Consider the following 109,217-nt stretch of genomic DNA (forward strand, 5'->3'; position numbering starts at 1 on the left):
GGGACAAAAAATCTGAACATGCACACACTTTTTATACTTTTTAGTGCTTTGCAGTGGAGTCAAAAGTACACACATTTGTTACTTAAGTAGAAGTATAGATATTGCAGTTTAAAAACAATCTGGTAGAAGTTGAAGTATCAACTTGACCTCTTTCCTCAAGTTAAAGTTGAAAAGTATGTACTTCACAAACTACTTAAAGTATAAAAGTATAAACTAACCTTTAAAAAAAAAAAAAAACAGCCAGATGAAACTATATGAATTGAAAGCTCAAATTTTGACCATTTTGAAAAATTCTTTAAGATAGGGCCAAGAATGAGGGAGGTCTTCGTCTTCATCTCCCAATACGCTCTCGCCTGTGTCCGACCTTTCAGACATTTCAACATCTTTTTCTGAATCCCACATTGTAGCATGGCATAGTAAATTCACATTTGCAGTTTGAAGAACACCTGCTTGCTTCTGATGATTTTCTTTAGCTAACCAATGAGTGTTTGCCCTATATGACTCATCCAATCACAGTGGTTTTCACTAGATGTGGATGGCGCCAATGATCTGCATAGGATGGCACACATGATGTGAAAGAAATATTTAGAAACATTAAACCGAATTCAAGATTTGTTTATGTAAGGAATAGAAAGTACAGATATTAATGTGAAAATGTAATGAGTAGAAGTCAGAAGTAGGAAGAAAAACAAGTAATGGAGTAAAGTATAGATACCTAAATGAAGTATTTGTACTTCGTTACTTGACACCTCTGGTGCTTTGCAAGAACTCTGCATTTTTTTCTATCTGATCTAAACTGTATCTGACTTTTGTGATTTTACCTTTCGATCATTCCAATTGTTGTTTTCTGCATATAGAGTACCTATTACTGAAGTGGAAAACAAACATTTTCTTGCAAACTTAAAAAGAAATTTTTTGTGGTACAATTTAAAGAAAATACTGAATGTTAATTTGCAAATAGTTGAATTATCATCTGCATAGAAAATAAAAAAAAAAAGGCATTAATAATACTCCTTCAGCCTGCATCCAGTTCAAAAATATAGCATCAGAAATAACCCAGTTTTTATGTAAAATTTTAGAAAAAAAAAAACAAGAAAGAATCATAATTATGAAGTCATTTTTGTAGCATAGCTCATTTTATTGTTTAAACAGTTTTGCATAGGAAATATATCCACTTCCAGTAATTGACTGCAGTAAAAACAGCTGCTAGCAGTATAGGCTGGATATAACAGTAACAATCACAAAAAGTTGAGCCTTTATTTACACTGATTTTAATCTTGTGGCAATTTCAGCCCCTGCATCAAATGTAACCAGCTTGAAGGCATTGCCTAAATGCTTCGCATTACTAAAAATCAATAAAAAGAAGGGATATCAAGGCCTTCGCTATACAGTTCACAATGGACACCTGTGGCTCCTAAACTGTAAATTAAAAAGATCAAATAAAAAAAAAAAAAATACAGGTTTCCAAAAAATCCTCTAAAACATACATTCAGATACATACATAGACCTTGAACACACTTGCAGTGTAACTACGATCACTACTGGAGACTGCTTACATACTGTTTTGTTGGTGGTGTTGTTGTTGTTCATTACGTACAAATCCAACATAGTTCCTCAGAGTGAAATGTGTGCAGAGTGAAGAGAAAGTGCCACAAGACCCCAGTTACCCACCTTCCATAAAAAAAACAAAAAAACAAAAGAGCTCTGCAGAGGAAAGAAAATATATTACTTCATCCTTTCACTGCACATTATGAAGCACTGACTCTCTTTGCTCCGATTCTCAGAAAAGAACAATCATTTTAAAAATTCCAAACAAGTTTGAAGTGGACATGTGTGCTGGCATAATTCAAATATGTATACATCACGAAGCAAAAACAAAATCCATAAGGGTATGTAAGGAGAAGCACATTTCCAGATGCGTTAGCGCCACGTTATCCTCTGGGTGACGCAAAGTAAGTCTATCACATTCTACCATTATGTACAACGGACACAGCTCCAAACAGGCAATGCATCACTATCTTCTCGTCTGTTTGGTGAGAGTTGCATCATGTACAAATGCTGGTTTTCCTGTTTGCTTTATAACCTGACGTTGATTGACTAGCAGCTAGCCAAAGAATATGGAAGATGTGTATTGCTTGAGTGGGATGAAAGTGAAGTTTACCTTATGCCTGCACGCCTCCCAGTCCCTTCAGAACTCACGATATAAAACAAAATAAAACCACAGATATTGCATGAGTGCCACAGGTCCTCCTTGCATATGGTTGCCCTGTTCCTCTATTATGAGTAGAAATACTTTGAAAAAAAAAAAAAATCAAAAATAACAATAGAGACATGATGCTGCAGATAGATTGAACACTGTTTACAAATTTATAAAGTTTCAATACATTTTTGACATTTAACCTAAAAAAAAAAAAGATGTCAGCTGGAAAAGAAAAGTACCCTCAAAGTGAAGCACCTTTAATCTGAATAAAGTTTGTAGCATAAAAGGAGAGTTTCACTATACTACATCAAGCATCTGAAAAGTGCAACATGTAAGCTGTGGAAATGGCGATCTTTTAGAAGTTTCTCATAAGGAAGATCTATTTCATTCAACAACAAATTGGCCAATTAGATTAAATTAGAGCACTGGCATTTTAACTCCTACTTTTGCAGTTTTGGTCCTTTTGTAGCCAACTACAACTGGATGTTCTGGTTTTTTTATTTTCAACAATGAATCTCCGAAAAATAAAAAAATGTATGTCAGTTTCACACTTTATACCCTTATTTTTTCACATACATCACAATTGTGTTCCTTCTTGCCACCATTTAATACCTGTAAACTAAACATTTTAAACACAGAGGAATAGTCTTGAAAATGGGGGGGAATAACTGCTAAATTCGCAATAATATTTTTGCACTTACTCTGACTGAGAGCTGCTTATCAATACATAAATTAAAATAACGCCATATTTTTCACTTTGAAGTCATGTGGTTTAAACTGCCAAGGGTTAGATTACTAATCCCTGAGAGTTTACCGTGTGTGTCTCTGCTTTTAACTTTAACTAGTTTGCTATATCACTGGCTCAGGCTTTTGATTAACTTTATATGGGTATAAAACTAAAAAGGTGTTAGGTGAAAAGAAACTGACACTTTATGTTCTTGAGATTTTTCCCCATTAAACTAAGGTTCAAAACAACCAAAATGGCAAAAGGGATGAAATGACCAGCTGCTAGCATTTTCTTCTTTTTTTTTTTTGGTTCGCTTTTTACTGGTTTCTGTGGCATCACCTTCCAGCTGCTACAATGAATATTCACACCACTAGCTTGTTGGACAAGAATTTACATTAATATTGAGAAGAAAAAAAACAAAGTTAACTAAACTGAGAAATAAAAAGACAGGATGGAGGAAAGAAACAAATGACTATTTCTGAGAAACATCACATCACACTTACTATGGCCACGCTAATGAACTTACAATTCAAATATTCAAGGAGTTTTTTCCCGCAAAAAATCGTAATATCTAAGCACTAGGAATAATGAGAAATAATAACATTAATAACGGCAATAATAATAATAAAAAAAAACCTTCATTGTTGTTCTTTATTCTTTCGGATCTCCCACCTCTCCAAACCCACCACATTTATTCTTTTTTTTGTTTTTTTGTTTTTTTTTTTTTACATACAGGAATTCAAACATGATGAAAACACTTTTAGAGTTTGCTATTTGGGGTAATCTGGAGAGTTCTAACTCAAATCCAGCATCTAAAATAAAATAAAAAAAACTAAAATACTAATTATTTATTTTCCTAAAATGGAATTGACTTGTTTTTTCCCCCCAGAAATGAAGATTTACAAACAAGACCTTCAGAGAAGATCTCCCCACAAAGTTTACAGTGTACAAACACCTGTCCAATGGCAGGATCTTTAAAGAATTTTTTTTGTTGTTTTTTTTACCAAAAACACCCTCATCTTCTCTTGTTCTGTAATGTCAGAAGCAGTCAATCGCACAACGTCCAATTGCATGCACACTTCAGCTGCAAAAGCAGAGTTTAACCCCACTGGACTACAGCTTGCAACATGATCAGGATATTTCCCTTTATGTACAGTCTCCCATTTTTACTGAACACTGACAGGTTTCCCGGCTCACACACACACAGCACACAAACAATCACACTTGGGGACAATGCACTTCAGTGGGTCACTGATGGCTGAAGGCTGCAAAGCACTTTTTTTTTTTTTGTAAATAAAAACAAACAAGACAGAACAGCGTACACGGAGACTTTGTAAAAAATAAAATAATTTTTTCGCCTATGCAACAAATCGGGGTGAAGACGAAGAGCTTGAGCTTGACTTGAGGATCATTTTGCAACTGCTGACACTGGAGGGAGCTTGGGGAAACCCACCCCCCCTCCGAAAAAGGGAATATTTCTTTCACGATTGTAGGGAAAGAGTGCAAAAGAGGTGCTGTTTCTCTAAGAGAAAAACTCTAATTTCTACATTAACGATGGTATGATTGATATATATATAATGCCCTGTAATATGCCTGAGAATTAGATTGAGACTTCTGAACACTGCACTGGGGAGAAGATGATTGCCTATGTGCTATATTTAAGTGCTATAAATATTTTCTTATCTAATGGATTTTACTAAGTCGGCAATTATAACAACATTCTTTTCTAATCCGATAATTGTATTAACACACTTTTACTGGTTCTGCAAGGGGAGTATGTGTGCACATCATTTATATACATTTATACAAATCTACTAGGTATAAAATACTCTCTAAAGGCTTGCCTGAGCCTGTCTGGAACTGATTTGGACAGGTCTCACTAGCATTAGTCGGTGTGTGATTGTTGCGCAGGTCACAGGCCACTTTACTGATGTGTTCGTTAAGGCATCTTTCCGGAAATTGCGTGCGGCTGGCGTCTCCCAAAATAAGAAAAAAAACACAGAGGGCGTGGGGCCGAAGCCCTCTGGGATCTAAGTCTGCCCGGTTATCTACAGGAATAAAAATGGTCTCCTTAAATGATTGTCGCGCTCAAGTCAAGCCGTCTCTCCTGTGAAATATAATGAGCTCCTTTTCATAGGTAACATGCTAACACCCCAGGTGTATACTTGAGAGAGAGAGTCATGATTAGGTTTGGGCTGGCAATGAGTTTAGTAAAAAAAAAAAAAATTTAAATTTGAGGAAAATTTAGAAATACTGATAAAAATGTAGTTCACAAGTAAATAACTGTAATAGAGAACATTTTATAATGTCTTTCTGTATAAAAATGATGAGTGACTGCTATTAGCTTTCCAATTATAGTGTAAAAAAGAAAAAAAAAGACTAGAATTATAAGATAAATTTGCACGCTAAATGTTCTTTTAAATGACTGTCCAAATATTTTTATATTTAAAAGCTGACTTTCTCCTCCTCATATACAATAGAAAAAGTTGCAGCCTTTATCTAACTGGCTACAAATCTATTTTGCATTATTTTTCTACATAATAAACTGAAGTAATAATTCAGAGAAAGTACCTTCTAATTTTAGTGGTAGTTATATCCATTGTTAAGTGTTTAACGGACAGAATATTACTGATAATTCTTTTTTTTTTTCAGTTTGTTCTTCTTAAAACCAAACTTGAAGTATTAAAAGCTAATATTAGCTGGTTAATCACTCGTTATTTCTTGCTTCAAGGTTTAAATTTAATAAAAGTCACAAGGTTCGACATCAGTTACCATTTTGTGACTATGTTATTCATATTTAGCTAGTAGTGCCGTGCCTTTCTTCACTTCTTACACCAGGAGATAAACTGCTGACTTCTATGTTTATTGTTAAAAAAAAAAAAAAACTTAAACCTTTAAAACAATTTTACTGATTTTGTTTTTTTTTTTTTAAAGATAACTTAAAAACCTTGATTAGGGTAACGGAGTCATGCTTGCTCACAGTAGACTAAATAGTGACTTTGCAGCCGTAATAAGACCTAAATGATGCATTTAAATTTTGTTATACATCTAGAAAATCTTCACCCTTTTCCAAAAAAGAAAAATATATCACACAGAAAATGTCTCACTGTCATTCGGTAAATGCTGGAAGAAAAGAAAAAAAATCTGACCTTGCCTTACACTGCATAGAAAGCAGTCCCCACTTTGGTCAATTAAAAAAGAAAGAAAAAAAAAGAAAGGGAAATCACCCACAACAACAACAACATCATCAACAGCAACAGCGACGGACAATATCAACAAAATAAATGCATTACCATATTTTCTATCTCCAAACTAGCCTCTAATAATTGACACATCTATAAGCACTACCTACATAGGCAAAACTTGGTATTGCATAATTTTCATATTTCTGAATTCCACCCTCCACAATAGTAACGAGAAGATGAATGAAATGAGCATTGAAAATGGAAGAAAACAAAGGATGAAAGGTTATTCGGAAAAAAACCACAAAAATACTGCAAAAAAATGCTGGTAGATTACAAACTGAAAAACGGCAACTATACACAGCCTTGATATGCAATGTAACTGTGAGATAGAGTAGTACATGAAGTTAAAAATCAACAGTTTCATTCAAAGTACAAAACAATTCTTATCATAAAAATTTTAATTTTCTTTTTCTCTCTCTATAATGATAAATGCAGCAAAAACAACTGTAGTGATGTCTCTATATTCAAAGGCAAGGCACGTAATGTGGACTATAGGTCTTCGTGCAAAATTAGGAGTATTGGAGAGATTTTTCTTTTCTCGTGTGTGTGTGTGTGTGTGTGTGCATGTGTATGGGGGTTTCATGTGTCTGGACTGGAGGGGACACAGCTGTGGGATTGCCATGCAGAGATCTTGATTTCGGGGATATGCCACCTGGATTCATAATTTCAGTTTTTAGCCTCTTTCACTTTAGAGTATACCTTGCACAAGCTGTAGCTTTATCCATGAAGATTACAGTACATTTGCATGGATAATAACTGTACACATAAGCTTTATAAGCTGATGGCCAAATGCTTTTTAATTGAAACTAAATGCCTCTTTTCCGCACACTCTGTGCGTGTTCTTTTTTTGACTTGTTTTAGATTGATTAAGAAAAAATAAATGCCCATCAAGATGGGAAGTGCTCAGATCAGATTAAGTGCTGTTTTTTTTTTTTTTTTTCTGCTGCTCAGGTAGCTTTACGCTTGCCTTCAAACTGCCTTTCACGCTTTTTACTCATGCGAAGAGATGGATATGTGACTGAAATCAAATTGTTAAACATTTAATAACTATCCCCCTTCCTTTAGAGTCTTAGGGCAGTCAGACTGATAGCTTCCCTTCAAAAAAACAATTCAATTGCACTTGCCTCTGTCGCAAATTTTCTTCTTTTTTTTCCTCATCCTCTTATTATTACATTCCTTTTGAAACTGACTTGCTAGTCATCTTTTTTTTCACAAGGAGGGGTCAAATCTCAAACTGTAAGCATTTAGTGTTTTGTTTTTTTCAAAAACTGCATTGAGAGTTTTTAACTCTCTCCATAGTGTTTACATTAGTTCTTGAAATAAGTAGCAGAAAAGAGAAAGTCAACACATTTTTTTTCCTTAAAAACAAAGTCATATCACAGTAAACTGAAATCAAACGGAAGAAGAAAAAAAAACACTCTGAATTCACAATTTTTTTTCATGTTTTTGTTCCTACGGTGTACACAGTGAATCGTTCATCCGTTCAGTCTCTGAGCCATCCACCAGGCAGGTATTTGTCTGCAGAACCCCTTCGACTGAGCGTGCATGCGGCGTGGGCCGTTCAAAATGGTTTTCACCTTCCTCTGACGTAGAACAATAAGTAGGAATTACGGCTAAAGAGTCTAGAGTGTCATGCAATTAAACATTAAGGCATCTATACATCACAGTATTCAGATGGATTGAACAAAGTCCTGCAAACGCAACAACTGATTGGTGGGTGGGTTGGTGGATGTGTGCGAGAAGACATCAGACCTGAAGCTTTTCTTCCTTCCTCTGAGCCGTCCCACTCATCATCTTCACTTCAGGGCCATTGTCCATCATCATCAGGAGGATGAGGAGTGGGAGCGAGAAGATGGAGGAGGCGAGACTGGGAGTAGGAGGCTGAAGAAAAGGAGATGGGATGAGGAGGAGGGGTTTATGCAGCGCCTGCTGCTTTGCTGGTTTCATCCATGGCTGCAGACACCTGTAGTGCTAGCTCTCCACCACTCTTCCACCCTGGGTAAGGGAGGAGGTGGGTCCAGCGCTCTGCCTGCTCAGTTCCCGCTCTCAGCAGGGACCAGCGGTTCACCAATGATGTTTATGCTGTAGTTCTGGTGGACATTTGTTGGCAGAATCGGAGTCCCGTTCGACACTTGGAATGGAACTAAGCTCGCCCAGGTACCAGGACTGAAAACACAAAAAAAACATATGGGCAGAAATGTTAAGGAGCTTATTATTACAGATCTATCTAATTATTGTTAATAGCAGAAATCAAGATTTGTTAAAAAAAAAAAGACAAAGATGAGAACAAATGGGCCAGAAACAGGGTTTCAAGTAGCATTGGTTAATCATCCACCTCCTTCAAGTCTTTTTAATAATTTCCACTGAAAACCTTGGAGTAATTGAAATAAAGTAGAGCTGCACCTATCCTCACCTTTCTGTGTACACTGCCAGTCAGCCGAACGACATTTCCAAAATAATTCAATTTCAATTCAATTCAGTTTATTTCTATAGCGCCAATTCACAACACATGATGTCTCAAGGCACTTTACAATTCAACCAGATCATACAGTCAAATTGATTCAATGTTTTCTATCTAAGGAAAACCAGTTGATTACATCGACTCATTGACTCAAATCCGATCGCTCACACTAAGCATGCTTGTAGCGACAGTGGAGAGGAAAAACTCCTTTTAACAGGAAGAAACCTCCAGCAGAACCAGGCTCAGTGTGAGCGGCCATCTGCCGCTACATACATACATCTTTTATGTTGTGCATAAAAAAAGCGCATTTCATAAGCCAAGCAGAAAAAACATGGAAGAAATTGCTGCTATGCTTGAACATTATTAGAACATCTTGCGATGGCAATATTATTAATAAAATGAATAATTAATTAACACACCATCTATGCTTCATGTTGCATTTCCATAAAAAATGCGAACCCATTATAATTTAAATATAGTAGCCAACAGTTATTGTATGAAAGAAAATCCTTTATGGTAATAATGTGACAAAGACCGGTGTTATGTTGTCAATATAGCCACAATTATTTGTGGCAATCAATTTGGTAGGAATGGCAGTTACTTCAAAGTTAGCACGATGACGGCAAGTAAAATTACTAAATTTGCCTAAATCTTTTCACATATTTCTTAATTTATGGATCAGAGGCTGGGAATGTATTTGCTCAGAAAGCAACATTAGCTATTATGATTGATCTGGACCAAAAAACTGATCTGTTAAAGGAAGTTATTCTAAACTCTTAACAAACGGCAGGCTTTAGCCTAACCGTTGGCTGGCTTGCATCAGCTAGTTAGTATATTTGTTTTCCATATTACATCCATTCACCTTCAACTAGCTTCCCCTTTCCTGAAGAAGAAAATCAATCCCCACAGGATGACGCTGCAACCACCATGTTTAACAGTGATGATTGTTTATGGTGTTTATTTTAAGGCACAGATGGTTGCGTTTGGTTCTGACCTTGCTTTTTTAGGCTACAAAATGGTTTCAATTTTATTTATCAGACTAAAAATAAAGAATGCATTCACCAATCTCGTTAGATTGTTCAACCAAATGTTAAAACATAAAAAAAGAGAAAATTTTAGACTTGTCAGCACTACAACCACCTTAATTTAGCCAAAATTTTTTGAGTTTTGATCAAATGGTTCTTGAAATCTCTTCACTTCTTATTCACAGAAACCAAACGTAGTAATGTATCCCTTGTCTATAGGTCTACTTAGACCAATACTGTGAGAATCATATACCAGCACATGCCTAGAGATGACACAACTGGTGTCTGCTGGGTTGATTGGAGATCATGTGAGAGGGCCGTGATGCAGGGCCCACGTCACTGCATAGAAGAGGAGGGGGTAAGAAAAAAAAGAGTGGGGGTCCTCACACAAAGCTGTCCCATCCCTATTCATCTCACGCTAATGGCAAAACAACACGGTGATTGTTCCGGCGGAGCAACGGTGCTAACTGAAAACGCAAACGGGAACAAGCAGCATGTTGTTCCTGAGGGGTGCAGCGCTGCGTAGATGTCAGATAATTAGCCTCCCCCCCTTCTCCTCCTCATCCCCTTCACTATCCTTTTCTTCCTCACAGACCTCGGTGTATAACAACGCAACACCCTTGCTTATGTGCTTATACCTGCGATGCAGATTCTGAGTTTCAAGAATAAAACATTTAAGGATGGAGGACGGAGACTCCCATGAACGCGACTCTTCAGCCAGTCTGAGTTTTACATAAATCACTAGTCACAGTTCTTATGGATAAAACAAAGAGAGTGCAAATTTAATTCACCCCAAGGCGTGAAAACACCAGCTGCCTGAACGAGCAATGAAAAGCTGGAAAGACGAAAGCAGGAGTTGTGTCCAAAACAAAAAAATAAAATAAATTCACAGGAGTTCTGTTACATTCCAGCTTGCAAAGAGTTAAATAAAAAGACTTGAAGGCTAATCCTCAAACAGTTTTTTTTTTCCTCCTCTCTGACCAACCTTTCTACTCCTGCTTTCTTCCCTCCCTCCTTCCCGCTCTCCTCCAGCCCTGCCAAAAATCATCGGACAGGAAACCAGGGATTATATTTTTCCTACCTTGCCAAACAAAGAGCGCACTGAGCGAGCCAGAGGGCTGCAGCTCTCTTTCTCTCTTCCTGCTCTTTCTGCTTCTCTTTCCTTATGAAACTCCTTTAATGTAATGGCTTACATTAAAAGGGGGTGGGGGAGACCACACAGCTACAAAAGGGCACTTGTGGGTCTTTGTGTGCAAATCGTTTTTAATCTCATTAAAATCGACGGCTGTCAGGGTGTATCTGCATCCTGTAGACTAAAGCTGAACCACTTGTACAGCGCTTTAGAAAAGTTATTATTAAACTTGTTCAGACTGTCAGGTTGCATCTCTGGGGTCCTCCTGCTGGAAGGGGAACCTCTGCCCCAATCTTTGTGGCTTCTTACAGATGTTCTTCCACCACTAAATCCCTGTCATGCTGTCCCAGCTGAAGAAAACCCTACTTATAGCTTTGTGTAGGGACCCCCGGGGTGTGTTTTAGTGTGTTTGTTTTTTTTACTCCATTTGTAGCATGTTGCACGTTAGAAAGTTAACATATAGTCTTGTTCGACCAGAGAACCCTCCTCTACATATTGCTGTCCCTGACATGGTGTCAGGCAACTTTTGATACGTTGTTTTGTTTTTTTCTGTCCAATAAAAGCTTTTTTCTTGCCAGTTTTAACAACTGTTCTCTAAAAAACACCTTAAAAAAACAGCTAGATTTAAAATAACAACACAAAAACGCATTATTTACCAACTAAATTTCCAAAGCCAACTGCTACACGATGCAGTTAGGGCTCATTTCAAAATGTACACCGCACTTTTCAGGTTTTTTTATTTCAATTTCCATCAGTTATGCACTTTGTCTCATTGGTGTGTGTCGCAAAAAGTCCAAAATAAATGCTGTGTAGCAATAGAATAAAAGGACATTGAGAAAATGATTGAATGGGTTTGCTTTAGTTTCATTTACTTTTATTGCAATTCCTCCCCCTCATACTGTATTATCAAAGTGCACTAACACAGCTCTAATTCTTAATAATTATCCTCTATGCATGATCTCCCTGCACTAAAGTAACCTGACCCCCCATGTTTGCATTTACTCAGGTAACCTTTAAGGAGGCCTTACTACCTCTACGAACCTTTCCCCGAATCTGCTTCCTGCAAAGCACAGCCTGGCCGTACAGCGAGCTTCGTTTAAGGATTAGCTCAGTAAATTAGATTATCTAATGGCATCTTAATGGATTGCTGACCCATTTCCTGCACAATGGCAACATGCAAGTCTGCCGGCTTTTTTTAATTTGGACGCTACGGTGCTGAGGAGACGCGCTCAGTTTAAAGGGCAAGGCAGATAAAAGGGAAATCCAATGGATTCCAGCTATATGGGTTGAACAGCCCGGCGTACATAATCCACCAACAGAGGGAGGAATATAATAGAATTATCATTTAGTCCCTGTAATAAAATAAGCTAAATCCAGTTGCTTTATTTGTGCTCATTACTGTACTGTACAGTCACATGGAGGGAGAGTGGAAAAAAAGGAGAGGAGGCATTTCACTATGTTACCTCTACCCAGCTATTAAGAGGCCTTTTGAGGGGGTCTGTGCAGTGCATTTGTGTTTATAACTTCACCAACTGCAAACTGACCTGTACACACACTCCCCGACACAGCATCCCCAATACACACACAAACAGACAGGTATGCATATCCAGGGGGGAAAAGAGGTAGAAGGAATAAGGAAAAAGCTGAGCTCAGCTCGCCTGCTCTCCCATGCTGAAAACGTTTCAGGATTTCTTTACCCCCTCAAGAGACGAGAAAGAGAAACAGAGTGGAAACAAGATGGAGGAGACGATCCGTACCTTTAAGTTAAACATAAAAAAGCATGAGTGAAGTTTAAGCAAAGACTAGATGGTTCCCACGGGGCTACAATCATGACCTAATACTATTTTAAGGGAGGAATCTTTAGGAAAACCTAAAAAATGTACAATGAATTTAAATTATCGTGCAATATATACATCAAAACATATTTTTTTAAAGCAGTATATTTGCATTTTGCTGGGTAAACACATCAACATGTTCTTCATTGAATCATTATGTTCATTAAAAGTTCTAATAAAGGTTAGGGTAATTCAATACCAGCTGCATTTAATGTGCTCCCCATTATAAATGAGTGAAAAGCTTTCAAAAATAAATTAAAGTGCAGCTACTCATGAGGTAAAAATATCCAAAGACATAAGAAATAATGACTTTTCCCCAAATCAACAGTGGCAGAATTATTGGCACCCCTGCTGTTAATACTATCTACAGCCCACATGTGCCAATAGGTCAGCACTTAATCTTCTCCTGTTACATCTCACACAGTCAGAGCATCTATGGAGAGGGACCTTTGATCCTGCCTCCAGAGCCTCCAGAGTCCTGGATTCTCTCAGGTTCTCTTCTCCTTAGTTCACTGAACACTTTTTCTACAGCATTAGGATCTGTGGACTGAGGCGCCATGAAAAAATTTTGTCTTTTTTGTGTTTGCTGAACCATTTTATTGATGATTTGGCCATAAGATCTGGATTGTTACATTTTTACTTCACTGCAAGATACCATCATGGTGGGCACTCTAACAAGATTCACATGGCTTTAGATGTTTTTTTTTAAGTTTAGAGAAAGTTGGAGAAACTTTAAAAAAGGTAAATAAGGATTTCAAAAAGCTTGAGTTGTGTTTATTTAATGCAGGCATGCCCATGGTCGGTACTCGAGGGCCGCTGTCCAGCAGGTTTTAAAGGTTTTTTTTTGGCTGATCACAGCTGATTCTGATTGCAGTTCAACAAAAGCCTGTTAATCAGCCATCAATGAAACTCAGCTGTGCTGGAGCAGGGAAGCCTCTAAAACCTGCAGGACAGCGGCCCTCCAGGACCGACTTTGGGGATGCCTGATTTAAAAGGCATTATTGGGAATGCAGATGAATGGCGTGCAAGTTTGTTAAAAACACAATTCTTGACATTATACCTGCAAAATAAATGCATGCAAATTAAAGGTTGAAGAGATAATACTACTGCAGAGACTCATTTCAAGGCTTTTTACCTCTTTTTTTTTAACCAGAAGTCTTAATAACAGGTAGACCCACACATCAGTCAGACGTTATTAGCATCTTTTTTTTTTTTTTTTTGTATTGGTATCTGCCACTGCATGAAGTTATCTTTATTTTTATTATTCATTTATCATCTTTATCATGTAAAATGAGGAAGAACAAACTGCTTTTATTGCACAATAAAGCAAAACATATTAGGAATTGTTTAGACTGATGTCAATATAATCTGTATCAGTCCACCTACAGTAAGTGTATGCTTTGATGCATCAATAGGAATGATCTTCCAGCGCCTTCATATCCAGTTGAACTCAAACCTGAAGCACTGCATGTTCTATGATTAAGTAGTTTCCAAAAAGGAACACGCTGTACTTTCTATCTTTTATGTTTAATGATTGCATTCACTCACTAGAGCAAAGTTTATACAGGTGAGTTTCCAATGTGCTATGGTTGAAATGGTCATCTAAAAAAAAAAAAAAAAAACTAAAATACTTTATCACCAATAAAAGCCTGAGTAATGCATTACTAAACATGACTCAACAGGGAGCAGGTATTTAATAATCGCAGGGAAGACTTTGAACAACAAAAAAGGGAGAAAGGAGGAAATAAAAGACATTATAAAGGTGATAACTATTTTTTAGTCGAAGAAATGAATGCAGTAATTGCAGCATTAATAGAAGCTACAACTCCTGACCAGAATGACCACTTTTGTTTCTACGTTATTTTATATGTGAATGTCAGAAAATAAAGAGCACACATTAAATCCAAAGGGTAAAAGTGTAAATACATGTGATATGTGAGATATAAGAGAGATGGCAGATGAAAAGAACGAAAAGGTTACCTTTGCCAAGTAATCCCCAAAGTGTCGTCAGTGGCACTGGGGCCATAATGCCTGCCGTTTTGAGTCACGCTCCAGTCACACTTCCTCAGCTGTCAATTGAAACCTAGCGGTCAGATCACGAGGCCAAGACAACTTCCACTTCAGATTACACTACAACTCAACACTGTATACACAAAAAGCATGCAGGATCATCTACGGCAGGACTTAAGAATAGAATGTTTTTTTTATATAACTAAGTGATTTAGGGACTAGAGTCAATTAAGAGCAGACATGAAGAAAGTAAAGCATGCATTTAAGAGTTAGTGGCAGCAGCTAACCTGGAAGTTAAGCAAAAGTTGATTAAAATAATGAAATTAGTTGGTTAAAGGATGTGAGTGGCATCTTTAAACAGCTCCCTATGAAAGTATTCAAATCCATTTGAACCGTTCCACATTTTGAGGTTGGTGTTTTTAATATGAATGCCCAACACAAAGTAGTGCACAATTGTGAATTGAAAGGTAACTATGCTGGGATTTCAACTTTTTTCTAAAGAGTGAGTTTTTATTTAGCAGCTCCATACTTTTCAGAGGGACCTTTTCTCACTTTTCAACCAACTTCTGTCTCTTGTGTCACTTTGCAAACTTTTTCAAGCTCGGCCAGTTTTAATAGGGAGAAACGGTTCTGAAGAGCTATTATAGGTTTGAATTGGATTTCACTCTGGACTCTAAACTGGGCTCTCCTTATAACTCCTCAAATGCATTTTGTTCCAGGACCGTCCTGCTTTTTGCTCCATCTTTCTTATTCCCTGTCTTCTACAGTAGATCACTATTTCTATATCTGGCAATGTGCTCCACAGCAGGTATGTTGCGTTCAGGTGTAATATTTCCACTACATCTACCCATTTATTTCTGTTTAAGTCCAAAATGATCAGGAACAATAACTTTAGCCAAGTCCAAAACACAACTTTTAACAGGATTTCTTATGACATTCCTTCACAAATGGCTCTTATTCTTGCCACTCTAGTGAGAATTGTAGAGTAGATCAATAACTGTCGCCGGGTGGCTGTTTTTTCTTTGATTAATGCTCTCCATGCCTAGCCTGTGATTTAAGTGTTCTGGTTTGAAATGGTTTGAAATGAAGCCATACTCCTTCCATCTTTATATGAGGGATTAAACAGTGCTCCGTAAGATTTACAAACCTTGGGATCTTGTTTTATACATGAGCTTTAAACTTCTCCACATCTTTGTCCTCTTGGGATCATCGCAATGCTGTTTTGTTTTCTCTTACTAATTTTCTCTGTCCTGAGGCCTTTGCAATACAGCCGGATTTATACTAAGAGAAAGATGTGTTTAGTAACTAGATCACTCCTGAGATTAATTGCTTGCATTTGATTTTGTGTAATGATATCAGAGTGAAAAAGTCCAAACGTAAATCCATCCCACGTTTTTTTCTTTTTATTGCCTTTGGAAACCATTTTGAAAGCTGTAAAGGAATTGCTTTCCTTTTCACAATTTTACACAGTTTTGTGTTGGTTTACCAAATAGATAAGATAAAGCAAAGCTTGTGGCTGTAATGTGACAAAAAGTGGAGAAGTGTACGGTTTGATTCGCAAGGCACTGTGTTTCATCGGTGAGCAGTTGCTGTATTTTCCACCTGCTGAAGCCGTGTAACACGTTCAATGCATGCATCCTGCGGTCCATAACTACAGTGAAGTACTCTCTTCAATTCAGGAAGGAGTGCGCATGCCCTCCAGCATGCAGACTTTATTTTTTCATTAGCTAACTGTTTTTATTGATTTAGGGTCACAGTGCAATGAAGTTAAACCACACACACACTCAGACTCACACTAACCCCCCCTTCCCACTCTTTCTTCATCCTGCATTTCAAAACACACCAACCTTACATACAGATTACAAATTACTGCAACATAAAAGCCACACGCACGGCCCTCGTCGTCTCCTCCGCATGCATTATGCGGCCGCACGTGTCTGCAATCCAGCTGAGAGCTATCCCTGCCAAACACCAACCTAACCTTGCCCTGTGGTCAACACATTCATTTAGTAATGCATCGGGATAAAAAGTGCACCGTTAGCACTCTGTGTGCAGCGGCAGACGTTCCGCAGAGGCACTTAAGAGAGATTTAATCAGAAAGACGCTGAATATTCAGAGCCATTTGCAGCGGTCAAGAAATGTGCTCTTATTTTTTTCTCTCCTTCTACTTGCACCTGGATAGTTTATTTATTTTATTCAGGGAGAATTTTCTCCACATCTTCAGACTTTTATAGAGCTAAATGCTAAAAAAAACAAACAAAAAAAAAAACCGTAGCAGTGTGCCTTTAAATGTGTCCCTTTAATCAACAGCTGCTGGGGAAAACCAATCAGAAAACAATGAAAACTTGCTCCATTAAGGGTGTTTTTTGTTTTTGGGAGGTTGGGAACGTGAACCCCCCCCGTTCTCGCACTCGGCAGCCTTGACAAAAGCTTGGGGAGGACATGCAGGCAGAGCCAGATGCTCCGTGCCCACTGCTCCTCGAGGGGCTCGCCATCTGTCCGCTGGCACCAACACATCAGAGCGGCGGTGCAGGGCAGCAGGGGAGAAGAAGAAGAAGAAAAAAGGGGGGACGGAGCAGGGGAACGTTAGCAAACAGATGCGGGCAGATTGTGGATTAGGATCCTTCCTTAGATAATACCAAATGACATCTGATCACAGATCTCTCCCTGTGGAATGCTCCATGGTGGCATTCCCTTGAGGGGTTAACCAAGGCGGGAGATGAATGGAGGGGTTTTCACACGCTCCTTGCCTGGGACTCATGGAGCAGGTGTGGGAGCGTGTGTTGTTGTTTTGTTTTTGTTGTTTTTTTGTGGGGTTAGTTAATATGCTTATAAATTCTAACACGAGGTTAAGAGTTTAGACAACCACAAACATAATTATGAATCAGAAAATGTATAATAAACCATGAATTTCAACAAAATCAAATCAAAATCTGCTAATTTTCTATTGTACCTTCTGTTTTTTTTAATTGTTTTAGTACCGCAGAATAAAATTCAAAACGAACAGCTTTGTTCTAATGAGTAAACATGGCCCGCCTCTGTATAATCTGACCGCAGTATAAATCGAGCTCCTCTATGAAGGCCTCAGAGGTTTAAAAACGCACAGTAGTATCATGCAGAATGAAGAACACCCTGGATATCTCGGGGACAGACGAGGAGAAGTTGAAATAGCGGTAAGGTGATAAAATAACACCCCAATTTCTGAACATTTCATGGAGCTATGTTCAGCACAGGAACCTAATACCTACAAAACAGAAAGGGGAAAATGGAGGGAGCGTCATGCCGTCCTGATGCCTTTATTCACATGCATGGGGCCAAAATTCAATTGTAAGTCACACTTTTAAGATTCTTCGCAGAAAATATTAAAATAAAATAAAAATATTTTTTTCCCTCCACTTCCACTATGCTGGACTTTATCTTAATTATTTATGTAAAATGGAAAAGATACTTTTTAAAATTTTAAAGTCTGAGGGGTATGAATGTCTTCGCCGGGTGCTAATAATAATATTATTTTATTTTATTACATTAAGTTTATTTTATTTCCAAATCTAAAGGATATCTAATGTCTGTGCAAATCTTTTACTACAAAGAGCAGACGAGGCCCAGTGCTACCAACAAATGCTCACAATTTATCACCTCAAAGTGCAAAAACCTCCTGGACTCAACACAATAAACAAACCCTTGCCAGATGAGGACAATGACGGAGTATTTTGAGAAACTGTTTAGTCTTGAGAGACTTGGCTCTGATTGAGTCTCCTTTTTTTTTTTTTTCTTGTCTCTAGGAGGCCAAAGTCCAGGCCTTTAAATTAGACCAAAACAGAGACAAAGATGAGTCACTGGGAAAAACCTCAAGAAACGTTGTCTAATAATCTTCAGCAGAGTTGTAATCATTACATTTTTGAGTAAAAGCCATTATTTCCCAAACTGCCTTTAAGGATATGACCGTTTCTGTTGGGCCTTGAATAACTACTGCCGTATTTCATTGGAGGAGATATTTATATACCTTGGCTTATCCACGCTTTTAAAAATATGGGCTTTTATCAAGTCTGAGAGCAAGTCTTTGGACTAAATTCAGCAGCTGCACTCAGATCACGGCTGTGTTCGGAGCTCGCTTCATGGCCCACAAAAAACACGGCTACCAGAAAATGTGGAAGACAAACTGTACGTTATCTGCCAAGTGATTCCTCCCTTTCCTCCTCCCCCCTCTGCTCCCAAGTGAAATAAAAGCTTCCAGAACCAGACAAAACTAACAACTCCCCTTATCTTTTCCGATCTTAAATAAATACAGATATTTTTCAAAATCATGAGAGATAAAGGAAGATGGAAAGAGACAGACAGTGAGAAAACAAGAGGCCAGTTTTTGTGATATTTTTACCAAAGATACGAGCTGCAGAGAAACCCAGCAATCATTATGTAGCTGCGTGCAGATGCATTCAATTAGTTGTGGTTGGAAAAGCCTTGGCCTCGGACCAGCTCTTTCAATAAGACGCGTTGGAGGGGAGCAGTCTCTCTTTCCCGTCGCGAAAAAAAAGAGCCCCCCACAAAACTGCAACGCTTCTAACACAAACACACACAAAGGGATACCACTTCTGTCCGAGGACATCCTACAGTAACACGACGCCACCTTTCTGTAAAGAGCTTGTAAATAAAGGAGTGTGTTGTCTAAAGAAATGTCTAAACTAATGTGTGAAGGAAACAGAATGAAGAAAAATGACAGTGACCCTCCACCTTTGTGTGTATTTCAGTGAAAGGAGTAAAAATAGGATTTTTTCTTTTCCTCCCATTCGCTATTAAATCTGAGCCACACTATTTCATGAGTCAATGTTTTTTTAAGTATAAATCTTTACAGTATCAAAAGGGAAAATGGTTTGACAGGAGATGAGCTGGTTTGTTTTGTTTCTTTTAGCCTCGTTACGTATCAACTCTTGGATTTGCTCTGCCAGTTTGTTCAGATCTGCTCATTTTTATATTTCAGCAGTGGGAGGTAGAAAAAGTGAAAAATAATAAGGAGAAGAAGAAATATTTATTTAAATAATGTAGCAGAGAAAATGACCTCACCTGTTGCTGGTGGAGAAAGGCTGGATCTCTAGGGCTCAGGCCTACAAAACGATTGGATGTCGGGGTGCCAGGGGTTGAGTAGCCTGTATAATAGGTCATTACAACAAAAAAATAAGTAAAATATATTGTATCACGCCACTTAACTATAAAAGCAATAACAAAGAAAGTAAATGGACAAAATTTGAAATCTGCCACGATAAACAGGAAGTATTACATGTAAAATTAAAAAAAAAGCTTGAGGAGTCCCACAGGGCTCACATTCCGAACCACTTTAGTTGATGTAACGAAGTAGGAAGATTTTTACAAAATTATATATATATGTTTTTCTGCTAATGTCAGTGAAATGTTTTCCCTAAGAACTTTAACCAATGCAAACAGTTGAGACTTACATGTACTTAGAACTGTGTTTGACAATAAGTTTTTTTTCCCTCCCTTTCAGTCTCCATTGCCTACAGTTTTATTCCCTAAATCATTTTCAATACTGTATCAAGTATCAAAGATAACCTTATGGCATCAATTATATTGGTCTTCTTGTAAAAGCAAATCTGTTCGGCTAATATCAAACTCTGGGATATCGATTCCGAGAGCTAAAATGGCAAAACAGGACACAAAACCTCCCCACAGATATCACTAAAAAGTTTTTGTTTTTTATACGGATTCATAGAGTTTTCTTTGTCTCCAATATAGAAAGTCTTCTTACCATCTTTTAACATATTGATCTGATTATCTGGGAGAGGCAAAAAATATTGAACAATATTGTTTACGTAAGTTCAAAAATCCCTTGTGTTGGACAATGAGACTGGCGTCACTCTGGGAGAATTGGGTAAAGCCGGGCATATGCTGTATGTTTTTTTTCCCTTATCGGGCTGATTCTCCGGTTGTATAAGAATTTTTCGATTGGGCCTACTTTCCACCTCCCGATCAGGAATGGTAAGGTCAGGGGAAAATCAAACATGTTTGAAATCCAGTCGGCCGTCGTAAGGTTGCTTCAGAGCGTCGGGCCGCACAGTGTGAGAACATGCAGCCGTTAATTTTTAAACCTTGCGGTTTCGTTGTACAGTTGGAGCAGTAGCTGCGTGCAATGATTGAAAATATCGCACAGCGTATGCCCGGTTTTACAAAGAAAGCTGGTCAGATCATTGCCTTAGATCAGAGGCACCTTTTGTTTTCATGGTTTAGTTTGATTCCCTCTGGCCAAGGTTTTAGAGTTATCATTTGCCTACATTTACAACTACTTCTTACTCATAATCTTTCATCCTTCTGCAAATAGAAAACATAATTTAAGTGAGTTATTTCCGTTGCCGTTGATTTGTTTGATCTTTCTTTATCAGTCCAGGCTGTTTCTGTGTATAATACATCTGTAAACTGGTACAGCTCATACTTGTCTCTTTGTTTTCTCTGTGTGTTTGGTCGGGTTGTTGCTGCAATGAATTGCCCTTTATGGGACTAATAAAGTTTTCTGATTCCTGTCTACACATGTAATGTTTTCCCTTAATAATGAATGAAGGCTTTAGGTTTGAAATTCACTAGAAATATTGTTTCTGGAACCATACGGAAAATAGTGGCATTTAATCTAATGGCATCAAATAAAAAATAGACAAAAACAGACAAAAATGCATTGACGGTTAATTTGTCCTTTTTAGACATATATGTTTATAGTCTTTAGGTTTTTTTGCGCATCATTAATCTCATGTTGGGATCCCTTTGACCCCCTATACTTACACAAGTTTATCAATCACACCCAGGGCAATACGTTTGAGCAGTACACAAGACAAACAAACAAAAAAATAGGAATAAATAATAATAATAATAAAAACATGAACATGTAATATCATAAAAATAAGATATTGTGTAACCAATGACTAGTATTTCTATTTTACAAAACAAGAACATTAATCAGAAAATTGAATAGAAAAATAAAGGTGTCAGGTCAAAGGTGATTGGTGTGATTGGTGTGCGCTTACCCTCTGAAGATGTGGTGATGGGCTTAGTGTCAGGCATTGTGAGCGTAACTGGTCGCACTGGGCCGTGGTGCGGGGATGGAGCCAGAACTGGGGTAAAATGGCCCGGAACCTTTCCAACCCCCTGACCACTGCTGTTAGGCTGCATGTTAGATAGAGACCAACAGACAACACAGCTATGAGTCAGTGATAATAAACAGAACCCTACTTTAATATTTGCCCTCTAACCCTAGCTCTGTCATAACCACCAGTGTCATATTTCCCACAGATCTCACTCATCTTGTTGGCCCCTGAGATTTTTGAGAAAAATATTCTTCCTAGTTACGAGGCAAAAGTGGAACTGTTTTTGGAAAATAAGCAGCTTGTTATATCTGGATGAAAAAATTATCTGGATGCTTTCATGTTACTGATGGAACCATGAATTCTGGTCTTCAGGAAAACAAAATCTGATTAAGATGCTGGAACCTTGAAAAGGTTATTAATGATGAAAAACCCTCAAAAACGGCTGAATTAAAACAGCTCTGGAGAAAAAAAAAATACTTTCTTGATCTCACAATGGAGAAATTCACTTTTTTAACTTAACCCATCCCATTGTGGAGCAGTGGGCTGTCCCTGTGCAGCACCCAGGGAGCAGTCTGGGGGTTGAGGGTCTTGCTCAGGGACCCATATTGGCAGTTTGTGGGAGTTGAACTCAGAACCTCCAGGATCCAGATGCAATGCTCAAGAAATAACTGCACTTTCTATTTATCTCAGCTCATACAGTTCATATTCAAGGTTTGTTTGGTGATTAAAACATTCAAGTAGGACATTTTTGTAGAACTTTTACTGGTTTTGACTTCATTTAGCTAATGATGGAAGGTGGAGTGTGCTAACCATTAAAACTAAAAAGCTGGATCAGGACCATAAACCTATCCTGTCTGCTAACACAACCAATAACATCACAAGGAGACATCCTGTGCGAGATGACTGACAGTTACAAGCTCAGGCTCTGCTTGTAAAACTGCAGCTGATTCAGATCTGAATTTGCCAAGACAAGCATGCCAGTAAACTTCAACAAAACAGTTTGCTCTGATTATACTTTTAAGTAACCCAACAGAATGACATTACTAACTACAGGCAGCTAAAACACTCACTCTAAAAGATTTTATCCCTTTTATCCTCGCCTTGTCACAGTTATTACTAATACCCAGAGGTGGGTGGGTGTCTGGGGGGGTTTGGAAGTGACAATGGATTTCCTACACGATTCCTCACAATGATTTTAATGGTGCTCATAAATGTAATTTAGGAGGACGAGGGGCGTGAAAAGCCAGCGAGGACTGCGGAGTGACCCGCTACAATGGAGTGAATGCTGGGCTATAGAGGGACTATATATAAGGGGGGGACCACTGAATAAAGGAAGCAACTGGGAGCTGGTCTTTGAGACGGCTGGAGACTGTCTGGGCCGTTCACTTCAGGGCCGCCCCGAGTTCAAAACTCAAACAGGCATTTTTGGAGAAGAATCGAGTCGGCAGGGTTCCCTTCACTCTGAATAGAATGTTTAATTAGAGTGTAATATAATCTGCGTTAAAGCAAGCATAAAACATTCTGGCACTCGTCCATGGGATTATAAGCGCTGTGTTATTTGCAGACTCAACCACACACACCCCCCCCTCACCCAGCGCTTCTATCCTCTGTTCTCCCCTGGCTGGTCTTCCAGACTCTCCGTTTTCACCCCATCTCTTCTCCGCTGCTTTCTCCGGAACCCCAGCAGAGGGCCAGTTAATTCTGCACAAGAGCAGGGCCCCGGCAACGGCAAATATTTACAACCTTTATCGTTCCCCGTGGTTTTTCTCCAGAGTAACACCCCCCCAACACCACCACCACCACACCACCACCACCAACCCAGAGCCTTCTGGAGACGGAGCCGTCTACGAGGCTTTTGTTTACAGTGAGAACGGCTGGGAAATAAAACTCACATAAATATCACACGGCTTTCTGATCTATAGAGACGCCAAGCTCGGTCTCTGTGCACACTGGCCTGCACTATGCTTGGTGAAAAAAAAACAAAAACGCAGAGAACGGTTTGATTTATAGTCCAGTCCTGATAGGGATTTGCATGTCATACATGTGACTGGAGTCGCAAGAGCTGTGTTTATTTTTTTCTATGGAGTCATGCGGTTGTTGTTTCCCCTTTATATTAACTGCAAACATAAGGCTCTAAGTGTATTATAACCTTTTGCCCAGAGCATTATGTCATGCTGAAAATATACGGATAGAAAAGTCAAACATCTGAAGGTCTATAATCGCCTTATTATCATAACACGTGGAAATTGTGGCAGATTAACAGCCTTTGCAATGTGGATTTAAGGGTTTGTCCTTAAGTAATTATACTGACAGGACGTTGCGATATTATTTACTACACATTACTCCCTTTTATACGTATTTTCTGTGTCACAGAGCAACAGAAAAAAAATAATGGTGAAGTGGAAGAAAAATGACACAGACTTCAATAGATCTATTTGTTTCTAAAATGTACAGCTGAAGTTTTATGTGGGGTGGCTGGCTCTAGGCTTCAGCCTTGATATAAACATAGTTAAAAATAGGTAACATATCAACAAAGATATATATGTACTTTTTGTATTTTCTTAACAAATAAGCAGCAAAAAGAAAGAAAAATATTCCATGAATAGCCAACTGGATTGGATCCCTGGTATTCGATATGAAATCCTGATATCTAATCCAAGTATCAGATCGGTGCATTTCTACTGCTGTCCTGCAGGTTTTCAATGCTTCTCGTCTTTAGTACAACTAATGGTGATGATGGGAGTCAGCAAATGCCATTTAACAAGCTATCAAAGGTAATAAGTTGTGCTGAAACACAGAAATCTCTTACACCTGTAGGATGGCCGCCGTCAAGGGATGACTTTGGACATACCTGGTCTAGAAGCTTTGTGCATCTAAATAATTTTGCCCATTCTTCTTTGCAAGGTAAGACAAACTTAACTTCAGTCAGACTGGATGGAGAGTCCTTAAACATCATTTGGGCCTCAGATTTTTTATTGGCAAAGGGACTTTTATTGGTCTGTCTTAGAAAATGAATGTGCTTTTATCTAAACAGTTTAACCTAAGGTTTAAAGTTATTGTCCTGCTGGAAGGTGAACTTTCTTCTATCTTTAGATGCAACTATCTTCCAATCATCATGAACTAAAATCCCCTTCCATCCTTAAGAAAATGTACCTCAGTAAGATTCTCATCTACCCAGAAAAACTTGAGTAGCTGATTCTACCACCTGAGCTGTGAATCTCTTGCTGTTTCTCCAGTTACCAGTGGCTTCTTAGCTGCTCCTTTAAATCCCAACATCAGAGTAAAGGGAGTGAAATGTTTATACCTTTTTTCAGATCTTTATGTGCCAATGCATAATTTTTCCTTCCCCTTGAAATATATTATCCACTTAAGCCATATTAAACTAAAAAGTGTGAATATTTTTGAAAAAAACAACTGGAAATATTTTAATGTAGGAAATTTAAGCAAAACCACAACATATTCTTAACTACCAAGTGCACCTTGAAGGCATTAGTGAAACACAGGGTGCTGTAATTTATCTTATCTACGATCTCTAGAGGTCAGAGCCAAACAAGATAAAGAACAAAGACTACAGGCTCTGTAAATAAGCGCACTCTAATACCTTAAACCCTCAGACACACAGAAAGAGACCGACCTGGCTGCTCTGCGGGCTGGACGGGTCGTACGATGGCACGTAGCTCTTGAGGGGATCTGCGGGGTTGAGGTGAGGTGGATACCGTATGGTGGGGTGCGAGAAGTAGGGCGACGGTGCCGGGGGCAGGATGGCCGAGGCTGAGAACTGCAGGGGCGAGTGTGAAGGGGGGCTCCTGGATGATATAACTGTGAAGACAAAAAAACAAAAAAAAAACAATCAGAGACTGTAATGGAGATTATTTAGATTACAGATCCTTCTTAAAAACAAAGGCCACTCTCCTTTAGTCTAGTATTTACTTCTTGGTTCAGTTACTTGTAGATCTACATTTATAACTTCTCTAGAACAATAATTCTCAATCCTAGTCCTCAAGCACAACTTCCTTTATAATTCCGATGTCTCTGTTGCAGCACACCATATTCAAATGATTGCATGGTTTTCAAAGTTGCCATCAAGTACCACAGAAACCTGTTAATATTTCATGGATATGTCAGATAAGTAACAGCAAGGAAAGACTTAAACAAGCACTAAAGTTTCATTTGATGACCAGGATTTAGAACCATTGCTCTCTTTGAAATCTTTCTGAGAAGCTTCTATCCATTGGGTCTAATTTCAATCGGTAAAGTAAAATAATTTGAGCTGTTTGCACAATCAAAGCTTTGGTTGAACTCAGAAGAAGACCTATCCAGAGGAAAGTGATGGCTGTCCTCTTTGTCATCTTTTCCTTTCCGGTGATGGACTGTAACATTTTTGCAAACGGCCCTTCGCTGATAGATGGGCTGCAGCTGTTGGGTCTCTGAAGTAATTGCATTTTTTTCCCCTCCTTAGCATTGGGTGAACACAAACCTTTCTGCTATGGATTCCTACTTTCATAGAGGAGGTGAACGTAGCATTAGATCAATAATCTAGTGCTTTGTATAGCAACACCCAAACGCTAACAGATGCAGTGAGGATGGACCTATTCTCTGATACACTACTATGAATTATGTAAAAAAAAACAAAAAGAAAAAACGGATTCAGATTCCAGGTTTTGAAAGAACTGTCCTTTTAACTCACCACTGTGTCCCACGCCTGATAGGCCTGGGTGATGAGGCTGAGAGAAAGTGCTGAGTCGCGGCGAGGAGTCCTGTGGGGAAGTGGGGCTGAACAGCGGCTTTTCCGGCTTCTTCATTGTGGGAGAGGACATCTCTGTCGACAAGAAAAGCAAACCAGAACCATACATGTAACATAAAAACAATATTTCCATATTTCTTTAAAGTATTTTGATGGGTCCCAGTTGTTTATTAGCAGGTCAAACGCAGACAAATCGTTTTTTTTCCCCCCTTTGTTCATTTGATGTAACTTACTTTCTAACAGACTGGGAGGCATCTTTATCTTTATTACTCTTATAGGCTCTAGTCAGAGCAAAAAGAATCAGTAAAGGTCAAAACTAGAATCAGCTAGTCTCAGCTTTTTTAAAAGCTGCAATAGAATACTATTTGAAAATTTAGGCCTCAAAAAAACCCAATGATTAGAATCTTCCAGCAAAACCCTGAACCCTGAAAATCAAGTTTGATCGTTTTTCTTTTGGACGCATATGGAAAAAGACAAAGAGATTTGATAACCATGAAATGACGCAACAGAGTTCAGATTATTGCCGAAAAATTAATCAAATAATTCTTGAGAGGCTTTTCCAAATGCCTCAAATTAATCATGAATTAGATGTTTAAAATGGGCCAAAATTTGATCCTGTGGGTTTCATGCAATAAAAAGGAAATAAAGAACACAATGAAAAATGCATCTGGAAAATAATCTCTTCCCTGAGGGGAAAGTCCCATACAATTTAAGGAATCATAATAAATCACCGGAACTCCTCCATAACTTAAAAAACAAGTCTTTTATCATACGAGACCAGACGATTAAAGTGACCCAAATAGGATTTAAAACTTTTAAGACCTACACGTAATCTTAAACAGAAAGCAACACTGCTTCACAAACCGTCTGCGACAAGCTGCTGTAATTCTCCAGCAATAATCCTGAAAGCTCTGCAGAAGAACTGAAAATTATTTAGGAAGTTTGCTCAGTGCGTGTGCACAAACTGAACCGAAAACAGCCAGCTGCTCATTATTGCGGCTCTACGATTTTTTATTTTATTCTTCTTTTTTTTTTTTTCTACGAGCGACGCTCTGCTGTCACGGCTGCGCGGTTTTCAATTTTCCATGCTGAGACATGGAGTCTGAAGGGAACGTGATAACACAAAGATCCGAGAGGCAGTGGCCTATGTCTTTTTTTGTGCCTCAACCATGATGAAGTGCTTCTCTTGCCTGTCGCACTGTTTGGGTGTATAACTTTCACATCATACGCCTCTTTTCTCTCAGAAACAGATGTTTTACAAACACTGAATTTCGTTATTCGCTATATTAATCTGTTTAACCTCCATCCCTAAAGTGACAAGAGGTGGGGAGGGATCCAAACGAGTAACAGGAAAACTTTATCTCAAAGATGGAAAGGCGTTGGGAGTTTAGGGGGTTTTCCTATCCTGAGTTTGGAGATGGGATCCACTCCCAGCAGCGTTTCATGATCATGTAAAAAAGAGAAATACCTTAAAGAGCTTCAAGGCTGAGATAAACTATTACGATCGATTATAGCAATAAATTTATACTAACAAAAGATTTTATTTAGACTTAATTAGTCAGGTTTAACATAATTTGCCCTCGTTTGTAGCAAACTTCCACATTTCAGTGCTTTCCCAGACAAGAACACTAGCAGAGCCTGAACATCAACCACGTGAAAGAAATGAAATCCTTGGCACTTCACAGGACTCATATGGGTTTAATATCGGCCCACTTCTCATTTATTCTCTCTTGACAGAGTAATGGCTGTCTTTGGAGAGTTTCCTACCCACTTCATTCCCTTCCTCCTCACCCCAAGTGTCTAAGTTTACGCAGTGTAATGCTCTCGGGCCTTGCGCAGAGGGACACGCTAGAATTTCATGTTCCCACATTGCGGCTGCGGCTGAATCCCACCACTGCTGCGTCTCCTGTGTGTCATCTGGTGTTTTCCTCTTGCAGCCTCCCCACTGATTATATCAAATTAGAAAAAGGAGGTGGTCTGGGTTCAAACTGGAGCTAAAAACCACTGTGTGTCTTGCAGGGAGGGAAAAAAAAAAAGATGGTTTCCAGTGGTTTTATGCATGTCCCTATTAAAGCAAATGTTTCTTACCTGCTCCTGTGGGTTAAATAGACTCAAAGGGGTTAACAGGAGTGGTCAAAGTTGGAGAGTTTACTTAATTTGTTTTGGTTTACCAATGAGAAGCTTTTTTTTTTTTTTTCTCAGCAGCGGAGCCAAACTGGCAGTATTTTTCTGATCCCATAAGCCGTCACTTTAAAGAAATAATAAAGGACTGCAATCCACTCAACGTCCACTTAAATTAGCAAGGCCTGTTCAGCTGATTGTTAATACCAATCTCAAATCAGCCAATCAAAAGGCAGCATCTCAGTGCTTTTAGGAATCTAGACATTTTGAAGAGGACTTCCTGAAGTCTGACCTTGGTATTTTATAAACTGCCGGGGTTTCTAAACACAATAAACAATCAGACTCAAACATAAGTCAAACAGAAGAGGAAATATTCTTCTGCAGGAAGTTGTTTGAGATGATAAAAATGAAATAGGGGGTCATAAGTATGCATGTTAACCATTAAAGCAACAGAACATCTCACTGAATAAAGTAAGGACGGAAAACTGGGGTCACAATTAACACAAGTTCATCCAAAATGAATGAAAACAGATGAGAAAAACATTTCCTGGTCTCTGTTGTTTAGCTGCAATTTATCCATTAAACTTTTTCTATTAGATTAACCGAAGTAAAAGAAATTGTGAAAAATACCTCCATCTCTGTCGTGCCAGTTTGCCCGGCTGGCTGGTGAGTTGGGTGACGAGTAGAAATCGGGTCCAGTGGGGCTGGTGTCCATGTTTTCCTCCATGTTGGTTTTGGGCCTTTTGCTGCGCATAGGTTTTAAGTTTAAGCCTTGATGTCATCATTAATTTTTTGAAACACAAATTGCATAATTTATGGAAGATAATAACAGATGTTTTCTAAATGTATAAAATCTACAACTGCATCAATTTACTTATGTACCAACATGTTGGACCAGAATGCTGTGTAATAAAATAAAAAATCTTACCATAAAAAATAAATGACAAAAATGTAGACCATTCAACCCAATGGGTTGATGTATTGTGTACTGACAAGTATTTCTACCAATTATTTATATTTCTACTACTGATATCTGGTTGAAAAAGATTGGATTTTATTCAAATTGGATAAAAATGGCTCTAAAATTTGTACATTCTAATATATTTCTCATAAAATCAGGTAGTTTATCAATATCATACTGTACTGCATAACTAAACTGGGAGAATAACATGATGAGATGTGCAAAAAATATATTTCCTATGACAGTGAGTATCTGGTGGTAGACAGGATAAGCCAGAATAATTTGAAAAGCTTGAAAGTTTATCAACAATGACATAGTGACAAAGTTGGCTCTGTGTTAAAACATAAAGGCAGCAATTTGGTGAACATGAAGGCAGGTGTTCAACCAAGGCAGGGTCTGAATGATTCCTGCTATAACGCAATAATGGAGACTGGGAGCTGCATCTGGACAGTTGGACCCAGTCCTTCATGTAGCCACCCTGTCACTACAATGCCTATAGCGCTCTTTACCCTGATATTTCCACTGACAGCCCATGCACACATAGCAGGGTTTTAAAAAAAGATCTCCCCTGGTTTATGGTAAACACTGGAGGTTTTTTTTAAAAAGGTTTTCGTCCACGCCAACCCGCAGAAATACGCAACTCAGCATTGAGCAAGTATAAAAACCATAGTTGCACATGTGTGACACAGGGCAGCAATAGCTGTCACAGACAATGATGTGGTGGACATTAATTTTTTTTTTTTCATTTATACTTTGCTTCTAAACCTTTGTGTTTGTACAATCTTCACTTAGGCCATTTTTAGGATAATATGTTTTAAGGGACGTTTAACTCTGTTTTTCTGTGGCTGGAAGGCAAAACGGTTTTAAAAAGTTTAGTTTTTTCCAGATATCCTGCTATGTTTGGACAGCCTCTGAGTCATGTGTGGTTAGGGGCAGCTCATGCAGGTAAAGACAAGATGACTATGTCAAAACTTTATTTAACCCAATACAGAGTCTGTGTCTCCAGCCACAAACTAGGCTACGTTCACCTTGCAGCCTGAAGTGACTCAAATCCAATTTTCTTGCCCACATGCAACCTGGATCTTTATATGAACCTTTTCAAGGCAGTCTGAACAACACAGATCCAATTTTTTCCAATGCAACCCAGGCCACATGGCTATGTGGTCCTGAATCCGATACGAATCTTATCTTTTCAAATGAGACCGGTATCTGAACAGCTAGGTCGCATTCATATATAATAAAATAGACTAATATAAACTAAAACAGATAAACGTAAACTAACATAGGCTAAGTGAAGCTAACAACAGATAACTAAATATGACAAAGGAAAACTTATGTTAAATTAGCATGTTTTAATTAAAAATAAGTACAATCATAAGACAGTATAATTATTCCCAGCTACCTAAAAGAATAAAGTAAGAAAGACTAAGTTAAATGTAGAAAAATCTACTGAACCAAGAAAAAATTTGCGAACATAAACGATGCTAAAATAACCTAAAATTAAATCAGAAAATAAAAGTAATACTAAAGTTAGCCAATTTACAACAAATTGAGATTGTAAAGACTGAGCTAAGATAATATATAAAAAACCTGAAAGATAATATCAAAACGAACCTGATTCAAATAAACAAGACTAAAGAAATAGCTTTAACAGAGATGCATTCTTAAAACACATTTTCCAAAAGTACTTTTATGCCACAAATATCCTCATAAGAGCGGATGTTCTAATTTATTGAATATGACTGAGGTTGGTTAAGCTTAGTTTAGCATATTGTCTTTCAATGTTTTTATAAGCTTTACACGCAAATCATCATACTTAGTTTGGATAACCAGCAAAATGTGTTTCGCTTTAAACTGAGTCCCAGAAATAAATGAGTTATTTAAAAATAACTTAAAGATGAGAAAAACTAGGCCAGTATATATAAAAAATATCTAAGCTATATTGACCTGAGCAAATAAGGAAACATATAAGTTAAACTTCCCAACATAGAAAATAAGCGTTTTATGTTTCTTTTGAGAATGGAAATTGTTATCAATTTCTAAGCATATAGCAAACAAAGTAATTATAAACAAGAGATTTCTTTAATAAAAAATTCCTTAAGCATATTGATAAATGTGTTTTGTTTTAATAACTCACACCAACCTGCCGGGCGGAGAGGACAGGGAGCGCTGCAGTGCCACGCTGGGGTTCAGGTCATGATAGTAGGGTTGGCTGGGCATGTCAGCCATGGAGAAGGGTACCGCTGCACCGTGGGTGATCGGCACTAAAGATGACACACACAAAAAAGCTCAAGGTCACTGTGCTGCATTAAAAACTATAACTTTACCCTTGTATCCAGAAGGACGAGAATTATTACACAAACCAGCGAATTTTACCACCAAAAATTAGCTTCTTAGGTATTTAAGGTGAGTGAATGATGCGCTTAAGTGTGATACATCTTTAAGGCCTTTTCTTCTAGGCTTGCTTTTCTTCCTATATATTGTATATTATATATTCCTATATAATGTACTTTAACAATATGGTGTCATACACAGGCACCGGATCTGGTCCAAGAATTTGTGAAAAAGAAGCAAAAGACCAAAACAGAACTATACATTACAAATTCTTTTATGTTTTTTTTTTAAATTAGTAGCATTTAAAAACGTTACCTTGTAAAACCATCAATCCTGTGCAGAGAGGGAGAACCAGCATTGAAACGCTGCAATGTTTCCTCACACAATAATTTACGATTAAGAAAAGGTGTAATTTTCCGCGTGCCGTTTTTAGGTGCAGGGATATTGTTTCAAGGAAGGCCATGCGTGTGTTTACAGAACAAAAGGGGTTCGCCGCCCATTCTCTCCCCTGTCTCATGCTTTTCCTCGCATCACTGTGTGGCCCGCGAAGCCGCCTGCAGCTCGAGTGCTCGGTCGGTTTGGAGTGGATGAGAAGATCAAGTGTGTGGCGCCGTCTGTTGTGGTTTGAGGTTCACCACTGGCACGATCCGATTCGCCAGCCTCCGCCCTGGCAACCCACTGAAGCTTTGGCAAAGGCCCCTACCCGCTGCTACCCATACTGAGCTGTCTGTGCAGGAATGCATCCGGCCGGAGGAAACTTATATATAAGATCATTGTTGTAGTTATTTTGTTCTGTATTCATTGGTATGCAAAGCCAGCCTTCCAGCCTGGCTTTTATTCTGAAAATAAAAATACAATTATTTACCATTTAGTGCAGCATTCCATATCAGCCACCCTTTGCTTGGGTTTTGTTTTGGAAGAAAAAAGAAATGTTGTACTTGAACTTGATGCTTGTGTTGCATTAATGAGTCGAAACGTTGGGCCACAATTCGGCCTTGAACTCCTTAGCCCCCTTTGATGGACTTCAAAGAATGTCTCGACAGCTCAGAGAGTCGGGAGAGGAGCGTGATGACGGACGAGCGGCTGCTCAGATATCTTCCCAGGGAGCGAACTGACTGAGTGAGTGACAATTCCTGTGTGTCCGGCGACCTTTTTAAAATTCCAGCCCGGCTTTGCTGGAGCCGGCCTGTGTCACATGAGAGCAAATGTGGCAGCTCAGAGGCCATCTGGTCAGAGGGCAAATTAAACACTACACAAAAACACGGCCTTCCAAGGGATATTCTGTGTCTGAGCAATGAAACGAGTAGTTAGTGCCTTTCGGAGCACAAAGCGACACAATGTGGCTCATGCTCTTGCTTCAGAAGTATTTACTGTGGATACATAAAAAGGTCAGCATTAACGGCTTTCAAAAGTTTGCTGCTCCATTATGGTGATATTTTAACTTTTCTGTAATATAAATATTACGTACATTACATTTAAAGTTGTTCTTTGCTATTTCTAGTTTCAATAAAGTCTATTATGACTCTCTTCTAAGAAATGATTACTTTTTGACTCATTTGTACCTCTTCGCTGACCTTATAACCTGATTTTTGAGCTTCACTGTATCATTTGATACAATGAAGCTCAAAAATATCCATACCCCTGGGAGATTAAGGTTGAACATGTTTGTTCTTATTACTAAAATGTATCCAAAAGTCAGGGGGGGAACTCGCCAAAGTCCTGATTTAAAGCTTATTAATACTCCATCAGGGCAGCTAAAAGTTAGGGTGACAACCAGCCAAAAAGATTTGAAGCTAAATTGTTTCCATCAGTATTAAAATACCGGTAAAAAGAAATGATAAAACATTTCCACCACTTTTATGTTTTCTTTTTAACAGTTTCACTTCAAATCATTGGCAAACGTTTGGGTTAATTTGAATGCAAATTTGCTAGGGGGTATGAATGGTTTTAGACATAACTGTATAGGCTTACCTCAAGTTAGCAACAGCTTTTTGTCTGTGGCTGAGTTTCCGAGTGAGCAAAACTATGATGGTATTATGCCAAATTTGAAAAAGCAAGGTTTTGCAATTTTTGTATTTTCATTAAATAAAAGATACAATTAAAGTTGCACAAAAATACATGGTAAATAAAATAAAATAAAAAAAAAAATTAAAAAAAATAAATAAATAAAATCCCTTTATTGCCCCAGAGTGGGGAAATTCACTCTCTGTATTTCACCCGTCCCCTTGTGGAGCAGTGGGCTGCCATTGTGTGGCGCCCGGGGAGCAGTGTGGGGTTAAGGGTTTTGCTCAGGAACCCAGATTGCATACTGTGGGGATTAAAACGGGTACTTGCAGCTTTCTCAGAACTCAAGAGCACTGCTCTAATCCACTAGGCAAAAACTCTTCATATGAATATGTTTGTTCATGCAATAACTAAAAAAAACACATGAGATATATCATAGTTCAGCCCCGCCATTATCCTTCAACTCTTTCCAGTGTTCATCTAAGAACTGCAGATTATGTAACGTTTGTGATGAGAAAAAAAAAGGTTTTCATAGCAGTTTTTCATAATATAAGACTTTTAACATGACAAAAAAAAATCACCTGATTGAATTTTTTATTGAAGAGTGTTTTCTTTATTATTGGTTATCTTTTTTGCAGTTTTTCCATAATTAAAATTTGGATAGTTTGATGGTTAATGGAATAGCACCTTTTATAGGTATGGAAAACTTAAATGTATCTATTTAGAATATGTTTAGGATGTTAAACAATAAAATCTTATGCTGGCGTAAACTTGAAGGCCATATTGTCCTGTTTCGGACACCACTGTGGAAAAATGGTTATAGTTAATGAAAAGAATTTGTTACATCTCTAGGTAGAAATCTAATGTACATCAATGGAAAGTTCTCTTCCTTGAGCAATGGCAAGGATGAATGAGCCTGTGAACAAATCAGGTTTTATAAAGAAAAAGTTCAACACTCTGAAACCTTAAAACTGCATCAGGGAGATTCATTTCGCTAAACTGAAAAGCAATGGGGACAGAACGCTATTTACTTTGAGGTCTTCTCAAGAATGCCTTCATACTGAAAGAGATTTCTTAAGCTAGTCATATAATCTGAGCCTGACTGCAGACTCCGATTGTCCTGAAAGAGCACTGACATTCCTGACTATAGAGCAGGAATGAACCGCTGGAAGTGGCTGCTGCATGCTGCAACACACAAGCCACACAGCATCGGCATGTTTCCTTTAAATATAGGAGGAGGAGCAGGAGGAGGAGGAGGAGGAGGAGGGGGTGACTGGAGTCTTTGAGCTCCGCAGGCATGTTTGCTACAGTTGCTGCCTCAGCTCAGAGTCTGCACAGGTAAACGGTACCTTGACGTGCCCCCGGCTGTCAGAGGAATCTTTGGAGAACAACCGTCAACAGCTCTGTCTGTGTGTGGGTGTATGTGTGTGTGTGTGTTGAGGCCCTGAAGACAGCTGCACACTCAAGAGTTATCCTAAAGCAAAGGAGACTGGCTAAACTGGATTCGCCGCAGCACAGCTGTGCGCTGTGATTTCAGTTGGTACCCAGATTACAAAGAAAAGCTGTTTCCTTTCTTTTCTTTTTTTTTGTAAGGCAAGGGCTTTTCTGCGTCAACTCTTACAGTTTATATGGAAAAACATAAACCCACAGCTTTCTGCACAAACGCTCAGTTGCATTTTTAACCTGATCACACTCAGTTAACTGCTATGTTAGTCGATGCAATTTGACTCTGACATCAGCTCTGATGCACCTGTTACACTTTCTACACGCAAACTCTAAGACTGTCCAACTACGTCAGACAAGCTCAACAAAGAATAAATTGCTGCAGGTATGCAAAGAGGAAAAACATGGAAGCATGTACTCACTTCTGGAGACTCGCACCAGCTCTGCAACACTGAAAACTCCTGATTTGATGAAGCTGTCCTCCAAATACACTGCAGAAACAGAGGAGATAAATGGACATCATTACAGCTGAGAATATGAGTTCAGCCTTTTGAGAAATTTTACAAGATAACTAAAGAGGAACCAAAAGGAACCATATACATGTGGATTTGATGAAAGTAAAATATAGACTTGTAATTTCAAAATATTTACTAAACTTTAAAATTTACATGCATCTAAGTTAAGATATTTTCCCCCAGATAGCTATAAATACAAAAGCCTTTAGTAGTCGCCCAATCAGTAAACAGAAACACCTGTGTGTAATTTAATTTCAGGGGACCGAGCAAAACGGGACAAACTCCAAACATCGAGGATCACCCTGGACTAAAATTACATCCAGATTATAAAAACTTGGATAAAGGCAGAATCCTGGATGCCTTTCATTAGCAGGGAAAAAGAAGAGGGTGAAATAATGAAATATATCCAATTGAAATATATTTGTGTGTAGAATAGCCAGGTCATAACAGACCTTAGCATGATTGACCATTTGTGGACAAGCTTCAAAAATAACAATTGCAATGCTCTCTAACAAAAATTATAGTCTCTAGACCAGGGGTCACCCACATGGGGAGACCTCTGCGTCTTCTGTAAACAGCGCAACTAACCAGTGGCCTAAGTTTGAAAATGTATTTTATTCTATTGCTCATCTTATGTCCAAGCAGGATCTAGAAAAAACTAATTCATGCATTTAGCTTTAGTAGAATTCATCACTGCAACAGTATTTTCATAGGTTTGTCTAAAAAGTCCATCAGACAGCTGCAGATCCCAAACGCTGCTGCCAGTGTTCTCACTAGAATGAAGAAAGTAGAGCACATCAGCCCGGTTCTGAAGTCCTTCCTCTGGCTCCCTGTAGTTCAGTGAATAGACTTTAAAATCCCGCTGTTAGTCTATAAGTCACTGGATCAGCTCCTCAATACATAAAATATCTGTTTTCAGTGTATCAACCTCCCAGACGCTCAGGTCTTCAAGTTCCAGCCCACTCTGTACACCCAGAACTAGAACCAAACATGGAGAAGCAGCATTTAGTTCCTATGCTCCACTTATCTGGACCAAACTCCCAGAAGACTGTAAAAGTGCTGAAAGCCTGAGTTCTTTTAAGTCAAAGTTAAAATCCCATCAGTTCAGAGCTGCCTTTGACAGTTTGGAAATCTTCCACTTAACAATAATTTTCCTACCATGATTTGGTTTACGTAACGTAAAAAAAACTACTTTGAAGCTGGTGGTTTAAAACGTGAAAAAAAGAAAACTTAATAGGCTATGGCTAAGTTTACAAGAAACCATATATATATATATCCTGATTAAAAAAACACATTTGAACAAAGTTAGTGCTATTTTAATCTTATTTCTAATCACGACAATGCACAAAGTGATTTATTTTTTGTTCACCTTAAATCCTAAATCCTGTTTAGAATATTTACCAAAAAAAAAAATCAGATTTATTTATGAAAAAGAAAAACTCCTCTAGTTCTTGTGGATTTGATGGTTCAACGTTTCTCTTCGTCAGTTGAATTAATGTCAGCCCTTACATGTATACAGGTGCTGGTCATAAAATTAGAATATCATGAAAAAGTAGATTGATTTCAGTAATTCCATTTAAAAAGTGAAACTTGTATATTATATTCATACATTACATACAAACTCATATATTTCAGATGTTTATTTTGTTTAATTTTGATGATTACAAATGACAACAAATGAAAATCTCAAATTCATCATATCAGAAAATTAGAATATTACTGAAGACCAATAAAAACAAAGGATTTATAGAAATGTTGGCCAACTGAAAAGTATGAACATGAAAAGTATGAGCATGTACAGCACTCAGTATTTAGTTGGGCCTCCTTTGGCCTGTATTACTGCAGCAATGCGGCGTGGCATGGAGTCGATCAGTCTGTGGCACTGCTCAGGTGTTATGATAGCCCAGGTTGCTCTAATAGTGGCTTTTAGCTCTTCTGAATTGTTGGGTCTGGTGTATTGCATCGTCTTCTTCACAATACCCCATAGATTTTCTATGGGGTTAAGGTCAGGAGAGTTTGCTGGCCAATTAAGAACAGGGATACCATGGTCCTTCAACCAGGTACTGGTAGCTTTGGCACTGTGTGCAGGTGCCAAGTCCTGTTGGAAAATGAAATCTGCATCTCCAAAAAGTTGGTCAGCTGCAGGAAGCATGAAGTGCTCTAAAACTTCCTGGTATGTGGCTGCGTTGACCCTGGACCTCAGAAAACACAATGGACCAACACCAGCAGATGACATGGCACCCCAAACCATCACTGACTGTGGAAACTTTACACTGGACTTCAAGCAACGTGGATGAAGTGCCTCTCTTCTTTTCCTCCAGACTCTGGGACCTTGATTTCCAAAGGAAATGCAAAATTTACTTTCATCAGAGAACATGACTTTGGACCACTCACCAGCAGTCCAGTCCTGTTTCTCTTTAGACGCTTCTGACGCTGTCTGTGGTTCAAGAGTGGCTTGACACAAGGAATGCGACAGCAGAAACCCATGTCTTTCATACGTCTGTGTGTGGTGGTTCTTGAAGCACTCACTCCAGCTGCAGTCCACTCTTTGTGAATCTCCCCCACATTTTTGAAGGGGTTTTGTTTCACAATCCTCTCCAGGGTGCGGTTATCTCTCTTGCTTGTACACTTTTTTCGACCACATCTTTTCCTTCCCTTCGCCTCTCTATTAATGTGCTTGGACACTGAGCTCTGTGAACAGCCAGCCTCTTTAGCGATGACCTTTTGTGTCTTGCCCTCCTTGTGCAAGGTGTCGATGGTCGTCTTTTGGACAACTGTCAAGTCAGCAGTCTTCCCCATGATTGTGTAGCCTATAGAACTAGACTGAAAGACCATTTAAAGGCTTTTGCAGGTGGTTTGAGTTAATTAGCTGATTAGAGTGTGGCACCAGGGGCCATCAATTTTGAACCTTTTCACAATATTCTAATTTTCTGATATGATGAATTTGAGATTTTCATTTGTTGTCATTTGTAATCATCAAAATTAAACAAAATAAACATCTGAAATATATGAGTTTGTATGTAATGTATGAATATAATATACAAGTTTCACTTTTTAAATGGAATTACTGAAATCAATCTACTTTTTCATGATATTCTAATTTTATGACCAGCACCTGTATAATAACCATATCTGCAGCTCTGGTGCACTCACTGACACCTGTTTGACCCAGAGGGAATTAGCAGCAGCAATGAGAGTTTGTCGGCCAAGCAAAGCAGCCAAACAGGTCTCTAATAACCAATGCGGTCTTTGCTATGATTAACGGGCCGAGGTCAATCAGAACCTGCCAGAAAGACCTAGGAATATCTTCACTGGCACCTACGAAGCACAACGCCGCTCGTAAGCCAACATTTTCTGCAAGGAACCGTGCCACCCGCTGAGGGCCTCCAAAGCCTGAGTCACTGGCTCGCCTTGCATGTTTTCTTTGGCACCAGCGTCGGCAGAACCTGCTCTTGAAGTACAAAACTAATTATACTTCAGAAACTATTTGCATTCCAACATTGTGACGACACGGCACAGGTCAGACCGGGGGAAAATACGTAGACTATACCCCGTCTTTTGTAACATTTAAAATAGAACTGTCCCCGTGTGACGCTTTCAGTTCGATCATAACAGGCGAATTCGATTTTGAAATAGGAATTGTCATCATTTAGATTTAATGCGTTGATTTCATAAGCGCGACAATGAGCGTGTTGACACAAAAACCTCCGCCACACATGATGTGTTTTTTTTGCAGAATTGACAGCAGCTCATGCCTCTGCACGTAGGCCTGCAGCCCTAAGAGGCACGCCGCTGTTCCCGCCTGCCAGTCACGGCGTTCCCAAGCAGGATTTAGAGGAGGTTTGGTGTACATAAAGCTTCTGCGTCCCGGAGAGGAACAATGAAAAGATGACAGGAGGGTGGGAGGACGAGCGGCGCTCCACATACCTGGAAGAGGGGTTTTGCCTGGCTCATTGTTGCTGGGACTTCCTGACTGCTGCGAGTCTGCAGACACAGAAAGAAAAGGGTGGAGGGTTAGTATAGGAAAACACTTAATTAATCTGGACATTTGGAGCCTTTTGGCTCTGAGGTTTTCATAGTATTGCATTTATTTTGAAGCTTAAAGAAAAAACATGTGAAAAAAGTACTTTAAACATAAAATAAGACAGGAAGGGTTCCTCTTATCTACTGTACCAGTGAAAAATGTTTTTGTACAGCATCATAATTAATAGGAAGGAGCTCAGAGTCTGATGAAGAAGAACCTTAAAGTTTTCTCGACTTCATTATTTTTTTTGAGGGGTTTCAGGGGAGCAGGGGATTCAGAATGCATTCGGCCCTGCTGTGCAAGGTACAAGCACAGAACATTAGTGGGGAGGGGAAAAAAAGGGGAAGAGAGGACAGGGAGGGGTGGAGAAACATGAGTTGAATTCTTTCCACCAGCTACAGTGCGCAGGATTTGGTATGACTGTCGTCTTTTACCTCAGGAGCCTCAGCAGGAAGCAGGGAAACAGAGAAAGGGGGCGGGAAATACAGTATATCACTCCTCTCTAGTTCAAGGTCAGTCTCTGACAAGTGCTAGGATCTTTATTCTTCTTCAAAAGTTGTAAAACATAAAAAAAAGACGTGACATAAATCGCTCTCAGATTTCCACCTACAGGAACAGTGACTCGGGGGTTTTAAATCGGACCGAGTCATTCCAAGGGGTTAATGGTAGCGTCCTGAGAGGGAGAAGGACTCCCCCCCCCCCTCACCGGCCTAAGCCCACACATGGCCCCGAAACAGAATGAGAACCAGAAGGGAGATTATCATCTACACCTTCAACATGTGACGGCTTTAACATGAGAGGCGAGGAGGCTGCAGCGAGAGACGGTGAACTCAGATACCCTCGCCTTGCAAAAACACCCGCTTTCCCGTCGCAGCTCCTATGAGCTGTGTAATAGGGAGAAAAAAAAATGGTTGGTGCAGGGGAAGGGAGATGGAGATGGGGAGGCGGGGGGGGTCCAAAGAGATTTATTCCTTTCTATTTCCATCTCCGTGTCGCTCTCCCGCTCCGTCTTGTTCCCCTGCTCCTAAATTTGACTATTAAACAGCGCTGCAAAAACAGAATGTTCTTGGCTGGAGCTCAACGATGACAAAGTGGGGAGGGGGAAAAGAACCATACATTAAGCAGAAAATATCATCTATTTTCAGCATACTTAGACCTACAAAACAAATGAGTAATGAACAAGTTAGAGACTTAAAACCTACCACCAAAACAGGTAAAGGAATGAGCCTAAGGTGATCATTTCCATTGGAAGAGATCTGAGGGGCATCACATACATGTTCTGCTTTTATTCAGCCCTGGGAATAGACTGGAATTTCATATTTTTAGCTTAGATTTGCCTTATTTGTTCAACCTGACTAACTTTTTTCAACCACAGACACAATTTTGCATATCTATATCCGAGGGAAATGTAAGTTCACTTTATTTATGTTGCACCAAATCACAACACCTGTCATCCCAAGACAGTTTACAGAGTCAATTCAATCGCATCAAACTGGAAAATGCTCAAACATTTAATTTCTATGACTTATTTGGGTTTGCACTAAATATCATTTTATGTAAATGAATTGTTTTTCAATGGGCCATTTAATCTGCACTGAATAAATGTTTTTAAATAAGCTGGATTTTTCTAAATATATATTTTTTTCAGTGTTAAATTATACTCCTGCAATAAACGTTTTAACATAACATTTATTTTAAGGATTTTTCGAGCAATAGAATAGGAAATTACTATTTTGTTTTCAGAATATGCATAGAAGCTGCATCAAAAAAGTATTGGAAAGGTTAAGATCTAAGAAAATCCAGTTTACCTAAAGATAAGGCCTCTTTAACGCAGTATTGGAGGTTCTACATGTCAAGTCCAAGCAGTTCCTTTGTTTCGCATCAGTAAAATCATTTCTACATGCAAACACACTGTTTAAATGAGCTTTTGTTGGTAAGTAAAGGTTTACGTAGACTTACTGTAGCATATAAAGTGATTGCAGGGAACTTGGCATACGCCCCCACCCCTTTCGCCCCCTCTTTATTCCACTTTCAGAGTCATCCATCAGTCTACTTATACGACTGCCAACTCCTGCTCCCCGGGAAGTGCTGAGAGGGAGCGACACAGGCGGGCGGAGAGAAAAAGAGCAGCGGCGAGGTAAAGAGAGGTGGAGCAGAAGGTGGGAGACGGGGACGTTTCGGCACAGTTAGATCAGATCAGAGTTTTTTTTTTGCATTTTGTTTGTTTTTTTCATCTTCCCCTACTTCTCTGTGAGCCGAACAGGCAAGCATGACAAAAAGAGCAGATGGCCTCGGCAATTAGAGATCGCAGGCAGCATCTTCCAGCATGAGGCCCCGCTGTAGCACCAGGAGAGACCACCTGGATGACTCAAGGTGGGATGCAAGCATATGGCACATCTGCCAGGCCTGCACCAGAGCCGGGAACACCTCCCCTACTGCATTACATTTTACCTTTGACACAAGAAGGGCAGCATTACGCTCTCTTCTTTCCTCCCCACCTGGGATCGTAATACATTTATAATATAATATAATATAAAAAAAAAAAAAAGAATCAACTGTTTCTCATCTGGTATGAAGTTCTTTAGATCAAAGTGCCTTTTTTATAGTTGTTTTAAAGCCATCATTAGAAAACTGGTTTGTTGCATGTCGGGTTATTTTTATATCTAATATTTTTTGAAGATTAGAGACAAAAAATACATGAACTAAAAAAAAAAATTGAATGGACAAATACTTATAAGTCAGGTCACAGTTTTGTTTATTGAATCCTGAGGTAGATTCACTTTTTCTTTTATTTAGATGCAGGAAAACTCTGGGTTCATTTTTCTTCTTACGTTTGCTCAGATACAGTACAGTGGAGACCTGATTTATTAGGAGCCTGGGGCCCTGCTATCTCCATCTAAAAGGTGTCTTATGCAGAAGTCCGGCCAATCTGATAGTCTTCAAATAAACAGTAGTGTAACCTGTAAATAAACAGTTGCGGTCGAGAAGTCCCAGCTTTGCCCTGAGAGCTTGGCAGGGCCACATACCACACACACACACACACACACAGAGACTCACAAACAGATAAACACACGTTTGCTCTTTTCCAAAAACAACATTTCTTGGCACCCTCCATCCCCCGCCACTTGTTTAAATAAACAGACCGGTTCATGAAGGAAGGGGAAAAACAGCAACGCGTTTGAATCAGATTATCTGCTGTTACTCAGCAATAAGGAAAAGAAAAAAAAGGAAGGGGGGGGCTTGGAAGGGAGCAGCAGAAGAGGCTTGTGGGTATTTTTGGATGTGTCCACGAGTTCTTACACCTTCTTGTCCGGTGGGATACTTATCATACCACTGTAACGATTAGGGCAATTAGTGGTAATGGCAACAGAAATCTGGCTCGGCAAGAAAGTTTCTGAGTGCTTATGAGGTTTTCTCCACACCCAAGTGTGTTACTCGCCTGGATTTTATAATCACTGAAACACTCGCACACTCTGGCTCCAACCCACCCTCCTCCTCGATTTTTTTGGCTCTGAACCCATTCCGTTCCCACCGAGTTGTGGAGCACATACGCACACAAACATATGAAGAGAGTGTGGGTTAAATTAGCCACATAGTTTGGGAAACTTTCTCTCCTTCTTCTTGTTATTTTTTTTCTCTTCTCCTTCCCTAATAGGAACGGCGCAAGTTTTTCTAGCCCGCAAACACTTGCAGACACGTTCAGAAACAGCAAAGCACGCACGCGCTCGGCTCGGTCCCACGCACGCCCTGCAGATGCATACCGCTGTCGACATTTCAGGAGGAGAAAGCCTGTCTGGCAGCCATTTTATATGCCGAGCAGGGTTCTGTGCACATGTATAGCGCTCTGGCTGCCAGAGGCGCGGGTCCCGAGCCAAGATGCATTTCAGCAGCCCCGGGGAGGCGAAAGGGGGTGGGGGGGGGGGTGGGGGTGGACTCCCGGCGAGGCAGGGAGAAAAATATCCACCTAATTATGGAGCAGCTCTGATGCGTAATGTTTCGACAATACATCTGCCCCTGAGTAAATATTTGAGGCGACCAAACAGACTTTCTCCTCTTCCGGAAAGTTTGTCCTTCCTTGGAAACCTGCAGGCGTAAGTGCATGTGCAGGAGGGCCACGCCGCTCTCTGACTGTACATGTGCTGGTATGTAAAGTGTGTATGTGTGTGTGTGTACTTTGCCTCATGTCCTCTTGTGCTCCTGGTTTCTATCATTCACAGCTTCGATGATGACCTCACACTGCTTGGGCTGGATTCCAAACAGCCAGCAGAACCTGCTCCCTTCTCCCAGATCCTTCTTTCTTCTCCTCGCTATCTGCCTATCGCTGTCCCTGTGCCTGCAACTGTATCCCTTTTCCATTGTATCTTTTTCACGTGTGTACATCTACTATTCAGTGTATCTTATCCGCCGAAAAGCTCATGCTACATCTTTTTTTTCTCCTGAATTTTCTTCCCCTATCTGTCTTCTATTTTCCTTTAAGGTTTCCATCTGTTTTGGTGCCCCCCCTTTCCTCGTTTCCCTTCTTTATTAAACAACCCCCCGTCCCTCTCTCATTCTATCTCTTTGTCTCTCTATCTTCGTCTTTTTTCCCTCCCTTGCGCTTTGTTGTCTAAACAAAGTGGCCTTTATCAGGATGAGCTGCAACCCAAACAACCCAAACAAAAGATATGGGCGAGAAAATCTGCCCGCAGAAGAGGGAGGATCTTATCTTGCCAGCCTTTGTGTGCCAGCCTGCCAACTGCCGATGCCCCCCGACCGCCGCCAACCCCTCCCTGATCTCATAAACACAAACACCCACACATTAATATGCCAAAATCTGGCATCGCTGCAACGAGCTGGCACCTGACCTGGCCGAAAGGAAAGCGGGGGGTGACAGGAAGACGGACCGCTCAATGGAGGGTGCGCCATCTTTGAGATGGTGTTCTCAGACAAGCTATAAATCAGGAGCTGAGGTGCATTCTGCGCTTCAGATATGCTTTATCCTTCAGCTTTATCCAAACACTTTACGAATGCGATTTACCACTCAGGATTCTACTGGCTCTGATACTGAACCCTGAAGAGGGAAGGAAGCCATCTTTTCTCATCAGGCTGCAAGACATGCAGCTAAACATATTATTACAGGTCAAATAAACAGTAAATAAGCTGAGCTGAAACCTTATAAGACAAAACAAGACTGGTTTCTTGACAGAGAAAGTCATCTTAAATTCCATCAATAAGATAAGTCTCCATTTTCATATCGTTGTTTTGTGAGGATCTGTTGCCAAGTCAGTGATTCAGCTATAAGGCTTTGCTTCGTCTTTGCCATCTGCCACCTTTTCTGACCATCTTGCCTGCATTGACTGTTGTTTTGCTATTAGGATCAATAAACCTGCAGTGTGATTGTGTGAATGGAACATACCCAGATGAATTTGAATTTATCTGAATTTGGTCAAATTTATTGTAATAATTTGTTTTAATTTGTTGTTGTTAAGCTTCAGTATAAGCCTACACAGTGCTGCATTCAGAGTAGCATCTGTTCTTAAACTGAGCTTAAAAAGCTTTGTTTCTGAACACTGTCTCTTCAATCAACATCCCCAAAAGAGGTTTATAATTACTGATTGAAACATAATGCTAATTATTCAATTAAAATTTGAACAATGCCTTAGATCTGTAAGATTATAACTCCTGTTTCAAAGGAGCGTTATTGTGGTGTCAGTAAAGAGCATTCATGAACACTGTTGTTTAAAAATAACATCTATAACCACCCTGATGATAAGAAATATCTGAAGATCATTGTCTTATCTTCCGTTTGATTATCACGGTTGTGTCAGAAAATGTAGGTCAATGCACCACATAGAGCAGCAGGTGTGCAGAAAACCTTATTTAAACAGTGTTAATAAGTCCTGTTTCCAGTACTCTGCAGAAATGTGGACCAACAAACATTCAGTGTTGTTTTAAACAGAGCTTATAAACCCTACCGATGATATCGTGACAAATAGCAGAGTTTGAAGCATTATTAGTAGATCGCTGTGCTGCTGACCTTTTGCAGAAGTTTAGAAGACAACAGAGGGAGGGTTAAACATTTACCGGAGAAGACGGTTAAAGCTTGGGGTTGTGACAGAAGCTGTGGACAAACTGGTTCTAAGCTTTCCTTTCGATTGCATTGTCAGGGATTTGTTTGTGCAAATAACAGAAACTGTTCAAGCTTATTCTGAGCTTAATATAAGATACTCTGCACAGGCTTAAATAAATAACAATGGGTCTCTAAGTAATTTCTGAGTATGTCGCTCCTGCAGCAGCTTTACGTTCTGTGACACCGTAATCATTATCCAATAAATGGAACAAGGGAGGTATTTCTTGTTGGCCTTAAAGAAGCACCTGGAAGCCTCCCTATCAAATGACGTCTGATGAGAGGGGGAATTCAGGTAGAGAAAACCACCACGACACTCAGGAACACACACAAAGATGAGCGTGAGGGGAAAAAAAGAGGGAAAGTGAGAGGGGCAAAGTTGAAACGTCTGCGCAAACAATGAAATGCTACCGTCTTCTCTTTAAAACAGACACCATAGACTTGTTCAGTGAAGCGGGAGGGACACACACACACACACACACATTCAGTGGGTTTGACAGAGTTTGAAGAAGTATGGAATCAAGTGGGATCCTAGCCCCGACAGGGACAATGGGACCCGAGCGCAGTGTATGTATGAGCAGGGTTGATTGTGCGTGACCCAGCTCACTTTGTATCTTTCTGCATCCATGTTTGTTCCCCCCCGACAAGAGCAAGCTCAGGCCTTCTGCTGTCACAATGTGTCTGTGTGTGTGTTTGTTTCTAATCGCTGCATGGTAATGTGGGCGAAGAGCGGGCCCTCTTTCTTCTTTCCCCCGCCGAGTTTCCGTGCCTTCTCCTCTATAAACTCTCACGGCAGTGAAAAGAGGAGAGCGTTTTAACTGAGCCAGGAGGACAACAGGCTCCTCATTGAGGTCACCAAACAGCGTGGATGGGGAGGGAGCTCATTCTGCAGCGAGTGGGGCCCGAACAACGAGCTGAATGGCCCGGCGGATCATTAGCCTCACCGGCCAGGGATGAGGACTGGAGGAAAACCTGACGAGCACAAAGCCAGGAAACTAAGGATGCAGATGAGGGTTAATCCATCCAAATTCAACTTCGCCACCTTTTTAATTTGTGATGTAAAGTTTACCCACATCTGAGCAGATGTATGCATCGTATGTGTTGGCGGCCTACAACGGCGCTAAAAAGCAGCTTCCATTCATGTAAGTCGTGCTACATTTTAAATGTACACGCAGTGACATACAGAACACGTGTGCACAAACACAGAGGCACGCACCCAGCATCCCGCAGAGAGCTACTGCGCGCCGCGAGGTGCAGTCAGCGAGCTGGCTGCAGACAAACTACAACACAACGCGACACAGTGGCTCATCTGTCCGATGAAAAATGAGCAGGCTGGTCTCCAGTCAGCACACTGTGCCCCCGCTTAATGCTTCCACCTCCTCCTGCTCCTGCTATGTTTGCCCTTTTCTCACGATGTGGTCTTTCCTTTCGCTTATTTATTACACTCCTTTCTTTTTATCCCTTTCTGTTCCTGTCACTTTGCTCTCAGCTTGTTGCCCTAACGGGGCTCTCTTTCACAAGAACCTGATGACCGTATTAAGAGGGTTTTTTTTTTTATATTACTATCCCTACAATTCCAAAGGTTTAATGTTCAAGCTTCTTAAAAGTTATGGCTTTTTTTCCTGTGCTTGAATACCAGCAGCTTATTGTTCTAATAGGATCTTTAAATTTAACAAAAAATATCATAATGTAATAATATTCAACAGGAATATTTCACCCTCAAAGTATGGTTATACACACATATAAAAGCTTATTCTTTAAAAATATACATTCTTTTTAATTTGCTTGTTCAACTTTTCAGACATTGTCTGTTTGGAAAAGCAAATGTTTAATGACAGTATCTGAGGAAAAACTGGTTAAAAAGAAATTAAAAGATGACATATTTTATGCCCAAAGGACATCTAAATTGCAAGTGCAAGGTGAAAAGCCGTAATTTTCTAATCGTTGAAAAGATGATAAAAAGTTTTATTGGACTAAAGTGGGACAAAATTAGACCGACCAAAAGCCCAATTGTCAACAACTATGTCTGGACTAAATCAAGACTATGAAAGACTATGATGTTTGGTGTTTTGAGGGGAGAGTTCTCTGGAAGGTCTTTAATAATCAAAGCAGAGGAACAGTTGTCCTAAGATTGACCATGACGGTATGCTTAATTTGCCATTATTGGCATGGTAATGTAGGCTACGTTTGGTATTAATCTTGTCTGATTGTAAAACACACTTTTTTGGCGCAATTCAAAGGAAAAACATCCAATTTAAAGTTCTGTTAGGCTGTTTGTTGGTTTTAATTTTTCAAGTATAAAACAGAGAAATGAGCTTGCAAAATACTTTAGGACGGCATAATAATTTTCATTAAAATTATTTTATAGCTAAAGAAACAATGCATAACTTTGTCCCAAGTATTAGCTTAATTTAAAATACATTTAGTGAATATTCAGCTCAATGTATAGCATTTAGCATGTGTAAAACATCTGTGTGAGGCTGACAGTGCAGGAATATGGTAGTAAAACAAAGTTAAGCATTTCTTATTTTCAACATCGTCATATGACATTGTTTCGCCATTGTTAGAATCATCACCTTAACGCTACTAATCTTTCACAAAGCACTGGAAACAAATGTAGTTCAGCCCAACAGCAGGTGACCAGGATTTTACCATGATTTGGTCTTTACCAAACTGGTCCTCGTGGGAAATGCTGTCTTCCTTCACAAACAAAAAAATACAGCTTTTTTCTACTGGGTTGAGCCAAAATCAACCATACTGAAAGTTCTTTAGTTCTACTTTAAGTGTAGTCTCTTCTTTCATGTCAAATAAACTTTCTCTGTATATTTATACTGCCACATAATTGACTTTACGAACAATTACCTAGTTTGGATCCAAATAGTTGCACAAGGAGTAAAAAGAATCTACCTTTGCAAATATTATTTGACAGACTTTACTGGCAGAAGTTTATTAAATGAAAGTTATGAAGGTCATTTAAAGTTTGACACTTTAAGATTGAGGTTGAAATGTAACAACACAATAATATTCATCAAAAACACTTATTTCTACAGACAAGTAGAGATCTTTGGCACAAGATTGTCCACATCCTTAACTTAAATAGCTGTTCTCTCTTAAAATATGGAGTTAACATATGTATAACTTTTGTTAAATTTTGCATTTTAATTAAATCATAGAGTCAACAAAAGGTCTGTGGTTTTGAAAGTAATAATTGCATGTGAGACTTTATCAATTTGCATGTTGTCCTAGGGTAAGCGAATAAAGTGTGGTCTCATCATTCACACGTCTCGTCTGACCCGTGAGAAAGAAAAGGAACCTTGCATCTGTGTTGAAACAAAAGCCCCATCAACAGCCAGACTTGCATCTTTCTTTTCTTTTTTTTCGGTATGCACCAAACAAACAATTAGCTTTGTTGCAGTGTAATTGACTGGCAGGACCGGCTGGCATTTACATTCGCCCGCTGTTGCCACCCTGCCATTCGGCGGTCCCGGATGAAAGGGAATAGGGTCCATTCGAGGGTGCGAGGTTGGCCACGTCTCTCTTACTTCCAAGCTCTTTTTTTTTTCTACCCTGGTGGCAAACTTCCAAGCAGGAGCATTTCTTTTTTTAAGGAAGGAGAGAAGGGCGGGTGGAGTGAGGACGAGATTATGGATTTAATTATGCATGCGTGTTTTCCCATTCATTGTAGCGGTGGGAAGGAGAGACGCAAGGGGTGTAACGTGGGGTGGTTGAAGGGGTGCGGAGGGGGCCAGACCAATGACATTCCGTCGTTGTAGTCCTCCTCCTACACACAAACACACACATACAGGGAGCAGTCTGGGAGCGAGCCGCTATAGGCTAATGAGGTGACACTCACCGTCTGGAGACCAGCCAAAACAGTCCATTAACTCCTAGCCAGTAGTTAAGAGGAGAAGAAGGAGAAAGGTGGAGGAGGGGAGGGGGACAAGAGGAGGCAGATAGGAGAGTGGGTAAATGGGTGAGGTAGGTGGCTAGATGAGGGTGGGAGGAGTTTATGGGGAGGTGGCTCTGAAATCTCAGGATGTGAGAGTGGGGGGTATCCCTGCAGTTTTGTAGTTGTGAATGAATCAGTGGGGCGGCTGAAAGAGGGAAGGGGGCTGTGCACGAGCGTTCACTGCTGCCGATTATTCTCTGAGGAGAAGTGTGTGTGTGAGTGCGTGATATCCAAAAGTTGGTGGGTAGCAACAAACGAGAGAGGCCAACGAAGACAGAGCCAAACCCACCCCCCTTGTCCTGTTCCCCCCCCAGTCAGCTAGACAGACCTTTGACAGAGGAGCTCTGTGATTCGCCTCTTTCATCTTCAGAAAACCCCCCTGTCCAGTCGGATAATTATGAGACAAATGCACCGGACCCCTGCTGCTTGAGTGGCAATGGGCATTGGAGGCCAGAAACAGAGTGAGAGGGTTCAAACCTGTACGTCTCGACTAGCCCAGAGGGAGGAGGGACAGAAGGAATGAGGGATGGGATGGCGGTGCGGTAGGGTGGGTATTAGGGGGTCTGGGAATTTCCTCGCTCTCACAAGAGAGACAAGTTGGTTCATAGATCATAGATCACAGACAGACCGATGGTGCTAACGAGGCTTAACAAGACCTTCTCTGCATACTTTCTTCCAATCTCTTTTCACAAACATAACTTTAAATAAATACAGATTAAAATACTGTACACAGTTCCACGCAAAAGTAGCAAAACATCTTTGTTTTCTTGTTTTTGTTTCTTTTTTTTTTAACAGATTTGGTTTTATATTGGTCTCATTCTATGGTAGAGCAGTCTTTTTCAAGGTCTCAATCTTTTTCAAGGTCAGGCTTTAGAAAAGTTATCTACAGCAGATGAAGAGTATATGAAAGGTGACAGAAAATATCTAAAACTGGGTCGGTATGCAGTTCTCTAACAGTCTTTTAGGAATTACCTTTTGTGGCTATAATACTATTTTATCTTTGACAATCTTTGATGGCTGTCATAGATTCAGAAAAAAAGAACCTGGAGCAATCCCCAAGCCTAACAATCTACTTTTAAAGTTGTTGGTTTGCTTTTCAGAGTTCACCCCTTTTGACTGGAAGCTAATTCACATCTTAACAACAAACACTTCCCTCCAATAAACTGTGAAAGGGTAAAAAGGAAGTCCAAGTCTCAAGCCTTTGAAGATCTTTCTGATCTGAATTATTTAAAAACAAAACAATCAGTTATTCTTAATTTAAAGTTACCTATTTAGATACTTTTACACCAGACCGGTGCATGGAGCTCTATATTTAATATCAAGAACACCAGATTTCTAACTATCTGTATAAGTGCATGAATGAACTTGCCCCAGTAATAAATTGTCTGTTTGATGGAGCTTTATTTGGCACTGATTAGAAGCAACAAGTTGCTATTCCTGCTTTTCTAACAACTCTATTTCACACCAGTATCAAGCACTGATTGCTTTCAACAAGCAATACCTGCTAAATGAAAAACAATTCTTATAAGCATTTCAACCTTTAAACACAGCAGGGTCAGAAAGAGCGGCTGGTACATAACCTTGACTTCTTGACAGTTAAGTGTAAAAGGCTCTGATACATCGTGGACAGGTTGCCTGTGCATTAGAGGGTATCAAATGCAGGCTTTTGGGTGTTGGAAGGACGTTCCTGAGGAGAACCAAAGCAAGCATGGCGGGAACAACTTCACATAGAAAAGCAATGCATTTAACCCCAAGACCTTTTCGCTTCAAGCAATAACATCTGCACCATCATGCATCCTGCCCTTTGAACAAATTCTGAACTAATAAATGAAAATGTCTTTCACCTATATAGCTACTCATTAATATTATTGTTTCTTACTTTAGTTTATGGGCCAAGTTCAGAGACAAAGTCACATACCTTGTGCTTGCGCAACACTACGTCGGATCGGCCTCTGCCTGTGATGTGTCACTGATTGTCAAAGCTTACAAGTGCGTCATGACTAAGCCAAAAGGGCTTCCCACTGGCCGCGACTGGGCGCTCCCACTCAGGGCAAAAAAAAAAAAGAAAATGGCTCTCCTCCAGCTGGGCAAGAGGCCACCGAGGATCCCTGCCACCCATCGCCGCTGTTTGCACGCTCGCAGCCGTGCCAAGCGAGCGGCAACAGCGAAACGCACACAAACACAAGCCCACGCACACCTTTAAACTTGGCAACATGGAAGGAATTATGCGATCGTAGAATGCCACCACATCTAAGAACAAATCTTGGCCTGAAACAGACAAAGAAAACAAAGCGTGCACTCATTCGGACAATTTTGCTGGCATTGCTCCTCTGGAAAAGGATATAGACTGAAGGAGGTGGAGGATGGGGAAATCAACCACAGAGTTTAATGTGTCATTACAAGCATAAAAACAGACTACTGATGTTGCCAACAGATGTCGAGCTAGTTTATTTTTGCCATTACAACTCCAGCCTGGGAAAGAAGCAGCAGGTGCAAATGGTACTTTCTTTTTTACTATCCAAGCTAGTGTGCTGCTGCATCATCATTTCTACTCATTTAGTACGAAAACATGCATTCTTCTGGAGATCTCACCTCTATTGTTTTACTGCTGAGTGTATCCTGTCAAGAAACAAAACCCGAATATTAACTTTTGACAAGCTTGTCAGATTTAGATGCAAGTGGATTTTCCTGAAGGAAAGAAAGCTAATAAAGATCTTTGTGCCTAACAATATCCACATTTTCCCCTACCTCCTTATCCGGAATGGTTTAGTAATGATGGAAAGCTGTGCTAACTCCTGAGGCTGTAAGCTGTTAGGATGCGGCAGGGCCGCTGAGGACCTAGTTGGTGGTTTAAAAGCCGGCTGCATGCCGCATGGCCAGTAAAACCCCTCCTTTCCTGTTAATGAGCCTGGAGACAGTGCTTTCAGAGGCCCCCGTCAGAGCCGGCCCAAATCAAAGCGTTCGAGAAAAGAGAGGCTCCAGGGCAGGCGGGTTCATTTGGGGGTAGTTAGACCTACTGGTGTCTCCACTGACACAAAAAAGTAGAATTTAGATAAAATAAAGAAACTATTATATAAAAACATCAGGAGTTGGTGCATCAGGTATACTTATTTGGTGAGGTGGATACCAGGAAGTAATAAAACTGTACCATGTAGGAAATTCAAATAAACATAAGAAAGGGCGATGGTACTGGGTCTGTCAAAAGCTCATGGCATTGGCAGTACTCCAAAGACAGTAAAACTCCTTCTTCCCTTGCAAATCTTTTAACTGACAGATACTATCCAAGCAAAAGCAACAAACGTTTAAAGTGGAGAGGCTCTGCCTTGCACCACAATAGCCCAATATTCACAAAAAAAAAAAAGATCCATAAAATTGTTCCATTGCTGATTCAGTTTGGCCCAAACTTTGGAATGCTCTAGTATTTAGACGTGACTACAAACCTAAGCTGCTTGATTCTTATTTTAAAGAGAAGATGTTTTCTTATGGTAGCATTTCTTAAGAAGCAGTTCTCCAGTATTTTTTTCTAACTGCATTGCCATCAACTTCATAATTTAACAAACAGGTTTCTTCTTTTAAACAGGAGTTTTTCCTCTCTACTGTCACTATATGCATGTTCAGTGTGAGGGATTGTGACGATTCAACGACAAAATGCAAGCGAAATTGTTGCTGCAAGCTTATCCAGGAGGAGCATGTCTTGCAGGTCAATGACTTTATGAAATCAGCTGGTTTTCCATGATAGAAAATGTTAACAAATCTGACCTTATTGTCTCTGTAAAGTGCCTTGAGATGAAGTGTGATCTGAATTGGCACTATGTAAATCAACTGAATTTAACTGAATTGACTTGAAGGTGGTAAATGAAGCTTGCAGAGCTAGGAAAAGTGACCTCTGGTATTTCCTGTCTACCAAAAGATTCATTGATTCCTACTTAGGAGAAGATTTGAGAAAGCCCTAAAGTTTTTCCACTTAAGACTAATCTTTCTACCCGTAAAGATATATGCAACCAGTCATAGGGAACAATTGCTTCTATCAAGTCAGAGGGGATGTTCCCCACCTTGACATTATGTTAACACACACCTGCATGCTTCATGTCAATCCAATAAAAGGAAAAGAGATCAGAACCACCTGGATCAACATGATAAACAGAGAAAACTCTATCCCACATTTGTGGCAAAATAAGCAGACAACAAATCAAAAAATCCTTTCTTTGCTACCAGGGCCTGCTAGGGAAGTAACAACATGTGGTTTGGCTTCACAGAGCCAGCTTGCAGAGGAAAGCAGAGAGGCGCTAAATTGATATCAGATTCTGTTGTTTGGGAGTTATAAACAATGTCATCCACAGAGCAGGCCGATGCACGGTTTGCTTGCAAGGTTGGAAAACATTACATCAGCAGCCTTTTGCAGCCAGTTTAATGCCACTGCCTAGTGGTTTTGCACATGCAGGGTGAAGCAAAGCAATACCAAATATGTGTTACAGTACATGTTTAAAACAGTAAGACAGTTAAGTGAACAGAGATTATGTAAAAAAAAAAATACATAACCAGCTTCGGTAGAAAATAAATTAGCCATCAAAAGAAATTCACCCGTTGCGCAATGTTTCAAAGTGAAATTATACAATGAAAGGTTAGCAGGAGGCATAAGTTGGTTCTTATCTTACTATTCAAGCCGACACTTGATAAACCGTTTTTTCTTTTTACTTAAATATTTTTGGCCGGTTGCCAAAGACTTTAGCATGGAGCTCTTGTGTTGTGCTTCCAGGTACCTTTCATTCAACATTTGTTGCTTTCTTGTTGCTCTTATTATGCTGAAAATCTTTGAATCTTGCAGTTCTGTTACTGCTGTGGCTTTTTTTCCCACGCAGCTCTCAAACTATAATCTCTTAAAATATTTGCACGGATGACGGCAGCACTCGGCTGTTTTGACACAAAGCGGCATGAGCGGATCCCAGCAGTCACTTTTTCCATCGGGTCGGGAACAGGAATTCCCCTCTTGCTGCTTTTCCTTGTAGCCCCCCCTCAATAAGCCTTCCTCCTCATCCTCAGCTTGCCTAACATTTGTCCACTGGAACACATCACCGGTGAGGTTTTTACAGCCACACAGCAGCCCCCGTCCGACAATCATACCAGCTTGCTTTCACTTTATCTGAGATGCCATGAGTTCACTCATGGATATCAAAGGTTAGAAGGGTAGGTGGCTGCCGGATAACTGAGGTAGCTCATTTGCTTCAGTTCAGGGAGGCAAGGAGAGCAGACAGGAAAGTTCTGTTTATGTTTCATGTTTCTGGGAGGATCATCTTTAAGCTGAAAGAAACAGATTCATGGAAAATTTCCCCCCGTCTAAATTCTTCTCCAGGGATGCCGATTCAAGCTGCATTAAAAATATCTCACTGACAGAGTGCACAAACATAAAAGTATGTCAATAGTTTCTAGAACACCCCTGTAACCACAGTTGCTGCTGTAAGTCTTAAGGCAAGTCTGCTTTGGTAGTTTTCCACATGTCGACAGAGATTTTGGGCCAGTTTTTTAAGCTTAATCAGGTTGGGTGGACAGCGACCATGAACTTTAGTTCACAAAGTTTTGCTGCAGATTTCTAATTGGATTGAGGTCTGAACTTTGGCTGGGTCATTCTAATAAATATATATTTTGATCCGATCGATCCCATTGCAACTTTTGCTGTACATTTATGGTTGTTTTTCTGCTGCAAGGTGAACCTACCCTCTAGTCTTAAGTGGTTTCCATTCCCATAAAATAACAAATTCTCTCTATTTAAAGCAACACTATGTAACTTTAGGCCACTAGGGGTGCTCCACCTATAATTTTGAGGTCTAGTACCTCTAAAGCAACCATCTCTCTTGGCTGATCTAGTATGTGCCATATCTGTTATGTTGCTTAACAACCACTTTAGCTTAGACAGCTCTTGCGTTTAAGGGTAGCTGTGAAGCAGTGCTATGGGTCACATGATCCATTCAGTGATGGATCTGGCCCGCTCTCAAATTACATGGCTTATTTTTTGCAAAGGACAGCCTGCAGAGAGCATCATAAATGTCAAGTGATAAATATTGACCTATATAATCACTAAATGTATCTCAAATTAAAGTACTACCTGGTTCAAACCGTATTCAGAGTTACTTTATTGCCATTTATCCTTACACAAAGTAAAGGCTACCACAGCATGATTCTGCCAACACCATGGTTCTGTGTTTGCTATCCACTGAGGCACATTTTTGCTATGCGCTCCTCGTGGCTTGTGACAAACTTCATGTTAGACTTTTTTAGGGATTCTTGCCACTCAGCACAAAACGTCAATTTTGAGAAGTTTGTTGCTATTAGTTTTTTTCATCTGAGCTGTTGATCCCTGCAGCTCATCTAATTCCACTTAAGGCCTCAAGGCTGCTCCTTAAACAAAGCTCTCTTTGACTTTCCAGTCAGATTAGGTGAGCAGTTATTTCCTGGTTTGCTGACAGTTGTATAATAATCTTTACATTCCCGGATAATTGATTGAACAGAGCTTAGTGAGATATTTAAAGCTTGGAAAATCATTACATTGGCTTATTTTTTGTTAATATTCTTTGTTTCTTTTTTTTTTTATAATTTAAACCTGTTTTTTTTTTCTTTTGTGTTTATCTATCACATAGAATTTCATTGAAATACACCAATGTTTTTAGCTTTAATGAATAAACTTTGAACCTTGAAACTGTTCAAGGTTTGTGAAAACCTTTATTTGAACAGGTTAAATGAAAAAGTGGACAAAATCTGACCTTAACTTGAAAGATTTCTATGATAATTGCAAAGAATGATGCACAATCTGTTTAAAGGTCATAAAAATAATCTCCTCATCCTCGCCAGAGTGTTGCATCATGGGAACTGGAAGGAACATCAAAGGGCCACCACTGGAGCAAACTCCAGTAATCCCCCTCCTGGCAAGCATCTACACATATACATGCGTCCTTGCCAAACTTTCTTTTTTTCCTTCTTCCTCCTTGGGGCTTGAACGTGTATGTGCTTGTGGAAAACACTATCTCCTTGCTGACACTGACAGTCACAGCGGTTGGCAAGGCCTGCAGAAATACTTCCCGTTTTGTGGCGCAGGGCGAAGTCCAAGCCACTTGAACTTGGCAGGGCTCACCTGGATCAGCCTGTCCGTAGGACCGACGCAGACACTTCACCCCTCCCATCACAAACACTCCAACTCATCAGCCAAGACAGGCAGGCATGCAGGCAGGCCTTCCTGTAAACTCTAGCAGCTGATCTCAGCCACTCCTACTTAAAAAAACTGTCTGCAACTGACTCTTAGGTATTTACCGAGGAAAAGGGATGTGACAACTTTATATCTGCGGGTTCCGGTAGAGCTGGTTTGGCTTGGTTATACTCGGTTGGCACTTTTTAATTGGAAAAGAGACATCAGTGTCAAGTGTAAAATACAATGCAGTTTATGGTGTTTTTTAGTGTTTAGGGTCAGCGCACACAGCTCAGGAGCTGTACAAAGGCCCGATTGTGAGTACGAGGTAACTTGTGTTTTTTTATAAATCGCGCGGGATTTACACAGGTCGTATGACACCATATGGAATTCTTTTTACACATAATGTATTTCCTTTGCAGGCGTTGTGAAAGGCAAGGCCTACAGGGAGTCCTCTTTAGGAGGGAAAAGGCTGTATGTATGTATGGAGGGAGGGAGAGAGTGAATTAGGGGAGGAGGGGGTTAGGGAGGGCGGTCTGAGCACGCTCAGCAAAAATATGCCTCATGCACCCGTTGAACTCAGGGCCTGCGCAGGCTTCTCTCAAGGTTACAGGAGAGGCCTGTGTGGAGGAGAGGAGCACGCAGTGGCAGGAGCAACAGCGCACGTGCAACAGGGTATCCACTGCTGCAGCGTGCAATAATTAATAACAAGCTGTAAGACGTTTTTATATCTAATCCATTAAGCCCGTTTGAGCAGGCTCAAATTGCAAGAGCAGCACGCGATCACCTTTGACTCCTGGTTTCCTTCCCTCCTCGGAGGCGATCAGGCCACATATCCGCTACCACACCCCCCTCGAGCCCTGTACCATTACAAAGGTAGGAAGCAGGCCACCCGAGCTTGTCGTTTTTGAGACCAGGACACTAAATCACCTCTCTGTTTGGCCACCACAACTTACACCCATATCTCCAGAGGAAATGATAAAGACAACAAAGCTCCAGTAAACATATGAGACAGCGGAGATGAGGTGAGGCTGTTAGCTAATTGAATGAAACGGATAGAGAGGAAGCTCCGTCTGCACAGTGCAAATACAGCAACATGCCAAAATATTCAAACCCAATTTCATTTTTCAGTTTACAGCCACAATTCCCAATGTATTTTCTCAGAATATTATCTAACAGACCCGCTCTAAGTATTCCATAGTTAAGAAGTAGAGGAAAAACTATAGAAAATAATAACCTAGAAAATAATTTAAAAAGTATTGCACAAATTTAAAGGTAGACTGCAATGCATTGGTATCAGCGCTCCTATAAAACTTAATAATGTTTGTTGTTCTAATGCAGAAAAGTGTGAAAAAGTAGCTGAGGTATTCTTTTGCAGGACACTGTACAACTCTGCAAGCAAACAAAGTATCTCTACTGTTTGGCCTGTGGCAGAGAAATGATGAGTCACACAAACCGAACCATTTAGGTGAGTGTATGTTTTGTTTACGAAGACAGAAGCCATGCATGGTCTGTTATCTTACGCTCAGTTTGTGAGTCTCATCAGATCAGCAGGTGTCATTCTAAAGTACATCGTCTGAGTCAAGATGGCAGACAAGAATGTAAACACAACAAGCGGGATTTCTTTAAGCAGAGGTCAAGGGGCAGCAGGTAGTAAACACTAGATATAATGAACTGGTCACTCTGCCTTTACTCTTGTATTGGCAGGTCATTAGCACCTCGTAAAACAGAACAACTTCTCTGCTTTACAACAACATAGACCTGCTTTCAGACAAATAGCCTATGAGATGTGATTTAGTGCTGCAGCAGATTGAGGGAAACAGGGTCTCCAGGGTTTGGTGTAGTTAAAACATCTCAGTCAATTTCCAAAAGATGCAATGCCTAACCGGTCACATAGACTGTCTTCGCCTTTGCCCAAGTGGCCAAGCAGCAGAGTGCAACTTCAGCTTTACATTATTTCAACTTTTTATTTTTATAAACAAGAGGAGGAGGAGGGAAAAAAATATCTCCCCCATCCGACATAATGAAGAGCAGCATCAAAGCAGCTGTAGAAGAGAATCAATCAGAGTATTAGGCGTCACTTGGGGTTGTCAACGTGATGGCTTAGATGGCGCTGGAGAACATCTCAGTGGATGTAGAGTGGGCAAACAAATTAAGAGGGATGAGCTCCAGCTTTGTGGATTACTTTCTAGCTTCTTTGAGCTTAGTAACGGACCAAGTCTGTCAAAGCTGTGTGGATCTCTACATTGAATAAAAAGTTTAAAAAAAAACTTAAAGCACAGGTTTGTAATTCATAACAAACCAGCTCAACCTGAAAGAGCAGAAATTATAACAAGTCAATAGTGGCTGTGATGGTTCTTTGGGGCTTTAATCTGTCTTTTCTATTTATTCTGTAATGATGTGTTTATGCATTGTTAGGTTTATAATTCCCAACCATGAACCCCTTCCATTTGGGGCTCTGCAATGCATAAGCATTTCTAGCTGCACGTTACAAAGAGCTTTCTAGTTCATAGCCACTCAGCCCTTCTTGTACAGATTAATGCATATCAGCTAGCACATCTTAGATGTTATCGAGACATATCTGCAGAACTGATTCTTAAAAATTGACCGAACTCAATTTCAACCAAACTCTTAACCTTCTCTGACCTTTGGCAGGGAAGGTAAGGAAGTTCATCAAGTCCACAAAAAAATTCAAAACCTCAGCTCACTACAGTCAGTAAATTATTACAAAAATGCAGCATGTTTGTTTCGAGTTTAACTAAAAGCAGGTTAGGCTCTAACATTCATGCAAGAATTGTAGTTTTATATTTTTTTCATTTCCTGTTTGATGAAAAACTACTACCTCTAATGAAGAAGGTGCACCTTTTTGGAAATTGTGGTCAATAGTTGTTTAGTCATTGAACCTAAAGGACATTTATGCAAATATATTAGTTCTGAATAACCATAATAACAAAAAGGAGGCAGTGAAGGCGAATTACGGCTAGTTTAATATGTTTTGATTTATGGTATAAGTAAGACACATTTGTAGTAAAAACCTTTTTATTTTCACAACTATTTTTCCCATCAGAACTTTTAGTTTTATGTATTCTTATGCAGATGTTGTGTTTTTTTAAAGCTCCCTAGCTGCAAAACTAGTTAATGGTGATGACAAACTGCTGTTGATAAAAAGGAACAAACACAGCATATTTGAAAAATTACATTGCAACTGTGCTTAAAAAATAACAATCACAGCTGCACAATATTTCGACGTTGTATAATTTCATACATCAGTCATTTTATACCTGAGTTCTTCAAACGGTGAAATTGAGGTTTCTGCTGCAGGACACTTTAAACTACCAATACTCAAGCCATTTAATTTTACAGCTGAAATATTAAGGATTTTAAACTCAAATATTTGTTAAAGAGGTTTGCTATTTAAAAAACAATAAGGCTTTGTGTTTTCTTATGAGGAAACAAAAAATATGGCTTTGTATACTTATGGCTGTGGGCCGTTTAAAAGCTCATTCAAAATCTAAACACACTGTGCTGGTTTAATTAGCATCAGTCATTAGTGCAGGTCATGTCAGCTCTGAAACATTCACTACTTTTATCATTTTTTCCATTTCATATAAGACATTTTTCTCTCACTTTAGACTCCTTTCATACCAGCTTTAAACAGAAAGTTAATGCTTTTGTAAACTAAGCATAATCTACTGTTGGGAAATGTTCCTATATCTCTCCGATACAAATTATCCACTAATCAGTTGATGGGTTATTTTGGTTTGACACAGTAACATAAGCTCTCATATTTCTTAAGTTCACCCAAAAAAAATTTGGTTTACCTCCAAAAAAACTAGCATAACATTAAATCTTAATGAAAAAATATGCAATTAAACTGAATCATGAGCATTTTATTATTATCTCTATAATCTCTTAGCATGCATAACTACCAGGAGAAACAAACTGATATGCAACACAGAAGAACATTGATATAAAAAGACTTATTTATGGATAGCAAATGAAAGTAGGTCAGGTTCAAATGGGATTATGTTCAGACAAAATAAGAAATTGATCCGTAATTAAGACCAACAGTTGATATGCTGGAGGAGCTGCACATTTCTCACAGAAATACTTCAACCAGTAGCTTTCATGACTTTAAATGCAGAACTAGGAGACCTTTAAGGTCTGAATATCAACCCCCGGTGTTACCTCCTTACAGTATTTCAAAATGAAACATCCTCCAGAAGCAACCATTAAATCAGTTCTCATCAATGTCCATGCATATATGACATCAGCATGCAATGCAGATAGAGTAAGTAAGCAGTTGACAGACTTTTTAAGGAAACCAACACAATATGTCCCTACAAACCAGATAATACATCTGTTGGCATTAATATAAAATAAGTTTATTGAAGACATATGACAGCATTTCTGCTTAAATCAAATGACAAGAAGGTTAAGTAACCAGAACCATGAAATGTGCATGGAAAAAATATAATATGAAACTATTGTCCTTGCAAGTGGATTTCCTTAGTTTTAATGAGTTAAAGGACTCTGTTATTTTCCCTAACCCCACACCAATAAAGGACTGGGTAACCACCAATGTGAGCTGGGAAAGCACATATTGTAGGGCTATAGAGCAAGAGGAAAAGCGTGACATTGAATTCTGTTGAAATCTAACTTTAAGAATGATGGGAAATCTAGCTATAACCTAACAACAGATTTCCTTCACTCCTGACAACCAGGGACTTCTCCATCAGGGGGTCTTAAGAGCCCAGTACCCCCAAAGCTCAGCAATGTGAGACGGCCATGAGAGTCTTTTTAGGACCGACACAATTTACTGCAAAGGACCTCGAGAGTGATAACACACACAAACCACAGTCTACTGAGTAGAATGAGAGCAATACCCCGGATCGCAGGAGAGTCGGGCCAATTAATGGCAAGAAGTCCTCCGAGCGCAGCCCTCGCTATAATCCTACAACCGACTTTACGGGGAGCGCCGATGTGGGGGTTTGTTAATCACATTTCATATCAGAAATAGTCTCTCCCAACACTTAATTTAGGTTTCTCAAAGGATAGAGCCAACCAACAATACATCGCACTCATACAGTTACCTCATGTGAAAAGATCGACTCATAAAAACAGCTTACCAAGGTTACTGAGAGACGGAAGAATGAAAAAATTTATGGCTTTAGTGATGAAGTTACCAATGGCACTTAGAGCCAAGTCCTCAAGAAAATCTCGCTCAGCAAGTCAAACTGGCACTTGAGACATGAAAGGGCAGCTGCGTCGATTGGTTTACATTTTATCTTAGTGGTTTCCACATTGTGGCTGGGGGATAAGAATCAGGAGAGGTTTATCTCTGTCACAGGGCTCTATGGAATATGTAAACACTATGTGCAATCAGTGGCTGCAGCGTAATAGAGTGCAGGGGAAAAGGGAGGCGGTGTGGGAAAGTTAAGTAGGAATAAGCCACCATCTTACTCTTTAAAGTAAATAAAACATGAGAAACTTGAGACAAAGCTGCAGGACTTCTGAGAGGGTTTAAAGCAGGAACATGTTGAAAGTACACATTCAGACAGCAAATATCAGCGACTCTTACTTTCAGGATCTGATCTGATCTAATCTGTCTCTTGGCTTTATTCTGATGGTGTGTCTTTGTCCTCATCACCTACCCAAAGCAGCTTCCTTTTTTCCTCCCTTTTTTTTTTTTTTTTAGAAGGAACACCCAATTGTTTTAGGAGTAGAGCCTCTCTACCCATCCGGAGCCCAAGTTTTTAATACAGTGTCCAAGTAAAAGTGATTAAGCATTTCAGAGCACAAACAATGCAGGCCCTTAAAACTCTGTGAACCCTCTTTCACCAGAGCGAATGAAAGAACGCTCTGTCTGCAGCAGCAGATGACAGACGCGTGCTTGAAGATAAGTCTTCTCCATGGACCCTTATCCGGGGAAACACCCGTCATCCAACCAAATAAAGAAACAAATAAACACCCCAACAACAGCAATGAAACCCACCTTTAAGGCGGCAACGTGAGAAAGAAAACCCTTTTTTTTTTTTTTTTTACATGAACTGAATTGAGATTAGCGGAATTAGCTCCACCAAGGGAGGCAAGTGAGTCATTGTGGTAGAAAATTCACAACAGATGACATATATACAGTAAAACTTGCACACAAATGTATACATGTACAAAACCAGGACACTGATCACTATTAAAACCTTCCAGCTGTCTGAAGCACGAGAACCTCTGTAAGAGATTACCTACCATAAATCATCATATGCTGCACATAAATTACCACCAATTACAATATGTCACGTGTGAAGGGTGTAAAACAATAACCCAGACGAATGCAGTGGATACATTTGATCCCTAGCAGCAGTAGAGAGGTTTGAGGTGACCTTTAAAGTAAAGAGGGGCAGAGAGTGATTATTTTTTCTAGTTAGGGAGGATTCTCTGGTTAAAACTGGTGGTTGTTCTGGTCTAATGAATAAGTCAAAACCGACACCAATCTCTGTGTAAGTAATTTCTGCAATGGATTTATATTTTTTTCATTCTCCAACTCTTTTTTTGTCACAAAACCCTTGTATTTTTCTGACTTTCTTAGACCTGTGACTGACAAAAACCCTGTTAACCGATGAAATGCCCTCTCATAGCAGGAAAATTGCACAGTAAATCCCTTAATTTTACAGCCATACACTTTCTAAATCCCACATAATTGCAGAGCACTTTATAAGTTATCACAGCATTCAAAAAGGCAGAAAATCTAGAGCACTATTAAGCCATAACTAGATACACATGCAGACACGATAACAAATTTCAAATGCTGAGTAGGAGACGAGCATCATCACCGAGAGATTGTGACAAGGAGGAATTGCTGAAATGACAAGTAGAGAGTCAACAAGTCAGAATGAGGACTACCATCTGACAGGGGGGGGGCTTTTCTTCAATACTCCCCTCCTCCTCTTCTCCAAATGCTCAGCCAAAAATGGCTCTTTCTGCTGCTGTTACTGGCTCCTGCTTTCAATTTCACAAGTAATGGCTTCAGCGTTTTCTGGTCGGGAGACACATGTGGTCCTGCGCAGCAAACCCACTCTGCAGACACTGTAAGGCAGACAAATACAGCCTTAGGGGCCCGTCACAGTTATGAGCGGACATATATGGGACTTATTATTACTGTTAAGAGAATTAGGCTCTGTCAGGCGACCGCTGTAATCAGGGTGTTCGCTTAACCACTCGGTTCATTTGAGCAAACCACGTGTTGAATAAAGGAAAAAAAAGTGGGGAGGAGGTTCTGTAAAAATTCTGTGCTTTATGCACTTAAAATTGTTCTGCCATCTGTGCACCTAAATCGAACCCCTTTTTCTTAGATGCAGGCTAAAAACAACAGATTATTCTTACTTCTTTTACATCAATATCTTAATATTAAGAAGATATATTGCTACTGGTAACACAAACGTTACGGTGCCAACTTGTTGTCCCTTTACAATATAAACAATCAAGCTAAGGCTGACACTATTATCTGATCACATACAGTAATTTTATTATCATCATTTAGCATCTATGTCTGAGAATAAACTAGTAGCTATCATCCTATTTAGCCTTTTTTGGAGCAAGGAGTGGCCATATTTGGACAACCAAGTGAAGCTAAATAAGGTAAAGTCCTTTAGGGACAAATTAATTGGTCAATAGAATAAATCTAGATGATTATCACTTAACTTTTAACACCAATAGCATGAGGGGAACATTGTACTGACTAAAGCCATTTTAACACATGTGCTGCAGTGATAAAATGTTTCAGGAATGTTCCAGAGTGGCATGTGAGAACAGAAATGTCCACAGCATCTGCACTGAGCATTTTTGGGGAGATTTTCCACAATTTTCCCACATTTCTCCTTCTCTCTTGTTAGACTTTTACAAGACACCAGAAAGGGAGACATTGTGCAAACGAGCGAGTGTGAATGTTGAGTGTTCCGCTGACCTGCATGAGGCTATTTGCACTTCAGGCTTGATGGCTGCTACTGCAAAAGATGTTGAAATATAACCAGTCGTGCCTCCTGTTGGATGCAGACAGAAGTTTAATTGCAGCTGTTTGGAGTTCATCGCTAGCAGATGAGAAACTTTAAAAATTATTTCAACTAGGCATCTGGAAACTAGAGCCATGTGTGGTGAGGGTAGTTTTAGCAGTTTTCTTTGCTTTCATGCAGCATCTGCATTACATTTCCAGATTACAATGAAGCAAACAGAACAAACTTAATTTTTATTTCTTATTATGGATCTCAAATTGCACTGAAAAAAGTAATGCAACTGTTTTTGCCATTTACTTAATCATATTTAGTTACTTTAACACAATTAACACAAAGCATGGTAGAACATAACACAATTGTGTTAAAGTGACTAAATGTGATGCATAATCACATTTGATGCATAATTTTTTTTAGTGTTTGTACAGATTCCTTTGCCAATTTTGCACAGATGACGAAAAATTGTTAAATTATAAGATCAATTTCATTATCATGAAACCTCTAAATATAAATATATATACTCATTCAACTAAGGTCTGCCCCTTGTAAAATGTGGCATAGAGGTGTCCCCATCTATGGTTAAACCATCTTAGCTGACTCCTTTCAATGCAGAAAAGCAGGGGCTCTACTCCCCATATCCTACGGGTAATAAAATCCTACACCTTAATATCCAGCCAATCAATAAAGGAAGCCCATTTCAACAGCTGAGATCCATGATCTTGTATTGGAGACCTTTCAATTAGGAAGAGCAGGGGCTCTTTGAGTAGCTCCTTTTAGATGAAGGAGTTGCTCAATTTAGAGTTAGGACCCTATACAGAGAAGGCCGGTGTCCACTAGTATCCAATATCCTCCTCAATTTAATCTTGTGAGACTCCTTTTGATGCAGATGAGTAGGGGCTGTACTCTTAGATCATCACAGATGACTAAGCTATTCAAATTTGAGCCCAGTCAAGGTATGCGGAAAATCAAGAAACTTGCATAAGAGGCCAAATTTTTGCTGACAAAGTCACAGTCTGTCTTTTTGTCTCCATTCTGCCATGACAGAGATGCTTATAAAAACGTTGTGAGGTATTTTTTTTTCAACAGGAACAGGGACTTACAAAGATTCATGACCCTTGTTCCAGAATAAAACCCTCTGAAAACTCTTCCACACATCCTCTGTGTTTTTAATGCATCCAAATCAGCCATCATTCTTCATGAAGTTCGCTCCTAAAAGGCTTTATTAAAGTAATTTGGACATCAAGTAATTCCCCCTCTAATGTTTCTATTGTAAAAACAAACTTATTTAGCTTTTCAGCACTAATATGATTACTTATGACCATGTTAGTGCTGCTTTTGCTTCTATCTAACTGCATGACCTAGATTAAAGGTTGGGTTTTTTTTGTTTTTTTTTTTGTTTCCTTTTCCAAAGTCGCAGAGAGACAGCTCCTTGCTCGCCCCCTTGTTGGATATCCTTATCTGGCTTTGTCTGGACAAATCTTGGACACAATGCTCCCATTTTGTACTCCTCTCTGGAGATCCTGTTACAGAGATCAAGACACGACGCGGTCCACCACCAGTGCCTCTGGGAGCGAAATCAGCCGCTCGTCGACTCTACAACATATGATACATGGGAACTCCTTTGCGAGTCAGAAGCTTGCTTTCGTGTCCCGGGATGGGCTAATCAACAGGGTGTCAAATTGTTTCACTCCTTGTCTAATTGGAGAAAATGCATAAGGTGATGTTCCAGTGTCGAGTCTCCCTCTTTTTTTTATTCTGGCAGCTACAGTGTTTGCATTACTGCACAATCATCTCTTACCTGTTGGAATGTTAAATGTTTTTAAATATCGGCAAATAAAAAAGCATTTAAAAATATGAAGAAGATGCAGAAGTGTCTCCAGGACCCTCTTCTTTCCGCAAAGTCTGAAAGGACGGAGAGACGCACAGAGAGGAGGAAAACGAGAGACGGAGTGAGAAGAGAGTGGTGTGTTCGCTGACCTCATTTTGACAACAAGCCCGGGAAGAGCCTTTTCTTGGAACCGTTTCGCAACAGCACTGTTGTTTATACAGGTGGTACGTGAGCCGAACAAGATATGCAGAGAGCGCGCATTTTGCAACACCTCATTATGAATACTAAACACAAGCAGCATGTGAAATCACACAGGCTGCACACACACAAGTCCAAGAAATAAAAAAAAAGGGTAGAAAGTGGCTTGAGTTTCAATTTTAGTTTGACATTTGCAGGGACGGATTATTTTGCTTTCAGGGGCCAAGTCCACCCCCCCACCTTCAGGCTGTTTAAATTTCAAAGTCACGTTCCCTTCACACACACACACGATCCAGAGGCCGTCACAGTGTAATATCCTCCGCCGCCGTCCACTGGGGGCTCGCCTACAGGAACGGACGCCTCTGGTTGGCTTGTGCGTTTGCCTGCGAGGCGCCCTCCTGCCACAACATCCACTTGGCCAGAGTTCAGCCCAGCGGAGGGCCACAATAGCCTGAAGGTGGTTGTCCTGATCATTGTTTATGCAACAGTACGCTACTGCCAGGTTAAAAGGGAAAAGAGCCAGACAGCAGGGGAAAATAAATGGCTGCTGGTTGACTTTCTTTTTATTTCTTGCTTTTGAACAACAAATTATTGCAGTTGCTTGAAAAAAACAACAACTAACCCTTAGATAAATACGCAGCAATTATTCAGTGTGCAGATCTGCACCCCTGACTGATATATATATAAATATATATAAGTTTATTTTTGTTAAACTCATATTATATGTGTGGAATGCTTTAAAATGAAGCTGTTGAAATGGCACATGGATTTTTGTTGAAGGTGTTTCCTGCTACTGCTTTTACAACGCAGTAGTGTTTTTTTATGTTATCAAACCAAAACAGGTTTTGTAACACTAGCCTACACTGCAAAAACAATCCAGAAATAAGTAAAAAATTGCTTAAATTAAGGATATTTAGCCTTAATTTGAGCAGGTAAATAAGATGATTTGCCAATGGAAAGAGTATTTTCACTCTTAAAATAAGATAGTTAGATAATATGCACTTGAAATAAGAAGAAAAAATTGTTTTTTCTTATTTTAAAAGGAAATTGTCTTGTTCCATTGGCAAAGTGTCTTACTTACCTTCTCAAATCAAGGAAAAACGCACTTATTTTAAGAAAAAATAACTTATTGAGATTTCTATTTTTTGCAGTGTAGTCGGCAAAATCCATGTATAACGATGAATGCAGATCTTAAACCTCCGTAGATACAGTTATCAAAAATAGTACAGACGAACAGTTGTATCAAACTGAAGGATTGAATAGTTTAGCTGCATAGAGGTGCACTCAACAGGCTTCTTTATTGGCCATATCAAAGAGGAAAAAGTGCTACAGATGTTTAAACTGAGTGACAAATTAGGGATCCACCAGAAAATATAATCATCTTCATCTGATCTTTACACTTTTTTTAAAGTACAATTTAGCGCGTGCTGTTGGGTGTCGCGCTTACAGACTAAAATAATTGGGGGTTGTATTTTTTACTGTTCTCAGTGATTAGAGGGAAATTATCCGATTATTCAGTGTTTGACAACCCTCCCCTTGAATTACATGCTATCCATTTTCTTGGTGTGCTTCTATTCATAAGTTTGTTTTCACTTCAACATGAGGCTTGACTCTGCTGCTTTCTATTTTCACATCTTTTTTTGTGTCTTTTTATCAACTGCATGTTTATATGTTAAAGGGTGGATTGTTTTGAAGTACAGCAGATTAAGCAGCTGTATTATGGTTCATTTAGGGATAGACAAATAGTGTCTCAGCTTAGGAGTTATTAACTATCTCTGTCTGGTAGCTCACATTTCTTTATTTCTAGGCTTAAAGCGACAGAATAGGATTGATCTGTAACTTGATATTGTTTAGGTCCAATAGGAGGACATATGTTCAATTGGGGGTGATTAATTAATTAAGGGGAGTGTTGGCCTAGTGGGTAAGAGCAGTGCGCTTGTGCTCTGGGAAGGTTGCAAGTACCTGGTTTGATCACTTCTGGGTCCCTGAGCAAGACCCTTAACCCCACACTGCTCCCCGGGCGCCACACAATGGCAGCCCACTGCTCCCCAAGGGGATGGGTTAAATGTGAGATCTATAAAGTTCAATTACTGTTTAGGTGAGCAAAGGTTTTAAAAAGTTACAATTTCAAAAAGACCGTTGCATCTTCCCTTCGGTTGAAAATGTAGTAACCAAAGCCTTTACATCTTTACATGGATAGGTCTATTGTTGCCCCTCCTGCACTTGTTGCTGAAAGCTCCTCCTCCTTCCCCCTCACTTGCAAGAAAGGCAAATATATCCAGTCAGTACTGCTGTGAAAGCTAAAGGAGACACAGCTGTCAAACCTCAGTCCATAAGCCATGAGCAGCATGTCTGTTAAAGACCAAAACGTCACCTAAGAAATTGATTCGGCATTTATTTATTTGCTTAAATCTATGTAAGAAATTCAAATAAACAATTAATAAAAATTAATTTTCATTATAACAAAAGTAATATTAAGAAAATAGTTGCTGCTTTTATCTTTGCTTTGAGTATTCATGTAAATAAACATTGGGTTATAACCTTTTGCCTGAAAGTAAAAAAAAAACAGAAACTGCAATTACTTTTTTTCCTCTTAAAATCAGAATAGGGCCAGAAATAATAAAATGGATGCATCTGCATTCTTGTACCACCCAAATGCAAGATGCTCAAAATAAATTACAATGAAAGTTTCCTTCAGTAATTAATGTCTGTTTCCTAGATGCAATGTGTAAACCAATACAACGGCTAGTTTGTATAACTTTAATATCAAGCTGACACTACTGAAGCTTGAAAAAAGACTTAAATGTTAAACAGGACATCCTCCACCAACCAATGAGGTGATCCTAAACACATAATGATCCACACGGCAGCTGTCTGTTAAACATACCAAAGTAATTGTTTGAAATGCCTTATTTTAACACAGATTAAATGTAATTAGAGCCTGTTTATCCAATAGCAGCAAGTCATTCCACCTAAAGAAAAAAACTCAGTCATTGTCCCGAGCAGCTCTACTCAGAGGGATTACAGCTGGAAATAGGATCATGTTTTTTCAAACACGGCTTCCTTAAATACAGGAAGGAGGTTTTAAACACAAACAAAGCATATGCCCGTTGCAGGGAGAGAGTGCAGGGACCGGGGCGAGCGGCCGGTTGGCTAAGCCGAGGGTCTTCTGAGGTGACAGTGAGGAATTCAGGTCAGAGCAGCCGAGACGTTTAACCAGATTGGCCCGGGTGGAAATAGCACGGGAGGCCAGGGGAGAGGGAAACGAGCGCGTCACAGCCATACTGCCTGATTCCAGAAATCCCCCCCACCCCTTCCCTTCCCTTTCACCTCCTCCCACTCCAACGCAAACAAGAGCCATAACTTCCCTAATGATCTGGGATCATGTACAGTGTTCGCCTTGCACATGTTCCACCATAGCGGAGCGCTTCCTCTTCACCTTTGACCTCTGAGTGGGTGTGCCCACTTTCTAGCTATGTGAGGCTCAGAGCACATTTAAAGTAAAGAATTCATGGTTAAAACATCCATTTATGAATTGTAATGAATAGCACTATAAAAATATCCATACTCCCCGAGCTGTTTAATGCTACAACCATAAAAAATTGTAGAAATACAAAAAGGAAATGAGTGAATGATTTTACCCTTTGATTTTATATTGAAATCTAAAAAGTGTGGAGTGATAATGTTCATCTGCCTCTGCACTCCTCAAATAGATTAGCCCAGAGCTTTGATTAAGCCATTCAAAGACATGAATATGATTTCATGCACTAATCCATTGGATTTTAAGTTGAAGCTGCTTTCATCCGGACACAGATATCGGCTGCCAAGATGTACCAATAGTCTGTTACGCTAATCTTAGATTTTTCTAAATGAATTGACTTTAAGTAACAGTTTTTGGCGATGATTAAGGTCTTGCTTTGGTGCCATTAGAAGATAATAGTATTCTTAAACTTAAACTTAAACAACGTTGGCCTTGTCTTGGTAGTTTATGGTGTTTCCTCTAAATTTATTTTTTACATTTGAAACTTTCTTTATTTAGCAAATAAATGGAATCTTTCCCAACTCCTAAAGGTGAGCTTCTCTAAATAATGTATTGTTTACGACGCTTCAAATAGTAAGGCCACTCTTTTGGTTAAATGAACGTCACCAGATGGTGCATAGGGCTTATTACATGGATTAGAGCTTTGCTTAAATAACTTAGAAATCGTCAAAACAGGCAATAATAAATACTAATTGTGTGAAACTTTAAAATAAAGCAGAGATTACAGCTGTATGCTGCCAGCATCAAGTTACACCATGCAGGATGGTAAGGATGATATTGATGCTGGAAATCGGTCTGATATCAGCCATTAAGCCGGGCGTACACTGTGCGATTTTTTTCAGTCGTTGCACGCAGCTACTGCTCACACTGTAAGACTAAACCCTGCGGTTAGTCGTAAAGTGTGCACGACTTATGTTAAGCGCAACGCTCTTATGCGATCTACCTGCGCACATTGTGCGACTAAAAAGCATGTCGGAATCAGCTCCGCAGTGAGATGGAGCTGCTCTGACTCGTCTATCCGGAAGCCAAACAAATAGAAGTGGAATATTGAGCTCACTATAGTGAAACGCGCTGCCTTGGCAATTTGTGCATTTTTGTGCTGAGGGTCCTAAAAAGAAAAGGTGACGACTTATTTGGAAAAAAGACATGGCTGAGTAAACCTGGCTACTACGGTCTGTCAATTTTACAGACAGAGCTGCATTTCACTTATTGCATCCCTGCCATGCTGCTCTGTTTACATCTGAGAGTAAGAATAAAAAGAAGAATCCTTCTTTGCGCCCTGAGCGATTTGCCCACGACGGTTGGGAGAACATCAAACATGTTGGATTGGTGGTCATGAGAGGCTGATTGCCCCCAGTTAACCCCTGTACACCACACGACGCAGAATCAGGCTGAAAGTCGGCCCGATCGAAAGATTCTCGCACGACTGGAAAATTTCCCCGAAAATCGCACAGTGTACGCCGGGCTTAAGGCTACCAGCATGCTGACAGAAATACTGCTTCTATCCACTCCTGTCAAAAGCTGATGTTACCCATTGGTTCATAGTGGGTTAGATATTCCTCCATTGTTGAGTTTTTTTCTCGGTTAAAACAACATCACTCCATCAACCCATCTTTAATATCCCAAATCAGAAATTAAGTATTAAAAGTACTTATGATATATTTTGATATCATATTGGGTCAATACTCAAATCTGCAGCGTGGGTTTTGCATCGGAAATGAAAGTTGTATTGGGACACCCATAGTTAACGTGTTCAAGTTATTTACAATGCTTCCCCTCTACACATTTTGCATGTATGCCACCAAGTTCGATTATGGTGTTAACTAATCATTAGCTCTTTCATTTACATATTTTCTGTATCCACTATATAACCTGTTAAAAACTGCATGATATTTCTTATGGTTTTGCTTAAACAATGATATTCTACTTCGTACGCCTCATTTATTGTCAGAGTGATGCGGTGCACCACTAACACTTGTCAGATTTCTGCCATAGCTTTAGATCTCTGTAAAGTCACCATGACGATAGACTAACTGTTGCTCAATGAGATGTTCAAAGAGTGCTCTATAACAAACCTCTGAACGGCTGGTTTTAGACATATATCCACATGGTTGCAGTGTATTTAAGATAGGTGGTTGTACTTATTCTATTTTGGTGGGGTATCATATTAAAGAGTGCTAAATATAAATACATGGTATAGTTTAATGCTTTTTTATTTGCAAAAAAAGTTTAAAGATATATTGCGTTTTTATTCAACTTTACAATAATCTTCAAGTAACTATTGGTCTAATACATAAAAGCCGAACTATAAGGGGATAAAAACTGGAAAGATTAGCAGTGAACCTCTACTTTTGCAAGCCCCGCGTACAGAAATTCTTGCTGAATAACGTAAATGTACAGAAAAACCCGTTTCATGTCCAAACACATCTCTTAAAGTTTTCACAATCACGCACTCTCATGTTTTCACTTTCAGTCATGCTTTGATTCTGAAATCCATCACCACACTCGCTCACACAGGCACACACACATTGTAAACAGTCTTTATTGAGACATGAGTCCTTGTATAAACATAGACGAGTCCTACTGAAGGGTCCGGGGCCGCGTCAAACAATAAGAGCCCGGGGAGGGGGGAACGTTGCGGGACGTTCCTCACAGACGGTGTGTACAAAATCCAATTATCAGAGCCGTGGCATTAACATTCCTGCAGTCTGGCAGGTGACGGCTCCGTCTTTTCAGCCCCCCTCCCGTCCCGCCTGAACTACACCGCCAGCATGGGAAGCCTCTCCCGGCAGCTCGACAATACAACTTGTATTTTCTTCCCTCCACCTCTTTCTTAAAGAGTATTGAGACATATATGGAGGGAAGAAGGCAAAAAGAGGGGAGGCATTGGGGAGGAGTGTGGGGTCCACCAACAACAGAGGTCTTTTCTTCAGGAGATCAGCACGAGCAGCCTGGCGGGCAGCATCAGTCAATGGGGCATTCTTCTTCTCCCTGTCTGTTGGTGTGAATATGTTGATTGCTGATAAAGTTGCTTTGATTGGCCTTAAATAAAAAGAGAGTGGGGGGGAAATGCTTTTTGTTTCGCACGTTTGCCTCCAAACAGTGCGCGTTTTGTCAGGCCGTGGCAAAAGAAGAGGCCAAATCAAACAAGTTTAAACTGAAAAACAAATAGAATATTGGAGAAGGGATTCAAATACAAGCTGAAATGGGACATTTTCATGAGAGAAAACTAATCAAAGTCCAAGAATTACACATGAAAACAGACTTTTTACGGTTCTATTTGTTTAATCACACTCTCTAACTTCCCTAATTAGCCTCTGCACCTTCCTCAAGCTTTAATCCCTGCAGCATGATGAGGGAGTGAACCGGCCCATCATGCTCCATTAGCAGCTGTTCCTTTCTTTGCTTTGCATACAGAACATACACTGTATTTCTTATCACTGTAGGCTGGAGTGTACGTGATAACGTGCATGTGATATGTAACCCCTCAGCCTGGTGTCATGCCCTGCTGTACTCTTGTCTGGTCCTATATATATATATAAACCTACATCTGGGCCCCATTCTGCACTTTCCATCATGTCATCTTGCCTACACCAGGGAGGCCTCGAGGAAACACATACAGAACAGAACATTTAGGACGGCTGAAACAGATTATTATTTTTCTAGCAAAGCGTTTTGGTCTGGTTGTATTTTAGACATAAATCTACAGCAGCATAAGATAGCTCCATTCAGTCCACTTCAACTCTTAGTCTTTATTCTCATTACCAAACAATGTGACTCATCTGAAAGAATAAAGTGTGTCTGTTATGGTTTGGACAAAACATTAAAAGTATGATTAAAAAAAAGACTATACTTGGTACATCACATGGAGATGGACAAGAAGCTTTTAGCTGGCTTTTGGAGTAAATTAAATCTTCCCAATTGTTTTTTTTTTAAATAGAGTGAGATTTCACAAATTCCTGACTTTAAAAGATCTAAAATCAGTCGACAAAATTAAATATAGCTTCAACTATTCTATATATCAAATAAGTATTTCTTAGTTGGTACTATATATTTTAAGGAAACTATATCCAATAGAGAATTATTCAGTATACTTTTGAGCTGCTCTCACACTCCTCTCTAACCATACAGAAAAACGTGTTATATTGTGGGTCTAAACAATATTTTTTGGTGAACATCAAGTCTTTTCATATATTAAAAGTCTTTGTGTCTCTAATGATTCACTCCTTTTCTGAAGAGTGATCTTACATCGTGATTAAACATGTGGGATTCACAGTGTTCTGCTTTTTAATGACGGTATGTTACTATCTTTGATGTCTCATTTTGTGTATTAATATTAGGGCCAGACACTTAAATACATTAAAAATTTAGAACAACACAATTGTCAAATCACAGAAGCACTCAATTATATTCATATTGTATTTAACAAGAGTAAGACACTCCCTCCAGACTTTTAGGTGGCAGTAATGTGCTTAAAGTGGGTTTCTCCCCAGACAGAAGGGAAGAGAGAGTTGCAGCTAACATATGGGTCCATGCATTCTAGTAGAAATAAGAACAATTTGATTTAAAAGACTCGGAACAAGCAAACTTCAAAGGTAATGAAAAAATGAAAACCTTGGAGTGAAACATCTAGATACTAATGCATAGTGCAAAGGAAAATCGCAATATAATCAGTTGAAAATAATCAGCCCTAATTTTTATATTTATATACATATCTTTATATTAAAGAATAGAGTGACTATCTAGGAATATGAGTTCCTTTTAATAATCAGTAAAAAAGAATGGCATTATTTGTGTTGATTTTGTTCGAATGGTGCTTATATTTAGTATAGTTTTGGCGCTCATTTGGGAAATTTTCAAAATTATTTTCCTATAGTGTCCTATTGTGCCTTGAATCACTATTGAACAAAACATTGATGCACAATAGTGTGGCAGCGCTAAGTATTTTATATTTCTACCCAGAGAGAATTAAATGCATTTTGGACTTTCTTTAACACAGCGCCAAAACCACAAGGCAGAAGATACTCATTTTGGAGCAACTAGCAGCTAAGACTTAGCTGATGGCAACGTGCGAGTGGTTAATTTTTTTATCAATCACAGTTATCACAATATAGGGTTCCAAACTAGTGGGAGCTTCAAGTTTTTTGTAATAAAATCTTTTAGCAAGCATAATGGCGGTATCATCAAACATCAAAACAATGGTCTCGAAAATAGATTTTTTTTATCTTCTTTAATTATTCTCATAACCTATTATAACTCAAAACGTTCCTTTATGTGCGCGCTTACACCTAAAGCAGCATGTTTTCTTATCCTTCATAGTTTAAATAGGGTTAAATAGCTTTGAATACCAAGGTGAACCATGATGCTATGAGTGAAAAATTAAAAGCTCATAAAAATAAGTACAAATAATTGAAAAAGATTCTTTCACAGATTCTCTCAAGGACTTCTTATTGACTGTTTTGTTTAAGAGAAACTTATTTTTTTTCATGAGGTGTTTGTCAACCCCATCCTAAGAAATACCTAAAATAAGAAATTTGATTTTAATTGTTTGGATTATATTTTTCTTCAGTGCAATATAAGATTAATTTGCCTATAAAGGCTTTTTATGATTTTATTTTACAAGTGGTGCTGCAAAATATGGAGGTTACTGTATGTACTTTCATTGAGTCAAATGAATAGGTGTAAAGAAATGCCACTTTCAGCTCTTTAAAGATTAATGTGTCTCTTTTCTACAGATACACATAACCAACAATCCCTATTTTCCCCAGTAAACCTCTTTCTGCTGTCCTCTGTGCATCCTTGTCTGCCTTTGCAGTCAGACTTAAGTAAAGTTTCGTGTGGCTTTTTTCAACCACCACCCTGAAGGCCTGCCTGCTCTTAATTATTCTAAAACTGTGGATGAAAAGAAAAAAAAAGAAGTTGCTTTTCTTTTACATTAGCTCAGCAGCAGTTTCCTCATTCATAACAGTTGGCACTGGTTTCATTCTGCCTGCCAGAGCTCACACCCCAACCATTTTCATTTTCCTTCATCCATTTGTTTCATTCATGTCATGGATTTTGGCAGCGTCCTGCAATGTTTTCCTGATGGCCGTCAACCTTTCAGCGCCCGAATTTCGAGTCTCAAGCCCCCCCTTTTGTGGCTTTGTTTTGAAGCGGGCCGAAGAAAAAAGGAAACAACGGTTCCCACTTTTGTTGATTCTACACATATCTTGAATTATTAACTGTAATAGAACTCTGAACAGAAGTTACTCAAACAGAGTCACGTAAGGCACAGCTGGCAAGACAGAGATGAAGTTTAAACAAAATTAAAGGGGTCCTTGTTAAGCGAGTCATTTGGTCAGATCCAGAGTTAAATTGTACTGATAGCAGCAAACAAATTAAGTTAACACAATTTGAAAAACACCTTTCCTATTCCTTAAGTTCCATTAGACAATCGACTGAGCAATAGCGCCTCACAAAAGTATTCCACCTTTTGTCATGTCAAAATCACATTTTGCTTCAATTCTGCTTTGCAAAGTAACTAAAGCTTAGTGGGGATGGCTTACTGCAAAAAATATAAATCTAAGTAATTTTTTCTTAAGATAACTGCATTTTTTTTCTTGCCTGTAGCAGGTAAGTGAGAAACATTGCCAATGGAATGGGACAATTTACCTTTAAAATAATAAAAAAGCACCCTGATTTCAGGTGCCTAATATCTAATTATCTTAATTAAAGGGTAAATACTAAAGGGTAAATACACTTATTTCAAGACATTTTTACCACTTTTTAGATTGTTTATGTAGTGCTGAAGTCTTGTGTTTATCTTCAACATTCTTTTCTTCCTGAAAATGCTTGATTTTCCTTTAAGGAGCAATTCAATTTCATGCAAATTAGAACTTACAAATAAGGTGGTTTCTAAAGAAAATTCTTTTGGATGTTATTTGATATTTACTACTTAGGGGAATCAACTAAAGAGGGTTAAATATATGAATATATGAACATCTCAATTATTTAGATCTTTCTTTGTAAAAACTGAAAATAAAATACATTGAAACGCTGGTTGTAATGTAATAAAACATGAAACGGTTTGATGGGTTTGAAAACTTTTATAAAGCACTGCCGCTGAGTCGACCGCAGCACAATCAAAGGTATAAATTCCTGCTCAGCTTACTTTCATAAATCTATCAAACATACCTACCTTCATGTACTGCACCCCTTACACCCCTAAATCACTTCACATGTAGAAGTCAAAACGCTGAAATGTAGCATAAGCCTTGAGATCAGTGTGTTTTCACAGAGAGGCAACCTAATCCTTAAGAGCTGCAAAGCGACATTTAAAACCCAGACTTCGGAGCGTCAGCAACCAGGATTCCCAGGATGGAAACAAACAACATGGCTACTGCATCTCATGAGGCCCAGGGGTAGTCCGCCGCCACCAGCTCCCCTTGGAGCATAGTAAAAAAAAGGCTGGTCGGAGAGCGGAGGGGAAGAGTCTCCAGGCGCGGTTAGGCTCGGCAAGACGGACCGGAGGATGGCTGCACCATAGATTAGGACCACAGTGGCCTATTGTTAATTGGGCGCCATGTGTGAAAGCTACAGAGAGATTAGTTTGTACAGCTGCTGCCATTTGTCATAACTGCCTTTAACAAGACACATATGGCAACCCCAAGTCACAGCCAGAGGTTTTACCAAAGGAAAAAAAAGGGAAGAAAAAATGTCTTCTGAGAGTTTAAAACATTTGCAGAACAGGCATGTTTAAGCAAATGAAGATGTTCCTCGGAAACTCCAAGCAGACCCGACTGGGAACCTATGGAGGGAAATGTTAAGGCTGTGCATTCTTCATCTGAAGGTCAGGAAGGGTTTCTGTAGCAACTTTTTAAATAACAGCTAAGTTGGTTAAAATGGATCTCTGCTGCTACATCACAGCAAACCTGAAATTAACTAGGGCCTGTGTTTTATGTACTTGGGCCGGACTGTTTTAGCCTGATAACTCTTTATAAGAGGGTAGAGTTGTTTTTTGGTACAAATCCACAGTATAATTATTGGTTGTAGGTACGCACACATGTTAGAGACCTAATTACAATCTACACATGGTAAATCTGGAACAAGCCTTTAAAAGACTCTCACTTTCAGCGTTTTTCACTCACAGATGTCAGAGCATTAAAGAGCTGCCACTAACAGACTCTAAACGCCACGTTTTTAACTGCTAGTGTGTAATAATCTAATTTTCAAAGTCGATTTGTTTCTGCACACAGAAGATTAAAGGCGCATGTAAGCAACAGCGTGCCTTAACATGTAGATTTGAGCATTTAAATCAAGGAGAGATTTCTGCAGAGTTGCAGCTATTTGAAGTCCTGAGATGGTGGTGAAGGAAGGAAAAAAGGGGGGGGTCAATAAATCAGTAGGGAAATTGCAAAGGCATCCAGCAGACACGGTATTAACAAACTCTACTTCTTTTCTTGAGAATTTCTAACCTTTTTTAAAACAATACCAAATATTGTATTTTGATTAAGTTTTGGGTTTAAATCTCTGATTTCACACCTAATCCATGATTGACAATAGTGATTTAACAAAGGTGTACAATAAATTCAGATTTTACAAGTTTAATGTTGTTTGTTGCAAATCTTTTTATTCACTAACCCTATAGATCTGATCTTTATTATGTTTATGTAAGAATGTTTTAACAGATTGAAAAAGGAGGCGGAAAACTGTAGACGTGAAGGTTTTTTAAGTCTTTCCTTTGCGATTCAGACTTTTTTGTTTAGGTAGAAACCTTATTTAATAGCTATTGCAAAACTGATTATTAATATCATTTTTTCTCCATGCACAAAATGTTGATGGACTCATTTTTTTAGTCTTCAAATTGAAATTTAGAAAACATAAACCGATTTAAAACATGGCTTAATGTCACTGTCAAGTCAAAACTATAATTTTTCAATGTGATTCATCCGTTATTGGGTGTCTTCATGCTGACACGTGTTAGAGGTCAAGGTTATATTGACCTCTAAGTCTATGGTTAAGCTTTAAGTGTATATAAGTTATAAATGAACAAAGAAATGAAACCAAATTCAAATAAAGAGTAATAGGAGTAATAGTAGACAAGAATAAACGTTCTCTTTAGGTTCCCATTATCCAAAAAAAGCTGCTGTGTCTGTGTATCTCTGAGTTGTTCCTTGATTGGTTATCCCTATAACATAACCTGGCACAGATTATGGATGGATGATGTTTTTGATAACAATTGCAATTCTAACTTAAGTTAAGGCTTTAATTACTGTTCTTAAGTAATAACTCTCTAAAACTCTCTGTTTAGATTAGCTGGCACAACTTAAGGTACTCAGATACTCAGTGTTGAAAGGTAAGGAAGGTGCCATGAACCCAAACCCTAAAGAACCCAAAGATCTTCAGCCATAACAGTTGTTTTCTACACTTGGCAGTATTTCCAGAAGTCAACCTGGCATATGTGAGGGAGGAGGGTAAATCTTTTGAAAACTCAATGGGGTTGCTGATTAATCAGTCCCAAGCAGGCTGTTCCCAAACCTTAAACACCATATCCCCTCAACATCCTACCGCATCAACTCTAGAAAGAAATCCTCTGGGGGATTCAACCCAACAACCCCCGACCAGGCCAAACAACAACAACAACATGCTAGGCCAAAAGTACACTATGCACAGCTGTGTGACGACGGGGCCTTTCTTCTTCTGTCTCGCCCAGGTCTCGACGAGCCTTCACAGCAATGGGGCGTACTGTACTGTGAGACAAAAGGAGAGACACCCATCACTCTGAGCCTCGGATCGGCCCTGTCTGGACTGAAAAGGGGCTTTGACGGAGCAAATAAGGGTGCGCATGTGGGGGGTGCAATGCACAGAGAAGTCAGTGTCTCCTGGGAAACCAAAGCGATTGTCTGTTCCTGCTCAAAGTTCCCCCCATAACACCTCACCTACCACCCTTTCCCATTCTCTCCCCCCTTCATTAGTCGTTCAGCAGCCTTCATCCTAGCTAAAAGGAAATAGCTTTTGCAAGAAAGTCTCATTCTGATACTCAAGGGTCCTTTTCTCCTGACCAACTTGAAAAAACTCATGGAAAAAAAAAACATCCGCTTACAAGTTGTCTATCTGACACTTTTGTTTCTCCCGTCTGAACCTTCTTATCCCTCTTTTCACTGCAGACCCCGCTGTCTTACATGATCAGTCTTGCAGGCAGATGGGACAACACTAAGTTTTTCCAAGCAGTTACGCCGCTCTGATGGAAAAGAAGAGAAGGCAGTCTCTGGATGGAGAAGCTCAGGCAGAGGGGAGAGGGTCTGCTTTGTGAGGAAGGACAGTGAGGTACGGTGTGGTGACTGGGATAGGGGGGTGAATGTACCCATTTGTCTTCATTTGGGGAGGACTGGCAGACAGGGGGTGGGGGTGGGAAATTTATCCGGTGTGGGGGGAGTGGGAGGTGCTGGTCCTCCAGTCAAGTGGCCTCAGGGGGATTTGAAATGCATTTGGGGTCCTCGCGAAAAGCCTGGGAAAGTGTTGGGAGGCTGAGATCCTAACCGTGGACTAATGACAAGAGCTGAAGTCCTTCAACAAGAGCAGCCACAAACGCAAAAACTCTGCCCTCTCCTGAATTACACAGAAAAAATACTAAGCGTGTGTTGCCAAAAAAAAAAAAGTCCTTGTCCCATTTTTGGATGCAACAGAGCAAACTGTGACCCAAGCACATTAAACACAGAGCAGCGAAGCGGGAGAGGGAGTTGTAAATTTAGCCAAGAAAAAAAAAGAAAAGCAAAGCATCCACATTTCTCCGTGGCCTCTGCTCTTGCTGCCTTGTTTCCATGGAAATTTATGTACACAGGGAGCACAAAAGAGGGCTAAGGAGGTAACACGGCCTGTTTAAGCCTTGAGGTATTTGCTCGAGCAAAGCCCCACTGCTAATAACACAAGCCTCATACTGAGCCAGGCAACCTGGCTGCTCTGCACCCAGGTCTGCGTTTGAGAGGGAGCAGGAGGAAGGAGGGGAGAGGAGGAGGCAGAGGGAAGTCAAAAACCAACAAAAGATCCTAAAGAGGAGATGAAGGTAGGGGCATTAGAAACCGAGCAAAGAAAGTGCATTGCAAAACATAAATAGCTCCCGGCAAAAAGGATCGGGAAGACATTTAGTGGGAAGCGGAAATCAATAAGGCAAGCGGTGAAGCTGGGAGGGAGTTCTAAGTGGATTAGATTGAGAGAAAGTGTTCGATAGGTTATGGCTCTGAGAGAGACGTAGTGAGACACCGCAGGCTCTATTGCATACTAATAAGGAAGAACGAACGAAAGCTAAAGGAAAGGGTTGTGCAGTTCACTGCAAAGACCCTTTTTGGTACAGATATTCCCTGGATTTGGAGTTTACACAGATTTTTTCAGTAAATCAAAATTCCTTTCCAAATATAAAAGTCTGTTCAGCCCTTTAAAAAAAAAACAAATTTAGAAAAAAAATGTACTTTAGGTTGGCCCTGGTGTCTTACAACACGCTCCTGGCGTGATCTCAGCCACTTTTTCTCTGGCCAAACGCCTGGGTCTAGGACAGCTGTCATGGGTCGCCGGCTCAGACACGAGGGGAAGCCAGGGAGCGAGAAAAGAAAAAAGAAACTTGGAAAAAGAAGCAAAGAGAGGGAGAGAAGGAGCCATTTGGCTGGGCAGCGTGCCACTGGGGTGATTTCTGATGGCTGAGGAGGATAAGGGGAAGCTAGGAGGGAGGGAAGGGTTATATGTTGTGCTTAGTCACGGACCTCCACTGTGACCCGGAAGGTCGGACCTCACTACCAAACGTTTGACCAAAAGCTTCTGAGGCAACCAGGCAGAAAAGAAGATGCAAACGGCTACCTCAAGTAGGGCAGGGAGCGAGCGATGGCCATTCTCAAGGATCATGACCCGACCTAAAGGATGTGGGCAGGGTGGGAGGTGAGGGTATGTGGGAGGAGGCCGCCGCTGACTATTACTCCCCCTCACTTAGGCCACTGAACCAAGGGACCACCAGCCAGACCAGAAGAGAAAGCAGCAGAGGGGGTGGGAGGGGAGGGAGCAGAGACAAACAGTTGCCAAAAGACCATGAGCAATTCTTTGACCGCTGCGGTTTGACCCTGATTGAGGAGGTCAACGAGGGGATCGCCAGACAACAAAACAAAAAGTCTTCCTCCTCCACGTGCCCTGAAACCAGTGTTCTCACCGATCTGTTGTGCTCAATTAAACTTCACAGGACGCGCTGCCACATCCCTTTGCAGAAGCCCTGACCTCAGGAGAGTGTGACGGCTGGTGTTGGTGACGGGGGGGCCAAAGGTTAAGTCTGGAGATCGTAAAACGGGGTCTCCATTCACATGTCAGTTTGCATTCAGAGGTAATCTATCCATTTCCTAAAACTATCGTGACGGTGTGAAAAAAAGAGAAAGTTACAAAGTCAAGGTAATGATGTTTTATGGTCGTGTTAACTTTCAGTAGTGGAGTAATGGGAACACAGCGTGACCCTGACCTCTTAAGGCGTCCCAACTCAGCGCCAGGATTTATTGCTATAGTGATTGCTTTTTATTCATACTTAAAAACAAAAGTTTGAATTGCAGAGCTATATTTTTCACATTTGTTTTGGGAATATTGTTTTATTTTATTTTTTTAGAGTTATGGTTAAATTTCACTTAGCTATAGCACAGGCACACAGAGTCTATTTAGTCTAAGGCAAATTCACAAATGGCCAGTTAAAATATTTTGATTTGTGGTTAAGACTATCATAGCTGGTTCTTTGTTCAAGCTTAATTAGAGGTTATCTCTGGGGTGATCTACTCTAGGGGCCAGCAAAAAAAGTTTATTGACTACAGTTATTTTATTATTGGGAATCACATGCAATGCAAATTATGTTTTAAACTATGATCTTCTCAAGCCACATTTAACCAGATTTAGAGAGCCAAGACTGGATCTCCCTAATCTGAACACCTACCTACAAAACATAACTGATGGAGGCAAAAAAAACAAAACATTTTGTTTGTTTGTTGTCTGGGATGTCAGGAAAGGACTCCACAGCATAAATGATTGGGGTTAGAGAACTTTTCTCCTGTCCTGCAGACGTACAGTTGCTGAACAAAGAGACAAAAACACAAAAGCAAAGCTTACAGAGCCCCCAGCTTGTCCAGACATGATGAGTATCGCCAGGCCTTGTTGCAAACTATTCCATCAAGCTGTCAAACTGGATATGCAAAAAAACATGAGCGCAGGTGTGGAGAGGAGATGATTCAAAGAAGAAAGGGAAAAGAAATTGCACTTCTGGTTTAATCAGATAAAACAGTGCAGAGTACCTCTGCAGAGAGTGTGTGTGTGTGTGAGAGAAGCTCGGAGTAGGTTTGAACAGCCAGTTGGCACAATGGATGCCATGAATCCCGACTCCCCCCTCCTTTTCTCATTCCAGGCCCTCAGCCTACTTCCCAGCGGGCATTCATCTGGGCATGCACATGGGTGCTGCAGCCGGGCCTAGCTAAACGCGTCTGTGCACCAGAACAAGGGGGCACATTTTTTCTGAGTATACCCTCAAAATTCATCCGGGACTCTCACTGCCAACCTGCCGACCTTTTCCCAGGCACCACGGGGATTATCACCAAACATGCACTAAATGTACATTCTCTTTTATAAAGAAAAAAAGCAGATGAGCAAATAGAGACAGCTAAATAATTTCTGTTACTCGATTACGCAGCTCAGCAGAGCAGGACACAAAAAGAACAATATATTAAAAGCACAGTCTAAACAGTGGATTCTCTTTCAGCCAGAGCCTGATTTGCTGGTTTCTTTGTGTTTGATTGTATGTTTGTTTGTTTCGTGCAGTTGCAGCTGAACAAAAGGCAGCGGCGGCATCCATTCTGCCATCATCGGGGGGAAGAAAAAAAAATCAAATTTCCAGCATGCCCACCGCATTGCGGATGCCAACCAACGAATCAAAGGCACGCTGCACGCAGACAAAAGAGGGTTTGATGCCAACCTCCGAACCTCTAACAACCGTCGTCCGGCAAGCCGCCCTGCCTCCCTGGCACTGCGTAGAACAAAATGGCGGCGCATCGCCTTGCTGCCCACAACATGGCTGCACCGCCTGGGTTTCGGTGTCCGCTAGGCGACTTCACGGAGTAGGAAAAGATTTCACCTCAGAAAAGGAGGAAAAAAGATGCCGACATATATTTGTATTCTTCCAGAAAATATGTTAGAACACATCAATCTTTATGCAAAAACACTTTCTTTACACAAAAATCTCTAAAAATGGAATAAAAAATAAGGATGTGTTGTGTTAAACGTTGGCAAGGACCGGTTAAAACGCAGCAGATGCAGAACAAGAGGAGCGGTGGCATCCTACAAAAGACACAAAAGGAGGGTCTGATGCCAACCCCGGTGCCAGTGGCAACCATTATTGTCTCCGTGCTGTGCCTTCTGCTTTCCCTGGCACTTATCAAACACAAAATGGTGCTCAGGATTTGATGGTAATGAGCTAGCTAGACCACCGTTCCTCCCCTCAGTGGCAGAGCGTTTCGATGTTGCAGCTACAGATTCAATGAAAGGGGATTTTATCAGGGAGCGATCCAGGAATGAAGGCATTCCTGTGCTGTCATTAGAGACAGTGAACTTAAGAAGGTCGAGAGTGATAAATTATCCCAAAATAAAGGACTTGTATTTTTTTTAGATAGCTCATCACACACAAAGAGGCAAAATCAGTCAATTTCAGCACCAAGAAAAAATGACGCTTTCGTCGTGATGAAGTGTGAAGAGTGAGGAGAAAATCTAAATCTCCCAGCTGCTTTTCACAGATAATCTCCGATTATAAATAGCAGCCAAATAAATAGTTTCCTGGTAAACGAATTAGGGTGCAGCCACTGTGTGGCATTAAGATGTTAATACTTTTTTATTTTGTTAAATTAGGGAAGATTACTTTATTAACTTTAGCTTTCATGTACTAACTTTATTTAAATCTCTTCCAGGACAAAACGCCAGATGTTAAAAATACTCTACTGCTCTATTAGGCTTGAAGGAATTACTAAAATGTGATGAGTTTACAATTAGGCACAAATCTAAAACAGGTGTGTTTAGAAATAAAACAAAATCAGAGATGCTAATTAGAAAAATAAAAGGAAAACATTTCTGGCAGTTTGCTTTTGAAGAGGTGGTTCATTTTGAATCCATCGAAAAAATTATGAAAATGCTTGTGAATGATTGTTCACCCTTTATAGGATTTTATATCACCTAAAGAAACAAGAATAAAAATAGAAAATGATATAAATGCATTTAATGACTAGATTTTTTTTTTTTTTTTTACCTGATATTACTAATCAGAGCAAATAAATAAAAAAATTTTTGAAATAATATCTGGATGATTGAGGGGTGCATTTTTTAAATAAAAAAGATAATTTAGAAATTAGCAAATTTTCTTAATGCATTTTGATGAAAAAAAAAAAAAATGTTACGTTTTTTGGAATAAAAAAAAAACGCACCCACATTAGCAAAAATGAATCTACACACATAGCATTGATATACTGAAATAAACACTAAAAAATAGTTAATTGATGTTATTGGTTCCATAATTGCTCAGCCTCTATTTTTAAATATAACAGCTTGTCATGTAGACTCTTTGATGGGGGTTATAGTTTTAAGTCCATAAAAAAACGGAAAATAAAAAGAATATTCCCAGTTATGACTCTGACTTTAATTTGATTTTTATTCAACCCATAAAAATGCATCAAAGCTGCTGTAGATGCTTTATAAAGTAAAAATGGTGAGACTTTAATTTAATCAATTTTATAATTTGTGGGGAAAAAAAGCATTTAGCATGACATAAACTTAAATTCCATTAAATTTCACTTTATGACTGGATTCAATTCACTCTTTTTGCCTTTATTGTAATTGCCGCAATTTAAATTTTTACTGAACTGATTTCAAATAATTTCATAATAATAATTTTTAGATTTCTATAAAAATATTCATTTTTAGTGAAAGTAAATAAATTCTGAAGGCTCTAAAAAGAAAAAATATTCATGCTGTTTTAACTTTTTAAAAGTGTGCAGCTTCTACTGCAGCAAAAACATTGATGAGAAATTGATTAGAATTTTTAAAATAGGAAAAAAATCATTCTGTTGCAACACTAGTTTTTTGCAATAAAAAAAAAATCATATTTTGATCCTTCACATTAAAATAATAATAATCCCATTAAAGGTTCCTGCTTTGGTGCAACGACTTTCCATAACTGTCAGTGTTTAACCAGCCGACAGGCAGTGTGTGTTAGATAGTGTAAGCCAATGCACAGACGCACACACATATACGCACACAAAAACAACGACTGCACATTAGCAGGAGCCGCTGCAGCTAAGATGAGGTTAGAAATATTTCGTACTGAAAACACATTTAGCTTTTTCCTCGGTAATGAGCCGTGCTTGAAAAGTTAAAAAGAAAACGTATAATAGATTGTGTCTAAGCTGTTTTACTCCTCACGTTTCTCATGTTTATTTGTCTGGCGCTCACAACGATGACTGCTGCCCAGACTGAGCAGGGATGCCAGAAACTAACACATGTGACCCCTGACCTCACCAAACCATCCCACACACACACACAGGGAAAAATCTATCTATACATAGTCTGGGCTGAAAACATACCTTGGTCCTGGACATAGTATGCTAGAAACAAGTCCAGCTCCTTGACTGATACTGTTATGTGGTGAGGCTGGACACAAAGTGCTGGGTTGGTGCAATGTGGAGACTTGACGAGGCGCTCGCCGTCTGTACTTTCCAGAGGGATGCCCTTGAAGAGGATGACCATCACCAGGTCCAGGCGCCAGACTTTGTCGGCCTGCCGCAAGCAGTCGATCCGGCGGATCTTGCCCTTCTGGTCGGGGTTGGACAGCACGCAGCACGGCGGCTTCTTGCCCGTCACGCTGAGGACGAAGTCCTCCCGGTACTCCTGCCGAATGTCCTTCCGAAGCTTGGCCAGGAGCCTGGAGGCCCACTTCTGCTTGACCTCGGGCTTCTCGCTCAGGAGCTCGTCCTTGACGGCACGCTCCTCATCCTTGGACATCCTCTTCTCGTGCTTCTTGAAGTACTTGCGTTTTCGGGCCTGTAGGTTGAACCACGTGTAGGCGATGGCGCGGACATGAGGTAGCAGCGCCTCGATGAAGGGATGAAATTCATCCTGGAGGATCAGAGAGGAGAGGAAGGAGGAGGAAATTTAATCATCTCATTAAAAATAAAAATAGGAAAAAAAAGAGGAGAAATGTTTTTAAAAAAGGACAAATAAAATCTCTTCCACAATGTCTCATTTTTATTCTATTTTTCACATTCCGCTCTGACAAAGAATCCCGCATTTTCTGTGAGAAATCGTATTTTCTGGTCACGCTGCAGGCCTCTGCTCTGCATTTCTCTCATCAAACTCTCCCTCTTCCAAAGTGAGCTCATCCCGAGCTTACTAAGAACTGAGGATTACTTTCTGAACAGGATAGAGTCGCAAAGTCGGATGTTAAGAAGATCTCCTCCATGGATAAATGGGAAACGACAGGCAGTGGCATTTCAGCAAGCTTTGATTTTTAGCATAAATAGGAAAGAGAAATTCATCTGAATGGGTTTTAGCAAAACATATCACACAATTTATTTTTTTGCCTACTTAAAAAGCATTTTATTTAATTGTTCTAAATTAGGAAAGAAAAAAAATTGAAATTTTCCAGCATAAATTTCCCTGTTCCCTCTGCGTTAAGCACACTTTCATACCTTTCATCTAAAGAGTATACATTTAAAAAAAAGATTTGCATTTGACAGAGTCTCTCTATATTAAAAAAGCAAAAAAAAAAAAAAGAATCAAAATTTAATTATATGCTAACACTTTAATCTTCTATTTTCAAACAAGGGTGACACTTAAGCACCCAGTTTTAACTCATTTCCCTCTGGATTTGGACGAACAATCCTGTCACAAATAGAAGCTCCTCCAGGTGAGAAACGGAAACGTTGAATTATCTTAGCTTTCGGGTCATTAAAATGTCAAATTTAATAAGTGTAAGAAGCACCCCCCCACCACCACCTTCCCCACCACCTCTTGTTTAAGCAGGCTTTTGAGGAGTGAAACCACACATTGTTCTTTTTGAAAGCAGTCAGGCAAAGCGGGCATTGGGAAACCACAGAAATCCACTCTCAGTGTGTAAGAGGGTGTGTGTGTGTGTTTGCTCCCGCATGCCGCTGGAAGCCACATTTCGTCTCTGCACAGTCAAACTCAAAATCTCCTAACGTAAACGTTTTCAAAAATGAAAGGAGATTTTTTTTCAACTCAGCAGATCAACCTTTATTTTAAAAGCAAGACATCACACTGAATGAGAGCTGTGTAGCTTCCCATTTGGAGGAGTTATAAAATAATAAGCAGAGCTTATTTTCATGTCACGTCCAATTAAAACGACAAAACTAAACTTTGAAATTCTGCTAAATTAGCCTCAGAAGCAGCTGTTTCTAAAGAGAAAACCCATTTGTTTTCTGCAAAACACTCTAAATATATCCCAATTAGAGCCATTATTATTATTATTTTTCTTTTAAGCAGGCTAACAAAGCCTAAAGCTGTAAAGATAAATGACTTGGCCAAGGCCTGAGCTGTGCACTTCAGCAGAGGCCATAAAAGCACAATCCTCTTAAGCACAAACTAAACCACATCTCAGTCAATCACTGACTTATGCCAAGTAAAATATAAACAGTCAAACTGAGTCAGCCAAAACAGTCTGCAGCTACCCCTGTCCAAGCGCTGAATCAACCTTATCAGTGCATGTGATCTTCCTGAAGAGAAAGTAGCTTTATCTCCTCCAATAGCACTGAGGGGGGCATTTATTTAAAGAAAAAACATTTATGTTTGAGGGGAAGATGTTCTGCTTTATAAACATAGATCAGGTTGGGCTGAGGCTTGTGAGGAAAGTTTAAAAAAATGATGCAATATTGAATATGAGCTTATATTTAATATTCATTAACCTCATCTTTCAACATATATTAGCTAAAAGGTTTTTAAATACAAAAACAGAAAATCTAACCAACAATAACTGACTTATAAAACTTAAACTGTAACGGCCATCATTTAGAGAAAACCTGGACCACATGATTTATTTAAAAAAAAAGTTTCATCCAAATATTTTTGCTGCTTTTACAATAAAATTAGATTTTACACCAACACTGATAATGTAAAGTGATTAGTTGTTTATTTTTCAACGATAAAACTAAACCATTTTTCACACCTCCGCTCTGTGCAACCAGTCTGTTTCATATAAAGATATATATTGCGGTTTAAAAAGAAAGAAAGATAAAGCTCTGAGCTACAGTGAATATAAATTAACTAACCGGAAAAACCAACTAGCCTGTTTTCCACTTTAGTGAAAGACTGCGGTCGGCTGTCATGATTGCATTTTTACACAAGCTAGGAAAACAAGCTGCAACATTGCATTAAGTACAGTAATCATTGCAAAGACGAACATTGATTTTACAGCATTGTTATTATACAAGTAAAACTGGGTAACGATCAGCGGTGAGTTACAATTATTACAGCTATTAAAGCGTTAACAGTGTCACTGTTAAGCGTTTTGTTTATTGTTTAAACAACAAGATGAGGGAATTCACAATGGCTCTGTTACTGCTGGATTATTATTTTTTTTTTGCATCATTTAGTTATTTTAAACAGGTTAGAACAGTAAACAATTGTGGTAAAGTAACTAAAGTAGATGCACAAAAAAAGGATGCATTATTTTTTCAGTATGCTGCTACTGTAGATTGCAAGAATTTAAAGCAATGTTTAAAAAAAAAGAGGAAACATAAATAAGTGGATTATTCTGTGGTTTTATATGACCTTAGGGTCATGCACTGGGTTTGCACAACAGAGCAGTAAAAAAATAAATACATTTTTTTGTTTTTTTTTAAGTGAATCAATTATTTGATTTTAAATCAACTGTAAAATCATAATTTCTTGCTGCACACTAATTTAAAATCAATTTTATTATAATCAATAAAAGACATAAAGTTGGTGTTATTTCAACAATATTTCCTTCACGTTAGGTTAGTCTATATAATTGTATTTTTATTTTATTTCTTTGCCATAAAAGATTAAAAGGTTATTTCTGGGCGCGCAAACACCTTCCAGCTCACCTACTATGTGCCAAACTCAGCACCAACTTCACAACAGAAAGAAAATAGAAGAACCAGAGCAGAATACCTGAGTTAGACAAATCGGCGAATACATGTCGAGCCGGGGAAGGAAGGGGAAGGGGGGGGGGAGAAAAGTGATTGTAGGTGGACTTATTCCTCCGATCACTCCATCGTCCTGGACCCACCGGTGCGCACCGAACAGAGAGAGGGAGCGTGTGAGCGCGCGATCCGGATAGAAATTATCCAACAATATCCATGAAGAGTTGCGATCCACAGATTGTCGCCACCGCAGAGATATTTATATATATATATATATATATATGAAGGAGCTGCAAAAAAATATAAATAAAAAAAATAAGAGAAGAAGCAAGTTGGAGCTGCGCGTCCTGTGTCTCTCTCTGTGCGTATTTAGTCGCAGCGCGCAGAGCGCAGAGGATCAGTCACCCTCTGCTAAAAGCTTCCAGCCAGAGCTGAGAGGAAACCTTCCACATTCAGTCGCTCCGCCGCGATTCCAGCAAATCAGATCCAACTTTTTCCTCTCTGTCTTTTTTCTAGCCTCCCTTCTCTCCCTCTCTCTCTCTCTCCCTCTCTCTCTCTCTCCTCTCTCTCTCTCTCTCTCTCTCTCTCTCTCTCTTTCACGTAATTACACAGTCACACCACTCCTCTTCCTCCCTCTCCAGTCATATCCACCCCCCCTCCTCTCCTTCAATTCATTTACTGCCTTCACTTCGGCTGAATTATTTTATGAGCTTCAGGGACTTCGGACCGGAGCTTTGGTCACACAGAGGAGGGGAGGGGAGTGGAGGGGGGATCCAGGTTGGGTATTTGATAATTACCAAACTTTTCTTTATGGCATTAACTCATTGTTCTCTACAGTGCAGACAAAACTATTTTATATCTAAGGGAAAAATGTTACGACATTGCAACTTTTAATGCTTTTTTTGTACTAAATACACTCTTTTTATATTGTCTGTGGCTTTACCTCTTTGTACTTTATATCAACTACAGGGACCAGAGGCGTAGCCAGAAATGTTTTATAAGGGGGGCCAGGCAATAACCAATGTACACTGAGGGGTGGCACCACAACCTCAGGGTTAATCTACACTGTTCGGACAGGAAAATTAACGAGCAAAACATCAATATTTTCTAAATAAAGACGAAGTAAAGTTTCCTACAGCCTTTGCTGACAAATATATGCATATATTGAAACATCCGTCTAGATAAAAGGTATATTGGATAAATGGAGCGAACATCTTTTCCGTCTTCATTACTTACCTACTTTTATCAATATCGTTCTGCATTAAATTGATATTTACAAGTACTAATATCTATATAACTTGATGATTAAATAGATTTTTATTAAAATGGTTATTTACAGTATCTATGATTTTACTGAAGACTTGTAGAGTCACATTATTTTCTCTTTATGGCATTTAAAACAAAATCTAGTTCTGAAAGAGCAGGAATTCTGTACTAATCATCTCTAATGCTGCGTTCACACCGGGGGCAGCTGGCGCGACAGAAGCAGCGAGTTTACATGCAAAGTCAATGGTTGACGCGCGTCAAGGCGCAGCAAAAAGTCCCGCGGCGCGTTTCGAGCAGCAAGCGCAGCGCGTCTGGGCAGCTGAAGCAGCGCGTCGGGCGCGTTTTGGCATCTGACGCGCCGCAAACGCGCTGCTGCTCGAGATGGAAAAATTGAATTTTTGCTGCTCGACGCGCCGCGTCAACCAATCAGAGAAGCTGATCTGGGAGCTGGCTGGGAGAGAGACACAGCGCTGATGACACAGACTGCTCTGATCACTTCTCTTAAACAGTTTATTAAAGCATAATTAACTTAAAATATATACATCTGCCGGCAGAATATGTTCGCTTTTATTATTCTGGTGCCTGCAGATCGGATTATTTAGATGAAAAACACCTACCAGCCGCCGCGGTAAACCGCGAGGAGGCGACCCGGCCAGAGGCTGCTGATGAATGGATTCCTTCTGTCGGCGCACCGCTGGTATGTGGGGGTCTGAGCGGCTCCGACAGAAATAACATTGGGAGGCAGGATTGTAATCTGGATGAACTGACTGCACTGATTACGTTTTCAGGTGTATTTTCTCACTTAAACACATATTAAAACTACTTTATTCCCACTGATCACAGCAAATATAGCTGCAAGGCAGAGAAAGGATAGTGAAGCTCCGCCCAACGCGCCTCAGACACACTTTTGGACCGCGCAGCGAGAGCAGCAAAGCTGCTTCAGACGCGCGTCAGAATTCACTGGTACAAGCAGCAAAAATGAAGCAGCAGACGCGATTTTGCTGCTTTTGCTGCCCCCGGTGTGAACGCAGCATAATGTTAGAATATTGATGTGCATAATTGACCACAGTGTTTTTGTTGTCAAGTAATTGTTTGTATATCTAAAATTAAATTGTTTTGAAAATTCTACTTGAGAGAAAAAAATGGTAGGGGTGGCCATGGCCACCTCTGGCCCCCTATCTAGCTCCGCCCTTAACTGGAACCAGAATTTCCCTGAAGGAGTAATCCCAAGGGATAAATAGAGTTGTTTTGCTTTTAGTAACTATTTAATATAGTCCAAGCAGGTTGATGCGTAATTTATGAAAATTATCCAAAATGGACATGAAAGCACATAACCTCCATTGTCAGTGATTGTTTCCTTGTAGAAACCAGTAACAAACTGCAAAAAGGAAAATAACATGACCCCTTGCACTTTTTACTGTCCAAAAACAATGTTACGCTACAGTACACAGACATTCGTCGAGCACAAGGACCAAGAAGAAAACCGCTCAAGCTGAAGCCCATTTCCCTGAGTTTAAACCGCCCACAAGCTCCTGATTGGCCCACCGTCTTTTGACTTTCACCGCTGTCACTCCTAAAAATCTCACTTTACAAACTTCTGATGCGCCACTGAATCGGGTCTATGATTGGATGGTCAAACAAGTATTTTATATTAAAGAGTACTTGCTTCCCCCTATTTCTGAAATTAAAATTTCATCAATGCTTAGCTTGAAATGGGAATGTAAACACTTCCCTGTGATGCCACGCTCCATAAGCAAGGTGTGGATGTTTGAAGTGGGCTTAAAAGTACAAATGAAACATTTTATGTATGTGTATAATGAAATCACTGTACAAAAGAAACTGTGCTTCCTACAGTAACGGTTGCAAAAATGAGTGCATGTTTATAGTTGTTTTTCAACTTCTCCTTGTCGGCGATTTTAATTCTCTCAATATATATATATATATATATATATATATATATATATATATATATATATATATATATATATATATATATATATATATATGTATATATATGTATATATATATATAGACTCTTCTCTATTTAATGACTTCTATTTTAAAATGGTAATAAATGGAAGACTTCCTTCTCAGAAAATCTCGTTTTGAATATTGCCCCTTAGGACCCCCCCTAAGTAACGCCCCTGCTGCTAATAGAGTTCAAGGAAAACATGCATACAGTGTGCAACTTTTTAATGCATAAAGTTGTGTTTCTCACTCAAAAAGGATCTACATTTAAAAAAAACACGTGTTTCTGCAGAGCTGTCATCAGTCTGCACAAAGTTCAAGTTCAAGGTACTTTCTGCAGCTTTTCCTCCAACATTTCAAAACCACACAGCCAAAGAAAGGACAGTATTAAAAGATGCGCATGAGAAAAAAACATAAATGATGCAAAACACAGAACTTTATCACAACATTAAAAGCAGTAAGGTTCTGCATGTTCACGTACCATTGCACTGTACTGCATGGATTAATGTGGAGGGAGGGGGGGAGTCTTGGAGGCTGGTTGGAAACAGGCAAGCCGGTAGCTTCACATTTCTCACCCTCAACTTTGTTGCGGTGCTCGCAAAAAAAAAAGTCAACACCGGAAGACAATTCCTAGCAGATAGAGGTGAAAAGAAGTTAGGAGCACCTCGTCTTTTTTTTTTTCTTGTTTCCTTTCCTCTTCAGGTCTCACTGTTTGGATCAGGGGTTTTTGTGGGGGGGAGGTTAGGGGGAGCGGGGGGAGTTGAATGCGATCCAGAGGAGGCTGAGTTTTCTGCACCAGGCTGGTCTCCGCCTACACTTTCACTGACTGACTGCCTGCAGCCCCTCCAGCTCATCTGCCAGCTGGCAAGTTACACAGCAGCACGACCGGAAAGGGTATGCTGCAGTTTTTCAAAATAAGGGCTCAATTTGATAAATAGATGGAAAAAAAATAATGATCGAAAAGGCAGGATGACTGTGGAATATTTCTGACTAATTCTGTTTAATTTAATAGTCTTATAGATCAGCAATAAAAAGAAATGTTCTATTTTGTGGGTCTTAAACAGGGGGTCCGCGACCCCCTTGAGGGTCCACGTAGGTTCTGCATGGGGGTCGCAAAAGGTTAGGTTGATCAGACTTCTTTTTTATATTCCCCCCCCTGCAATTTTTTTCCCCACTAATTGAAATGTCTTTAAATACACATTAACGTGAATTCAACACACTGTAGTAAACAGATCAATCAAAGCAGAAGATGTCTTTTAGTCATCAATGCACAATATTCAGTGACACACAGGAGCTCTTTCAAGCTGGGCACCGTTTCATTCACAACACCTGTCCCATCAACCAGGAATCAGAATCAGAAATACTTTAATAATCCCAGGGAGAAATTACTTTTGTTACATTACTCCGATATAATAAAGTGGCTATAAGACCAGCTTGATAAAACACAATTTCAAACAATTTGTCGGTCCTTGGCCAGGGAAAGGTTGAAGACCCCTGCCTTAGTGCATGATCATTTGGCATAAAATATCTGCAGAGAAGGTGATTGGCTGCAATCTTCCATCTCTCTTGGATGTGTACGCCTCCAGGACTCTGAGGTGTGGAGGGAAGATTGTGGCTGATCCCTCGCACCCCTGCCACAAACTATTTCAGACACTTCCCTCTGGAAGGAGGCTGCGGTCCATCAGGATCAAAATCTCATGCCACAGCAACAGTTTCTTCCCATCCGCTACCAGCCTTATCAACAAGGCCCATACGCCCCCATGACACTGACAATGCCTCCATCCCTTCCCCATTGAAGACATAGAACTATTCCAATGCAGCATCTCCAGACTTTCTGCATTACATTAATGAATAGTCTAATGTGTATATAGCTACCGGCATATACTATATATTGTATATAGTATATTGTATGCTTTATATTATATATAGCTATAGACTCTGTATTCTGTATATATATCAAATGTGTCTGCACCATCACCAAGTCAAATTCCTTGTAAGTGCAAACCTACTTGATTCTGATGTGTAATGATATCACATACCATCTCATTTTAAACTATCATCTTAAATGCATTGGGATTTTTTTTTTTTTTTTTAGCGGAAATAAAGTATTTTTAAAAATCAAACCTCTATGAATAAAACATCAGCCTTATTTAATACCACTGTAGATACTGCAGTAAAAATCTCCCTCACTGCAAGGTTCTACAGCGACACAGTTACGAGGAGGAAACTTTTCAAGTCATGCTGCGGACTTGGTCCCTTTTTTAAAAAAAAGCCAGTTTTGGGTTTCTCTATGTGTTTGGGTAGGATATTTCCACATGTAGTGGAGACAGCTGCAGTTAAACTTTCTCTCTTAAAAACAAACTTTTCTTTAAGTATACAGTTAAAGGTTGTGTGGTTAATTGTTCCTAATTTTAAACAGAGCTGGGAAATATAAGTGTTGCTCTTTGTATTTAACAATTTTGGTAATAATTACTTTATAGTATGATTTATAAAATTTTCAAGTATTTAAAAAAAAGCTCCTATATACTATTTCTTTACATACCTCTCAAAGGAACAAATTAGATTATTGGACTAATTTATTTCTGGTGTCTTTATTAGCTAATTATGCATATGAACATGTACTGCTCTTTATTTGCAGTTACTTGTTAATACCTATACGTACTTAAGCAGCCCTTTTCACTGTCTACTTACTACAGTTGAACACAAATAGATGTATTTTCTCCTCCTTTTCTCCTCAATATTGGACCATTACTTTTATACAAATTGATAATATGAGGCCACAGCTGCAACGAAGCAGAGGGAAAATCAAGAGCCTGCAGGAAATGTGTCCAGTTGGAGAACAGTTAGTTTGAATGCCATGGATATCAGATCAGGAAAACCATTGAGCTGCTCATGTAGGGCTTCTGTTTAATTCAATCTGTTATCTGGTCTGACATTTTAACGTAGGAGAAATTTAGACCAAGGCAGTATTCTTTTATGCTTCTCTCCCAACACAGTGAGCAAAAGATGAAAATTAAATGCATGTAACCTTTTTTAAGAGCATATATCATTTTTTTTTAACTTAGGTAAAGGAGTTATATCAATACTTTTATTGGAGTCATGCAGGTATCTGCTCTTTTACTTAAATTGTTAAAACAGCACTCAAATCATGTTTCGTTTTTGTACTATTAAAGTGATCTAACATCTCTTCCAACATAGTGAGCAAAAGATGAAAATGAAATGCATGTAACATTTTTTAAGAGCAGAGTTTCTGTTTTTGTGTTATTTAGGCAAAAATTGGATTTTAATTTTGGACTTCATCCTAATACATAACTATATTGTATGTATATATATATATATATATATATATATATATATATATATATATATATATATATATATATATATATATATATATATATATATATATATATATATATATATATATATATATATATATATATATATATATATAAAATTTTTTTTTTTTTTTTTTTTTTTACTTAAGTAAATGAGTTCCAGTGATTAGGAAAGGAGAAAGGAGTAAACCAGTGATTAGGGTTAGATTAGCCTCCAGCTCTTATTTTGAAAATATTTCCCGGTAGCCTCCTGTCTGATTCTAAGCGGCTTCACTAAGTCTCCGTTTTGTAATGGCCTTTAGATGCTTGGTGCTCATTGGCCAGCGGCGGTGGCCCCGGGACCCTCTGTACCCTGGGCCCCTCACTTCCGCTCGCCTGTCAGGCTGTTTGCTGTCTGACAGAGCCGCTGCTGGACCGCTCAGTGACTGAATGTGGCGGACATTACACTGCACTAATGAATCTATAATGACACTGTCAATAATAATAATAAGTTTCCAATTAAAAGTGTCTATTTCTTTTTTAATGCTGTATTTTATGTTTTTGATTTTGCATAAGATTGAATCAAGATGAAAAAACAGAGATATATAACATTTAAGACAATAATTCTATAAAAATGTCGTAACATCTTTGTTGTAACAGCATCAAAACACAGTTTATAGTAGTTAAAAAATGTCAGAGCGACCACGTGGGATCATCATATCATATGTTTATAATGGTGATAAGGCTATTTGTTTATGGTGTTAAGTGAAAGGAGCTGACCATTTTCAGTAGGATGGAGCAATCAATCTGGAGTTATTCTGTTCTTTGTCAGTCAAACTTATTTATATCCGGAATTTAATTAAACAGTTTAGCCCATTTGAGGTTACTACAATATGTATCTTTAAATGTTGTTTTTAGTAAAGTAAAACAGGTAGAATTATTTCCCTCCAACTGCCTCTGGAGGGTCTATTGGTAGGCAGGGATTTGTCACCACCATGTGGTAAAAAGGTAAATTGCAAGTGTCTCCAGGATTTTCTCACTCTTCCCTAGAGAGAAATTACTGTCTCACATTAAAATACCAAGATAACTTATATAAAACAAAAAGCACCTCACTTTTAAACATGAAGCTGCTTTTCTTTGAATACTAATACAAACTGTTTGGGTTTTGAATTGTTTAATTTTATGGGTTCTACATTCCAGTGAACTAATTAGAAAAACTCACCGCATTAAAGTCATTGTTTTTGTTAAACATACCGTATGTGATGTTAATTTATAATCCAAAAATAGAAAGCTTGTCAGAGCTGTTCCAAAGTTGTATTTTTATTTTAAATAGTAGCAAATTAAAATATAAGCACTGTAATAAAAGGCAGATGCAAATGTAATTACTTTATGTCTTTTGATATCATGCATTTAAAATGGCATGACATTTATACTGATGTCTCTTTTGTTTGTTGCTTTATTGCTATCATAAGATCGCACTGGAGCAGGATCGTCCGACCAGACCATACAGATTATAGATGTGACAGGTAAAAAATAGATAGCTAAAACCACAGATACCATTATGCTCTTCTGGTTCATTGGTCTGTGAATCAGAACCCAAAGTTCAGATTCTCTGTTGACTTTAATACAATTCATAATCAGCTTCATATAATTGACTTCCACAACAATCTCTTGCAGCAAACAGACACTATACATAGCATAAATATGGATAAAAAGAGCTGTATATGCATATATTTGTAGTTTTAGCCAATTTATACGTACATAAAAGTAAAACATTGGGATATTTAGCAAATATACACTGTAGGCTGTAAGGTATTCATTGTGTTAATTGAAATTACAGTCTGAGGGAAGACTCTGTTGATAAAACAGAGATATTTACTTCCCTTTTCCTAACCCTAGACCTTAATGTTGTGCATGGAGGGAAGGTCAGCTATGATTACCATCTCTGCAGACCTAACTGTTCAAGGTGATGCAGGAGCAGTCCAAGGCTGACTGCATCATCTGCCGACCTGTTTGTCCAGAGAGGGGTCCAGCAGGTGGCCTGCAACCACCCTCAGATACTTCATCAACAGTTGTTCAAAATATGTCATGACCACAGATTTCACGGTGAAATGGTCTGGTCATTCAACCTTGTGATGGTGCATTTCTTGTGGACTGTGTTGATTTGAGGCAGTAAAAAATGTCACAAAGCTTTAAAGACCGTAAAGATCTGGGAGAAGATGGGGAGCTGTTGGTCAGTGCAGGTAAACAGATATACTATTAGAGTCTTTGAACATTACAGGTATGGGTGAGTTGGTTGCAGAGATGTTGGTACAGTAGATGGTGCAGCAGGGTAGAAATATTGCCTGGTATCTTTGCATGAACCAGTCTGCTCAGTGAAGGAAGCTAAGCTTTTATGGATGTTTTCTTGATGCTTCACCTTTTCTCACTCCTGCATTGATTTGAATGGTTCACTATAGTAAGTAATTATTATTGTCAGCCCGTGAGGGGGAAAAAAAGGGTTAGCACTTAAATTTAACCAAGAATCAACTGATGCGAGAGAGTTGGTTTTCTTCTTGATGTGCCGGTGTCTATGTTTAAAACAGTCTCCATCCGTTTTAGTTCTGCTGAGTTACCTTTCAGTTAAGATATATAAGATAATATAAGATAGATAGATAGATAGATAGATAGATAGATAGATAGATAGATAGATAGATAGATAGATAGATAGATAGATAGATAGATAGATAGATAGATAGATAGATAGATAGATAGATAGATAGATAGATAGATAGATAGATAGATAGATAGATAGATAGATAGATAGATAGATAGATAGATAGATAGATAGATAGATAGATAGATAGATAGATAGATAGATAGATAGATAGATAGATAGATAGATAGATGACGGACAGACAGACATAATCAAGCAACTAGCAACTAACATTTGTGAAATAATGGATTGTTTTCAGGAGCTCAGTGGAATGACATCAGTGCAGCAAATCCACTCATGCAATTTCCTTCCTCCTAAATATTCCACAGTCTGCTGTCAGCTTTATCATGAGAAAATGGAAGCGTTTAGGAAGGGCAGCAGCTCGGCCACGCATTGGTAGATCCCGTTAACTGACGGAGGGGGTCAGTGGAAGCTGAAGCGCCAAGTATGAAGAGGTCACCAACTTTCTGCAGAGTCAATCACTGCTCACCTGCAAACTTTGTGCACCCTTTTGCAATGCAAAGAGTCAGATGCAGTGGTATAGAGCATCCTGCGGCTGGAGTCTCTAGAGTGACAGGTCGTGCTTATCCATTTGAAAATCTGATGGATGAGTCTGGGTTTGGCAGTTTGGACATGGCCCCCTCCTCTCCTCTTCAACCATGACTGTGGACCAGAGCACAAAGCAATGTCCATGAAGACACGAATGACAGAGTCCTGACCTCATCCCAATAAAAAAACATATGGGATGAATTAAAGCAGGGACTGAGAGCCAGTCCTTCTTGTCCAACATCAGAGCGTGACCTCACAAATGAGCTTCTGGAAGAATGGTCAACAATTCCTATAAACACACCCCTAAACCTTATGGACGGCCTTCCCAGAGGATCTGAAGCTGCTCTAGCTATAAAAGGATCGGGAGCATCATAGTGAACCTCTGTGGATTAGGAGTAGGATGTTACTGAACCTGGGCTGCTCAATGGCGCAGAAGAAGGTTAAGGGTTTGATTTTCAGCCCGGGGTCTTTCTGCATGGAGCTTGCATGTTCTCTCTGGGTACTCCAACATCCTCCCACAGTCCAAAAACATGACTATTAGGTTAAATGGCTTCTCTAAATTCTCCTTAGGTGTGAGTGTGTGAGTGAATGATTGTTTGTCTCTGTGTTGCCCTGCAATAGACTGGCGACCTATCCAGTGTGTACCCTGCAAGTACCCTCGCCTGGAGACAGGATCCAGCACCCCTTGGGACAGAAAATGGATGGATGGTGAATGCTTTTGGCAATATAATGTAGATAGAATTGAGCTACTTGGTTAAAGCTCAACCAACCTTTACTTTTAAATTCAATCAAAATCTCAATAATGCTGTATTTCCACCATTAAGTGAAGGAGCTGTTTCACACAGATATATAGAGTTCATTTTATTGATTGTGGTTGTTATATATGTCTTTTAAGGAAGAGGATTTGGGTCACTCAAAAAATAAAAAAAGTTAAATGATTTTTAAATTTTATTTCAGTTTAGTATGGGGAAAAAAGTCAGAATTCTGACTTTAATCTCAGAATTCTGACTTTTTTCTCAGAATTCTGACTTTAATCTCAGAATTCTGACAGATAACAAACATGTTAGCATCAAGCCATAGCCATGTCTGTTTTAGAGACTAGCTCTCTTGTTTCAATGACCTTCTGCTCCTCCATTAATGAGGAGATCCCTCGGGCACGTAAAAAGTTGCCTAATTCCGTAATTTTCCACCATTGTGTTAGTGGCCCTCTCAAACAACTCACATCTTTGTCAGTGAAGCTGAGTGCTCACACATCTCTTCCTTCATGGTTCCCATCTACATTAAAATCTAAAATTCTGAGAAAAAAGTCAGAATTCTGACTTTTTTCCCATACTAAAATGAAATAAAATTTAAAAATCAGTTTACTTTTTTTTTTCAGTGGCCCTAATCCTCTTCCGTAGTTTTTAAACTAATATATATTTAAAAATATATATATGTATTTTATTTCTATATTTTATTTTACCGTGCATTGTTTCTAATTATATGATAAAATGGCATTATGCTGAACATCTCTGTGATTTTAAGAGCATCTTTTAATAGGATGAAGGCTAAGGTTTGAAAAAAAAATTTAATTTCCATCATGTTCAACAAGGAAACATGTTTTCAAAGGACACATTTTTAAGATAAAAGCTGCCTTTTAATAATAAAAAAAAAAAGTAGAATTCAGATCTCTCAGTTTGTGAGACAGGATCTGGCTGTAATGTGACAAACTGCAGCTAAAAAAATGCTTCAAGGCCGACGATAAAATGTTTTCATTTTTCAGCTGAATCGCAACTATTGATTTAATATATTGATAAATAAAAAAGAACCTCCAAGTTTAACAGGGATTCTATGACATTAGAAAAAAAGGGCATCTGATCTCATGAGATTGTGCTATTTTTCTCATCATTTTGAAAAGATTAAAGTTTAAATCTGCTTTACTTTTTCACTGCTTATCGTCCTTCATTTGATTTCTTAAAAGGATCTCAGCATTTCATATTTGACCAATACGTGACCTCATCCATACTCCTGGCCTTACCTTTTGGAACCACTGAGCGTTCAAAGCCTACTTTAAAATGAGAACTGAAATAAATACCCCCAAAAAGCAAAAGCAAGTGAATCTGTCACTAAAGCAGAGCCAAAACATGGGACATATTAAAACTGAAGATAACAGCACCAGCAGCGCAACCCACAGCAAAGAATCCAGCCTTAACTTAAACCCTGGAGATGGTGCACGATAAAAGCTCGCCTGTGGTCAGATGAATAAATAAATATTCAGAAAGAAATGTCTGCCTGCGTTGCCTCTTCAGCCTGGGAAAGGCGCGGGCAGGAAAAGAGCTCTTTGTCCAGCTTTAAATTAACACAGCTGAGGCTGAGGAGAGAGGTACACTTGAGGAAAGCTCTTAAACAGAAAGTCTGGATTTGTCCTTCAGTTACTCCTCTCAGTTAAAAAAAAAGATAACACTTTTTGTGTCCAAATCTGTTGTGCATTTAACCTCTAAATGTTTAGATGTCTAAAGCCAAAATCAAGCATGTGAGTTAAGGTTTTACTCTCATTAGTGTCACAGCAAGAATTAACAAGTCTAGAAACTTCTATCCCAAGAAAAGATATTTAGATTATTTTTTTTTTTAGATCAGGTTAGAGCTCTTGACTTACCATCCACCACGTCCTGGCCGATATGTCATAACAAAGCTGCCATTTGATGGACCTCTCTGCCCGTTTCCCAGCCATCACTGAGCACGCTTCTTGCCCCAGTGGGAGACAGCACAGCTAATCAAAGGGGGCATCGTTACAGGCATGCTGAGCCACATGTAGGCCAGTCCTTCACCAAGCTGCATCATGGGAAATAAAAAAAAAGGGATCAGCAACCAGTGACTCGAACCTGACTTTGTTAATTAAAAGTACTCTGACCCTTTGACCTTAAACAACCCCACCCCCACACTTACACCCTCTTGTTTCTCTCCCCTTTATAATAGCCGTGTAATATGTAAGAGTAAGGCAGAAATATAATTAAAAACAATTGATGCTTTGCTTTCTAGCTGCCAGATAATATTTTAATCTTTTAAAGGAGTCAGTTTCTCTCCTGTCTTCTGTCCTGACCGTGACAGAAAATGAACCATTCCATTGGTGCTTTTGCTGAATGATTCCGGTTGTTTTCCTGCTAAAAAGATGCACCTTTACATCATTCTAAAGCCTTTTCAAACCTTCTAATATGTTGTTTCCTAAATTTAGCACCTGTTATTGCACTTTTCTCATTTTTAAAGAAAAGAACAGAATTCTCTCCACTTTAAAAAAAATGCACATGCACAACCCTGTACTTGCTGAGAGGGAACGCCTATTAAACGCATGCGAGAGCATGCATGAGCTCATGCACTCTCTGTTTAAAAGTTGCTGTTTGCATCGCCCATACAAGCTTACTTTTTTAAAAGAAGGTTTGCAATTTTTTCGCTCTTATGACCCTGCGCCATTTTTAAAGAAAGGCGAGCTTCAATGATTGGCTCAAGCCATAGCTCACCACACACATATACACCAGAAAGTATGCATGGGCAGTTAAAGATAACCACTAGGGATGAGGACGTAGGACGGTCTTAGGTAAGCATATCACCAGAATGATTGACAATTACGGGGACCGCTTATTTTGATAATCTGTCCGGAAAAAGAACATCCTCCACTATACCTTTTTTAATAGGCCAAAATATGATTTTTTACTCATTCTGACAACACTAAAAAAGCATTTCTATTTATCTTCCTTGGCCTGCTCAGTGGAGCAGTGAGTAGCACTGACGCCATGCAGCAAGAAGATGTTTGATTCCTGGCCCAGCTCTTTCTGCATGGAGTTTGCATGTTGTCCCTGTGCATGTGTGGGTTCTCTCCGGGTACTCCGGCTTCCTCCCACAGTCCAAAAACTTGGCTGTTAGGTTAATTAGTGTGTGAATGGTTGTTTGTTACTGTGTTGCCCTGCGATGAACTGGCGACCTGTCCAGGGTGTAGCTTGCCTCTCGCCCGTAGACAGCTGGACATAGGCACCAGCACCCCTCGTGACCCCGCTAGGGGTGACAGAAAATTGAATATTTATCTTCCACCTCACATAAAGGCTCAATCACTCACAAAATAAAATTAACTTTGTGGTTAAAAAAGTTAAAAGTTAATTTTTATTAAAAACAAAAAAACAAAAACTCTGTTAGGCACTGAATGGTCACCACACAGATCATGTACCTGATCACATCAGTCAGAGCAACAATAAATGATTTTTGTCCGTCACCAAAAATCAACAGAAACTCTCAGCTTCAACAAAGAAGTTGGTATTCAGTCATCTTTAGATGTTTGTACCAGCTGTGTGTTGTTGTTTTTGTATCCATAAATTAAGCGTCATTGCGTGTCCATGTAAATGCTGTCTGAATTCTATCTGAAAAGAGTTTTTCTTTCCATCCAGATTCCAATCCTCCTCAGCGAGACCTTTCGGTGGCAGCTGGATTTCCCCACGGCGATGGTGGGTGGACTTGGAAAAATGAACTTAGCATATATTATCTCACATGTGTGACATTAGAAACCAAGAAGGCTGAATTCAAAAACACACAAAAGTGTTTCTTTAATTAAGGAATTAACTTGTGGCCAGAAACACTGTTCATACAGTTTGGGAGTTTAATATCTCTAAGAGTGATTTTTAGTTTAATTGACATTTTTGTTCATACAAAAATCCTCAAAAAAAAACAAAAAAAAAACTTTCATATATATCTATAAGAATATTTGCAGAATCTTAGTTCTATTAGCCACTGTGTTTGGAAAGTTTTATAGGGGCATTTTTTAAACAATCATCTGTCCAAAAAGCTGTGAGGAGGTAAAGGTTATTCAGATGCATCACTACTGAGATGACAAAATCAGGTTTTAAACCCACAGTAAAGATGGATCTATTCTTATTTCTGTAACAGAGATATCCACATCAGACTGACAAATGAGTAATTTACACACATAATCTCAAAGATTTACTCAACATACATGCTAGAAAAATTTAATGCAGTGCAAAATACAGACCAAATGGTTGAATTAAAAAGTTCACTAAGCAGTACTGTCAGTGTCAGCATGAAACACAAACTCTCCAAGATCCAAACAAAAGAGAACAAATGTGTGTGTTTACAGGACATAAATGTGAACTGAAGTATTAATCTATTGTTTTCTTAAAACACAAAAAGAATCTGTGCACTTCAGTCCTTAAGAGAGCAAAAAAAGGAAAATGCTGGAGTCCCTGCAGGACAGCAGCGCACATCTTATTGATTTTAATGTTGAAATCGATACATTTCATCGTCTTGATGGGATTAGATTTTTTTTAAGTGCAACTTTTAATTGGATTTCTACTTTCTACGACGACACAGTGTTTGAAAATCAATAGGCCAATCAATAACCTCAGTGTTCAGGAAGTCCAGCATCCGGAGCTCTAAACTGGAAGAACGCGGTGCCTGAAAAGAATCTACTATGGCCTTTGCTTTTAACAGGGAGAAAAAACAGCTATCATTTATGATAACAGCTAAACTTCAAATTTAAAGACAATATTTAGCTTTTGCAAGAAAGAATAATCCTAAATGCAAATTTGGAAGATCTTTGCTTGAAAACTAAAACAATGTGTATCCTTACTGGATCCATGGCTAACATGGACAGATATCCCAAAATAATCATGCGCCTCATGGCTAGTGATCCAATAATAAATTCTGAGACTTTAATCCTCGTCTAAGCTTCACAAAATAGCAGTAAAGCACGCCAAGCCACAAAACTCCAATCCTAGACAGGTAAACATGCATCTGAGATGTAACAGTTCGGGGCGTAGCTGTTTATTAGGCATGTGGCTAATTATTTTCTTTTGTTCAACCAGATGTCATAGATGACAGAAAGAGCAGGTGGTCATTTATCTAATTAGCCCAGCAGACCCAGCCATTATAACAGATTAGAAACACACAACAGAAGACCGCTATTATCTACGCTGGATCCTTTAAATGCTATCATGAGAGTCAAAGCTGACAAATTGTATGTGAGCAGTTTTGTAACATAGCCCATGTTTTTGTGACATTAATCCTTATTAAAACCCCAGCAAGCTGACTGGATATTCTGCCTCTTTTTCTTTTATTAGCTACTTTAAAGGCAGCTTCTCTTTGTGGTCATTTTGAAAAAAGTAATGCTATTAATACTAACAATAAACATAAGAAGGAGCCATTAAATCAAATCAAACTGTGTAATTCAACACATAATTCCACAAGTGTGGATGATAACCGCAAATGTTGTGAAGAGATTAACTGATTTTTTTCTCCCTGAGCATGCTGGGGTGTCATGACCTCCTCAAACTGAGAACAATTGGGAGCGATCGTGTTTAAGGTTGGCACATTCTATGCTTTTAACATGACACGCGTTGACGTGTGGTGCACCTATTTGTTGCCGCATCGAGACCTCTTAGGACAATGACTGATTAGAAACAGCTCAGCTGATGTCTCTGGCCACTTGTGCAACATTCCAGATAATCATTCAAACAGAAAAAGTTTTGCTTAATACATTTGTCTTTTTGATTAGTCCCGAAATCCATAAGAAGGTATAGATATTAATCATAAAGCTAATTATTGAATTACAGGAGGCTTATTTTTCTTTTTGTGAAGAGTTTTCTTTTTCCATTTTTGGCTTCATATTTAAATTCTAAAATAAAAACATACCTTACTTATAAAATATGGTAAAATTAATCCATAAAAAATTGTTTTGTTTTTTTAAATAGCTGATCGAACACCATATATCAGCTATATTCTCCTGAACATTTGACACGTTTCTGGTTTTCAGCCAAATTTGAGTATTTAAAATTAAGCTTAGAATATAATTAATCCTTCAGAATATTTATTTGTATTCCAAGAGTTTGAGTTCCACAACTTTAAAATGTCACCTTGGAGAAATAGAGAACTGCTCTAACTTTTTCCTTTTTGTGTTGTTTCAAACACAAAGATAAATGTGTTTTATTTTTATTTTGAATTACAGTCTGAACATAAATAGGTTTATAATGTTGAATTGGAATGAATTCAGTAATTATTATTAGTTATTTATTATAACAATTATATTTGTTATTTAGTATTTCCCCTCAAGGTTTTTATATGCTTAAACGTTTTTATTATCAATTGTAATATAAAAGACAAAATGCCCAATGCTATCAATTTACCACCAGCCGGCTAAGGTTAGATAGCTTTATAAATCTTATTTGAGAACATATTTTCTACTTTATTAACTTATCTTTTTGAATCTTCTTACTGAATTGTTTTTGATAATAATCTGATAATAACATTAAAGTTTTACAAATAGCATAAACAAAGCAAAAAATAAATATTTTCGTTGCAAATACATTTTACAAAAATGTACATAAAGACTATATGCTCCAAAATAAAAAAAAAGAATAAATTTGACAAAAAAAGTTATTCTGAACGTAATTTATTCAAAAATGAATAACTTTACATTTCCTAAATTCACAATTCGTAACATAATAAGTTGGCAACTTTTCATAAGATTTATAAACTAATTGGAAACACATCCACAAAAAGTATTCCAGTGTTTGAGGTCTGACTTCAAACCAAATAAGGCTTTAAAACTATGCATTACGAAACATAAAAAGAAAATGCAACGGTCCAAACTCTCATCCCTGTGGGATGCCAAGCAACAGCTGCCTCTCGGAAATGTTCACATCTACATTTTCCAGCAATGCAGTACAAGGCAATGACATGTAGTTATAAGCTTGGCAGCCGTACACAGGTTCAATGTCAATAATAGCTGTAAACTTTATGATAACAAAATAAAATAACAGTAAAAATAGAAATAAGAAAAAAACAATGTTTATTGCTCTCAAATATTTTAAACTAAATAAATAATAGGAAAATAAAACAACCTTTTAGAAATCAACCATACATTTTTCCTTTCATTGTATCCCAAAACACCAAGAAATAATGATAATTAAAAAATCTCACAAGCATCCAATACCTTAACACAACAAAAATCAATTTGCAAACATAAAATTATGCTCATGCAAATTCAAATACATATCTCCCATTAATGACAACATCTCTTTAAAAGGTTTTGCTTTCAAAATGAAGTCATATTAAAACAGACTGTGTGCTAGCTAGATATTCAGTGCATAATATAAAACTGCTACCTTTAAAAATTGGGTGAAACATGCATTTAATAAATGCTTGCTATTTATTGCAACGCTTTCCCAGATCTTTGGTCAGTGTGGACTGTACAGTGATGGTTAAATAACATAAAAAGTAAAAAAAAAAAAAAGGTGACCTAGACAGGCACTTAAAACTACTCCACACACATTATGCTTTGTTAACATACAAGTTTAGCATTACTATAACCATATTTATTTTTGTAAATAATTCAGTAAAATCCCAAGCTTTTTCAAGGGGCAATCTAACATAGCTATCATAAATATGTCAAATTAACAGAGCAAACTAGAGTTTACTACCCAAACAGCAAGAAACACACAATTATAATGATTCCATGCTATCTGTTAGCACCAAAAATATCTGTGTTAGCATAGAGCAATTCACAAACTAATAATAATAATTAATAATAATTCACTCTGTGCTAGCACGCCAATTTTAGCCTGTGTTAGCATACAGAGCTAC

The 109,217-nt window shown here is 39.2% G+C and overlaps 1 protein-coding gene across 5 annotated transcripts; it reads right to left on the bottom strand.

Annotated features, from left to right (window-relative positions):
* Positions 1-1,112: 1,112 nt before the first annotated feature.
* Positions 1,113-94,823, bottom strand: LOC119776395 (nuclear factor 1 B-type-like). Of its 5 annotated transcripts, none has more exons than XM_038274787.1 (12): positions 94,519-94,823; positions 87,267-87,798; positions 39,767-39,823; positions 35,747-35,815; positions 31,681-31,807; positions 29,213-29,328; positions 26,405-26,536; positions 25,352-25,536; positions 21,658-21,796; positions 19,694-19,776; positions 14,606-14,694; positions 1,113-8,338 (listed from the first exon to the last, which is right to left on the bottom strand). In XM_038274787.1, exons 1-12 carry the CDS (start codon positions 94,534-94,536, stop codon positions 8,206-8,208), a joined length of 1,680 nt encoding a protein of 559 aa, XP_038130715.1. In that variant the 5' UTR covers positions 94,537-94,823; the 3' UTR covers positions 1,113-8,205. The 5 variants fall into 5 exon arrangements, with proteins under 5 accessions (XP_038130715.1, XP_038130716.1, XP_038130713.1 ...); XM_038274788.1 differs by having other exon boundaries at positions 31,687-31,807; positions 94,519-94,676; XM_038274785.1 differs by lacking the exon at positions 94,519-94,823 and adding an exon at positions 90,832-91,341.
* Positions 94,824-109,217: the final 14,394 nt, after the last annotated feature.

The sequence above is a fragment of the Cyprinodon tularosa genome, unplaced genomic scaffold (assembly GCF_016077235.1).
Source record: "Cyprinodon tularosa strain WSP-4 unplaced genomic scaffold, ASM1607723v1 ctg93, whole genome shotgun sequence".
In the NCBI taxonomy this organism is placed as follows: domain Eukaryota; kingdom Metazoa; phylum Chordata; class Actinopteri; order Cyprinodontiformes; family Cyprinodontidae; genus Cyprinodon; species Cyprinodon tularosa.

Bases quoted from the DNA above. Each gene is read 5' to 3' on its own strand.
- LOC119776395 (XM_038274785.1), bottom strand. From the start codon at position 90,858: ATGTATTCGCCGATTTGTCTAACTCAG. The intron at 26,537-29,212 runs GTATTTTTCACA...TCTTGTCGACAG, and splicing joins CTGGCACGACAGAGATGGAG to AGATGTCCTCTCCCACAATG. The intron at 19,777-21,657 runs GTAAGCGCACAC...CCTATTATACAG, and splicing joins CATCACCACATCTTCAGAGG to GCTACTCAACCCCTGGCACC.